Source organism: Antennarius striatus, chromosome 6 (genome assembly GCF_040054535.1).
Source record: "Antennarius striatus isolate MH-2024 chromosome 6, ASM4005453v1, whole genome shotgun sequence".
NCBI lineage: Eukaryota > Metazoa > Chordata > Actinopteri > Lophiiformes > Antennariidae > Antennarius > Antennarius striatus.
In genome coordinates, this window is record NC_090781.1 from 8,633,709 (window position 1) to 8,749,915 (window position 116,207).

The following is a 116,207-nucleotide window of genomic DNA, read 5'->3' on the forward strand; positions in this document are numbered from 1 at the left end:
TTTTATGCGTTCCAGAGTGAAACCACCGACTCAGTAGCAGCAGCAGCAGCAGCAGCATACTACTGGGAGATGCATCCACATCTGCTACAATGATTTAGGACACTATCGTTTTATTGTACGACACACTACATCATGCATTTAAGAGGTTAGGTGGAGGGAAAGTGTTTCTGATATCAGAAAGGGAAACTTCGGCAGCCATTAAAGGTCTGTGACCCTGGCAGTATAAGTGATGTCCTGGTACCTCTCCTGCTGGTATATCATTGTCATCTTGCCTTTTATTTATCCCCACTGCTGACACATCCTAATTTTGCCTCTTAGGGACTAACAGGATATTCTTCCTCATTACTTGCTCTCGTCAATCCTATTGATTTTTATGCAAATGAAGTATTACACCCCCTTGCTGATGAGTGACAGATGACATGACGCTGCATGAAATCATCTGCATTTTCAGGATGTGTTTCTTCTTTGAAATAATTTCATGATGTCGCTGGGCTGTGTACATCCATGTGTTTCATGCATACATGATATCCAACCACCAAGCCTGAAACTCTGTTATGAAACTCAAAGAATAACTTTAATATTGGTAGCTTGAGCAAAGGCTCATGGGTATGGTCAGTGTTTGCATTGTTTTCTGTGGTTAACTAAGAAAAAAATCACAATTTTTGTCAAACCTCGTTCGACCTGTTTCTAGAATCCTGGCTGTGGTTCTACCTCACTCTGCTTGGGAGCTGTTTTCTGGTTGCCTTTATCTTTATATCCTTGGTAGAGCATGTCCAGTCTTTGTTTGAAGAACTTTCTGCAATGCTAGGCATCTGTACTCCCTCCTGCTCTCCTATTGCTTATCTGGCATACATCACAGATAAACACAGAAGCGTGACCATGTGTCCGGGCGGCCCTGTCACCGGGAGTAACCCTCTATAGCTCCTCCGTATACTTCAGCATGATTTATGGAGTGATTTAAGGTGCTCCTCAGGGCTAACTGGGTCAAGGCCACTGCTGCCCAGCCTCCAACAGACTCCACACCTGACAAGATAAGCTGGTTATATCCTGTCTTGTGCTCCACAACCTTACCCTAAAAAATTCATTACCAGAACACCTGTGTGATGAGGGGGAGAAACCATGTTTTAAAGATACAGAGTAAAACCTTTACTGTAAATGTACAGCACGCAACTGGTAACAAACTCGCCTGCATAGCACTGTATTTTCATTTTTCTAAAAAATGCATCAGTCAACAAAATAAAGTACCCAATACTGACCTTTAGGGTCCAAACATTGTGAAGAATTTCACTGAAGTCTGTGCAATGGTTATTGAGAAGGAGCTGCAGACCCTTATCAAGCCTCATTACATTCAAATGAGTTGATGACAAACATAGTTCCCCCCCCACACATTTGGGATGCATAAATGTGGTGGTTCAAGTTAGTCAGCGGAGGTTCCCTTATCAATTCCTATTGAATCCGGATGTCTGAGAATGTTATTGTGCATCTGATTATTTTATAAAGGATAGATCCCATGCTATTCTTTCACCCTCTAATGTTACTTTGTTATTTACGGTAATTTAGAGTTTATGCAAGTAATGGCTTTCTCTTAAATTTCTGCAATCTCATTTTGTTTCTCCCAGACTGCAGTGCACAGTACAGATGGACATATATTCTGAGACATTTTCATTTATTTGCTGTTTCTGCTAAAATTTAGAAATTTCATTAAAAAGAAATGGAATTATTGTCTAATTGCAAAAAATGATTGACATGTTCTGGGGTACTAATCTCAGATCCACCTGGGATTCAGGCACAACAGAGAGGAAGCAGATTAAATAATTTGTAGTTAAATAAATAAAGCTTTCTGTTTTTGTCTCTTTCATGTTCTTCTATATGCAAAGTTCACACGCAGTTATTTGCATGAGCTTGGTTAAAAGTGGATCTCACAAACACATTATGGGGTTCTTCCACCTGTAAGCCGCACACAGCTGGTCCATCTGGTGGGGGGGAGACAGGAGCCCCTCAAAAAAGGCAAGACCGCAGAGGTCAAAAGACGCTGCTGAGCTGGGTTAAGCCGTGGATCGAGGGAGCAAAAACTTTCCCTTCATGTACCTTTTCCAAACTCCCTCCTCTGTGTTTCTGTGTCCATGTGATATCCAGAACCAGAAACATGTGTATGCTCTTCACGGGTGGTAGCGTGAAATGATACAGTGGTTAACTGGTTTTGGCAGTAAGGATGTGCAGTGGAGATAAGACCTTTCCCCTCTTAGTTAAATTTCACCGTCAAACTCACATCTGCTGAGGAAGCAGCTGCAAAGTCTCACATCATATTCACAAACCTGTTGAGATTTGAACTGTCTGTAGAACTGGCTTTCTTCTTTTTTCTCCTCCTCACTTATCTTGGCAATAGTTCCATTCCATGTGCTCATATGCGAGCCCCAGAAAGGGGTCAGCATACTCGAATGAAAAGAAAAATGTGACAGTTGTGCTGTTTGCTTTGTTTATTAGAGGTATATTGTCAAACATTTTACAAGCTATTGCTTAAATGTTTCCATTGAGACAGAACAATGCAACACTGAAAAACAATTATCAAGCTCAGCAAAGAACCCTTTTGAAGCCCCTGTTTGAAAGGCACTGAAGTCCCAGTTTTAATATTAGTCTTCCTTTTTTTTTTTTTTTTTTAACACATGCAGACACAGCTAGCAAAGACAACCGTTGTTACACACGTCAGTAGCTACACTATTTAGAGCTTGTTAGTTGAGCTTTACTACCTAAGTCTGCTACCATGTGTTTGACACCGACATGTGTGCAATGATAAGGTGGGAAGTTTAAGTGACACAGACTGTTATTTCGATACACTGAAGATCTGTACGGATGTAAAGCGACCATAATTTATTGCATGTGGACGGCAGGCTTTCGGTTTGCTCTTTGCTCCGCAGATATCTTAAATATTTTCAAGATTAAATATACCATGTTGCTGCTTTTTAAATACATAATGGGTCTTTTAAGTTAGAATTGGCATTCAGTGAAATTAAGTATAATCACAAGACAACCATCACTAGAATGTTCTTCACGTCTGCAAAAGGAATGCAAAATGACAGTCCTGCTTTTTTAAAAAAAAATAAAGTGATAGTACATTCAAACGATAGCATAATAGCTCCTCAGCATTACTGATGTGTTTTTAAATAGCTTGTGACGTTGGTTGGGTGCTAATGAGTGGCAGTCTGTAATCATGTTCATATTCATAAAAAGAGATTCTACCTGCCCCTTCCAATGCTGCACAAACCACGCTGTCACACAGAGTTTAGACGTCGTGCTAGCGCCTTCGTCGTATTGCTAATCATCAGCTGATCTGATCATCAGGAAGCTCTGCTCCAGAGCTTACATTGAAGTCATCGGCCACGTTAGGTTTTATCAATATTGTTGCCCTTGACAACAGTTAAACAAATGTGCCGGTCAGACATGGTGTGAGAGTGAGATGAGCGGTAAACACTGGACTACAAAATAGAACACCTTGTGATGTTAAAGCATTGGCTTCTCATGAGAACACCAGCAGCCTGTTTTTGTTTTTATTTTTGCCAAATGGGAAACAATAAAATGTCCTTCCTGGCATTTTTCCTGTGTTGCACTTCATCCTTCTCCACTTGCCTGATTGGCTAATCATTTATCATGCTATGTGGGCAGACTCCAACTTTTTCTCTCACTTGCATCTTTCCCTTTCTACGGCCGAGTTGTTATTTTTTTTGTTTTTTTTACTCCTGATAGTGATGAATTAGCTGCAATATGCATTCCTTAATCTTCTTCCGCTCCATTTATCCTCATGTCTGCAGTTTTCTGGCCTCAAAAGTCCATTCTTCCAAAAGTATGCCTTTTCCTGCTTTCTGTCCAATTCCTTCGAAGACCTTCGTCCATGTTGGCCTTTCTCTGGGAGAGTGGTCCATCTTACTACCGGCAGCCGCAGCCCTCCACCACCATATCCTGGTAATTCTTCAGCACGACTCGGTCTTGAGGGTCCAGGTAGAGCAGGGCAATGGGGCTGAGGGAGGTGGGGACGCAACAGGCCCGGGGCACTGCTCCGTTCACGGAGTTTACCAGAGTTTGCACCATGGCGTGGCTCGAGGAGTTCATGTGGTCAGCCAGAGGAAAGCGACACTCACCCAGACAGAAGAATGCATCATAGCCACTGGGTGCAATGATCCACTTGTGCCAACCAACATCATTGAAGTCTACATATAGAGGATGACGCCGGCATCTGTTACGGGAAAGGCGTTTCAGTTTCGCTGCACGTCCACCGTTCCTTTTTACCCTTCCACTTTCACTCCAACCGACTCCTTCTTTATTATGCTCCCATCCCAGCACCGTATACCCCGTTTTTCTGACCCTCCCCCAGGCTTGGTCCCTATTGCGCCCCCTGTTGCTACTCTTGACTCTCTCTTTCATTACCTTTCTCCTTCGAATTCTTTTGCCAATTCCAGGGGTCCTTCTGCCATGTTTGACTAAAGGCTCTCCACGCCCATCGTGACTGTAGGTCACCAAGAGTGGTCTTTCCTGGGCCCAGCTGTGCTCGTCCTGACCCACAGACCTGCATACCCTCACGTGTCCGTCCTTGTGTTTCTTGACCTCCTCCTCTCCCACAGCAGAGGAGAGGCCCTGGTCAGACAGCGAGGCGGTGCTGTTCTCAGGTCTGACCTCCAAGAGGAAGCTCAGGCTGCCAGTCTGGGCGAGGGCCTTACGAAGGAACTCTGTGTTCAGGCTAAAAGCCTCCCAGAAACCACTTGCTTTATGACTTTGGGGGCTATTGTTGAGTAATCTGGTTTCCAGCAGGGTGGGCTCAGGGTCCTCATGATGCTCAGAGAGGTAAATGTTTAATCTGTGTTCCCCAGGGGCGAAGGAGGCTCTGTCACTGCGGAGGAGGCGAAGCTCGGCGGAGAGCACCCTCTCATCCTCAGGGATGGAGGAAATATTGAAAGAGATATGCACCCGTTTATGATCATCTGTTATTGGAATGTCTGTAAGAGGCTCTAAGAGACAGGAAGATAGACAAATACGAACAGAGGTTCAGTGTCACATCCACCCAAAACTACCGACAGTGGCTGCATTAGTCAGTTTTCACTTTAAGTTTTCACAAAATCAATGTTAATCCCAAACTATGTACCAACATCAGTACATTACTTGCTGATGTTGGCTAAGATTGGTGTCTCCAGTCTTGGCCAATTAAACCACACACAATAAAAAACAGTTGAATGGAGCAAACGACTATGGAAGGAAGATGAGCTTACCGCTATGGTGAAAGCTTCGTACGGTGTTAGCTTCCTGGATGTGCTGGCTGGGGAAGCTAAATGAAAGATCCTCCACTAGGTGGTACTGCTGCTGGTGGAAGCGATAAAGATCTAGGAGATACCGAGGTACTGGCACTCCTGGACGAGGGTTGGGCTGCGACTGCAGGCCAAGCCGGCTCAGGAGGAGACTTTGGATGGTCTGAGCAAGACTGGGCTTCACGATGGAATTGCCTGGTGTTGGCGGCCGCAAGGAGGAAGACATGGGAGACACCCTGCCATTGTCAATCTTGCTGGTTTCTCCACCCTGGCGACCAGACGAGGCTTGAGGTAGCAGCAGGACCATGAGGAGCAGGAGGTTAGCAGGGAACATGGTGGACCTGGAGGGAGACATGATGGAAGGACAGGTGTGGTGGAGAAGGGAAGTGGTGAACAGAGGAAAAAAGACTAAGACAGGTTTCAGTGGCATTTTAAATGGACACATTCATGCATAATATATCTTTCATACAGTAGTAATGTAAATCAGAGACATAATGACACATTATAAAGTATTGGTTGAAAAATCCACCAAAGAGATGGCTCCTCTGAGATGCTGCTAGACTCTGTATATCATGCTTATGTCTTCTCCTTCCTGGACACACTAGTTTCTCGTTAGTCCACAGCCTTCATCTGGGCATATGTTCAAGAAATTTACTGTCCACGTATCCATATGAAGTCATCTGCTGCCTGTAGAAACATTGCCAATTTCTTTTTTCTCTGTTAATTTATGATGCTCTTCTTACCCCCAAGGCCCATATATCACCCACATCTAAACAGGAGTGATTAGATGGCTTCCTTTAATAATTAAATCCTACATCTGTGTGTGAAAGAGATCACAGCTCAGGGTATGAAATGCGTCTCCCGTGAATCAAACACCTTGAGCCTGACTGACATGTGACAGTGTTTTAATGGCCTGTCATGGACACAGATGACGGAATGTTTGTCTTCATTTGGTTGTTTGCATAAGTGAGTGACAAAGAGATATATTCTTATTAGATGGCAGAACTAGACAGGGCTGTACCATAAATTAAAAAAAGAAAAACAGTCATCTTGATTAAATGATGTTTACATTTACTGATGTACGCTGTCCATACATTTTGCATTAATATTATTTTGATATGACTTTGCAGCAACTATTTCCTCCTGACTTCAGACCTGTACAATTAAACATAATAATGGTGGTGCTGGTAAAGTTTGGACACAACCTCTATGGGAATGTGGACAAAACAATAAGAATTAAAAGAATAATGTAAATTGTGCACATGTGAAAAGCTGTCTGCCACATAACTGCATGCACCATAGGCCGTATGTGTGCAATATCCTTGTTTCAGAACCAGAATCTGCAGGAAAAAAATGGTGTAAGAACAAATTCAGGAGAGACAAACATTACTGAACAATTTAAAACTGATTTCAGCTACATTTGAAGTTATAACACATCCCTAAAGAAGTCTTTTCCACCCCTGAATGATCATTTTGTGTGTGTTTTTTTAGAATGAATAAGACGTCTTTATGAATATTGCCAGTGCGGGAACACAGCCACCCACTGGGGTCACACAGCTACCACCTACGACCCCAGGGCAGGTGTTGACAAATCAGCTGGTGATTAGAAACCAGGCAGTTAATGGCCCTCTTGACCTCAAAAGGTCAAGGTGGGTTGTTAAAACGGCCTGGAGCCTTACAGTCACAGACAACTAAACTAAACTATATCATAACATAGAGAAAAAGTGAATTGTGTGTCTGTGGTCTCCCTGTTTGACTGTACAAATATGAAAGCTGATTTCTGTCTGTCACGTAAAGAAGAACACCACGTTTGCAGTTATCTTTTTCCTCGTCCATACTCTTGCATATCTCTCCCTTATCTCTTTATCTCCTCTCTCTAAGGGACAAAGAATTGATTGAGCCCTCCACAGCGAGATAACAGAGGTGTTTAGGTCTCAGGGAACACATAATGACACTGTAATGACTCCTAATCTTCCCATGCCGTCAGAGAAATGTTTAAAAGGAGGTCACAGCTTTTGAGGTGTGTATATTTTTGTGAATGTGCGGTTGTGTATGTGTCAGTTGTAAATATGGTGCAGGGCTCAAAGGGCAGGCCTGGGAAAACAGGCCTCCTCCAAGCGTGGGATTGTTGCTAGCTATCCATTAAACTATCCCAGCCCCACCCAGGGTTGTTTCACCTGAGGCAAGGCAGCAGAGGACAATTACAGATTATACCCTCATGCTGGACAGCCTCTCCCATATACTGTGGAGGCTTGTAAAGCAGATTAAGGACAACAACACCACCTCTCTCCTGTACTTTCCTCATCTACCAAACCACCCAGGTGACTCTGAGGTTCAAAGGTTCAGCTGTCACACACGGTCAGTTTGCACTGTGAGGCAAATGTAGCCGGAAAGGCCAAGAAGGGAGGGGATTCGACTGGACACCAGTTTGACCTCCATCTTTTGGTACAGATAGGGCCACAGTAGTGTCTGTATTGAGTATTCTTGCAACCAATTTTTACCCAGTACAGAGGAGCTGGGCTTAATTTAGCATCTTTATGTGTCATGACTGTCAGTTTTGCATCTTTTATGATCATACCTCTTCCCACTGCTGTATATATTTCGGACTATTCCTCTCTCCTTGTACTGTTTGTATTCTTTCCCTGACATGAACACAGACTAATCAAATGCTCTCTCAGGATGAAGGAGGAGAGCTGCATGATGAATGGGTCCAGGATAAGGCGAGAAGAAGGAATGGGGCTCAGCAGGAGTCTGTGTTTGTGTTTCCCTCTCTGCATCCTTGAGGCTCAGCCTATTAGACATATTAGATGTGACCTGACTTCCTGAGCATACAGTAGCATGAGCGGCAGGCGTAGCGTGGAGCACGACAGGCGGGTGTCGTCGGCGGTCTGCCCCGTGTCTTTCTGAACTTACTGATTAAAAGTTCTGACCTTCGACGTCCGTTTCAGACTCGTGGCTTTTGTCATGTTTCTCTCTTGGCCTCTCTTTTTATCTGTTTATTTCAAACCTTGCACCCTTTCCCCTTCCTCCTTCCTCCCTGCATTCCTCAAACTTACTGCTTTGGCTTTGTCCTCTATGTGTCACAAAATATGCAACTGCTCCTCTATTTTCCTCTCTCTCCTTTCATCCTTTAGGTTTTCTCACCTTTTTCCCCACCTCTTGTTCTTTCTTGTTACAAAACATTTTTTTTTTCTGCATCACTTTCACTTCCCTCTCTCACATCTCCCTCTCTCCCATTAACGTTGCTCATTTTTCCTAGGCCTTAGAATGAATGGTGTTTTTGCGGAAGAGTGCGGCGGGCTGTTGTCGAGCCAGAGGGCTGGAGTGTCACTGCAGCCGGCTGATTTATCCACAGCCGCTGTCTTCATGTTACGCCTGGTCCCTCAACTTTCCCTTCCTGTTGTTCTTCCCGTGTTTCTTTTCCCAAATTCCTCCCGTAATTCTCCCAGATCACCCCCTTCTTTCAGCTTGCATTTTTCTATGCAGCCACCTCTTTCTTCCACAACATGATACAAGCCGCCTTCGTGCCACAGAGTTCATATTGTCGCTCTGAGCTTACTCAAATACTTGAAAATATGTCAAGCTTTTGGCCTCGTGAGACCTAATGTGATGTAAAGTGTAGACATACCCACCTCAGAACACGTCATAGGACGCTTCTGTATTCACTGCTGCTATGCACTGTGTCATATCACCTTTAGAATTAACTGTGAGGTTACGACTGCACACTTAACTAGTCATTCATGCACAACTTTGAACTGCAGACTTAAAGTAATTTGGGTGGTGGGGGGGTGGGGGGGGGGTTTGGCTTCCACTAGTAAAGTTGTGGTTCTAGTCTGAGGTTTAATGGATGAAATCATTAGAACAATATTCCAGGTAGGTTGCTGTGTGGTTTTATTGGACTCTATTAGAGCGGCGCTCTAATTTATCCCAGCTGCACCTATTACCTGACTAATGATTCAGACGTCACACACACACACACACACAGACACACACACACACACACACACACACACACACACACACACACACACACACACACACACACACACACACACACACTACTCCCTGCGTAGGATGTCCAGAGGTCTCATTGTCACAAGTGCATTGTGGTTGTGACGGGAGACCGCGCTGACAGCACTGAGCATGGATGGACAGAGTGGCACGTCTGACCCGTGACTGCTGAAAGCTCGGCGAGCGCTCCTGTCATGTGTCTGACAGCTGAACCGACGTGAAATAGGGAACAAAAACACACCTCTGCTTTTCACATTAAAGCCGCTGGGCGTTAACACTGAGGGCCAATTCATACTACGTGCCGTTTCGCTCATGGCGAGTTACGTTATGCTCTTCTAAATCATAATGGGTACATTATTCTCAGACAAGTTGCTCACCAGAAAAGATTTTGATTGAGCAACACAGTTTGCCAGTAGTGTATGCACGAGTGTTTGTGTGTGTGTGTGTGTGTGTGTGTGTGTGTTGTTCCCAAGGGTAACTAATGGTTTCAGCAGCACAGCTCCTGTGGCCCGTGGCTTGACGGACATGCAGAGGTGTCTGTGTGTGTGTGTGTGTGTGTGTGTGTGTGTGTGTGTGTGTGTGTGTGTGTGTGTGTGTGTGTGTGTGTGTGTGTGTGTGTGTGCAAGGGAGTGGGTGTGAAGGGGATGTGGTACTCACGTCCAGGTGTGGTGGGATGTATGCAGAGTCCATGGTTTATCCTTGAGCTCCAGTGTTACGATCCCTCGGCTCTCGCTCCCTCTCCTTTGGACAGAATGGACAGAGTGGACTATTTACCTCTTCCTCTCCTCCTCTCCTCTCACTCTGTCTCACCTCTCTCAAGGTAACGGGTGCCTGTCCCCTCTGTGTCTCCTAGGTAAACGGACTGTTGGTAATTCCTCTCTGTCCATGTTTGTCTCCCCTCTCTGCTGTCTTGCTCAGCTTCTCATCCTGTTGTCAGTGTCAGATAAGCAAACTGTTCAAACATCCACTGGCTTCCCCTCTCTGCCTGCCTTCCTGACCTCTGCTAGTAGGCAACTCCCTTCGTCTGGTGCCTGCACTTCCACCCCTGCTTGTCTAAAACACACTGGGTTAGCCGCTGCGCATGGAGGTTTTAGGAGGACAAAGTTGTGTCTATTTGTCTGTGTTGTATGACTGGCAACAACTCCCTGTTGCTCCTAAACCTCCTTACTATGCCCCTCTCCCTTCCTCTACACTCTGTTCCTCCCTTTTGTATCTCCTCCCCCTTTCCCTTCTCTCCCTCTGACTCGCTCTCTCTCTCCCACACACACAAACACACACACACACTTTACCTTTTTTTTTTTGTAATACTTTACTCAAGCCCAGCTGGTAAACTCGGTTTAAGTCTAATTGACTTTCCTGGCCACTAAGATCCTCCCAAACAGTAATGTCACTAAGACCGGCCCCAGAACTTTCAGTCATGTCTTCTCCCTCGCACACATACATGCACACAGAAGTGCACGACACATCCAGATACACGAAAACAAATACAAAAACTATCACCCGCTCACACACCTAATCAGACGACAATGACGGCAACACATTTCAACGAAAAAAAAATGCACATACACGCGTATGACATGCATGAAATATGTCCCAGGTAGCCTAACGGTCAGCACGCAGGAGCACACTGCATCCTGGTATTTCCCTCCTTTAACAAACTTACCTGCTGCTTTTCGTTGGCACCATTTTATGTTTCGAGCAGCGTGCTTGCAGACAATCTCTCTGTCATTATAAATACGAGGGCCCATGACACTGGAACTGAGCGACCACATTCACCTACTAGACAAAGATATGAATGGATGACTCATAACAGCTGCATGAAGTCACCCCAGTTGAGTTTTGTGATTGGATGGAAGTAAATGTTGAAGCAAAAAAAAAAAAAAAAAAAGAAAGAAAAAAAAAAAGAAAAAGCTGCACTTCTATACTACGGGTAGAAGCAAGGTGCATTCGTCCTTCCAGCACAAAGCGGGTGGCGAGGTGAATTTGTATTCATGGGGTAAGCCCATGAGAAAACGTCTCTTTAGGATGCAGCGTCTCACATATTAGATCTCATCTGGAGAATCACTTGCCCACATCCCCCCCTGCACCTCCTCTCTGTTCCCTCCACTTGCTCTTTCGTCCACTGCAAACACATACGTACACACACAAGCCTTCATCCACAGACCTCATTCATCCTGAGTAATTGTCCCGATGCACAAACACACACTCGCTGTGCTCTTCCAAAATAAAATCTGTGTGTCCTGATATACAGTTTCTCATCAATGAAATGTCTGACTGGGAGGTGAAGAGAGTATTTATCATGACCTTCAGTCGAACCTCGCGTCAAACATCCGCCATCAGTCTTCTGGTGAAGCTCTGTACTTCAGCAGCTCCAGCTAATCCTGACCTTTGACCTCTATGGGTGAAATCTTTTCTTTTTTTTTTTGTGCATCACTGCAGATTCAAATGTTATTTTTTTTCAACAATTGCCATCTCCAGTGTTGACTGGAGATTTGATTTCTTTTATATTGATTACTAAGATAATTAAGGATCTTTTTTTTTTTTTTGGTTAAATTGTGGTAGTCACAATTTTTTCCAAAGCTGTTCCTTACGTTCTTCGGCTTCCTCCCACCTCCAAAAACATGCGCTTCAGGGTAATTGACCGGTCTCAAATTGCCCGTAGGTGTGAGTGTGTGCTAGGCGGTGCACTGGCATCGCGCCCAGAGTGTACCCTGCCTCACGCCCCAAGTCCACTGGGATAGGCTGCAGCAACCCTGCGTCCCCTGACAGTGGAAGAAGCGGGTATAGAAAATGAATGAATGAATGTTTAAGATAGTGTATACTGTATATCACACCTTAAAGCCATACTCAAAGGTACAAGAAAGGACTAAAGCATGTGAAAATCAGAGATATGGGCGTTGAGATGAATGAACATATGTTCTATAAAACAGGCTCTTCATTTATTCGGAATGGAGACAGCTGAGCTACAGCACTGGCTTTACTGAGTTTCTCAAATGAGCAGTAATTCCAGCCTCCAGGTTTCCCATCCTCTGGAAAAGCCGTCGGCTGCCTGTCCCACTGACTTCCGACGGGGGTGGAGAGAAACTTATAAAGTAATACCTCACCGCCCTCTCAACAAGCCGTCCAGCAATCCTGCATCTCTTTGTTCCCACCTCCATTCCTCCACGGACACGGAGAGGGAGGCCTTGTCACGAGACGAGGAGGCGGCTGCTTGAACTGTTCAACTTTTTTTTTTTTGCCTTCTTTCCACACGTTGTCAAATATATTTACTGACTGATTGACATGATCACAAGTTACTCAGTGATAGCAGGACAGAGTACTACATTTGTAACATCAAGAAAAGCAACACACACAGGCAATTTAAGTGTGTTTATATGTGATGAAAGTACTTCTATGACGGTCATGTGGGGAAGTTTGATGCTCATAATCTTGAATACAGTATTCTGCAAGCCGCCATGCAGTGATCTGTGTGACAGATTGTTTCAGATGTACCGGTTTTTCTATGTATAGAACAGACAAAAAATAAATATACTCTATTTTCTCTGATCTTTGAAAAATCTTAAAAGGCTATCAGGTAGAAGCAGAAAGAAGGGTCAACAGGATGCGTCTGAAGGATTAGTCTAACTGAAGAAATAGTGAAAACAGTTTGAAAAGATTACACTAGAGGCTAAAGCCTGCAAATCACAATGTGGAAGTGAACCAACACCTTCAGGTAATTGAGACAAAAGTCATTTTTAGTCTGGGCCAGAATAAACTCACCTTTCTAATTCACCTTTTTAAGTGTAAAAAACAAACAAAAAAAAAACTCTGAAAAAACTGATAGTTTGCCATCTAACTGGTTGAATTACAGGTTTATTTAACATCAGACAGTTCCTGTGATACGTGCAAAAGTGAAAACACAATCCAAAGCGGTTTTGATGAGGTGTATTCTGTTTCTTTTATATTTACATAAACGTGTGTGCTGTGAGACACCACAAACTTCACATTTTTTTTCCTGTGGAATTTGCCTGATTTGGTCAGAGTGACATAGCAGCTGGTTCTGGTTAAAGAAAAATTGATTTGCTCTTTCACCAAAATGTCTCAGGAATGATTCCAGCAATGCTGTCAGAAACTAGTAGGACGTTCTGATTCTGTCAGCGGCAAAAACAAGCACAATAATTGGATGTTCCTTGACGGACAAAGTTACGTACCAGACTTACATTAGCGTCATTCCAGCTGTGTCACGCACACACACACGCACGCACACACACACACACACACACACACACACACACACACACACACACACACACACACACACACACACACACACACACACACACACACACACACACACACACACAAACATTTATATATTTAGGATGACAAAGGATTCTTATTATTACACTCATTTGGCATTCCTAAGTTATTAGATTAGTTACCCAAAATGACAAGAAAATGAAATCTTTATCGGTTTAAAATATGTAAGGTATGTTCATCCATTCATCTTCATCATTCATCATTCTTGCCACATCATCTTCTGAGCAATGAACCCAGTAATTAAGCCACTTCCTTTAACCATGTTTCCAAGTGAAAATCTCTCTACTTTGAACAGGAAGTCAGTTTAAATGAAAGGATCTGATTATTCGCTGCGCCACAGACTGCTATGAACAAGTAAAAGTTTCATTGTGTTACAGATACAGTACAATGAATGCTGTTGGTGTTGCAAAAATGGAAACAGAGTAAAAAAACATCAGGCAAAATCTTGTTTTGGAAGCCGTGGAAACAATGGAGCTTAATGTCTTGGCCATTTTGCTGTCCCTTTCCAAAATCAAATTTTCTGTAGAAGAGTATTTCAGAGAAGAGTGAGTCATGACAGAAAAGCTTCATGGGCCCCAAAATAAGCTAAGATTGATGTGCACACACTTAACGTGATCGATGGCTGTCCACAAAACACCCTGAATGATGAACACGAAGAGCATAACGACCTTACATTTACTTTCATTGTGTGCATGTAATGAAGTTATACTGTTTTGCCTTTGATGTACAATATGGAACTTTGCAGAAGTGAAAGATATAAAAAATGTTTGTCGGTGATACTGTCTCCTTCGTTCTGTTTACAGTGTCTCTGACGCTCAGAAAAACATAAAAAGACTGTGTTTACTGACTACTGACTAACATGCAACAAAGTTTTACCATTTTGGCTTAAAACTATCACAGGTTATTTCTTAAACTGTCATTCATACTAAAGGCGGCACGGTGGCGCAGTGGGTATGTCGCCGCACAGCAAGGCGGTTCCGGGTTTGGGTCCCGCTCTTTGTGGAGTTTGTACGTTCTCCCAGTGTCCACGTTGGTTCTCTCCAGGTTCTCTTGCTTCCTCCCACCCCCATAAACATGTAGCTTAGGTGAACTGATTGTTTCCAAATTGCCTGAGTGTGTGCGTGAGTGGTTGTTTGTCTTTCATGTGGCTCCGCAGTGCACTGGTGGCCATGCAGTGCATCACGCTCCGAGTGTTCACCCGTCCCTCGCCTGCAAGTCAGCTGGGATAGACTCCAGCAACCTCTGTGACCCATAATAAGCAGAACAAGTGGTTGAAAATGAAGGAATGCAAATAAATAGATAGACAGATCTGTCTGTCAGTCTTGCTAGTTATCTGGCACCTGATTTATAAATCATACAATGACTTTATCAATAGTGAATCAACTACAGCAGGTGCTGGGATGTCTTTCAACAGCTGCTCAGAAAGCTAAGAGATCACAGGGCTTAGCAGTGACGAAACACCAATCAATCAAAAGTTGTTGACTTCATTATTTCATCTGCATCGTCATTGAACATGAGAGTGTTTAGTAATGACTTGCCCACAGTGGCCAGAATATTTTAGCTAGCTGGATAGATGCCTCCAGTCAGTACTTTGACACTCTTGGCTGTTTTCAGGTACTGAATGGGACTTCAAGGGGAATGTCACTGCAAAAATGAATAAATAAATTAATTGAAAAATCCAGATGATTTGTGGATGTTGCAAGATAGGAAGGACAAATGGATGTCCGAACGAGGAGCAGAGGAAGAAGAGAGAGACAAATATGAGGTTACATTAGATGTTCACATGGAGAAGTCCACTACACACACACGCACGCACGCACGCACGCGCGCGCGCGCACACACACACACACACACACACACACACACACACACACACACACAAACAGGGTCTGACAATTTTCATTCAGTGGTGAGGATTTCCAGTGAGCAAAGATAAGATTTCATTCTTTCATCCTGAGGTCACTGTTTCCAGAAAAGAGACTCGCGAAGCGTGTGTGTGTGTGTGTGTGTGTGTGTGTGTGTGTGTGTACGTGTGTATGTGTTTCTTGCATTCACCTCATGCCCCCTCAACTGCCCACTGGTTTACTAAAACGCATTTCTCTCTCCTCCTACCATCTCAGTAGGACAGATGTCAAACTTTCCCAACTGCTGCAAGGGAAAGTTTGACATCTGTTATCCCAAAAATGTATTTGAAAATTTAAAAAAATGCTCTAAACAGAGCTGCGGAGTTCCTCTGTCAGAGTTTACATTTTTAGTCACACAGAAAACTCTCTTGATTGTGGGCTCTCTGCTCCAAACATCTGTTTATTTATTTTAAATGGCCACTCAGGCATCAACATGGTGAACCAGTTTCCTGTTATTACCCTCCACATACACTCACACACTCACACATAAGCATATACAAACCTGTAATGTATGTAATATAACTATGTGCAAACGCTAAGACACACATGTGCAGCATGGCGGATACACTTGTATACATGTACACAAGAGAAGTAAACAAACTGAGAAGCATCTGTAAACATCCGCCCCTTATGTGTTATTCTCTGTCAAAGTCACATTTTTTTTAGTTCCTCTTATTAGAAGGCTATTTGGTCTATGGATGGCAAAATTAAGGTACAAAATCAAATTACAGGCGAGTGTGACAAGTTTGATGAAGCATTTTTTTTGTCTTCTTTTGTCACTCTTATCACATTGTTTTCGTACAATTCTAGTTCGACACACCTTCTGAAGAAGAAGATGCGTCTGTTGACACTGTCACATTCATACTCAGACACGTCTGAATGATTCACTAATAACCAATCACCTTGATCTACCTCTGGTTGCAGTCTTTGTCTTTTTTAGATTTGCAGTGTTGAAGGTTTTTACCACAACTGATTTGTTGCAAATTTGACAAATCGCTCCCTCTGGATTATGGAGCTCTTTTTGATTTTCAATTGGCTTAAATCCAATATGTCACTACTGGGTTGCTGTAGGGTTTGGCTTTTTCACAAAATGACCCACGATGTTTAGGACAGAAGATGCTCATCAAATGGTCAAGCACCGCAAAAATTATTAGTTGATGGAGCTAAAGGCTAATTTTTTTTCCATACACATAGCACAATAAACCTGACCCCAGAAATGAGCACCTGTCAAAAATCAGTCCATGGAAATAATGGTGGAAAAACAATATTTTCATCCAGCTATTAAAGGACAAATTTCTAAATTCAAGCAGAAAGTCTAGTGTTGACAATTATGGAGAAAGAAAATACCCTGTTTCCCTTCACATTGTTTCTGTCATACATCATCATACACGTTGATGCGTGTCCCAAGGGTTGCCTCAGAGTCTCAGTTATCTGGCACCTGATTTTAAACCATACAATGACTTTATTAATAGTGAATCAACCGGAGCATGTGCTGGAATGTCTTTCAACAGCTGCTCAGTGTACTCAGAAAGCTAAAGGTGCTCCCCGCTCATCTGTATCCAAAAGACTGGAAAACAGATGCTAGCGAGAATGCAAGAATGAAAATGATACGTTTTCTTGAAAGTTTTTATGTATTTATTTCTGGGTTATATTTTCATTCAGACTATTTTTGTTTTTTGAAAACTTGTGTCTTTCTTTTTACCGCAAAAGGCAGAATGATCCTTCTTAAGTGAATTTTATGAATTCAAGATGCAAGTCGAAACAAAGGTTGCCTTTACTGACATTGACATTTTCATTCATTCAGAAGGTTTTGTCTCATCTCAATAACAACTCTTAAAGATGCCCCAGCTCCTGCATGGTAATGAAATGATCCAGATCAGGTTGTTCCAGCTGTGGAGTTCTCTGCAATTTTTATGACTATTTATAGCTTCATTTAACAAGGGGCTGTGCAGTTGGGGTTAGCTGGGTTACGTTATTGTGGGTATTTCTCTAAAAGAAAAGGGGGGAGGGGGTTCAGACTTCAGACAATTCAAAAAATATGCAAGCCTGACCAAATAATTACAAGTAGTTGAGAATTATCACAAATTCTGCCTTACATATAGAGTAAACGTACAACTAATCTCAAAATAAATAAGTAATGAATAAGTAGTTCATTAAGGTTTAAAGTTTTTCAAACATTTGGAAAATAAGTGGTGTGTTTTTAAATACATTGGGTCTGTTTTTGAAATTGAGAAAAATAGCTAAATTAGGCTTCTAGTTCAAAAAGCTTTGGTTTTGTTGTTTTCTGTAATTTACCAATAAATAATAATAATTACAGTACAGTTTCTTTATTATAAGGTGCACTGGACTATAAGATGCTAATTCAATGAATGACCTATTTTAAAACTGTTCATTTTTGAGATGCACGGGATTACAAGGCGTATCTGATTATAAGGTGCACCTTCAATGAATGGCCTATTTTAAAACTGTCCGATGTAAAACTTTTGCCAGATGACTGGACAACTACAGCTAATGTGATCAGGGAGACAGGTAGGAGAGTACTTGGTGTGTCATCTGGAAGGAAAGTAGATAAGGAGACTTGGTGGTGAAATGAGGAAGTACAGGAGTGTATACAGAGAAAGAGGTTAGCCAAGAGGAAGTGGGACACTGAGAGGACTGAGGAGAGTAGACAGGAGTACAGGGAGATGCAGCGTAAGGTGAAGGTAGAGGTAGCAAAGGCCAAACAAGGGGCTTATGATGACTTGTATGCTAGGTTGGACAGTAAGGAGGGAGAGACTGATCTATACCGGTTGGCAAGACAGAGAGACAGAGATGGGAAAGACGTGCAGCAGGTTAGGGTGATTAAGGATAGGGATGGAAGTCTATTGACAGGTGCCAGTAGTGTGATGGGAAGATGGAAAGAGTACTTTGAAGAGTTGATGAACGAGGAAAATGAGAGAGAACAAAGACTAGAAGAGGTGACTGTTGTGAACCAGGATGTAGCAAAGACTAGTCAGGATGAAGTGAGGAGGGCATTGAAGAGGATGAAGAAAGGAAAGGCAGTCGGTCCTGATGATATACCTGTAGAGGTTTGGAAGTGCCTAGGAGAGGTGGCGGTAGAGTTTCTGACTGGGTTGTTCAACAGGATCTTAGATAGTGAGAAGATGCCTGAGGAATGGAGAAGTGTACTGGTGCCCATTTTTAAGAACAATGGAGATGTGCAGAATTGTAGCAACTACAGAAGAATAAAGCTGATGAACCATGCAATGAAGTTATGGGCTCAGTGGTAGAGCGGGTCGTCCAATGATTCAAGATCGGCGGTTCGATTCCTGCTCCTGCCAAGTCATTTGTCGTTGTTTCCTTGGGCAAGACAGTTTACCTTCCTTCCCTCCAGTGGGGCACTCGTTGGTGTGTGAATGTGTGTGATTGTTCCGGTGCTGGTCGGAGGGGCCGTAGGCGCAGATTGACAGCCACGCCTCCGTCAGTCTGCCCCAGGGCAGCTGTGGATACATACGTAGTCTACCATCACCAAGTATGAATGAGGAGTGAATGAATAATGGATCCAATGTAAAGCGTCTTTGAGTGTCCTGAAAAGTGCTGTATAAATCTAATCCATTATAATTATTATTATTATAAGTCAGACCAAGGGCAGAAGTGAACATTTGTGTGCAGCAGAATGGTTTCATGCCAAAAAAGAGTACTACAGATACAGTATTTGCTTTGAGGATGTTGATAGAGAAGTACAGAGATGGCCAGAGAGAGCTGCCTATGCACCAAATAGCAGCTCAGAGTAATGAAGTCCTTCATGGGACCCCTGTACGGGACTCAAGCTATGGTCATGAGCGATGGGTCATGACCGAAAGAACGAGATTGAGGATACAAGCAGCCGAAATGGGTTTTCTCAGGCAGGTAGCTGGTGTCTCCCTTAGAGATAAGGTGAGAATCACTACTATTCACTAGAGGCTCAGAGTAGAGTCGCTGTTCATTCGTGTGGAAAGGAGTCAGCTGAGGTGGTTTGGGCATCTGGTATCCGGACACCTCCGGGGCGCCTCCCTAGGGAGGTGTTCCTGGCAAGTCCAGTTGGGAGGAGACCTAGGGGCAGACCCAGGACCAGGTGGAGGGATTATATCTTAACACTGGCCTGGGAACTCCTTGGGATCCCCCGGATCAGAGCTGGTTCATGTGGCCGGGGAAGGGAAGTATGGGGCTCACTGTTGAAGCTGCTGCCCCCGCGACCCGCGGAAGAAGATGGACGGATAGAATAATTAATCCTGTTTCTCTAAAAACAGGAACAACAAGGATCCACAGAGGCATCACAGTGTTATGTATGACGTGAATCTGGTTTATTTTTAATATACAACAGGATTGGGCGGCACGGTGGCGCAGTGGGTAGCGCTGTTGCCTCACAACACGGTGGGTCCTGGTTCGGGTCCCACTCTGTGCCGAGATTGCATGCTCTCCCCGTGTCTGCGTGGGTTCTCTCCAGGTTCTCCGGCTTCCTCCCACCTCCAAAAGCATGCGCTTCAGGTTGATTGGCCGGTCCCAAATTTCCTGTAGGAGTGAGTGTGTGTGTGCGTGGTTGTCCGTCTTTGTGTGGCTCCACGGCGCACTGGCGTCGTGCCCGGAGTGTCCCCCGCCTCACGCCCTATGTCAGCTGAGTAAAGCTCTAGCTCCCCGTGACCCGCTAAGGTGGATGAAGCGGTGGACAATGAATGAATGAATGAAGAACAGGATTGTCTTCTTTCAAAAGAGATGAGAGAATACCAGCTACCTCCTCTGACCCCAGAAGGTAACCGTTCTGAAGTGTGCACTGATTAAAAGAGGTTAAGTGTGTGTGTGTGTGTGTGTGTGTGTGTGTGTGTGTGTGTGTGTGTGTGTGTGTGTGTGTGTGTGTGTGTGTGTTTGTCTGCTCTCATCACTGAATTACTGAATGAATTTGTAGTAGCCTCTGGAGTGTGGAGGTGGATTCTTCAATGAAAGACGAGTCCATCCTTCTTTAAATGTCCTTGAGCAAGATAATGAATGCATACGGGCATAAAGAATGCTCTCTGTCTCTCTCTCTCTCACACACACACACACACACACACACACACACACACACACACACACACACACACACACACACACACACACACACACACACACACACACACACACACACACACTAGAGACAGAGAAGGAGGGAGAGAGACAATCCAGCTTTGCCTCTTCACCGACCTTTTGCATCTGGAAATAAATTACGAGTGAAAAGTGTGCAGTCGAAGCAAATTCAATGTTTTTCTTTCTTTTACTTTACTCCTGCTCACAAATTTCAATGTTGTCCGTGTGTGGTCTCATCATCATCATCATCATCAGGGTTTTTGATTTACTGCTTTATAATATCAATGACATCTGTGAGATAATCTGAATATAATTATTACTTTTCCTTCCATAACCTCACACGTTCTGGTCCCTCCGGCGCAGTGGCTGTAACACTTCTTGCTGAGGTTATTTTATTGTCTTTTATGAGTTCCATGAGGAAAATGGAGATTTCCCAAATGATTAATTAATTTATATCTGAATTCTTTCTTCATATGTATAAAGTTATATAGTTGCCTGGAGACAACTCAGACTTTTTTGTATGTTGGGCTGAACTGCTGTGTGCTGATTAAAAGCCTCTTGCACTAAAAATGTTCTCAAATTAATAATTTAGAAATTTTTCCCATATAGTTCTTAACATAATTTTTTCATCAATCAGCAATTATGATGCATATAATACAGTATTAGCCTGCTGTATTATATGCTGTATTGGAGTGAAACTTATATAAGGACTGATTTAGTTTCCATTTTTTTGAACATTGCAAGACTTTTCAAACCATGAAGTAGTTTGAACAATTTTATCTGAAGTATTTGCTATGAAACTGAATAGAAGAGTGAGCACTGCATCATTTAACCAAGAAGTTATTGACAAATTTATATATTGGTCAAATCAGATAAGGTATTGGTGTCGTGGATGATAACAAAGGTTTGTAAAGAATCCACTTAGTGGAATAGACGATGCTAATTTTTTTAGAACAACTGTTTTCCTCACATCATAGTTGAATCCATGTTCTAGGTATAAGTTTCCATGGTGAAATGATGTAAATACAAGTATTACATTTAACTAGAACAGTAACTGCTGGGCACTGGGACAACATGAAGGGGTAGCTCAGGATTTGCCAAGGTTTTTAGTTCCACCATGCTCTTGTTCACTTTACGTGTGCAACAACACTGATGATTTTGTATCCATAGGTTGACCCTGAAAGAAGCTTAGAGTTTTAATTTGGGAAGTTTTGCCTGGCACTTTTAGTGTGCTCTTCTGGGAGGTTAAAGCGCACCTCAAACCGCTGCTGCACCTGCTCATATTTCTCTCTGAGGCACTGTGATAAAAGACAAATCTCCTTTCATCCATAAAATAAAAACGCAGGGTCACGACTTGTGGGATGGCTCGACCAGCTGCATCTGGTCTGAATGTGTGCGTGATTTCATGATTTATCCTACAGGATAAATCATGTTTGTCTTCCTGTATGTGTGTACATTCAAGTACACATATGCACACATGCCGTATGCGTGACGCCTTAGCTTCCATCTTTGGTATAGAAGTGCATGCTGTGTTGATGATTCTCCCATGAAGAACATACTGTATGTGTGAGTGTTATTTATGCATCTCCTTGTGTTCAGTGTGTCAGCTCCAGATGTGCTGGGGTCACAGCAGTGCTGTCCAGATGTCTCTACGTTTGGCCTACATCGTCACGCGTGCATGCAGCCCACAGAGCCTGAAACAGGTTGCAGGGTCAGACGCATTTCCAGATTGTCTGAATGTATGAGAAGAACAAAATGACAGAAACTGCATGAATTTCTGGATGTCCGGTAAATAGATATGTCATGTTATTGCGCCGCTCTCTGGTAGTGTGTATGAAATGAATGAACATCAATATGTTTAATAAAACAATCTAACAAAGCATTTCTGTTACTATTTTGGCAAGATGTCGCCGGCTGTCCAGGCAGAACAGCTGTGTCCGTTGATATCTTCAACAAGGAGAACAAGGCCGTGCTTAAAGACAGAAATCTGGCAGTTTTACAACAGGAGAAGGGCAGTCGAGTCTTACATTCTCTGGCACAGAGAGACGAGAGGGAGACACAGATAATGAGGGGTCTTTTGGGTGAAAGAGATTTCAAGTAAAGAGTCTGAGGGGATGTGAAACAGGTGAAGGCGTGATGAGAGTTTGTTCTCTTTAAGTGTTGCAGAGAACAGAACAAGAGAACAGACATTCTTGTTCTCAAGAGTTTCTGTTTACTCAGATTCCGACTCACAGATAGCATCAGCAAATAAGCCGTGGCCGAGTCGACGTGCTGTTGGACTCGGCCAAAGCAGACCTTTTGTCTCTGTGAACATAACATGTACACACACCAAATCCTGCATTCTGCATACTACCCAGTTATAAACACTGACCACTGTTGGGATTGAGGAGAAACAAGAATCAACCTCTCGGTGAGTTTACTTCACCTGCAGAACATAACATTTAGATTTTGTTTGGAGAGGCCTTGCATAAAACTCCAGTTGGTTAAAAGTGTTTCCTCACCAAAATGACAAACAGAAGTAGAATCTATCATGAAGAATTACTGTAGAGTTATTTTTTTATGAGGGGGGGGGGACTCCAATATAAATAGTGTGGCCCTTGTGTGGTAGCTGAGGTTGTAGATGGTGACTTTCAAGCAGTTAAGTGAAAGTTTTTGACAGTGTCTCCCAACCTTTAAAACATATGTGTAGGCTCATGTGTGTGTGTGTGTGTGTGTGTGTGTGTGTGTGTGTGTGTGTGTGTGTGTGTGTGTGTGTGTGTGTGTGTGTGTGTGTGCATCCAGACCTGTATGTGTGTGAAGTTGTGCATGTGTGTAAAAAGCATTTCCCTGTTTGTGAATTAACAAAGTATGGTTCCTATTCTTCTTCTTCTGCACTGCCTGCGTTTAACCAGACACTTAATTTGCGTCATCTGACATTTCCCCACCAACGTGTGGACACATACAGACTCAAGTTAGTTTTTTGACACCTGATAAAATGGTAAAATGTCCATATCCACACTAGTTTTTAATTGGATGCCATGCCCCATCCTTCCACCAAGTTTCCACCAGGCTGCTCATTCATATTCCACCTCTCCCACTATTTCTTTATTCCTCTCTTTGTGCGACAGAGTGATGTGACAGTAGAGAGCAGACAATGTCGGGTTACTCTGGTAATTTGGGAAGGAGGACGGAAGTATCCCCGGCTGGCAGCGTCCCTCCTCCCGGTGCGGCGTGAGTTCCACTGATGATTCACCAGCCAGCACGATGAAGGTTGGCGACCCCAATTTGAGGAAGGCAGGAGGAGGAGCAGAAGAAGAGGGTGGATGAGGAAGGGGGATAATAGGGAGGAGGGGGTGGCAGTGCCTACGTCAGTGGCACTTGCTAATAGGCAGATGTCCTTGTCCCTGACACGAGTAAATCATGTCTCTTGGTGGAAGAATAAAAGCTCAAGAGGAGGAGAGGAAGGGAGGAAAAAAGTAAACCGGAGATTGTGATTGGTGTCTGGAGAAACAAGGCACTGGGTTGGATGTGAGTGTATCTCAAAATGAAATTAGAAGCACTTACTCCACTTTGAGTTCACTGTGGAAATGCTGTTCTTATGAAGATGGAAAACAAGAAAGAGGGAAGCCGGAGAAGGTGAAATGACTCAGTTAAAGTGTTTTAAGCTGCTGAGGGTGAGTGGGCAGAGCTGCGTTCAAAGCAGAAGGAAAGATCTCATCCGGAAAGAGAAGGAAAAGCGCTTCATGAATGGTGGAAAGACTATTCAAATTATTTAGCAATATAAATACAGAAATACCACGGTCCTAAAAATGTTCATTGCAAAGGAAAATTTAATTTCTAAAGAAAAATGTCCTTAAAGTATAAAAAAAAAACCTGTTTTATCACCAGCTGACCAACACATGAACTGTTGTAGAAATAATATATAAGTGAAGTTTACGTGTCACAAAATTGTGTTTTAAGTAAAATAAATCTATGTTACTACATTCCAGCACCAGCCTGCTTCCTCTCAGTGGGAAGCACCTACGGTTTGTAGCAGCTGCTGTGTTCCACCTACTCAGCTAATGGCGACAGGAAGATAAACTTTCCAAGTAATTGATGTTCCTCCCGATTAAATAGCTCCATGGCAGATAACGGTGCTGGGGGGCAGCTTCCCTTTTTACAAACACCATCATCCAGCCTCCTGCACAAACACTGTGAGCACATACTGTATTTTTAAAGGCAATGTAGTCGTTTAGGATCACCAAAATATTTTGTCCCACTGAAGTGGTACCACATGTTTTTCCACTTAAGGTGCTGGTAATAATAATATGATTGGATTTGAGAGTGGGCACATAGAGCAGGAGTCAGTGTTTAGGGCCTGTGCCAGTTACTGGCTCCAAAGGGAAACCTCCTCTCAAACGCCGCGTGACGACTTCCTAGTTTTGTCTTATTAAATAATTGCTGGTCTGAAATGGAAACTGCTGTGATGGCTGACTGGTGCGACTAGATTATAAATCATGTTCAGGATTTTTGCGAAAATAAAATAATCCTAGACACACAGCACTTTGATTTAAATGTTTTTTTTAAGCAATTCTCATTCTTAAATTGACAATTGCTAATATTTTTATGAAAAATGTTTACTGTCAACCATCATAGTTAGATATTTCAGGATGCAAATGTTTTGCATCCCAGACTGAAGACCAAGTGGAACTCAAGCCGCAAGAAAAACAAAGCAGTCAGAGACCGCAACATCCCGCGACACACCTGAATTCAAAATTTTACCCCGAGCCACAAATTTTTGTACCTCTGACTTCCTGAAAATGTTGCTTTTTGTTTTGTGATTGTATCTCATCAGGTTTCCGAGATGTGTAACTAAAAAAGTATAAAAGTGAAAATTTGACCTTGATGTAGTTTTTCAAGGTCAAGGTCATCTTCTCATTTTCATCCCTTTTTCTGCCCTATTAATGTGCCTTTTGTTTCATCTTTCTATCTGCAACGGTTGTGAAGATATTTGGTGGCTGGACGAACACACAAACACTGACAATTACAATACATCATGGATTCGTGGGATGTGATGATATCATTACATTCGCTGGTATTTGATTCTAAAGTACAGTATCTAGTAGTAGCATGATGATGGTGCTATAGGAAAAGTTAGTGGATCATTATTCATCCTCAATGGATCATGAATGTCTGGAACAAATCAGCACTGCAGTCCAGAAAAGCACAAACCAAACAATCCATCATCTTCATCAGAGATGGAGAGAACATCCCAGAGATGACCCACTGAGTTCTGCCCAAATGTGGTGTTAACTTTGAGGTCTGCGGAGCAACAAGTCCTGTTGGAATGAATGTACCCGTCAGAAGACCGGGTCATCAAAGCTGATGAGTGGACACAGGGTGAAACATGTAGTGCTTTGCAGCAAAGGCTGGAGAACCTGCTGGCAATCAGTCAAAGTTATGGGTTGTAAGGCTTTGCCTGCCGTTCATGTCCTATGACCCCAAGTTCACTGCTAAAGAAGTGCCGAAGCAGCATCAGGACAAGTTAGATTAAGTCATGATAAACACACTAACAGCTGGACGCTATTGTTAGGTTGACGCTGCAGGAAAAGAGTTCCAAGTCACATATCCTCAGGAGGAAACAAATCTTTCTATAAATTTCCATCAGTAACGTGAAATATTTCAGTCACATACTCAACAGCCCAACAGCTCATGTCTGGGTCTACTTGCAATTAACTATGTACTTCACGTTTTTGTTCATAAAACGCAAAACCACGAGGTTGAAAAATGTCGCAGACTCACAAATTAGTCTGCACAATTACAGCACTGCCACTTATGACTGTTAAAGATTAATGATGTCATTACTGATGTCAGTCAGCCTTCAGCATCACAGACACTAATTAGCAGCATCTTCCTGTGTTTTATCCTGTGGGAAAGGGAGGAGACCAGGATGGGGTCCACACTTAGATAAAGATGAATTAAGATAACTTTAATCTCACTCTAATGACCATTTCCCTTTCCTCCCACCTCTTCATATGTTTTCCTGTCTAGACTTGGGTTTTACATATATATCCCTTTTTTCTTAGTGAACTTGTGGCTTCATCACTGACTCAACTCTTGTGTTTCTTAAATGCCACTGTTTGATTCCTCTGTTACCTTAAATGACACAAGCACTAACCCAGGACTAAAATGTTCATTTTTATTTTTGTCTAGCTTCATCCAAATGCATCCCAGATGAAAATGCTGGTTCATTCACGATATATTCACTCTAAGCCAAATAAAATCAAATGTTTCATAACCATGGATTTCTTAATATTAGGGCCAAGGCCACTGCACAGCGGGGTCCAGCTGGCAAGCTCCCATGCTAGTCTCTTTATCTACATGGCTACTGGGGCTGGGGAAGTAAGGCTGCCACACAGAGCCTGGCCTTCACAATCACTGGAGCTCCTCCAACATTCCCCCTCCTGTGTCAACTCAGACAAACCTGGAGACTGACTGTGACTCAGCCATTCCTCGGACGTCTGTCTGTGTTCCTCAGATTTACCTCATCAACGAGAAATATGATTTTTCATTGCGATGTAACTTCTCACCTTTAACAGATACATGGAATCTTTTCGACTGACTGAATTAACCTTATCTCTACATAATGACAGTGTCGTGTCTTCCCTCCTCGAAATTATGTTCTGGTATCGATTATGAGATAAAGATTATGGTCTGCATCTAGAATCAAGTGCGGATAGAGCATAAGTCTGGGTACCTTTGTTTTCACATTGGTATGCCCAAAATTGCCATCTTCGGGATCGCTGGACATCTTCAATGTGGCGTCCACCTCTGAAGATCCTCTCTTCAGCAGTTTAAGACAAGAACGTTTAAATCTTCTCATTATAGCAGACACAGTACAAAAAGTTATTGTCTCTAAAGCAACTTGGCTAGTTTTGCTGCCACTGATTTGTGCTATTCAGGTTAAATCATCGACCAAACAGTCTGTTGTGTTTCACACATCCTTTTAGCATCTTGCTCGGCTTGCTAAGAACTGTAACAGAGCTTGCTACTAAAAAAGTAGCATCGAGAACCAGGAACAGTTTACTTAATGGGAAACCAGGAAACGCAGAAACCATCAGCTTTCATAGAGTTATTTTCAATCTGGATCAACATTTGTGATTCAGATATTTGTTTGCACTTTTATTTTGTGTTAAGCTGACAAGAGAGAAAAGAGAATTTCATTGTGTGTTTTATTTTTCTGGCTGCCTTCTTGTGCTCAGAGGGTGATGGCTCAGAGGCTTGTTGGACCACCAGGGTCACGACAGCTTTATCATACATTACATAAGTCTGACACAATAACACCTGAGTTGACACTTCTGAACAAATGAGCGTCATCATTATCTTCTCCCCTAAAAATACACGTTTTTGAGGTCATCACCCATATTTTAATCTGCTGCCAGGAGTTTTGGGCAAAAGGGTGACGAGGTGATTTTATGCTATCAGACACTTGACAGGAAGATCGAGAACGTCACAAACAGGAAGGAGAGGAATGTACTTCCTGTTGGCTGATGGTCTTATGCAGAGCAGATTCCTTGTACTGTATCATCTGAACTGACACACACACACACACACACACACACACACACACACACACACACACACACACACACACACACACACATGCATACAAGAGGTAGGAATGTTTTTGTACTGAAATCAGGGAGAAGCAGACCGTCAGGAAACAGTAAGAGCAGATAACATTGAAACAGTGTGTCCCTGTACACTACCAGCAGCATGAATCAAACACAGTTAAAAATGACTAATTCTAATGAATGGTGTCATTGTTTGTCACAATCCCAACATAACAGGCCTGATCTGGATCTGATCTTTGGTTCCTTGGTTTGAACAGAAAAAAGCTCCTTAAAAATGATCCATCCGTCAATCCATCCGTCCATCCATCCATCCATCCTCTGTAGTCAAGACGTTTGTAATCATCTCGTGTACAGCGGCTTCTTCCGTTTTGTGGGTCATGGGGGTTTCTTGAGTTTATCCCAGCTGGTTACAAGTCCGGGTACCAAGTGCATCATGAGGGTCCATGAAAGACAAACAACCACTCATGCACACACTCACACCTACAGACAATTTAGAACCAATCGATCACCTAAGCTGCATGTTTTTAGAGATGGGAGGAAGCTTAAGAACCTGGAGAGAACCCACGCAGACACGGGGAGAACATACAAACTCCAAACAGAAATGATTCAAAGCCAGAACCGTCTTGCTGTGAGACCACAGCTCTACCCACTGCAATGTACAGTATTTTAGTGCTAGTTTCTGCTGGGATCAACTGCATTATGTATTTAAAAAAAACCCCACAATACACAAAACTAATATCTGAACCAAAACAATAACACTGTAGATGAATTAAATCTATGAGCTCATTCATTCATATGTTTGTTCATTCATTCATTCATCATCTTGAAGGTGTGCCAATCATTAATTGTCTTCTCTTCAGCTGCTTATCTGAATCCGGTTCACGGGTTAGACTGGAGCCTATGACAGCTGGCATCGGGCGAGAGGTGGGGTACATCCTGGACAGGTCACCAGTTCATCGAATGGCCATGTGGAGAGACAAACACCCATTCACAAACACCCTGTTAGCTAATAACTCAGGGGGAAGCCCTCTCATATAACTTTTACTTCATCCAGTGATGCTATAAAAATATAGATCATCTTTAAAAAAGGACAAATGGGAGGAGAGGTGTTGTCTGTTTTTGGCTGATGTCATAGAAGTTTTTTCATTTTGCTTTAAATTTGAATCCTCCATCCGCGCAAATCATGTGACACTTCATATAGCCTGGAAAAAGCAACTAAATATTTCATTTTCTCAGCGACAGTTGAGAAACACACCAATAATGTAAAATAAATTTAGAGCTCAGCTTTATATTTTGTCTTTACATTTCAATTTTGAACTTGACCGTGAGATAATAATGTTTGTGGGATGGTCATGTTAGACTTTAAACCTCTGTCAGGCCACACCCCCACCTGCAGGTGGAACATTTTCATTGGTCAACACTAGTAAACCTCCTGGAACGTGTCACTACATGGAAACCATCAAAAAAACTATCAAACAAAAGCAAACCTTTGATGTGGATTCATAAAAAAGAATTTATGTTAACGATTCAGCAATTTTTTTTGGTAAACACCAAAAAAAAAAAATTCATCCATCACATAAATTATTTTAAGATGATCCAGCTGTGTAACCTCAGAGCCATTTTTTGTTGTTTACTGATTACAAACAAAAAAAGGCTAAGATTTTCATGTAAAACCATGTTCGAGGGCAAATAACTGTAATCGGTATAATTTAGTCGTATTATATTAAAAATGTTTTCCATAGTTAAACCTTAAAAATGACTGCAGAATCACCAGATGAATTTAGTGGAGTATGAAACAAGCTAGTTGCCTCGGAAATTATTTCTGTAGGGTAGTTTGGTAGGGTGTTTGCGTGCAGCTGATGCGTTATGCACTCGCCACAGAGGTGACAGAACTGAAGCAGCCGAGGGATGCTGGTCAGAGAACAGCATGCCAGCGTATGTGAAATTAACATTGGTCGTCCTTGAGGGCTTCCTGATTGAATCATGCAGGCTTGATGACGTCATGCGAGGTTTAAGTCATATTTCGGATTAGGGAGGGGAGACGGAGAGAGAGAGGGGAGGAGGATGAGTCACTGCCTCATTGATGACTGTCTCCACTGAGTGGTCAGATAATTCAGGCACAAAAAAAGACACAGGCGCAGCACGACCGCCTAATGGCACTCAAATAAAATGACTTATTGAGAACTAGCAAAACACACCTTTTAGGAAGATTAAATAGTATTGATGTCCCTCCTCTCCTTCTCCCCATGATGCTAATGCTAAACAATGATGAATCCCATTCTGCATTTCATCTACTACCAAGGGTTTCAATGATTAATCAACATGTGCTGCCTTCTGACATGTGCTCAGTATCGCTTGTTTTGGATGTTCCACTGCAAAAATGTTTCAAACCCACGTCTTTAAACAGCACATTCATTGGTGGCTTTTTGTAGTGTAGTTGTGCAGCTAAAATTGAAGTTATGGTTACATGGATAGATTGCTGAACAATCAGGATTTGACAAGCCCAAAGGGACCCAAACCTGTGCTGAAAAATGACCATAAAGACACACATAACAACTTTAAAAAGCTAAATGATCCTATAGAGAGAAGACACACAACAACAAGACAAAAAAGAAAGAAAAAGATACAAAATGGTTACAAAAATGGAGGAAAAAACCCATCAAGATGCAAACCATCATCTGAATTCAGGGTCATGAGATACAAAATAGTTTTTCAGCTGTAATTTCCAAGTCAGCCAACAACGGTAGTTAAAAAAATCTGCACAAAGTTGAATCCACCTTTATCACTGTTGGAGAAAACCTGTTAGCAACATGAAGTGGGCAAACGCAATGGCCAGAACTACACTAAAACTTTACGCTGCAGTAATTCTGTAACTCAGTATACAACAGCTCAGTTTAAAACTCTGCAGTAAAATTTTATCTGACTCTAAAACAGTTTCTGAGAACGGATTTTCATTATAATGTTGGGGGGAAAAAATTAAAGATGAACTTTTGTGCTGCATAATCTTTTCCTGACATTGTACTTGGCACAGATCAGTGCACTGATATACAGAAATATGATTATTTGCATTTGATGAATAAACAAACCACCCTGTTTCAGTGCATTGGCTGAGAATACCTGAGCTGGGCCAAGATGCTGACAGACGGTAATACGCACAGACATAGGATTTAGTCATGAGGACTGGAAGAACACAGAATTACTTAAAATATCACATCAGGGAACTTTTATTCTAGCTGCTCTCCACTTACGAGGATGTCAGAGTCAAGGTCTGACAAACCAGGAGAGAGATCTTGCTCAAAGACTCTTCAATGGGGCGACGACTTGCTGACACAGGTGCATGACCTCAGCTACCTCTGGCGAAGACAAGTTTCCACATTAGTGTAACACTCCGCCGTGGCAGCTAACACACTCCAAGTATCTGACTTAAGACTCTCCATGTAGATCATCCATGTTAGCATTGAGGACTCAGTTAAGTGCTGCTGAGCCGTTCTTGCAGCTGCGTGATGACTCATTTCATGACTGATGAATCAGATTATCTTCACATTGAATCTTAAACTTGTTTGTTCTATGGAAGAGTGAAAAATAGCGATGTCGTACACCTCAGTGTACATGTGCAGACTTCTAAGATTCATCATTGAAGCTTGAAACATTACCCTGAGCTTAAAATGAATGAAGATGAATCAGAAAATTATAGTTACTTCCAAAATGTTCCAATCTGTACTTGTTACACAAAAATGTTTTGATTGATGTTATGTTGTTCAGGTGACACACAGCACTTAAATAGCAGTCATTCTAGGACAGATATTAATATTGCAATAACTTACAAAAAAGTTTTTTATTTGTAGCCAAGTCTTCGGTTTTTGTTTTTCCCAAAAACACTATAAAAAAAAAGGGAACAAAAAACGTAAAGTGCAATGTTTACATGCTTAACTCATAGAAGTGAAGGATTCAATTCGTCAAATCCAGTGACAGAACAGAAACGACCACTTTCTGCAGCTCACAGGACGACAGTTTGTTGAGCCAAAAGGCTCATGCATCGCTCATGAACTAGTAATAGAGCCCCCCCTGGTGCTGAAAGAGGGTTTTCCTGTCAAAGCGCAAAATAGTTTTCCTAAGACAAATTAACATGGGAAACTATACAGACACAAATGAAAGATGTAGATTTTTGCCATTTACAATGTTCTGTAATTCATCTTCCAGAGTCCGAACAAAAGGAGCTCATGGGTGACACCCAATCTCTTCTATTTCAGAACTAAACAAGTGATCAATCCTTCTGCTGTTTACACATCAAACGTGAATGAAATCACATCCTGACACCTGAGCAGCGCCTCTTTTTGCACACCGATGGGAGTGTGCAAGTCCGACACCTGAAAGTTCAGCACATCAACGTCAGATGCTCCAAACGTGGCCTCCACCTTCACATTCTCATACATGTGAAACTGAACCTTCTTGTTGCTCATGGAGAGAAGACATCGGAGAAAGCTCTCCCTAAGCTTGGATCGTGCTTCCTGCTCTTTTTGCAGCTGCTCGGCGTCTGCCGCAGAAGAAGTGGGAATGGAAGTCTGACAGAGATCAATGAAGCGGGGTGAATTGGGATCAAATCCACGGCTGTTGGGTTCGGGTCCTTTTGGGAGACGGAGCACAGACACTGGTATCGCCATGTTGAATTTATCCGCCATGACCTGTTACAGAAAAGCAAATGGCATTAACTGTTGTAATCTTATTTGGTATCATAATTTTTATTTTTTTATTTGTCAATCAACAATTTCAATTATTTCTGTTAAACAATGTACATTAAAGTTTTTCTTTCTTTCTTTATCCCACTATTATTTTAAAAGCTTCTGTGTAGCAAATGTTGCATATTATTTCTAATATGGACCATTGAAAAGCACAGATATGAATCTTAGTTTGACAGCTATTGTTTTGTTTTTTTCATGTACTTATGTCAATAATCTTGAGGATTTAACGCTCCGGCTGCATTTCAGCTCTTACAAAAACTTTGGGGCTTCAATGCTTATTTAAAAAAAACCATTCATGACTTGGAACTTGTTTGATTCTCCTCATTATTATTGTATTGTATACTGTCCCTCAGGAACTGATGAAATGTTTAGTCTTAAAAAATAGTTGAGAAAGAAAACAAGTCATTGAGTGAAACGTCCTGCTAAGGCCCGCGTTTGTGATTTCATGGTTGAACTCATTTATATCCATTTATGTTTGTATTTTGATCCAAGTTTCATGTATGTTAGAACTTTAACTGAGTTTCAGGCGTCCACATGTTTCTATTTACTAGTTTGTTGAGCTGCTGCTTCTGGAGGTGGAAGCAAACAACATCTAACTTCATCAGGTTCGGACTTCTACCTTCGAGAGCCTCACTTTACCGCGTTTACAACGTTAACTTGTTAGCATTGATGCTAATGTTAATGTTGATACACGCTGAAAAACCCCCCCACAATGACTGCGAAAGACACTTTTACGCTCGATTGAAAAAGGAACACAGTAACACACTTTAAATAAAGATGTAATGATCAACCATAAACCATACATTTGCATTATAAAACTTACTGTTTGGTAAAGTTATCACTGACAGAGCAGAGCTACAGCAACGCATACCGTCATCTTGTTCTTCGCTGGATTTATTGACGGAAGTAATGAAACTTAGAAGACAACTATCGCCCCCTTTGGACCGGAGGGTGAACACATTTAATATTGACGCTAGAATTGGCCTCTGGTAGAAGGGAAGTAGCGAAGTATCCGGTAAAGCTTTGATTTTTTTTAAAAATTGTAAACGCCTTTCCCCCCCACCTAAATTCAAATAAATGAAGTAGAAAGACAAGATACTGGTAGTCCTTAACATACAAACACAATTGGTTCAGAGAGGCTGTTGGTAAGCTGAATTGTTCATAAGTAGTTATTTATTAAATTTCCATCTATAATCACCATTGCTGTAAATGTCATTACTACTCTAAATACTAAAGTAATATTCCATAACACTTGCCATAAACAATTACAGTACATAAAGGCAACGCTTAATTCAGATTATTTCAGTTTATTTATTTTTCTTTCCAGACATGATAGATAGATAGATAGATAGATAGATAGATAGATAGATAGATAGATAGATAGATAGATAGATAGATAGATAGATAGATAGATAGATAGATAGAAAAAATAAAACAAAAATATAAACTCCTAAAATATAAAACTCCAAAAATATAAAATACATCATTAACAGGACATATACTAAACAATAACAAAAATAAACTAAACAGTATGAAATTAAAATATAAACAGTATAAAATTAAATAAAATCCATTCAACCGCGTGCTGACATCGCCACCTCTCCCCCGCTCCTCCTGAGAGAGTCATTGTACCCCCTGATGGCACGGGGCATGAAGGGGGACCTCAGCCTCTCTGTGGAGGCGCAGTGTGACAGCAGTCTGCCGCTGAAGCTGGTTCTCTGCTGGGAGAAGGTGGTGTGCAGGGGGTGGCTGGTGTTGTTCATGATAGCCCTGACTTTAGACATGGTCCTGCTCTCCAGAAGCGTCTCCACGGAGTCCAGGCTCTGCCCGACCACTGAACTTGTGGTCGGGCTGAGCCTGGACTCTGTTATTACAGCAGACTTCACTTTCATTATTTTTCAAACATCAGCAACAACAAAAGAAAAGAAAAAAACACAGTAAAAGCCATTGGCTTGTAAAATTCCCGTCACCATAATCAACATCAATCAATAATCAATAATGAAATACAGTAAAATACTGTAGTACCATAAGGCAACTTTAAAATCTCTATCTGTGCTGAATGAAGTTTATCCTCAGGGGGAGTAGAGGTTAAGACAAGGTTTAATCCACTGAGGTATTCCACTGCACTAACTGGTACATAAATGACGCAGTAATGCGCTACCTGGTCATCAAAAGTCCAACTCACCACTTTGTGCTTGCTTACTCTGTTTTATTTCCATTAGGTCTTTTTGTTAACTTGACCAATAGTTAACATTAAATAGCAAAGCATTCAAAGTTCAGCATCATTGTCAGTTAATGCTTTGGGGCAGAAACCTAATTTGACCCCTCCAGGGTCAATAATTTATAGAAAAAGAAAAGAAATAACAGGCAGGTTGTGACAGAGGTTTCTTACAAAAAGCCTATAACCCACATTCCTTTTACTAACTTTCAACCTGACATGATTTGTCGGTAGTCTCGATGTTTGCGAACGTCCCCATGCACATAATTACATTGTGCGTTCATTCTCAGCTCAATTCACAGAAATTATGAATAAAAGATGACATGTTGACAGGAAAGCCACCTTAAGTCCAACATCAAAGAAAACTGTTCACTTGGTCTTATATTTGCTGAGTTATTTTGACATGACGTGTGAAATCTTAATCTATTAGAAGTTGATGTTTCACTGCTCGGTGGGGGTTGCAGCAGAAATTGGAACTACAGTAGTCGTACACAGCAGTGCATGGTTCTTCTTGTATACGGATGTTTGTAAGTTGGATATATAGCTCATTCAAGACCATGTTTGTTTTCTTTTGTTTTTGTCATTATGTCACTGATATATGGAATTATAATTAAAATGATGCCTCCCTTGCTTTGACAAAGGCCTCATGAAACACCCTCTGAGTTGCATTTTAAGGAGTGTTTTCTCATAGTTCCAATTTTCTCATATTTATAAAAGTGTTCCTTTTAAAATTAGCGAAATCTTGCCTTTTAACGTACAAAATCTTTTACTTTTTTACTTCTGAAAATGTGCTTTGTGCTGAAAATACTGACACGGCTCTTTTTTTGGGTATACAAAATTTTAAATAAGGACACATGAAAAGAAGAATGGCAAGAAAAGTGAACTTTTGATGAACTCAAATGTAAATATATTATCTTATATTCCTCAGCTGGAATAGAATCCAGCTCCTCACGACAGCGGAAAAAGCCGTAGACGATGAATGAATGAATGAATGAATGAATGAATGAATGAATGAATGAATGAATGAATGAATGTATAAAACAAGAATGAGTTTGCACAGCAATAATTGTGATGGTGGACCTGAAGTCATTGCAACCAGTATTTAAAACAAACTCTGCAGACAAACTATGTCTATGTCCTTTATGGTACTTATTGTGTTGACTCAAATAGATGAAGAGTGTGTAGCAGTATAATGTTGGTGGCTCATAAAAAAAGAGTAAAGGTGGGTTATTGATCTGGTCATAAGCAGTAACCACACAGAGATGATTAAAGCCAGACTCAAAGCACCTGCTACCCCAAAGGAAAGACTGGATGGGGATTTTATTTTTAAGGAGAACATCTTGCATTGAATTAATTAGAATCAATAACAATTACAACCAGACTGAGAGAAGAGACAACTGAAACAACACCAGCCTTTACTGTTGCACTTACTATCAAATATCATTCATCTTGCTGCTGTTGGAGAATTTACAACAGACAATGAGACAACATTGCTCCTGCTGTTTGCCATCCCTGAGCCCCAGCAGGGAAACTGCTTGTTTTTATCTGCTTTTTGTGCTCATTGCTATTTACATGCTGGTGGGTGCAGCCATATTTTCTTTCTTGGAGGGACCAGCAGAGATACAGGCTCACCAGCTCTGGGAAAGGAGGGTTAGGGACTTCAGTCACGAGCACAATCTCAGTTCTGAAGACCTGAAGTCTCTGTTGCTGCACTATGAGGAGGCTAGGACTGCAGGCATTCGGCCAGAACAAGGCAGAGCTCTGTGGGACGTCCCAGGAGCTTTTTACTTTGTGGGAACTGTAATCTCCACCATTGGTGAGTCACCAAGAACAGAATGCCAGGAATAGTGTGTAAATTTTAGCATTTGCTTGGTGATGAAAAAAACACAAGCTAATAAATGTAGACATGAAAAAGATGATGGTTGTTTTTAAAGCAGTTTTATGAGACTTGCATTCTTTTTCTAATGAGAAACAAGCAAGAAACAGCAACAATTATACTATTTAGGGATATTTCGATGTGCAGAATTTTTGAGGGTTAAGTTAATACATAAATAAGTGCCGTATTTTTCAATAAGGATGTAAGACCTATCCCTTTGCCCAGTAAAGGTTTTTATGATTGAGTCTACCTCAGAGCAAATATCATGCCAGAGGTAAACAGATAAAACAGATGCCAACTGTTATTCATGTCCAGGCCAATCAATACCGTGTTTAAATAACGCAACGCGGTAACACCCGCTCACATTCTCACTTGTTACAAGAACCCTTATGAAGCCATATTTAATGGAAGGGAGAGCTGCCTCAAACCCCACTCAATCAAAACCAGAACCTTTAGCATATAAACATGTCTACAAGATAAAAATCAATTTATAATCTTCCTAGGGTCTCCATTATCTTATGGAACATTGAGGATAAGTTACACTGTGAGCTCAGATCAATTTCCTTTTCCCAACAACTTCCGTATTTGCTGATAATCTTTTGATAAGAGAGTCTGATAATGAACGTCTTTGTTGCACAGGACCAGAGATTTGACATTTCATGTGAGACATGAGTGTTTCCACATTTGAACTTCGTCATTACCAAAACTCCTTCCTTCCTTCCTTCCTTCCTTCCTTCCTTCCTTCCTTCCTTCCTTCCTTCCTTCCTTCCTTCCTTCCTTCCTTCCTTCCTTCCTTCCTTCCTTCCTTCCTTCCTTCCTTCCTTCCTTCCTTCCTTCCCTCCCTCCCTCCCTCCTTCCTTCCTTCCTTCCTTCCTTCCTTCCTTCCTTCCCTCCCTCCCTCCCTCCCTCCCTCCCTCCCTCCCTCCCTCCCTCCCTCCCTCCCTCCCTTCCTTCCTTCCTTCCTTCCTTCCTTCCTTTCTTACATTCCCATGTGTATAACCAGGAGAAACTTGTCCATTCTGCATCACACCTTCAGTCACTTCCCCATCTCACACACTCATGTCTCCTTGGCTTCCTTTGAGCTCTCTGTAGTCCACCCACTCTGGCCGGCCTGCCCGGTTGTGACTGTTTCCCTCCCTAACAACAAATAAACATGAAATATTTTGTGTCATCTCTTCGACATGCTCCAGAGTTCATGACTGTTTCCACTTAGTCTTTACAAAATGTCAAGTCATAGTTCAAGGAAACCATGCTTCATTGTTACGGTGATTTATTATGGGTAATAAAATATAGAAATCAATTTGAAAGGAAACCATCATAGAAGCTAACTTGTCTCAGTGCCAGCAATTAAATCTTTTGTCAACTTACTGTAATTTTATGATAGTGTGTGTAATCACTGACCTTTAACATCAAGTGATTGTCACAGGGTTTGGAGTGACGGCCCCATCCACTGTCACAGGGAAGGTGTTGCTTGTTTTCTACGGGTTGCTGGGATGCTCGGCTGCCATGCTGTTCTTCAATCTCTTCCTGGAGAGAGTCCTGACATTCCTGAGCCTCCTGATATTCTGGTGTCACGGAAGGATAACAGGACACAGAGGAATGGAGGACAGAGACAGTGAGGATAGTAGAAATGAAGAATGGAAGCCGTCTGCGTATCAAGTCACACTTATGGTTTTTATGGCTGCCATGCTGGTTGCATGTGGGGCTGCCTGCCTCTACACAGCCATGGAGGGCTGGACTTACTCAGAGTCTCTCTACTTCTGCTTTGTAGCGTTCAGCACCGTGGGCTTTGGGGACTTTGTTAGTGGCCAGAGAGCTCATCACGAGGACACCTGGTTGTATCAGGTTGCAAACTGTCTCCTGATGCTCTTTGGAGTCTGCTGGACTTACTCCCTATTCAACATCATCTCAGTTATCATCAGACAGGGCCTGAACTGGATGCTGGCGGTGCTGCTTTGGTTGCATAACAGCTTCTGTCAGTATAGGCTGACACTTTTCCTCAAACTGGGTTTATGTGACTCTGAACAACCAATACGTCACAGTAAAAACATCACCCCCAGTGGTGTGGATAAAGATCCATGTGATAGAGTTCATGTGAAAACAGTCTGCAACAGAATGTCACAGAAATTTCTGCAACATGAGACAAGGAAAATCATACTTTGCTAATAGAATACAGGTTAGACCCATGCCTGCAGATAAAACCTAAATATGTTTATGCTATAACCAAAAAAGCAATTATAATCTTTGATTGTCTCTTAATATGAAATGTTGTTTATGTCATATAGCTGGGCTTCAAATTCTGATATAATTTACTTTGTGCTTTCTTCAATGGCTTATAATAAAAATGAACAGCATTTGATTTATTTCAAGAGTTTTTGAACCCAGTGGCCATTCAGCATGATTTTATCAATGAGAACCTTGACTATTATTCTGAAGATAATGTGGAATAAAAATACTGGTCCTATAAATACCTCCTAATTATTTTTCGTTGAAGTTGTTTCACCTCACACCCAAGAGGCATTTTCACTTAACAGAAGAAACCTCTTGGATGAGGTCCAGTTGACTCTCCCCCCCCCCTCTTTTGCTATTCTTGATTCCAGCTGTTTTAATTATTATTTTTGTTTTATACATGTCTCTCAACAATGACTGCCTTATTTCAGAGCCAAAAGTTAATCCACATTATTCCATATACACCACTCTAGAGATTTAATGCTTAAAATGTCATATTTACAAGGTGTGCCCACTGAATTTAGTGTGGTCTAGTGAAAATAATGTGTCTGTCACAGAATCTACGACACGAGGAACACAATTGATGAACACAATTGTCTTGTAGTGTAAAGGAAATGTTTCATCAGAAGTAAAAATCGTTTTTTACATACAGTATCTGGTATTTTAAAGGGCAGCTCTGGGTTTTGCACATCCACTACTAATTACAGTAGTGGGTATAGTTATGGGTACGTGGTTTGGGGCTGTGGTGTCGGACAGGGACCAATTTCTAGTGAGGCTATGACGTCATCGCCTGACCGCATGTTTGGAGAACGTATCCAGTCGTGTGCTGTCAAAATGAAAAATAACGGATTGTTTCTTCTCAGAAAAAAGATGTTTCTTGTAGAAATTATTTATATTAACCTTACATCATCAGGAAGATTCGTGTTTCAGTGATATTATAAAAATGACATAAAATATGAAGGAACTAGTGAGACACAAATGTCCCATCTTCCAAATGGGGAGGTGGCATGGATAAGTGAGTGTGATATCTTTGCGCGCTTCCTTTATATAGAACGACGAAATTTAACGTTTTTGTCATATATTAAATTGACATTCAGTGACGAATAGTGGACGTTTATTGCAATCGAAATGCTTCTAAGGAGATAGTATTCAGTAGTTTGCTAACAGTTTTAATGGAGTAACCAGAAGTGCACCGGCGGAGGGATACAAGTCAAGCCTTAACACTCAACGCACGCATCGCTGGATTGGAGTTTCCGGGCATCTCTGCTGCAACACCGGGATACAGTCTGCACAGATTTGACACATATTTAACAACGTTAGGCGTTATTTATTTCACCGGAGCAACAGCCTCCTGTAGATACGACATACAAAGCCTTCACCTTGTGTGGTTTGTACATCTTCACGGCGCTTGAAAAGTCTTGGGGACAATGGTGAGTACAGGCTTGCTAGCGTTCAGGAGCGCTCCTAGCTAACGCTAGCTAGCCGCCGCTAGCATCGATCGGAACGCGGGTCGCTGGACCGTTTCTTCCGCTCGGATAACGATTTTTTTACTTGCTGTAAAATTACCGACGATTTACGATGGACGCTTAAACGAGATTATCCTCAGTAATATTAAGGCCAATTTGGTGTTGCTTTGTGTTATTATATAATTACTAGGTGATGACATCCACATTTAAACAGCGAAAATGCTTTATTAATATTTGTAAACTGCGCAGTATTACGTTACAGGTTGCGGCATTGCAGGAGACAGACATTCTGCTATAATAATAATAATAATAATAATAATAATAAGAGTCCCACTAATAAGTTTGGCTTCCTGATAATACGCTATTCCATGGTTAAACCACCCTACTCAAGGTTTGCAGCGTTTTTATGTCGTTTGCTTCGAGTCCGGATTGGGCGCGGTGGTGGTGGCTGTGTGTAAAAATAGCCCATCCAGCGTAAACCTGATATTGAAGCCATCTCGTTTATTGCAAGAAAGACTTATAAAAACTATGGCCGACTGTGCTGCTAAGCTCTATTTTTGCATCCCATTTGAAAAGTTGCTGCAACAAGGGCAGCAGCTCTTGCAGGCCCGTCGCCAGGATGTTTTGAATGGAGTGTGACATGCGCAACAAGCGAATAAAAGCCTGTAATCGCCAGTGTTTGCATTACATAAGACATACATCTGATGGTTAGGGGGACGCAAACAACTTTTTTTTCAATTGCATGGAAGTGGTGATGTTTAGACGTGTCTTTATTCTTGCAAGAACATCATGACAGCATCTCCTCCTTTAAGAATTGCGCCATAACGGTGAAGCTGAATGATACCCCCCCACTCCACACCGCACCACCCGCACACCCCCCCCCCCGACGCCCCGCATTGAACCAAACTATGCTTGGTGCAGTAGGCTGTCTGCAGTGCACCCTACAAAATGGGAACTGTGTATATCAAATAAACTCTAGTGTCGCACTAGAGAGAAATAATCCCTGCCTGTCCTTTTAATCTTTTATTGTTCACTGCTGTGCTTCTCGGTAAATGAAAATAACATGGCATCGTTAAATGAAAGTTGGGTCATGCTGCAGCGTCAGCCACATTTTACCACAGAGAATGTGTGTTTTGGCCGATAATTAAGGATAAGTCACCTGCAGCCTCTGCAGGTTCTTTCCATGCATGGGAATATATATATATATATATATATATATATATTACTCTGTATATAGTTGTCATCTTTTGTAGTGAAGTATTTAAAGGCAGTAATATTTTGCTGAGTCCTTTTCACAGCAGTAAATCCTTTAACACTCAACTGTGCGGCGCTGTGATCCAGACATTGCTTGCGTCAGCAGCACTACTGAATTGGTTGGCAGTGGACAGAATGGATACTCTGCAGCCTGTCTTGCTCTGTTTTTTTTTTTTTAAATTTCCCCCACCTCCCCCAACGAACATGGTGACTCATTGAAATTGACTCAAAGAACACATGACATTACCACTGCCTCAAGCTACAGAAATGATGGCTCTAATCTTTTTCATTTTGAAACAGGCAGGGGATTGTTAAATAAATTTTTTTTTCATGCAGTCCAAAAGCAGATGGACAGAACAGAATACAAGAATTTTACTTCATGCATTACCTCTGCAGTTACCTGCATTTAATTGATTTATTTAATTTAAACTTGATTTTGTACTTGAGTGAAGCAAGTCTTTGGGTTGTATGACAATGCGTCATCATCATCATCAGCTTATCTTAATCACTTAGCTTACATCATATTATATCATTGTAATCAACATTTACAGTCTTGTAATGCCTTATCCTGTTAGTTTTCCCCAAATCATCTGAAAATCAATGTTAAGGACTACACAGGAACACAAGCAAGCAGCAAGCAACAGTTGGTGCAGAGGATAGTCTCTGGTAATGAACACATCTGTTCAGTAAAAATGATACTAGGAGGTGGTTGGTTTCGGTAATATTGAGTGTGCTACATTGGCGACCCTGTTCGTGTCTCACTAATTATAGCAGGCGTGTGTATTTCGGGTTGTGGAGTATTTATACCCATCCCTCATCACTTTCTCAGTCCAAAGTGGGCATGTGAACTGACTTAGAAAGGCCTTGTAAGACCTCATGAGGATGACAGAATGATGTTTCAGATGAAGCTGAATAAAGTCTGTATGAATTAAAATGTATTTATCTTCTGGGGACTGGTTGAAAACATCTATAACCGACAGAAATCAATGACAGTGAAATCAATGACTTACTTTTTTGCATTTTGACAGGGTCTATCATTGGGTTGTTGGTTATTTCATCAGTCAATCTGCAAATGCTGTCAGCCTACTAACCCTGCCACCATGACATGTTTTGTGATGGCTTTCTGTAGACATGGTTAACCTACAGCAGGTTTGACAAACTGTTTGGAATTGGTTTATTTAGAGAGCGTTTTGCAGCGGTTCATACCCGTGTGTGTATTTTACACAGTGGACTGGTGTAGGCATTCCTCATTAGGCCTACCCAATACTTACTTCTCTGTAATCATGATGGTGAAGGCATTTCTACCACTCAGACACATGCCATCTTTATGAAGTAGAAACTGCTGTTAACCTTAGTTAGATGACAGTTTTTTTCACGTTGAAGTGAGATTGGAACAATGAAATAATTGTTTTCACAGAAACTTGTCAAAAAGAAAAAGCTGCTGACATATTATTCATATTTTTTTCAACAAGTTTACCATTGAGGCTTCCAGCACTGGATTACAGTTGTGGCACTGGTATTATGGACTGGTAATTGTGGTCGCATTTTGAGTATTGTTAGAGATTAGCACGTAACCTGCATGTAAAGGGACCGCCCACATTCTCTGTGTCCTTAATGCAACCACAAGCTACAAACTATGGCTGACCTACTGACTTGTCTGTGTGTTGGTGGAGTTTATCCAACATTTCAATGTCAAGGTAGCAACAAAGGATCACATATGGCAGTAACAGATTCTGACACATTGGATTTTATCTTGGAATACCACTTGAGAACTTAAAGTTTTTGACATGATATCACATCCTCAGAGTAGACCTGACTACCTCACCAAAAGCTGAAACCTGTAGGCTGTAAGTTTACCCATGTACAGGCTAAATTTTCAGTGCAGTTACTGTAAAAGAGAATGTTTTGAGATAAGTAACCCATATAATCACAATAACAACAATAAATTATTATTATTAGCATTAGTCTTATTACTATTATTGCAGTCGCGAAACAGAGACAGCCAGATTAACCCTCATATTCTAATGATCGGTAAAAATGTTTGCTAAAAACTATATAATGCTCTAAATTTATGGATGAATCTGACTTGTATTGAGTTATGTTTATGTAAAGTAAATATGAATTATCCAGGGTCCAACATGAGATGTTGTTTTGTGTCAAGTTTCCTGCCGTATGAACCTTGTATGTTGCACACTATCCATCCACCTTGTAGAAAGACGATCACAATCGTTTTGTTCTCAGCTGCTTATTCGTCTTGCGGGTCCGGGGTCTGCTGGAGCCTAGCTCAGATTGCTGCAGGCGAAAGGTGTGGTACACCCAAGATAAGATGCTAGCTCATCATGGGCTTATCACACAGTATGGACAATTTTTTTTTTTAACCAATTCACCAAAGCTGCATGTTTTTGGTGGTGGGAGGAAGCCACAGAGAACCCACACAGATACAGAGAGAACGCACAAGTCTGCACAGGAATTGAACCCGGAACCTCCTTGATGTGAGGCAACAGGGCTACCCACTGAATTGCCGTGCTACCCCATCGCCAATAATTATTATGATTGCATTCAGTGATTGCGGTGCAGTATATTGCAGTGCTTTGTGGTATATTTTGTCTTGCAACATATTCTAAATTTTTTTAGAAATTACATGCATGAAACTTGAGGAAATCCACCACATAGTGACAGCCAAGTGAACAAGTCTAGTGAACAGCAGTGATATTTTTTTCATACTTTTCAGTTTGATGAAAAATAGATACCAGAAAGTATTTAATATAAAATATTGTTGTTTACAGTTTAATATCTTAAAGTAGATTGCTTCTAGACCTGTATGTTTTAAATCAGCTCTCTGCATCACTGCAGAAAGAATCAGGAAGGATGATATCCCTGTACTGTCACGCTCTCAAATCAATCTCTTTCTTAGATAACGACAAGTAAGTTGTGCTTCAACGCAACGACAGCTTTTTAACTATTACAGAAGACTATACACCTTTCCTCGAACACCACAGAATTCAGTAAAATTTCTCATTCTCTCCAGTTATGAAATGCCCTAAATGTGTGCATCTCATAATTGGTTTGTTTCACTTCTCAATTTACAACCCACACGGTATGTTTGAATACAAGCAATATTCAATTTAGTTCTCTCATTAGGCTTTAGTTTTTATTTTTACAATTCTATTTAGGTTCTTAGGAGTTCTAAATTCCAAATTTTTGAGACTTGAAATCTAACATGGCCTCATGCTTGTTGTAAGAAATACATATTCAAGGACACTAACCCTTTTCCCAAGAATGTGACTATTCCGTCAGTTTTTTTTGTCTCAGTCTCTGTGTTAGCAGCTAGCATTCAGTTGGTCATTGATGTGTCTGGTTGTTTTCATCTCAGTTACCATACAGTGTAACTCCAAACCCAAAGCATGTCTCTGCCAAACTTAATTCAACTGAAGTATTTTAGTGCACATATTTCTGCTGTAAAGCTTGTGTTCTCATATTTAAGTGCAGTTCACAGCTTAACACTTCAAGTTCCTTTGAACAGAAACTCTCAGCCCTGCTGTGTGTTCAGCTGCGCTGTAAGCTTTTAGCTTTGTTAGATGTCTTTTAGCCAAACACACAGCATGACTGCTGCTCGGTTGTGTACTGCTAACAAGTAGCTAACTCTGTTCCTGACAAATTCAATACAGATTCGCTTTGTCCCTTTGGTTGAACCACGGCAACATCATTGTGAGGTCCTGCACAAACGTCAGGATGGTCATACTAGGAACAATTAGTCTGTAAATACAATCGTTTTCCAAATATTTTCAAAAGAGATTAGGCTGCAGATTTATATTTTTTCCCTATTAGAACTGTTTTTTAATATTGTGCCACATTCTTAGCATTGGTAATTGGTTTCTTTTGGTGTAACACTCTCAAAATGAACAATGTTTTCACCTCTTCATCATGCCTCAGCATTTCTTGCTGATTTATTCTGCCTTTGGTGCACCAATAGTCTTTGTGAACTATAATGTGAATACATAACCTCTTGTAACGTGCTGAACAAAACCTAATGGTTAATACAATGTCGTCGATTAAATTCTTAATTGCAACTAAACAGCTAGAATTCAGTACCGCACAAAATGTATATTTGTTGGGGTTTTCAATTCATTTGTTTGATTTGTGATGCTGAAATATTACTTCCGATTTGTTCATGTTTTATGTTTTCTTTTTATGAACAGGCTGATCAGTTGACTGAGGAGCAGATTGCTGGTAAGTACTGACGTTAACTATCTTTGGTTCTGCAACATCTTAATTCACCATCAGAACTAAGACTAAAGGAATCAGATGTGAATGAACTTAAGAAGTGGTGCTCGAACGTCTTATTCCTGGTTGTATTGTCATCTATTAAGTGGTTATTTGGATTCAAATCGCTTCTCAAGATGCAGGTCAGGATTAGGTTGTCACAATGAAAATCAAGAATGTTTTAAGTTATGAGTCCCCTGAACTAAAATCCTCAGCATCAAATATGAATGCTTATTTTAGAAATGATGCAGCAGCTCCGAAGAACCATCAACCTGCATGTTTTGTTCCTTTGTTGCTCATACAAGGATCATTGAATTTTTCGAAATTTTTCAGTTCATCAGAAGATTATGCCTTCCAGCTAATCACTTGTTATTATTTGTCACCATGTTTTTCTGACAGTCATTCCTCTCATTCATCAGTCTCACTCATGAGGCTCTTGCTATTAGTTCTGAGGCTGCAGTCAGCTCAGCCCATGTTTAGGGATTATAAAGTAGTTGGACTGATGGTGAAACCTGTGCAAGCTCACCTCTTTCCCCTTTATCATAATCAATAAGAGAATCACATGAGACTCAGACTGATAGGCAGAATCAATACTGGCATTTCTGTTTGTAAAATCTTATGAATTCCCAACCATTGAATTATTCATGCTCTAAATGCTTGTGGAGTCTATTTAAGTGGATTCCAACAGTGTTTTTCTATAAATCCACAGAGTTCAAGGAGGCATTCTCGCTGTTTGACAAGGATGGCGATGGTACGATTACTACCAAGGAGCTCGGGACTGTGATGCGCTCTCTGGGACAGAATCCCACTGAGGCTGAACTGCAAGACATGATCAATGAGGTGGATGCTGATGGTGAGGAGAAAACACACAAATGCACTTAAAACTTTCTCAATATATTACCACGCTGTCATATATTGAGATGCCAATGTCAGTGCAGATGGTCACTAGTAGTATTTCCTTTTTGTTCTGTACCATCAAACAATCAACTCTTACATTGACATGCACAGTTTTCTCTGTGAAACCTGTTTGTATGACTTTGCAGGCAATGGTACGATCGACTTTCCTGAGTTCCTGACCATGATGGCCAGGAAAATGAAAGACACAGACAGCGAGGAGGAGATCAGAGAAGCCTTCAGAGTCTTTGACAAGGTGCGTTAGGACAGTTTATGCCTCAGATCAGTTTATGTGTCTGTTCTGTCATTGTAATGGCAGATTATCCAAAGCATTCAAACCTACTCATGAAATCCTGTTTGTTTAGATTCAAACCAATATTCAGTCTGAGCTGTGAAAAAATGTGTTTTTGAGTCCTTTGACTAACGGTATAATCTGTTCCTTCTGCTATTTGAACAACTGTCACTGTGAAGAACAGATGTATGCTCAAGCCAAGTCATTCATAGAACTGGAAGACAATAAGTTGTTCCATTGCTATATGTATATAAGAAGGTAAATAAACACGTAGTTTTTGTGTGGCTGTCTGCAGGACGGTAATGGGTACATCAGTGCAGCGGAGCTACGGCACGTGATGACCAACCTAGGAGAGAAGCTCACTGATGAAGAGGTGGATGAAATGATCCGCGAGGCTGACATTGACGGAGACGGTCAGGTCAACTATGAGGGTAAGATGTTTTCATTTGCAGCGATGCATTTCTTCTGACCCAGCAGCTGTGTTTTCACTACAAAACACTCTTTTCTGCTTTTCTTATTATCTTATTAAGAAACATGTTTATTGTCAGACTGCTCAGACCAAGTTCTGGGGAAATGTCTGTTGTATGACCTTTTATAGGCTTTCACCAAATTTCAATAGTTTCTCAGACCAACAGCCATAACAGCTATCAAATTGTGCTTAATACACTGTTTTGTGGTCTTTCAACAGAGTTTGTCCAAATGATGACTGCCAAGTGAAGAGAACAGTGAAGTTATTCAACGTTGCTTGTCCTCCTGAGATCAGTGTCTTTAAGAAACAAAAAATGGAATAACTACAAAATGCTAAACAAACTTCCCTCAAAAATGAATCGTATCATTTTTGCAATTTGCGTCAGTATATCCAACTACTTCTAAGGTATCTGTTTAGAAAAAACACCAACAGAATAATCCCTAGAGAAGTTAATGGACCAAGCTTTAAAAGGGCCGAAGCCCTGTTCTTCAGACCAAGATTCTGCTGAGTCACCCAGTTTCTGATTAATTTAGAGGAGAGAGAGCAACACTGAAAAGGCGGTGAGTTTGGAACTCATGCACACAGTTTGTAGAGAGAAGTTGGCCATTTATTTATCTCTAATATTCAAAGTAAATTGACTCCATTGCACCGGTGGTGATTCTCTAAATACTAATTGAGTACTCTTCTTGCATGCTCCCCTTCGTTGGTGGTCTCTTGTCACAACAAGGAGGCTCTGATTACGTCAGAGGTAGTGGTCAGATTGTGTACACACTGGAGGTATATACATTACTCTATAGCTATATATCTGTAAAATTTGTCACTTTTAATTATTGCAAGAGCAAATAGTTGAGATGTAGAGTGTTCATTGGTGCTCACACAGAGACGAGCATTATTAAACTGTATCTCGAAGACAAGAACAAGCCAGAAACGTGCAGATGTATTTCTCCCTTTGGGGATGTTGTATTATCTTGTTTTGAGTCAGGGCTTTCCTTTGCCCTCAGCGCTGGTTGGAGATGATGGGATGTTGTATTACTTCAGACTGGCTACTGTAAAAAACATGAGGACAGCAGTCGATACATTTGTTCTGCAATCCGATATCCTGATTATACAATATTGATGTAATGCTTTATAAATGTGTTCTCGAATAATAATGTATTGATGACAAACTTTGGTCACGAAATATATCAATAGATATTAGTGTGTCGTAAAGTTTGCATTGCCTATTGTTGTAGTAAATGACCTGTGACATGTTTTCTCTTCGGTTTTGAAATGTGCCATAATACGCCTCACCTTCTTGCAAGACTTGTAGTTCATTATAATATAATAAACCTACTTAATATAATAACATAAAAATTCATGCAGTCGATCATATTTGCACTTGGGAATAAACTATGTGCATATTTAAAAGAAGAAAAAGAAACCAACGTCACTGTTGCTGCTGCTACAAGTTGTACGTTGCACTCATTCATCATCCTTGTCGTTGTCTGATCTTCGATTTGTAGGCCGGTGATTCAAACTTCAATCTGCTTGCTGTTTTACTCAACTGAAATACATAAACTATATATTCACAAACACTACTCGTGGTGGGGATGATGTGTTTTACTTGGGCTATTTTAAAGGGGCTTTCTGATCAGGAGAAGTTGTAGCAGAGGATTCAGTTTGAGTTGTAAAGGGTGGCTTTGGTGTTGAATAGTTGGCTGAATTTGAGGAGCAGGTTAGCTGAGGTTTCTTGTCTCAATTTATAAAAACAGACATTTAAATTGGTTAGCTTGAATCCAGATGTTGGGAATCAAATGATAAATGGACTGTTAACTTCCGAAGGTGTCTGAAAAATGTAAAGATGTGATATATTTTCCATGAACCAATAAACTGACTGAGCTTTACTTCATCTGTGTTTCATTGTCATGTTTAATCAAATGCAGATCTCTGGTTTACATCTGAGAAAACAAAGCCTCCCATTCACACACTATTATCATTCTCCATATTGCTCTCTTGTCTTTCCTTTGCCAGTATTCCTGTGCCAGAAGAGAGCACTAATCCCAAGTAGTCTTGGTTGGGGTTAGGACCCACACTGAGGAGACTATTTGAGGCAAAGTCTATATTTAGTGGCTCATGAGATCGCCGGAGGAGCTTGCGGTAATCCAGGTCAGCGGGGGTTGTGACCTGTCACCCTCGCACTCTAAATGCAAACAAGCAGTACTCACCATGTTGCTGACGGGAATAACTGAACCAATGACACAATACTCTATCTGGAGCAGGTAGATGTGATTGGACTAGTCCTCTTGCTAATCGTGTGGCTAAGCAGATCTATGAATTAGGAAACAGGAGCAGACTCAGCAGGACAATGAGTTCAGCATAACAGGCACAGGGAGGTGTGATTATCCCTCTGGTAGTGTAATAGCATGCTAGAGAGACTCACTGGTGTAATTATGTAATGACAACACCAGTGATAATAATAGAAAGGTGGATAATGATTGTTCTTATGAAATCTGCCGCATTCTAATAAAAAGTGTTTACCCAAGTCATTTGTAGTGTTTTTAATTTTGTAGTACAACATAGGAGAGCTTTAAACTTACAAGTGCTAGTTATTTGCTTCTCATAGTAAGTACATAGAGGACATGTTAACATTTTAAGATGTACAGTATTAAAAAAGTACTAATAAGCAAATAAATCTGGTAAAATTAACTCCACCTCCTTTTGATTCACTATTTCAAATTTTATGCGTCAATAATGGTCCACTTATATGAACAAGAGGCTTTAATACAACTGTTTACAGTTTAGTAATCCTCCTGTTTAAGTAATTCATTCTAATAGTTTCACTGTAAATAGAAGTGGTTGATTATATTATCGTATCTTGTTATTGTTGATCCATTCATGTGTACATTAAGGTTCATTTACAGTTGTACGTGGTCAACACAGACTTTTATGTCTTGTATCAGTCGTGATCTGTGAAGTCAATGAAACCAATGATCATAACTGACTGACTAGAGGAATATCATTCTAATGAACTAAAAGTAGCAGCGAACATTAAAACATGAAACTGATCACAAATTCATGACAACCAATACATAAGTTTACAACCAAAACAGTTGCCTAGAATCAAATCCTCTGACCTTATACAGAAATCAGGAACAGTCTAAAAGCTGGGGATGTTATCGCGAGCTGAACACCGGGTGGTGCTGTATTAACACCGCTTCACTCCTCTAGTTCAGAACGGTTTGATTCTGACACAGGAAACATCTGAAAGTCATCAGATGAACACATGAGTACAATTAAAGATTAAAATGTGTCTTAAATCAATTAAAGATTAAAATATATCTTAAACAATCTACTTCTTAAAATGCAGAACTGAGGTGTGTATTTGTATTGGGGAACATGGGTGTGTATACGAATGAAGCGTGTGGTGAATTCTGTTTGCTTGTGTGCACCACACCCACTCCTCATTAACAGACTTTATGATGTGACCTATCGTTCCTTTGCATAACAATGCAGGAGTATTTCCTCTTCTGCTTCGGGCTGTAGAGTATTAAGCAAACTATGGACTGCAGTCTTTAGCACAATGTAAATATGTTAAGAACAGTATGTTTGTACAGTTTGATGCATACACACAAGCCTGCCTGTGTATGAGCTGTTTTCATCTGCTGTTTTGACATGATTCTCTGTCACATGCTTTGTTCATGTGGACAGAAAAAAAAAAGTTAGGTATTTACTTTCTCCTACACTCTTGTTTTATCCTTTCATTCTGGACATCATATCCTCTAACTGTCACTGCTTCCCATAATTGCTCTGGTTTTGCTTCTTTAGATTATGAAAGCAAGAATGGTTGTTATGTAGTCCTGGTTACTGGGACACATAAATATTTTTACCGCACATGAAGCCAACTGTTGTCATGCATTAATCACCAGGCCCAGACAAATGAAAGTCATTAGTTTTATATGTGGGTTTGCATCATTTCCACAAATACAACTATAACTGGTGGTTTATTTATTTATTTGTTTGTTTGTTTTCATCCCTTAGAAGCCTCCATATCAAATCATTTCCTATTTAGGTAACCTGTAGTGCTTTTTACAGTCATGCTTTATTATGAGTCTGAGTCCATACAAGTCAAAACATGTTGACGTGTTTCAGCCATTGAAGCTTTGATCTGTGCTGGTGCAATGCAGTCATATTAGCAGGAAATAGTCACATGTTGTGTGCAGATGATCCAAAGACACATGATGGATGACAAAGGAAATCATTAGCAACTAATAAATCAACATATAAACAACATCTCAGGATATATAACTCTTGGGAAAACAGCCATCTTTGGCCAATTTCAAGTCTATATTGATTACCCATCACATGATCAGATAAGTCCATCACTAACCCCGTTAATCCAAAGATGTTCCTGGCCATGACGGCCAGGAACATGTTGTATTTGTGAGGTTAGAAAAAACAATGATGAGAAATATGGGCTACAAATATTTATTTTCTGTCCTCAGTTTTCCCAGGACTCCGTTTTTGTGATCCCATGGGTGTGTTTAGGAACGCATAAGATAAAATTCACATAACTTTGAATACAGATGTTTCCTTACATTTAATGGATGTGTCAGAGGTGAAAATAAACAATTTTGGAAGAACATCCAGAGGTTTGACGTGCAAATAGGTTGGCTTGAATCAGAGTGAATGCTACGGTCATGAGGAATCTATCAACTGCGGTCTTTTTGTGTTTTCCAGACATTTTCCCAAGGTTTAATCCCAGATGTTTGATGAATGCATTCATCAGAATTCATCTGGATCAATTACACTCTTATTATTCATGCTTATGTTCTCTCACGGTACAATGATCTTTAACAGTCCCTTAGCAGGACCAAATCACACACCATTCAGCAGACTGACATGTTGCAGCAAGACTTCAAATAAAAACAGGGAAAGAGAACACATTCTTTTAGTTTTAGTGACCTGCCACTGGTGGCTCATTTGATTTTATTATTTACTTTTAAAGCCCTACCTGGTCGGAACACCGAATATATATTAGAACTTATTTCACCCCCACCAAGCCTGAATCTGATATCCTTTACTGGTGGGGTTCCTTACCTGTGGAACGACCCATGTGACAAACTCCCACTTGCTAAATCAGAATATTTTTTTAAACACTTTTAAGCGGTTTTTCTCAAAGGTATTTTTTCAATGTTTATCTGTGTATATCCCATCTTTTGATACTACTCTGTTCCATTTTAATCCAATTTTTTTTGTTTACATTTTATGCTTGTGTATTCATACATAGTTTTAATCATCATTTATCTTTCTTTATTATTTACGTCAGCACATTTTATTCATACATAGCCGTATATTCCATTTATGTGTTTATATTTGTTATAAAGATTGTCCTCATTTTATTTTATCCAATATGTTCTTGAAAGTCATTATAATATGAAACCAAACAGGACTGAGTAGAAAATGTCAGCCTAAGGACTAGTGAAGTCAGTGGTGGAAAAAACGACCTGATCATCTGTTGCGTGTCTCTTAAGTGTGTGATTAAGCTGGGCTACCTGACTATCTCACAGCTTTCTAAACATTTCAATGTACTGTACATGATAGGCTGAAAATATTTTTGAAACGATAAGTAGAGCCGCTCCAGGTTTTAAAATGTCATTTTGGTAGAATCTTCTCTGGATAGTTGTGAACTTCAATGAAGAAAAAGACACTTATGTGAGGATCCTCAACATAACACTGTCTGTTCACAGACTGTTACTACTCTATAAATACATCAATAATGGAGTTTTCACTGGAAAAGTCCCATCAGAACCTTTTTCTAATTACAGACCGCAACAGCTTCCTGTTTATTATTTCCTGACTGCATGAAACAATTAATTTCTTAAACAACACTGTAAAAGCTGATATTTCATATTTAGTGCAAATTCTATATTTTGTGAATATATTCACTTAAAATTTGAACATTAAGTTTGAGGATGAGATGCTCTATCTCATTTTCAGGAGGATCCCCAGGTAGAAAAAATTAATTTTATCAATCAATCAATCAATCAATCAATCAATCAATCAATCAATCAATCAATCAATCAATCAGTCAACCTTTATTTATATACAGTAGCCCTTAATCACATTTAATCACATCAGCAGAAATTTCAAAGCACTTTGACAGAGAAACCCAACAGAACCCTCCAGAGCAAGCATAAGTGTCATAGAGTAAATGTAGAGACACAGACACACACGCACACACACACACACACTCACACACACACGCACGCACGCACGCACGCACGCACGCACGCACGCACACACACACACGTAAGTTAAACAAGTATGGTACATTAAGGAAAGCAAGGAAATGACTCTAGTCTGGTCGTACTGTAAATATACAAGGGTTTATTTCCCAGTGAGTGAAACTACTTACAGGTTTAGTATTCTGAGACTGGCCTTAGAGAAACTACAACCCTGGCTCCATGCAGACGGACTTTTGCAAGCGGCTGGATGGAATAAGCCATCAGCATCAGCAAGAACATTGAGCTCCATCTGCTGATGAAGATCATGAGGTGTGGTCAGAAGTATCAGAATAAATGAGTACATTGGCCTCAAGTGGATGGTGGGGTCAACATCTGGAGCTGATATTGAAAAAAAACTTTATTTATTTAATCAGGTAGGTTAGTTGAGAACCATTTGTCATTTACAAAGCCATCCTGACATTCTAAACCACAGCTGCCCCAAAATCCGAAACAACAGATCAGAAACTAGATTTATCTGGTCAGATTTCATCTCTATCTGCACACCAGAGCTTATTTCTGCATCACAGGAGGAAACTGAGACCAGGACGTAGTTTTAAATTTCAATTCACATCTCACCACTGAGTAAACTTGCAGTCAATTGTATATAGAGTAGCGTAAGCAAACAAGTAAGCACACAAGTGAGGATACAGCCCAGGATAGGGCTACGCTAACCTCGTGAACTTCCATAAATGTCTGATTGTCACACAGAGTGAGTCAGAACAGAGAAGTGAAAGCACCTTACTTAAAAAACAACTGGAAAGAGGAATTATGGTAAATATAACTGTCTCTCTGTGTCAGAGATATAGATATATTTTATTTAGTCATAGCAGTGTTTAATCTGTCATTGTGTGACACACCGCCTTCAGGGTTCAGCTGATGGAGTTGGGATGAATTTCTTTTGAAATAGATTAACATGTTTGTAAAAGTGCTTCAAAAGAACAAATAGATGAACTTGTGTTAGAAGAAAAGTTCAAACCCCATTCTGCTTTAGTAACTCAGCCCACAACAGCTAACTGCTGCTTGAAGGACCCCGCTGGGAGAATGGGTGGTTTCAAAGTCAGGTGTCAAACTATAATATACTTTTTATGAAAATACATTTCTGAGAATACTGACTCTGGCAGGAGAGTTTTCATTCGATTTGTGGGAGGCGTAGTCTGAGACAGCACGCCTGACTGTCCAAGGCCTTTTTAAAATGAGTAAACAGCAGGTGAAGCTCTGCTAGTGGAGAAAATATTCAAATATCATTATGGTTTAAATGAATTCAAACAAGGTAAGCCAATGCAGGCCTGGGTTATTACTCCTGTATCGGAGGTTATGTCTCTGCAGGACTGGAAAATCCACTACTGTACCTGTTTTGCTAAAGGTGTTCAACACCTGATTATAATAATTTTAGGTAAACAATTGACTCTTAGTCAATGCATTCCTTTAGATAGCATTAAATAAACAAAAACGTTATATTGTCTTAATTGAAGTGAGTGAATCATTACAGTTTAGGCTGAACTAAACCAGATTTCAGGTTATAAACCTGCAGGTTTCTGCATGTGTGAGAATTATAATATGTAGAGACACGTCGACGAGACCATGTGGACAAGCATGAAGTCTTTTTATATTCTTGAAATCATGCATGCAAGAGTTCTAGAGGAACTGCGTGGTTTCTATACCTACAATGTCATGATTCAGTTTGTTCTCATGGGTTCTTTCCCAGTTTGTTTTAAGAACTCTCCTTCTTTTTGGGGTTTTACAAAAACTGTTTGACTTAAAAAAAAAAAAAAAAAAAGTATTTGAGATGTTTTAGTTTTGGTTCAGGATAGACCACAAATATTACACTCTAAAAAAGGATGAGTGATGAGATGGTTTCTGTTGACACTGAAAATCTCCCAGTTTCGATACTGCTTCTGACACAATGAATATCGGAATTTCTTGATCAGTGGGATGCCTCCTCATCTTCACTCTTTAAATGTTTTTCCTCTCACTTGCGAAATAGCAATGTTAACTGTATCTGTAGCAACTCACTGCCATCTTTCCTGAAGCCAACCTGTACCTCAGGGGTCTATCCTTGGCCCTCTCTTGTTTCTGGTTACGTGTTATTCTTAACCATGTCATTCACAAGTGCAATGTGAGCTTCCATTCTAATGTTGAGGATTCTCTGTTGTAACTCTCCTTGGATATTTTAAAACTTTCAAAACTTTTAAAAACTCACCTGGGCAAGGTATAATTTTCAAAATGTATTAGATTAAATCTGCAACGAGTAATTCTTAATCTGTCCTTTACAAAAATCTAATGTCCTTTTAATTGGTGCTTTGTCAAAAGCTGATGTACTGGAGGGCTTATATATATTTAATTTATATATTAAGACAAAGTGATTGCAAAAATTATGGGAACTTAAGCTGCTGATCTTCAGGTAAACATTTTATCTCAACTGGGATTTGACTCCAACGGTCAAATACACTCAAAGTATTTTAATTGTTGGTACTTTGTCAGTGTGTCTCATGTGTGTGTGTGGACTCAGTGTTCACATCAGCACCATCTCCATCACCAGCCCCGGATCTTTGCACACTGTGTACCTTTAAGGATTTTACAAATCTATTTTTGCGTCGGTGGTTTCCCGTATATGTAAGAGCAAATACAAAGAGGGAAGAAGTTCTGGAAGGCACAACCCTAAGACACTGGCATGTACAACTGAAAACATGTGTGTGATAATTAAATGATTTGGATTCAATCACTTCTATGACTTACAAACGTGATATTATCAATCACAGAAAACATGGAAACAATTACAGTGAGAAGAAACAGATAACCATGACCAGACTATAAAAACATAAAATCATAAAAATATGCAAAGACGTGGCACTTCTTTCTTTTGTCTTACACACACACACACACACACACACACACACACACACACACACACACACACACACACACACACACACACACACACACACACACACACACACACACACACACACACACACACACACACACACACACACACACACACACACACACAAGGACACACACACATTTCTCTTTCCTCTCGGGTGGTTAAACTCTTGGACCTGTATCTAGTAACGGTATTGACTGCGTAGGACAAATTATGATTTTAACGTGTGATATTTCATAATTAATCATAAATTAAACCTCTTTTCTGTTGTCTCTATATTCAGGTCACAATAATCAGAACCGGTCTGAAACCTATTATTATTTAATGATCATCCATCCATCCGTCCGTCTGTCCGTCCGTCCATCCATCCATCCATCCATCCATCTATTTATACATCCATCCATCCATCCATCCATCCATCCATCCATCCATCCGGTCGCCTTGTGGTTCAAGGGTCTGCTGGAGTTCAGGCCTGCTCATTACAGGCAAAAGGTGGGGTACACCCTGGATAAGACCCCAGCTTCTCATGGGGCAAAATAATGGATGGTGAAATTCAGATGAAACAGCCAAGCCCAAATTCCATGGGCTGCGTAGGTTTCATAATTGTGGTCGAAGCAGTACAATGTGGAAATACCATCGGTCTCCAAAGAGCTGCAAGTTCCCACAAAAGCTAGCTGTATCTCTTCCTGAAAATTGACTCACTAATTTTTAATTTCATACAGTCATGGTACAGACACTAAAAGGCTCTGGTTGACAAGTGATGCCCCTTTACTTCATGGCAAATGTCTTGATACTCGTTTCCATCTCAGATTCAATCACTAAGGAGGAATTGAAGTTGAAAAAAATGACGCTTTTCCATTTTAAGCACTGCAGACAAAACTAATAAAACACACACACCTAACTCTAGTGTGTCATTATTATTGCAGTGCAGTTACTGTAACTACTTCTGATAACTCCTAGTAATTGACTAGTTATCAGCAGCACAGGATTCTTTAATTTGGATTCCACAACACTGTGTGGAACGACGCGAGGTGGATCGAAGTGTTTCTGTGTTGTGTAACATGTTTTCATGTTTCTGTCTAGTGAGGGAACGCCATGTGTGAAAATGTGTGTGGTTTACTGATCGAAAACAACTGGTATTGTTTATTATGTCCTCAGCATGAACAGACAATATCCTGTTTTAATCATCATCCATCCATCCATCCGTCCATCCGTCCATCCATCCATACCATCTGACAAATATTTAAATTTTGGGCCCTGCGGTAAATCAGAGCTTCTCTAATTTATTGTAAACGACTTCTTCATCATATTAAGAGCTGATGCAATGTCACTGAGTGTTATGATCTTTTTGTCACAGTTGGTATGTATACAAACTCATCTGCTGGTTTAGAGAACATCTACAAATACGTATCCATCTGATGTGTGCTGTTTATTTAAGTGCCAGTCTGGTTTGCTTTATCGACAGTGTTACTGTTAACACCCTGCATACCGTTAAAGTTTCAGAGTGCCATAGGGTGGATAAAGTAAATTAGAACTTTGTTTGCAGGGAGGGTGTAGGGCTACGGAGACATTGTGAAACATTAAAATCAAATACCTACGTGTATTTTTGTTTAACAATACCCCTGTGATCCCAGTCAGTGAACGACCACCCACGAACCGGCTGTGCAGCTGCGTATCAATAAGAAGAAACTCTGTTACTCCACGCAGGCATCATGCTGTAATCAGTATGGTCTGTCAATCAGAGAGACAGAACCAGGAAGAAAATCCAATGGAGGCACTGACTGACATCTGAGCACTGACGCACCACGACTACGCACACGTTTGTGTTTGTGGCTCGATTCCCAGTCGTGAAAGGTTTTATTGGCACTTCTTTGAGGTAACATGAACAAAAGCCATTAAGAAGCTCTGCAGGGACTCTTCTTCTCACTCCATGCTGTGTTGGTGAAGAAGGTTCTATGTTCTAAGTGTCCATCAATCAGTGAATCATCACAGCAGTGGTCGTGCATACCGTCTACTCAAATGGTGCCGAAAAGTTTTAAGTTTAAAGTTAACACAAAGTAGGGCTTTATTCTATATTTATTTGGTGTTATATTGTTGTCAGTTTGATGTCAGTAACTTCCCCAACCTATGAACACGAATTGTGTTCGTGTTCATTTCGGAGCAGTCGGTGGAGTCGTGTCTGTCTCTGCTCATGTATTTTACCAGACTTTGCTCAAACACAATGGATCCAGAGCCAGAAAGGTGCAAACAAGCAGGGAAAGCCTCTGTCACTTCAGTTGTGTGCCAAACACATAAAATGTAAACCAGCTTAGGGTTGTTCAAAACACGTGTTCAGAACCCAAGGAAAGACACTGCCAAAGCAAATACTGGGACAAAAACTAATTAGGATGCTTTTTTTTTTCTGAGGAGAAAGAAGCCAATGCTGACCAATCTGATTCAGTCTGAAAACAATGCCTTTGTCTAAATCACTGGATAAAATAAAGTCAGTGGGTTCATAATGCAGTTTGCCTTTTACTTATTATCATCATTACTAAATAATAATACAGTGTTATTATAAAATCATATGATAAAAAGTTACTGAAATATACTTTTATGATTTAAGTATCCTGTATTAGAATGCCTATCAGTGTGATATGGTGCAGAAATTCAGTGGGTGGGACTTTGGAGAGAGAGAGAGAGAGAGAGAGAGAGAGAGAGAGAGAAAGAGAGAGAGAGAGAGAGAGAGAGAGAGAGAGAGAGAGAGAGAGAGAGAGAGAGAGAGAGAGAGAGAGAGAGAGAGAGAGAGAGAGAGAGAGAGAAAGAGAGAGAGAGAGAGAGAGAGAGAGGAGGCTCCACAGGCGCGTCTCTCCTTCAGTATCTGCCTGCGCCTGCTGTTGTGTTGCAGACGGTAAGTGAATATTGACCCACACGACGGCTCTTATTTCATAAACCAGGAGTCTGAAAACATGTAAAGAAAAAAAAAAGATCAAGACGTGGAGGGGAAACCACTAAACAGTCTCTGAAGCAGAACTCCTGAACTTCCGAACCAGGATACAGGTGAGAGCTGAACAATCAATCAATCAATCAAAGTTTGATGTCAGAGGCTGGTATTGTTAGATCTTCATTGTTTGGCTGTAGTAGCGAAGGGCGAGTCTGTTGTAAGCTCTGAATTTTGTTCTTGCATCATTGTTCCACAGGAAGGTTTCTAAACAGTGTGAGGCCAAATGAGTGAAGCTTTCACCTTATTCAGCAGTATGGACTCGAGCGCTCACCAGTTTCACTGTTGCCTCATGACGTCCAGGGGTCAGGATTCCGTTCTGTTGTCTGGAGTGTCTTCATTAGTCCCACACTGAGTCGTCTGTTCATTCCCAGCGAGGCAAACATGAACCGAAGCACGCTGTCTGGTGGGTCGTGCACCAACATCACCTGCAACGACACCCTCACCGTTAACGGACAAGGCAGGCCGGCGCCGAGCATCATCATGTTTCTGGCTGGCGTGACGGGAAACCTCCTGGCTCTGTTCATCCTTGGAGTCCACCAGAGGGGCCATCGATCCCGCTCCTCGGTCTTCTGCATCCTGGTGACCGGTTTAGCCTTGACCGACCTGTTGGGCACCTGCCTCCTCAGCCCCTCGGTGTTCATCTGCTACGCTCGCAACCTGTCCCTGATCGGACTGGGCGGCGAAAGACTGTGCAAACTGTTCGGCTTTGCCATGAGTTTCTTCGGCCTGGCACCGACACTCATCCTGTGCGCCATGGCTGTGGAGCGCTGCCTGGCCATCAGCCACCCTTACTTCTACTCAGTGCACATCCGCAGTAGTTTCGCCAAATTCACTCTATTTTTTATTTACCTGTTTTCTTTGGGTTTTTGTGTCCTGCCATACGCAGGGTACGGTAAATTCAGACAGTACTGCCCCGGGACGTGGTGCTTCATCGACATGGACGCGACAGGAGATGAGCAGGCCAACTTGGTGCTGGCGTTCTCTCTGTCCTACTCGTCCCTCATGGCCCTGCTGATCTTGGCGGTGTTTGTGTGCAACGGGTCGGTCATTGTCAGTCTGTGCCAGATGCACCGGAGCCAGTTAATGCGGCGCGGCTCGGTCGCGTCCACGGGGAGGAAGAGGAAGATGAGCCTGGCCTGGTTCACACAGGGAGAAGAGGAGATGGATCACCTGGTGCTGCTGGCGCTCATCACCGTCATCTTCGTGGTTTGCTCTCTGCCTCTCACTGTGAGTTCACCAATGAGCTTTATGATCTTCTGACAGCGGCGCTTGTGTGTGTGTTCGCACATGTGCTTCACACGCATATACACACAAGCACACACACATGTACAATCATTACACCACTAAGTTTTTTTCATCTGAAAAAGTAACGCAACTTTATCAAAAGAAATCAAAAGAAGTTTTTAAAGCAACAAGGGAACAGAGAATATTCTTAATCATTTTATTTACGAGTATTTCCTGAGTATTTTGGATGTAGCTCTGCTGACACTGACATGAGACGATAATTTCAAACATGAGTTGAGTGTTTGCTCCTTTTCTTCCGAGTTAATAGAATCAATTCATTTCTTCCATACTGGAGTCATTATGGACATAGAAATTGTTTTCGTATCTGTGATATGTGGTTGATGAACGATCTTCGACTTTCCCTATGATTGTGCTGGGCTCTGCCTGCTCCACTTGTTAAAAGGTGCTACACAAGGCATGCTGTCACCGTGTACATGTGAGCGTATGGGTTGTGTATTTGCTTGACCCGTCAATCCTGAAATATAATTGCTTGGCCCTGCCTTTGCAGTAAATGATGCAGTAAAATGTTTGATCACATTCCTGCAGGAGGACTCATTGTCTCCATCTGGACGTCTTGTACTACTAGTCTGACCAAACTGCTGCGCGTTCAGAGGTATTTTCCCAGGGTTCAGGCTGAGAGGTTGCAGGGGGAATGCACAGCAATGATGGCTTTCGTCTGTTAGCACTGTATGAGTAAGACATGAAATTGAAACCTCACCGTCTGCAGTGTGAATGACTGGTAGACTGGCTGTTTTCGAATTGAAGTAAAACAAGTGAATAACAGTAACTGTAAAAGCTGCTTTAATTATGTGGAATTTCCATTTCCTTTATCCAAAATAAATAATTTCTCAATCCGATCTGATTATATTACAACCCTAATTTTAGACTACATATTAGGTCAGCATTTCAACCAATCAATGCTGAGTTACAAGCCTCTTTACAATATTAGGTGCATCTTTATGAATAATACAAGATCCTGTTTTTAACCAATTAATGATTCATGCGTCCTCTCATCAGATGTGTTCCAGTGCTTATCTGTGCAAGCGCTTGTTTGCACGTGTGCATGTACATCCTTGAGGTTGCAACTAAAGGAAATAAGAGAGGTATGTGTGTGTGTGTGTGTGTGTGTGTGTGTGTGTGTGTGTGTGTGTGTGTGTGTGTGCGTGTGCGTGTGTGTGTGTGCACATCTTAACAGACTAATCGCGTTTCACAGAATGTGTGTCCTGTTCTTATGCCTAACAGCAGTTAGATTGAAGCCAAACAGATGTGGGCGAGAGTCTGATTCTGTTGATTACAGTGGAGACATTACAAACAGGTTCTTGGAACTGATATGCTTCAGATTTTGGAAGTTTTCTTATTAGCATATGAAAGAGTGTGTCGTTATTTTTGCTTATAAGCGATAATGTGACAACCCCAACTGTGTTTTCCCGCTCCAGTGTGTTTCCAGGAAGTCCCAATGTACTCAAAGCACTTTGATGTAACTGAATACACCTCAGAGAGAATGATGCTCTCACGCTCTGTATGGATTCCATCTGCAGTTTGCCTCATCTGGAGGGACTGAACTTGTAGGATGGAAAGAAGATCCTTAAAAATGCATGGCTGTTTCCTTTAACGAGTAAGAAGGAGGATTGTGAACTGGTTATTCACCTTAGAGACACAAGTAGTTTTGCAGACTTTGTACAGATCGAGTTGAGAAATCTTGCATTGACCTCCAAAGGAAATCAGATGATCTGTGTACATCTATGAGACGTGAAAGTTTTTTTCAACACAGCGACGTTTTCATGCTTCATAAAGCAGAAGTTCACCACAGGTTTTTTGTGGTGAAACACAGAAGTGGTAAAAGATGATCATACGAGGGAATTTCTCACAGAGGCGTGTACTTTTTTTGGAGACTACGGGGGTGTGTGGTAGGCTGACGTGACGTTTCCACAGCCCTAGCCGTGGGTGTTGTATATCACACTGATTGAACCCTGGAACACACACTGCTGCGCCTCTAGAGAACATGGCATGGAAATGAATGTGACCAATTAAAGCTGATGTCATGAAAGTTATAACTGCAGCTGGCCTATGAGAAAACGTGTGATTTGTTTGATGTGTCAAACATGAGGTCCTCCTGCTTTACGACATGTAACACCATATGGAGGGGACTGTATGGCTGCTGCATGTTAAACAAAGATACAACTCAAACAATCCACTGATTCAATGTCTCCTTTTTACAGAATGATCCAACATGACCTGAGGTTGTAGCCACCAAGTGTACAGAGGTTGACTCTAAATAACACAGCTGTGGCTGACAGGGATTGATGTTCAATAGTCGATCAAGTTCAGGAGGTTAACTGAACATTTTTGTTGGGATATGTATTTTAAACCCCTTTTCTGACATTTTTGAATAATTATACAAAAACAGCATTTTTAAGTGAGGAGTTCTGTTAGGAAGAGAAATTACTCCCTTACTTCATTTGGCCTGTCTTTGGTCCTTTTCGACCTGCTGTCCTCAGTCTATTAATGATCCGAACTGTCTTCGGTTGCAGACTGACGGCGCATTTGTAACCATCACAAATATCCTCCCGCCCTTCTGTTCTCATGGGAACCACAGAATGTGCCTGAAGACCATATGGTCCTCATCAATACCTGGATCAATAAAGTGCTGCGCTCTATTGACAGGAGACATTTAAGATTTTAGTTGCATTTAGCTCCAAATTTCACCTTCACTATATTAATCAAACAGCGAGGAAAGGGTATCATGCAAATCTCTCATCATCCATCAAGAAACTTTGGTTGTTGTTGACGGAACAATTGGAGTGGCAGGATAAGACAGATTGGAATCAGGGAGGCTGAGTCTTACTCAGCAGACTAATATTGGCTTGATGATAGGGAGAGCAACAGGGGCCCATAAATTCAATTACAGCTCAATAAGTTGTAGAGCGTATTACACGCATTAAAATAGCAGCTGTAAAACGATAATTTACACAAATGCACAGAACATGTGACATCCCCTGGTGATGAAATAGCAAAGTGATAGACTAGAGATCAGGAAGATGAAAAAAGGATTTAAAAAAAGGCCAATTTTTATCTAAGGTTTTATTTTCTGCTCAAGAATTTTTTGAAACACGCTGTATTCATAGCATTTCATAGCAGGTCACCCCAAGATCATTGTCATCACTACCATTTATTGGGCCACCATGTGCACATGTGACTGTATAGACATACAATTAAAAACTCACCCCAGTCTGCATGCCCATGTATCCTTGTGTAGGATTCTTAACCCCAACTTGCTCCCTGGATGCTATTAGGTTGCCCAGTCCTCAAATACAGAGAAGAATTTCTGCTCTGAGGGATCAATGAAGTATTTAAACAAATCATCACTCTGTTGTCCCTGGTGGTATGATAATGATTGATTTGCACTGGAAAAATATCCGCGGTGCACTGGCGTCGGGCCCGGAGTTTCCCCACCTCACGCCATAAGACAAGCTGGGGTAGGCTCCAGCTCCCTGCGAACCTGCACAAGCGGATAAAGTGGGCTGACAAAATGAATGAATGGAAAAATGTTTAAGAGGTTCACAAGAGAAAAGCAGATTGTTTGATGTGAGAAAAAGATGGATGAAAGTGTCTAAATGCTTCAGCCAACTGAGCAAACAGGGTAGACAAACAGCTCTGACACATTTATAGTCACAGGAACTTCATGTCTCCAGGAGTCACATTAGCACCTGATAAATCTGTCTGATAATACCTCATGGTGTTAAAAAATCAAAATCAAAATGTTCTTTTGTTTGTTGACGAAAAAGTAAAAATGTGTTGCTTTTCAAGATTGAGGAACCAGGTAATAGATATGTGAAGACTAGTTCCACTTGAGATTCTGCTTTAAAAACAACTTCAACATTAAAATTAGTGTGAGCTTGGCTCCCTACGGGGCTTTACCTTTGTACATACCGCATCAGAATTTTTCACAACAGCCACAAGCTTTCATGTGCCTCAACAAGCCCAGTCAAATCCCAGTCTGGATGGTGGCTTTCATTCCAATGCACTCCCAGCTGAATGTAATCGTGGAACAGTGTGAACAAAATGGGGAAGTCCCCAGGTCCAGACAAATCCTAAATGACTCAGGGCTGAGATCCCTGTAAGGCCTATCAGAAACAGGAACATGATAGACCCACACGTCTGAACGACCTGGAGGTGTCAGATGGATCCACACCGAGTGGTAGCGGTAGAATTCCACAGAAGAAATCTGTCATGTGACAGAGGCAAGACAATATAAATTGTTTTGTAGAAGGGTTTTTAAAAAACCCATCCTTCACAAAGATGTGTAGCAAATTTAAACAAAGAAGTGCTGGCTTTGTCTGCCGAGCGTTTATTGTGATTGTGACGCTTCAGGTGCTGCTGGGAGATAATGTCATTGTGAGCTCCGTCCTAGATTCTATTAGGAAAGGTGATCCGCCGCAACGAGCAGCTGGCTTTATAAAATTAAGAATGAGATTCTCTTTCTTAGCGGATTCATTCAACATAAACACACACCAAAATAAAATTAAGTAAGCGTTTGGCCCAAGGCTTTAGTCGCCGGTGAGCAGGTGTTTTTTTTTTTAATAGTTGAGGTTCAGATTGACTGAAAAAGGTCAAAGACAGATGTGAACAACAGATGGAGGACAGAAAACAAGGCAAAGGTGATTATCGTTACCTGATGGGTTTTCATTCAGTCTCACTGAAGCAGCCTCACTGCTTGGTTTTTATTTATTTTGAAGTTAAAACGAATCTCCCCCCGAGTTATTGGCACTTAAACCTGTATCACGTAAAAAGCAGACACTTGGGGGCCAGCGAAAACGAGCTCACGAGACGAACATTTGAAGATGATACCTGGTTGATTGATGATTGGTTGTTTCCATGCGATGAACGGAAGTTTCAGTTGCACTACTCTTTTTCTGTTTGCTTCTGAAGGAAAAGTCTGGACCTCCAGCAGCTGAATGTCCCACAGTGATGACCAGCTGGTCACTAAGCTGGACCTTTGGCTGTTTGGTGTTGAGCTGGTAACCCGCAGTGGGCTTTTGTGCTGAAAACTCCTAACTCCCACTGGCTTACATTACACAGTGGTGAGACTATTGAGAGTGATTTAAGAGCAGTTAAGTTGTGGTCTGTAAAACTAAATAGCTTGTATACTGAAGGGTAATTATCACTTGTTGTTTATCACGATTAGTGAAGTCCTAGGCAATGGTGACATCTTTCTATTATTATGACACAGATGTATTGTGCACCCTGCGGTGACATCATTATATGTAGATTTGAAATCACTACAATATCAAATTGTGCAACAATGAACAAATTCCTGTTTGTGTTTATGTGTCAGTTTATTCCGCACTCTGATTTTTTTGTGAATTAAATGGTTGTCATCTGCTTCCAATTTTTTCCTAACCAGACTCTCAGACTACTCTCCACATTTTCTCTCTTGCCAAACATACTGAAAACATCACTTTGGTGGTGAAAACAAAAATCAAGAGTAAATTCTTCCTCATTCTGCTGAACTCTCACTAACCCTTCGAATTGAAGGCACTTAACTGCTGCAAAAAGATTGGTTGTGATTGTGTGTCTATGAATCATGTACATTGTTGGTAGATGACGTGTGTTGTAGAATTTGTCTCACTGATAAGAAAATATAATAGTAAAGACTTACAGGGAACATTTTACACACTTAGTATTTATAAATTATTTACATGTGCTGGTAATTATTTGCCTTTATATAAAGTGAGGTTTTGTATATAACCTGGCCTGTAGTTCATTATTCTCACTGAATATAACAAGTTACGTAAGAAGATGGTCTTCTGTCAGTGAAACCATTTTATTTAATTAAAAAGGTTTTGATATAAGCACAAAATAAACTACAAAAATAAATGTTATCATCCCAAATATAGATGTACTGTTAATAGCAGAATTTTACGTTGACATTCCTTTTGCTATAAAACATTACAAATACAAATGTACAATGTCTTGCATGCAGACACATTTGTTATCTCCTCTTTCTGAACACCTTTTATTGATGTGGTAGCTGTTTATTATACCAGCCCTGCAGATCCATTTGACAGATGTTGTAGTGGACAAACACAAGCAGCACAGAGACACCGAGGTCATTATCACTGCAGGTCATCAGGTCCATCAGCACCAGGGACTCCAGTGATGAAATTCACAACCTGGTTTTTATTGATAATGTTGTAAATATTTATCAAAGATTGATGTAAACGGTGTAAATATTATAGCGTCAATATTAATGGTTAAGATAAATCGAAATGAATCAATAATATCCCAACGTCTGTATTGGTGATTCTAAATTGCCCTTAGACATAAATGTTGGTTTTTCTGCAATAAATTGAAATGCAATAAACTTCTGCTCCATATCAGCAAGAGTAGGCTTCAGCCTTAAGATATAAATTAAAAGATAAAATCTTTAAAACTACCACAATGTCAGTAGGGTTTGAGTCACCCTTAAAATGTGCCTGAAATTGAAAGCTTTAGCTGTAGAGTTCAGTCATACACAGACAGCCAAGCTCCGGTACGAGACTAGCGAGATAGTAACATTCACTAGCATCGTTCACGTAATGCAATAATATAATCCAACATTTTTTTAAAGTGACTTTGAAGACCAGTAACAGTTCAACCTTTAAATATTCTTGAGTTCTTATATTTTTAAAGTACTCAGCTGGAATGTTTAATCCATTGCTGCACTCAGTCTCCTGTTTTCTGGGGGGAAATGTAAATGTCAGTGGTGTAAATGGTTTGTAATGAATCACTGGAAGTGAAGAATCTGCTTGATGAAGCCTTCTTGATGCCGATGTTTGCATCTTCAGGAGATGAGGAGCCGCCAGCCATGAATAAATCTTCAACAACAGCCCCAAACTCACTGGAATAGGCTCGAACTAAATGATGGGATTCCTATTGGCAGCTGTTGTTTTAGAGTAAATTAAGGACCATGGTTTTTTTTGCTGTGGATTCGTTTTTACTACACCATAAGCAGAAGAAAGGCCAATCTGGTTTCTCTAAGAAGTATGGTGCGTTCCATTTTTATTAGACATGCGTAAAAAGTGTGAAATGCTTATCTTCTGCACAAAGTCACAACAAACACACTTAAATACTGAGGATCTCAGTCTCACATTAAAAAGGAAACCAAGGGGAGAGATTCCCTCCCTTTTTCTTTAGTTGGACTGTCAAATATCAGGTCTTAAAGTTTGGTCCATAGTTTTGTAACTTAGACCGTGTCCTCTTGTTATTCGTTGTTGTGGATTCAGCTCAAATATTATAAAGCAATACGATGGCAGAGAAATAATGTTTGCATGAATTATGGCCTTTGATTGGTCAGTGAAGTTTGCTTTTGGTGTATACTGTTGTTTCCACAAAAACTATAATGCACGCATTGTGTGACAGGGAAAACTACCGACTGTTTTCTTTTTTGGGCTTCTGGATATTCCTCACATCCCCACTAGTAAAAACTGAGCAAGACCTTTGTGTTAGAATTGTGTTTTTCCTCTGGGCTGTATTAATAAACATGCAACAGAAGCTTCAGGTTACGTTTTGGAAGCCAGTGATTGCTAAACATTTCTGTCAGCGTTGGTTATTGTGCAAAAGAAGGTCAGTCTCCCTGTTGAGGCTCTGTTGTGCAAAATCCTGTGTTGGTTTTGGTTTTTGCATGTGAATTAGAACTTATCAGACGAGGCTGTTTGAATATATTGTTGCCAAAACACACAGAAAATATCAGCATATCTTTCTCACGATGCCATTTACCTGCACTTTATTTAATGCTCTCCCTGTTTGTCTTTGCGGTTATTTGTCCATCCATCTGTATTTCCATTGTTCACTCAGCCTCGCGTGAAATGTTCTCCACACCCAAGTGTAGAGTTTCTCAGTTTTAGGGGTGGGACTCTTCATGTGTTACACCTGATATGCAGATGCTGTTGTAGTGATATTTGTTATTTGTCACCAGTATTTTACTCATGGTACCAGCAGACAAATAACTGAGTCTTTATCTCTATCAGTTAAGTAATGTTTTTCAAAAACTGTGCAGCAAAATAGAAATCAGTTTAAGAGCTATATTTCAGACGGGTTAAGCAAGACTGTATCTGTATTTGCATTTCAACAAGCAGACATGTGTTGAAATGATATTTCTTCTACCTGTGTTTCCTTTACTCTTGAGTGAGCAATGATGAATATAAGTCCAGATATTTTCCTCAAATAGTGCTGATATCTATGCCCTTCCCTGTTGTAAACTTTATCAGTTAATCTTTCAGTAAATGTATGTGCATAGAGAACTCGTCACCTTTCCATAATTCACAGGAGATTTATGACCTAATAAAACTTATCTGAGACACAGCTGTGAAACGCAATACCCCCACATCAAACAAACCAACGTGATCATCCGTTACTGTGAGGGATGTGTGACACAGGAAATCGGCTGACAGTCCAGCACGTGATAAACCCGCGAAATGATGGTAGATGAATGTGTTTCATCTGAAATGAAAAAAAAAAAAAAATCATGATAAAATAATCACAGTAAAATAAGGAGTTTTTGCAGAACATGAAATCTTGAAAGCACAGTTGTGGAGAAGAGATGGACAAATACATGTGCATGTTTCACTAATACACCCATGCTTGTTAGTAATACCTACTCATTGGTAAATATGTATGCATGAATAAATCACATGTGCTTATTAGTAAACAAAAAATGTACAATATGTCAGTGCTGCTGATCCTGGTTAACCTGAAAAGTGTTTCACCTTCCTCTAACCCTAAACTGTATAAATAATCTACAAGGGCTTGTCACCTTAAATGGAACCATCTTAATATATCCTTCAATATGTTGTTCTTTTCTTACATATAATGTGAGATACTCTTGTACACATGACATTTCCGAGGTGAAGTTAGAGATATTCTAATAATTATAAGGATATATGCTCTTAGAGCATCTTTGTATTTTGGGAGAGCTCGCCAGGTAGTCCAAACTAAGTGAGACAGTATAATGCTGATTCTCCTAAATTAAGCATAGGTGGAAGATGCTTCTCCTGCCATGGAATGTGAGCATTTGAAGTTGGTTAAAATGACACACTAAAGTCAGGTGGCGACTCTGTTGAGGATGACTAACATGCAGATGAGCTTCCCTGAGATGGTTTCTCACAGTTTGCTCAGAAATTCTTTGGTTTAGAAACCGAATGTTGCAGCAGCTGTCTATTAGCTGGTCTCATGTGATCTTAGAGATAGACACGCCGGGTGTGGAGGTCCTGGGCTGGTGTGTTTTCACATGTTGTGAGGCATCTTTGGAGACAGCTTATGGTAGAGAAATTAACATTTCAGGGCCTTTTATTGTGGCCAGTCTAAGGCACAATATTAATGGTGTTCAATCATCATGATCTGCCACGTCTTTGAGGTGGGATGGGATGTCTAAAAGATTTAGACAGATTTGTGAACGATACTTCAGAGAAATGATCTTCTTTGTCCATAGAATTTTTTTTAGATCTTTAGCCCATAAAAAGGAGAGCAAAAAAGCCAAATCGGCACACATAGATTGGTGAATGTTACATCCGTCAACCTCTTGTCCATATCACGCCAGAGGACATGGACAAGTGGACGGTTCTCTGAGAGGTGTCTGATTTGGTGAAATAAGGTTTGTATGTCTGCGCTGATAGACACCACATGCTGTCTGAACCTGAGCAGAAGTCTAGGGACCAAGGGACAAAGAAAGAGCCTTGACAGCAGGTCATCTCTCATGGTTGTCTTCTAGTAGTGGAAGGAGGTATTAAATACCTCTCTTACCTTTCTATTGTGAAGTACTACGTGATGATTGGTATATCAGGATTTGGCAGAACTGCTATCTAGCTATTTCTTGTATTTCCTGATGGGAAATCTATCTTGGGATGCCTTCCACTCATGGCTGCTCTTCACCTTCAGCATGGTGAGAACTGGATGATGTTGCTTCCTCACCTACTTTTTGTTTCTATAGGGCAAAATGCCATTCTGCTACAGTCGTTTAACATCCTGGTGTAAGTAGAAACATGACAATTGAAGGTACTGTAGGAGCTCTCACCAGGTGGACGCTGGAGTTCAGTTGCATTGAAGGCTTGGCTGATGGGGCAGTAGGTACGTAGCAGCGGTCAGCTGACACCTCACGCTGTTAGTAAGACCTTGCTCAAAACAAATGAGAACCTCATCAGCCTCAGCTGAAACTTTAACACTCTGGGGTGAGCTCCGCTACTGATTTCTTATTTTGAAGCGTAAGCAGAGGCTTGTGGTTCAACCACTGGTGACTATCTTTGATAGCATCTGTCCACATTTGCCTCGTAATAATAACATCCTGTTGTCGCTGCTGTAGATGCTGGTGATGTTTCCTGACATGTCGCTTGATGTCATCCATGTGGAGCAGGTTTCTGATTTTTGCCACATTTCAGAAATGGTCTCCATAGCCAGTCTCAGGCCCAATACCAGTGGCTCCCCTTTGCTGTACTCCATTTTACGTGACTGATGAGAAAAAAGTGAGATGGCTATGAATATTGTATACATTAAAGGTGACTTGTTAAAAACGGATAGATTGACAATGTTGCTTTATAGTCCTTTTTTTGCATGCACAACATCAATTAAAGGTCTAATGGCTGCTGGAAACGCACTGTTGTGTGAGACATTTTTTTTCTGTCCTGAAAAATCAATTAGCCGGAGGAGGAAATATCATAATTAGCAAATTGATTACATGCACCAAATTCATTCCAACCACTCTTGCCAGAAAGCACCCACTCAGTTTTCATCTCTGTGTTTTGTTTTTCTGAATCTCAGATTACACAATCCCTGCCCGCTATCTTTCTGCACGGCATGAAACAGTAAAATTCATGTACATTCCAGCATGTAAAAATCTTCTGTACTTTACACTAATATTTGTTCCGTGGAGCAGCATAATCAGATATTTCTGAGACTAAATCAGGGGCAGAGATCAGTATCAGCAGAGAGCCAAGAGACAAACATGAACATTTGATTCTCCCTAATTTGGCATCTCATGCTGCTCTGGTTAAAGGAGTTTAGGGGAGAAAAGGGTTGAGACACAAATCTAATTTTGAGTACTGTGGTTTTTTTGTTGAGGAATAAGTGGAAATCTATTCATTGAAAGTGTGTGTTCAGGTTTGTTTAAATTACAATAAATGAGGGAAAGACACTGTGATTTTAACAGCCTGGGCAGAGATTAATTCTTTGTAGAGATTTTATAGCATGCTATAAGAAATGAGGAGGAATAGAATGACAAACTCTGAACCATTAGTTAGCTATCCCAAGTTATAGTTATATACCTTTATTATACTTTATATTTATTATACTTTAAACTTTATTATACTAATAATACCAAGTTATTAGTTATATACCTTTTTCCCCAACAAGAAGAAGAAAACGTTGAAATGTTGACAACCAATTTGACAATTAGATTCCAAAGTCTTCAGTAGAATTGTAAAGAACCAAGACCAAATTACTACCACACACTAGGTCCTCTTACTCTTTAGTTTATTGATTTAGTTTCGAGAGCTAAATTTCCAAACTTGTTACTACATTAGCCTTTAAAAAGCAGTGGTCGATCTTTAAAAAGCCTGGTGAAAGGCCCATAACCTCTGCAATCACCCCTCATCCATGTACAATGATCCTACAGTGGAAATGGATCAGGAAGAAGCAGACGGAAGGAGTCCTCCAGGACAGACAGATGGAAATGAATGGGTTGTAGAGCGAGCATCCCTTATGTGGGCTGTTTCCTGAAAGTCAACAGTCATCAGACCCAAATAGCATCTGATGTATCCCTGCCAGGATGCTCCCATTTACACCGACTGGAATGAGCTACACGAAAAAACAATTTGTGCTTTCAGATGTTAAGATATCGTGAAAATCTAATTACAATATTTTTGACCTCACATATTAAGATGATTATTTGATTTGTCGTTAAGAGAAAACTAGTGTCCAATGTTTTCAATATTGTCTTCTCAGTTGTGAGGATTTGCTGATTTATTTCTATAGCGATAGCAAACTGAATATCTTATAGCAATTGTCACAGTATTTCTCAATATTTTGTGTTTTATACATAAAAAATAACAAATTGGCTTCACATGTATAATAAAGGTGCAGCTCAAGTAGAATAGGAAATTATTCTTAGTTATAGATCTAAAAAAATACTTTAAGATCTTTACTGTAGAACTAAATTGAATATAAAATAGCATTTTGTAATTTTGTACACTGCTTAAAAAAAGGGAAAAATTCATCTTCCCAGTATAACACAGAGGTGGGAAAACTTTGACTGATGGGGCATTGGAGGAACAGATGGATGGAGTGATTATTTGTACTAATGGAAATGACATGTAAAAACCATCATATTAAAGGTTATAGCCCTTACAGTCAGTAAAGCATCCATATGCAAGGATTGTTGTAAAAATTATTTCGCAACTGCATTTATTTCATAACAGTAGATTTGCTGTACAATTTCAGTGAGAACAATGCTGCTGGTCTTCCATTTTTGCCAGTTCATCAAAGTCAAACAAGTTTGGCGGGACGGATCACATAGCCTAATGGGCGGTACGTAGTTTGGGCCATAGTTTGCCCATGCCGGATTTAACATCAAGTCACTTTAAAATCAGGTATATCAATCATTCTATCTAGGAAACTTGGAAGGCTGTCAATCCATGTCACCTCCTTTAGTGCAAATCAAAGTGACAGCAGGTGTAATGGAGAGTCAAAAGCAAGTGATTCCGCAAAAAGAGAATGGTTTTGCCTCTGGTGGCCACAGACAGTTGCTCTGTTCTCCAATGAAAACAGGCATTGGCAGGTTTATCATTGGTTTTTCTTTCTCTTCATGTGACTGTAGTGAGAGAGTCTGCAGATGTCATGGTGAATGTTATCCTGCCAGTAACATTTCCGTGCATGGCCAGTTTGGCGGTGGGTCAGCGATGCTCTCAGACACATCCTTTGAGTGTCACACAGACCTCCATCTCACAGCCAGCAGTCGCCTGACTGCTGTTAGACAACTGATGCCGTGGCCTCTGAGTTCCTCCTGCTGCAGGACAATTCCCAGCTTTAAATGGTTTGACCATGTATAGGCACTTCCTGGATGATGAAGGCCCTTGTCTTCCCTTGACCTATATCCAGCTGAGCACCTATGGGATGTAATGCATCATTGAATTGAATTTAATGCTGCCAAGTACCACTGCATACTGTCCACATAGTGTCAATCTAGCCCTTCTTGGGCTGTTGAAGTTGGTTTCCACTGATGAATGTAGTGATCAGTGTTGTTTTCATCCAATTATTCAACATACATCATTAAACATTTTCAACTTGAAGGATTCATACATAAAGGTCCTAAATGGGATTTCAGTTTTCTGTCAAATAACTTTGAGCAGTGTACATGAATATAATTGTAGTTTGCAGAACAGAGGATGTGATAATAACATGTAGGGTTAGAGAATCTGCTGCATGAATTGATTTGTTTTTGTTGGATTCATGCCTAAATGTTTATAAATTAAGGATTAGCGAGTACACCACTATCTGTGTGTGTGTGTGTGTGTGTGTGTGTGTGTGTGTGTGTGTGTGTGTGTGTGTGTGCGTGTGTGTGCGCGCACTATGTAACAGCATACAAATCACTAATTTTAAATGAAGTGAGAAAGTGTCAAACTAAGAACAAGCAGGTAAAAAAACCCCAAACCATTGAGGTGGAGGCGGTGACCGATGCGACACGAGCAGTTTTCAGCTCTGTCTGGTCAAATGCACCGCGTACGTGTAACAAAACCAAACCAGAAACTAGTTCACCGTGTAACCTTAAATTGACCGAAATAGGGGCAAGCTGAAGAAAACCTGGGAGAGCAATACAAGCTACAGTGAAGCCACGCAGAGAGAAATCAGTCAATGTCTGTGTGTGTGCAAGGGTGGTGCAGTGTAGTGTCTCTGTAGGGAAGGGCGGGCCCTGTGTGTGGCTGGCCAATCACAGAGCATAAAGACAGAGGATTTTCCCTCAGTTATGCCAGCTGGGATAGGCTCCAGCTCACCGTGACCCGCGCAAGCGTTCAGGAAAATGAATGAAGGAGCACGAGTATTGGCGAGTTTTTTTACTTGTATCATTCTCGTACTTGTCAAAAATTATCCGTATCGAATACTTCTCTGAAACGAGTACACACCCTACTACAAATTGCATGTTTTTGAAAAGCTTTCTGCATTGGCGTGACTTTCTATTTCCCTAATTAATTACTCTGATCCTCGCTTCCTGTATAAGGTTTCTGGGCTGCTCTTCACCCAAAGACTGATGCATTAATATGCTCTTGTTTAAGTAGCCTGGTTTCCCATCAGTTTTTGGTTCCAGAGGCTGTAGTGTTTGGAGAAGACAGCCAGTGATTAGTGTCCCTCTGAGCTGGGCTTGTGGTTTGCTCAGAGGACCATAAGAGGCAGGGTGGCATGGAAGAGCTGAAGTGCCATTGAGGGTAGTAATGTGCAGCAAGACAGCAAGGGCAATGATGATTATGACAGCGCATATGAGGGTGCATGTCTGTTTGAAATGTTTCTGGCAACATTACATGATGAATAAGGTGTACAATAACTGTGTACTGACTGCCAGAGGTATTTATCATTATGTCTGCTAGTGTTTCATACCAGTGTGCCAAGGTATCTTTTTTTTGCTTTAAATATTAATTAATAATACAAACTGTTGTCGGCATAAAGCCTGTTCTTATGTCATAACTCAACTCTGTTGTGATTCTTGTCATGAAAGCCCTTAAGGTCACTAAAGGACACTTCTCATGTACTTCACGTAACCAATCACCTGCCTCTTATGTTGTTTTCTGTCCTACATGTCCAGAGCCAGGTGGACGTCAAACATCTTAACTATTCCATGTACAGCGCCAGATCATAACTAATAGTCATCTCAAGGCACTTTCCAGGTAGAACAGGGACAGACCTGCTCTCATAGAACTCAACTTGTTCCATATGAGCAAGTACTATGGAGAAGGATGCAGGAAAAAAACCAGAACCGTTCTTTTTACAGGCAGAAACCTTGAGCAGAATAAATAAATAAATACACTGATGTCCGTTGACATCAGTGTATTTCAACCGTTGACTGCCATTGATTTGATGGTCTGGCAATACCATATCATACTTCTACACTAGAAGTGAACTGATCCCCTGTAGCTGGCAGCAGTGCTGCTTTTTAGAAGAGAGATCAGCACATATGAGAAGAAGACAGGAGGAGAGGGGAGAGACAACGGTGAAACCATGAGGGTTGTAGAAATTCAGGCAGCTTCACTTGTAAAGTGTATGTGGTGCAATAGTTTGGGGAAAAAGAGTGTTGTCATCTTCAGAAAAGATGAGAAAATGAATGGATGGAGGTTTGAGTCACATCCCCTTCACGGGAACCCACGACCCCAGAGAGCTGCTGCGGAGCACATAACATTCACTTTTGCGGCTGCCCAAAAAAAAAAAAAAAGAGAAGATAATTATTAGTTTCATAATGGGTCAGCACTGACAGTGTGGACCAGTAATTAATTGGGTAAAACTGAACTAACATTGGGTCACAGTGCGTGTGTGTGTGTGTGTGTGTGTGTGTGTGAGAGTGATGTATCCATGGTAAATCGGTGTGATTTCAGCTGTAATTGTGACATCAGTTGTGCAATTTAAGAAATTTCACATCACCTTGAATGAACTTCCTGAAAAGTAAAGGGCATGTGATTGTTGTTTGTTTCCCATTGGGCTGTGACTTTGGATGGGCCATTGTCGGCTCTACACTCGGTCCCTATGGTATTTTTAGTTGGACAGGTTCTAAACTTTTCCCCTTTAATCTTCTCACTCTGTCTCAAGCTTGGTTTTTAATCCAGGCTTTAGCAACAGGGAAACATTTACAGCAGTCCACAAAAAGCATTCAATCAGTGCAAGCCGTGAATTATCTGTTGTTTGATGGGTAATTCATGGAGGAAATGGAGAATCGTTGATAGACATAAAGAGTGAGGTGACAAAAAACCTTCCAGGGCTCTGCTCTCTACAGGATGAAAAAGCAGCCAGCTGCAGCTTTGTGGGCTTCCTGTCTTCCACCTATTACACCAAAGGTCAACGCACTTGTGGCTTTTTTATGAAGCATTGTCTATGTCTGCATTCAGGCAGTTCTCACACTACTTGCAGTATGTTATCTGTACAAAGAGACGGATGTTGATATTTGTTAAGGCCTATTATCACAAGATGAACCACAGTTTCTCTTGACACTGATACTAAACACACAGTTGCGTGTTCTCATCTGGTTTAAACACCAAAGTGTCGTCAACTCCATCATGGGCCGCTGTTGGACGGACTTGAATTAGGTTCCATTTGGCTCTAGTAGACAACATTAATCATGTCGGATTATTTTGAATATTTGAAACTACAACATTGAGTTGAGTGTTAGTTTGTTCATGAAATGTCTATGAAATGTCAAAAATAATGTCTCACTATTTACCAGATTCCAATGCAGTGTATCCACTTTGAGTAATTAATAATAGTTCCAGAAGGCTTCTTTTGGCAGAGGCTCCACTTGGATCCGTCCAACAGAATTTTTTATCGTGTCAGGTGAAGTGTAACCAAAGCTCTGTCGAATGAACAATTTGCCTTTAAAGACTTTTAATTCACATGTAGTAGCTGATCATTGTGGCCTGAAGATGACAAACACTGTGACAAATGTCCAATATCTGATCTGCTAGGTTTGTCTAATCAATAATTCTAAAAGTTCCTCTTTGACATCAGTTGACTAATGGACGAAAACTATTAGTGACTTGGCAAGTCTGCCACATTCATCAGAAACAAAAGTTTCACAGCATCAACATATAATACTAATCTCTTCAGGTTTCTAACATTCCAATACCATCATATTGACTACACATGGCAAGTTTCCTGAGATAACCTTAGTAGAGGGAAGTCCTTATTCACACAGAATACTCTAGACACACCAACTACATCTGACTTGAGGGAAAAGATGTAAATGGAAAACCTTTTAAGAGGGCAAGAAGAGCACAAGGTAAAGACAATGCTAAACACACGTTTGCAGCAAACACTGCACTGAGAGTCGCTCTCAAGAGTGTGAAGACTCAGAAATCATTTTGGTACCAAACCAGCTCTAAATGAGTAAAGACTTATATCTCATCGGTGTGGCCGCACCTCTGGTTTGAATTTGTAACCTAGTTGTATAAAACAAAGACTATACCTAACCTCAACCCTCTCTTTCTTTTTGCAGATTGCAGGTTTTATCAACGCCATTCGTCCATTTTGTGGGGACAGAGAGAACCTGACTGCTTTTCGTTTCTACGCCGTCAACCCTATTGTGGATCCTTGGGTTTTTATCATTTGCCGCAAGTCTGTATTTCACCACCTTTGCTCTCTGTTGAGCTGCCACTTCAGCAAAGGAGCTGTGAAGACGACGGCACATTGTGCTTTGTCCATGCCCCTTGACAATCACATACAGCACAACCCTCCAAACATAGCGCTTCAACAGACCAACATGTACTCCAATTTACCTCTGTGACCCAAAAGAAGTCCTCCTCTGTGGAAGGTCACTGGAGACTGGGAGACTTTCAAGTCCAATTGTACAAGGAGTACAAATGGGTTGCAAAACTTGAACATTTACATCTAATGATCCTCAGTTCACCATTTCAAAGCACAAATCCTTTGACCAAAGAGTAGCTTACCCCTTTGGAAATCACCTGTAAAAAACATGCGCTTAAGTTTAGTTAATGGGTTCTAAATTGCCCACAGATGTGGGAGTGTGTGTGTGTGTGCATGGTTGTTTGTATTTCATGTGGCTCTGCGGTGCATCAGCGACACGTATGGGGTGTACCCCAACTTTCGTCCGTAGCCAGCTGGGATCTGCTCCACCACATCTCTGACCCCCAAAGTGGGAGAAGTAACTGTGGACGAGACGTTCAGGGTCGTCTCTTCCACAAGAAAATGGATGGTTTACTCTCAACCTCTTATTGTCTGTGTGAGAAAATAAGCAGTTCTGTAGATGCGCACTAAGGAATGCATCAGCCTATATGCTGCCAGTAAATATTTAAATATTTGTAGTATGAAATAAACAGTAAACGACATGCATGCAGACCATAATCTATTCAAGCCTTTCCTTTCAGCAAATTATAAAGCATATAAAATCTAAATACATTAAAATTAACCTCATGATGCTACTCTCAGCCCCCTAACAAAAAGACAATAGTTACATTACAATTATTTAAAGTCTGTCTCTTGACACAATAGAATTTAGGGTTCCCCCACCTGCTAAGCCCCAAAATTGGGGTTTTCTAAAACCCAGCTGTGTAGTTTTTAAATGGTACCAGTGGAAAATAGTCTGGAACTGAAAAGTAGTGGGCAGTGTGGGAGGCTGTTTGCCCACCGCAGGAAAGTTCTGGTTTTAAGTCCACCTGAAGACCCGGAACTTTTCTGTATTGTGTTTGTTCTCCTCTCAGTGGAGACTACACAGGATTAGCAACTACAGGAAATGAATGATACATGAAAAGTAGTTGCTGCTCTATCGATGTTTGGTCTTTGTCAAAGGTGTGTTCCTTGACAGACAACACTGTTTCACTATTAAACATGAATAAGAGCATGCAATTTGTGCAGTTTGGTTAAGAAAGGATTAATGTGTTGTAACAATTACTTAACGCATTTTGAAAATAAAAATAGCAGGTTAGTAGTTTCCCAATATAGTCAAGTGGTAATGTCTACTTAGTATAAAGTAGTCGTACTTCCTATTGCTGTCGTGTTAGTAATCTCATTGCATGTGTGTACATTTTATTGCCATATCCACAGCGAGCAAAATCCAGCTGCTGCAAAATTCACTGTGAGAATTTGTGTTCTGTTGTTGTTTAAAGGTGTGTCTGCGTTTAAATATGGCACATCAATACCTTATGAACCACATTCTAGTTGTACGTATCCACATTGTCGTGTTAGTTCGCTTTACGCACAGCGTGCAGACATAAAGGGATAACTGTGAGTGATTTGAGTTTGGTGTTTTGGTGATCGGTGGATTATCTTGTTTAATGGTTATGAAATGCTCAGACATGCATGACTGAAAGTAAGTCACATTACCACCCACACATTTGGTCATTGAGAGTGTTTGAGTTGTGCATCTTAAAAAATGAATGAAATACGTTTTTTTGGAAAAAGAAAGAGAAAAAAAGAGCATTCATTATGTGGTACACATTTTGTTCTTGTGGAATAAAGTATTAATAAAAGAAACATCACGTCTGTCTGGTGTGCTCTCATAGAGGATATTATTTTATTCTAGAAAGTCATCTATATTGTGCTAACTACAACCAAATGCTCTCTATTCCAGCTCATATACACTTCCTGACTATTGAGAGACTGAACACATTTGCTGTGTTTACAGTATTTGTAGTAGAAGCAGTGACTAGATAAACAGCAGATGATTGTATTTACGTTTAAATAATCTTTTGTTTTTGTCTTGTTATACAACCGTTAGCATCAACCTTGACAACAGGAGCACATTCTAATCACTGCAGCGCGCCGAGTTTTAGCCACTGTTTGTTTGACTCTGAGCAGGATTTTGTGAAAACTACTGATGCTCATGCAACTTTTTGATTTATTTTTTACCACGACACCTCAAAGTAAACCATGAAACTGGGTACAAGAGTGGAACCTGTACCATGGAAAAAACAATCACATTTTACTGTGAAACCAAAGTAAGCAGTGGATCCATGAGTTTCAGATCATTTTGGGGCACCTGATAAAGGAGGACCAGTTGGATTTGAAGTACAAAACACAAAACCAGTGAAGTTGGCACGTTTTGTGAATCATAAAAACAGAATACAATGATTTGCAAATCCCTTTCAACCTATATTCAATTGAATGCACAGCAAAGGCACAATATTTAATATTCAAACTGTTAAACTTTGTTACTTTTTGCAACTATTAGCTCACTTGTAATTTAAAGACTGAGAAAGCTGAGGAATGCTCATCAAACACTTGTTTGGAACATCTCACAGGTGAACAGGCTACTTGGGAACAGTTGGGTGCCATGATTGGGTATAAAAGCAGCTTCCCTCAACAATCAGTCATTCACAAACAAGGATGGGGCGAGGGTCACCACTTTGTGAACAAATGCACAAGCAAATTGTCAAACAGTTTAAGAACAACATTTCTCAACAAGCTGCTGCAAGGAATTTAGGCATTTCATCATCTATGTTCCACAGTATCATCAAAAGGTTTAGCGAATCCGAAGAAATTACACTTAAAACTCAGCAATGCAAAGCGAAAGCCATTTATCAACAACACCCAGAAACACTGCTTTGCTGGGCCCAAGCTCATCTAAGATGGACTGATGCAGAGTGGAAAAGTGTTCTGTGGTCTGACGAGTCCACATTTGAAATTGTTCTTTGGAAAATGTGGTCGTTGTTTTCCTCCAAAGAGGAAAAGAACCATCCGGACTGTTATAGGTGCAAAGTTCAAAAGCGAGCATCTGTGATGGGGGTGCATTAGTGACCAAGGCCTGGGAAACTTGTACATCTGTGAAGGCACCATTAGTGCTCAAAGGTACATACAGGCTTTGGAGAAACATATGTTGCCATCCAAGCAGCATCTTTTTCATGGACGTCCCGGTTTATTTCAGCACGACAAGGCTGAGCCACATTCTGCATCTTTTACGTCGAAGCGTGACTTCGAAGTAAAACAGTGAATGTACTAGACTGGTCTGCCTGTAGTCCAGACCTTTCCCCCATTGAAAATATGTGGCACATTATGACATGTAAAATACAACAATTGAGATCCTGGACTGCTGAACAACTTAAGCTGTACATCAAGCAAGAATGGGAAAGAATTCCACCCTAAAAGCATCAGAAATTGTTCTCCTTAGTACCCAAACGTTTTGAAAGGCCATGCAACACAGTGGCATAAATGCCCCTGTGCCAAGTTTTTTTGCTGCCATTCCATTCTAAATTGATTATTTGCAAAAGAAAATAGAAGTTTTTCAACTCGAACATCAAATATCTTGTCTGCTGTGTATTCAATTGAATACAAGTTGAAAAGGATTTGCAAATATTGTATTCTGTATTTACAAATGTACACAATGTGTCAACTTCACTGGTTTGGGGTTTTGTAGATCAGAGGTGGATCAATTTTCCCTCACCCACTTTAAATTTGTTACGATAAAATTATTTGGATGTCGTGCATGCAAGGTTGGACTTGAAATCAGGGTTTTATTTAATTAAATGTACAGTGTGATCTTACGCATGAATATTTTTGAAGAACCCAAAAGGAAAACATTTACAACGAAGAAATGATATGCTTTTCAGTTCGTTTGGATGAATTCAAAGAGTGACAGATGTTGAATTCTGACTGATGGATAACTAAATACTGAAACCTCACAAACACGACTCCATGTCATGTAAAAAAAAAATCTACTTGTCGTGGCGATTGATGGCATCCATTCATTTTGGTTTCTCATCTTTAGAAGCACTTGGAGTTGCCTGACAGCACAGACTGAGCTGCAGCACCACTGTGTGGCTGAACAGCAAGCACCACTTCTCTCCTCAGGCAAATGAATTAAAGCCATCGTTAGAATCATGCAGACGACCACACATCACAAAAGAATCCTCATTTTATTTTCTTTGACTTCTGAAGCTACCAGAATTTTCTAAAAAAGACCAACTTGTGTCAGATATCTAGTGGGAGGAAACCTTAAAATCTCAATCTCCGCACAACTTTTACGCGTAGCTTCTCGCGTCAAACAATTTGATGACGACGGCTTCATGGGGTCGCAGTTCCAACGAGTGCAGGGTCGTCGACCCCAAACGATCCATTTCTGTGCTGATCACAAAAACACCGGTTTCGGGTAGGCTCGCGGCCCACGTGGGATCCAGAGCATGACGCTCAGACCCAGTATTCAGGAGGATGAGGAAGTGAACACAACCCCAGGAGCGTAAGAAGGCCAGGATGGGGGGAGATGAAAGCGATGCAAGGGTGGAGTTGGAGGAGGATTGGATGGAAGAATTGACAGGAAGAAAAGTGAAGCTGCCGTACTGAAGAGCTTCTTCTCTGGCTCTGGAGTGACTGAGGGAGTTAAAGAGAGCTACAGCGGAACTCCTCGTCTTCCTGACCTGATGGAGAGACAAGTTCAGACTGTTAAACACACCCTGCGCCCTGTTTCTGAAAACGTAGCTTCATGGGGACAACTGTTCTTTACTCACAGCGACTGTTCCATTGGTCTGTCCGTGTGCGTCGCTGTCCTTCAGAGGCATGTTCTGTTCAGGTGAAAGAATTTATTTGACCAACTTTTAAAACGAAGCATCAGTGGACTCAAGGCCTTCAACAGGAACTCACCTGCGTTTGCTCGATTTCTTCTACAGTCTGGAAGGCGGGTGATCCCGGCACAGTCATCAACAACACCACGAGTAATTTCTTTAAGTCGGGCGATGCTTTACCTCCAACCTGCAGAGCCAGAGTTTAGTTGATTTAAAGTCCTTTACAAAAAAATTACTGATTATTTCAGTCACTTTTTGATTTTTTAATTGACTTTCAGTTAAATCACTCCAGTTAAATCATTAGAAGCTGATCAAACTGTAACCTGGTAGTCGTTCCAGTCAAAATGAATATCCTCAGTTAAACGTACAGTTTTCACCATTTCTCTCATGCGTGACACAAAATAAGTGACGTTTAAATTAAAGTAGACTTTTCTGATTTATTGCTTGACATCCAGTATATTGATCCCATGTCAGCTCAATATGGCAAAAATCTGGTCAGGAAAACTCACCGACCATTAATGGATGTAAAATCATAAAATCCAAACGCAACTGAATGCTTCATTTCCAACCAACAAGTTTTTCCCTGATCATTATAAAATCCTGTTTAGACTGATCTTTCCAGAATATACGAAAGCCTTGAACTTTGTGGCACACTGAATAATTGCTCCCTTCTTTGCCGTTTGCACACAGCTTACCGTCCAGCTGGGCCACACGTCTAGGTTCACTTGCATGTTCGTCTCTATAGCATTCACAACTTCATTGGCAGACAGCAGATGAGAGGATGAAGGCAGAATTGTTCTCATGACCATATCCACCAATGAGATGTTGACAGGAGACAGAACATCTTGCATCTGTTTCACCACAATAATCCTGAGAGAAACACACTTTAACCGACCTGACGCTGAATTTTTAACGATTACAAAAACACGTATCCATGTCTGCTGCACGTGTGTCAGTACTTTTCCTCCGGACTGCTGAATTCCTCAAAGATGCCTCTCCACTCCAGCAAAGTCTGAAACATAAACTTGATTGTTAACCACACTTGTGAAAACGTAATAAACATGATTGATCATTTTACCTCTTCTGAAAACGCTGCATCTGTGTCACAGATGGCAAAGCCTGCGACACCCTTCTCTAACCAAAACCTGAGTGAAACCTGCAGAAGAAATATTGTCGTGTTTTAATAAATCCAGCATCCAGGAGTACTTGACATACTTAAGGAGAAACAGAAACAGAACGGAGGCCTTTACGTGTTCTGTGGCGGAGAGGTTTGATGACTCATTTGCATTTTCTGCCACATTTGCTTGACAGAGGTCCAAAACCACTTTCAGACCTGCAGGACCAACAAAAAGCCCGATCATCACATCATGCAGGAGTGTTCGTTTGCGCATTTAACCATTTACTCACCCACTTTGTTGCTCTCTGAGAGAAAATGCTGCATCTGAGCCGAACTCCTCGATCCTACATCAGGATCGGTGAGGTTTAAAGAGGGAGATCTATCATACAGACCCCCCAGGATTACTGCCCCTATACCCAGGTGGCTGAGGTAAGGAAGCTGCTCACACAGCGCTTTAAAAAAACAACAACGACATTTAGAACGAGTCAATAACACAATATAATTTTCACTTGATCATATTTTGGATACAGTTTGTAGTTTTCATTTATGATTAGTGTACACTCCATGCTCCATGTTGTTTGAATCTTTATGTTTAAAGATAATTAATCAACGTTCTTGTTCCTCGTCTGCTGTTGGTTCTTGACTTAACCATTTCTAATGCACCGGAAAGCAAATCTAATCTACCTTCATTAATAATCAAATCAGACAAAAGTAGTCCTCATTCTAGAGTGTCCACCAGCTGTAAGACTTTAATACTACAGACAATCTCTGCAGAGATTTAAAAGGAGGTAGTTGCAGTGGGTAAATCCGGAACCATAACAGACCTTTGTCCATTTGGAAAAGCAAAGATTTATCAGGAATATTTCCAGAAGCCAGAGTTTAGTTTGTCAGGGATAAAAGCTCGACAAAGAGATATTTGTAATAAAAGGCTTCATCATTTACATACTGCAGTTGTCAGAATAGCAAAAAATAGCATTTTGATTTATATTTAGGGAAAAACATTTGCAATATCTGTTGCAACGAACTGTTAAAACTGCGATTTCATTGTTGGAAACAGCTGACAAGTGTATATATACTGCCAATAAACAAAGGGAAATGAGTAATAATGCTTCCAAATGTAAATCCTAGACTAACATAAACCACATGGTTCTCATAGATCTCAAAACAGTGAGCGCTGCTCAGCAAAGCTGCATAAAGAGTCCAACAGGACTCTAATACCCCCCCCCCCCACATCAAGACAGGACCACTGAATCAATAATATCTGCAAATCTTCATTGTTCAGTTTTATACTGCATTTTTGAACATCCTTGAAATAAATTAAATTGTTACACAACCAATCTTGTTCTAGTTGGTATAAAAACAAAAATGAAGGACATCAGTGTGGAGACATCCTTTAGACGGCAGTGGGGGGCTCCGTGACCACAAATTACGCACACATGGACAAGAGCGACAGCGGTGCGCGCATTTTCTCTTTTTTAAATTAAAACAAATAGTGAATCTTTTTTTTTGGGGGGGGGGGGGGATCCCTTCACTCACCACTGCTGTCCCCTGACCCGTTGCTGCTCTGCTCCGTCAACACGTCCTGCTTCAGCTGGAGGAACACCGACTTTTGGAACCAGCTGAGCGGCGTGACCACCGGCCGCGGGCTCAGCAATATGATGGCGATGGCGACGGCCAGCATGGCCAGCCAGGACACCCAGAAGAGCAGCAGGAGGTAAAAGCGCACCCTCCTCCATCCGGGCCCCCCAGCGACGACCGCCAGCTCCTCTTTAGACAGAGGCTGCCACCGCTTCCACTCCGGGACGAGCATCGGAGCGGACTCCGAGTGTCCCAGGCTGGCCGCCAGCCCTGCGCCCTGCGCGCCGCCGTACCCGGGCTCTCCTGTGTTCAGGGGCATCCTGAGCGGCTGCAAGCAGACGACCCCCCCCAGTTACAAAAAAAAAAAAACCCACACAGGCGCATCAGGTTCAGGCAGACTTCAAGGTGCTGTTGTTGAAGTTCTGACTTTTTTTCTCCATACCTTGTTGGGTGTCTTTTCTGGCGTTCCACTGTCAGAAACACACTCCACTAAACTAGTCTTAACACCCAGGAGTGACCCACAACTCACCTGGTACACAGGTGTGTCAATGAGCCAATTACCAGGCCACGCCCCCAACCTGGACACCTTTATAACAGATTTTTTTCCCCTCAGATCAGATTTACTTATCATAAATTACCTCCTATGTGAACACATCTGTTCTTTAAACAAGATACGTGTCACGTGTCTGGATGGAGGTGAACCATCTCATCTGAGCAATTTGGAATGAAACAGCAAGACAAAATGTCAAACATCTTAGGTTGCCTTCAGACTGGTCGCCAAAATCGGATTTTTTTAGCCCATCTAGATTGATATCGGATGTCTCTTTTGTAGTCTGAACAGTCATGAAATCCGATTTCTGAGGGACGGATTGAAACCACATTTGAGAGGTAGTTTCATATCCCGTTTGGATATAAAACACACCGATCGGTTTTGACCGTCCGTGACGTCGCTCTACGTGCCGCAAGATCGAACAGAGCAAGATCGCATTCGGACACTTGCTAAAAATAGTGTGGACGGTCAGCCCTAAAAATCAGATATGGAAGAAAATCTGATTGGAATCTGATTTACATGCAGTCTGAACGCAGCCTTACATGTGGTTCTGGATTAGAAATGAATGACATTATTTTGGGGTGTGAAGCAAATGAGAACGTTAGCTCTTTTAGCACAAGTTCATGTTCAGATGCGTCACCATCAGTCAGAAACTAGACTTTTCCTTAATGTGAACACAACCTGATTTTCACACTAGATTTTGCGTCAAGCATGCAAAGAATATTCTTTGAAGATACAGTGCGCCCTCGTGCATGCGCGCATCATCGCTCGCGACTTCACCTTATTGTGGATTGTTGGTAGACAGTCACATGATACCGTACGCGGATTCTATTGGCTGACGGCATCCGGAAGTGCACTCAGTTCTGTGAGTCTTGGACTTACGTGAGACACAAAAGTGATTTAAACAGTCGATAAGAGTGTGGGAAAAGATAATATCATATCAGTATGGGGAGGGTCATAAATGATTAACTTACTGTAAATAATAAGATAAATACTTTGTTGCTCGATCGTGGAATTCGTTAATCGCGTGTGGTTCCTGGAACGCATTAACCGCAAAGAACAAGGGTGCGCTGTACTTATTGATATTCTCAAACTGTAACGCGCTTCAGCTAAACCTTAAAATTGAATACGTTTCAGATCACAGTATTCCAAGAATCATCACATGAATTATTTTACACCAAATCAGGTAAACACACAAATAAATCTAGTAAGCATCACTCTTATCAGCCTGTACAAACACATCACAGGACTAACTTTACCTCGATACATGAATTTATGCTTTTATATTATATTTAATTGTTCATGAATAATTGGGTTTAATGAATAAATATATGTTTCTTGATCTGCAGTAGATGTTATTATACCAGCTTGTGTTAAATTCTGAGTTACGTAGTTCAGCATTAAAGTTGGGATTAGAAACATTTAAAATCCACAAGGCTCCTGCAGCCTCTTCCAGAAATACTGCCCTCACTGTAAATATATATAAAAGTGGAAAATTTCTCTAGTCAACCTTTCCCTGACAGCAGCCATTACTGTTTGTTGCAGCGATTTAGGAGACTTCTGGTGGAATCTTGGGTGCAAACAGCCGTCTTGTTCACCAGCATGACTTTGGATGCCAGGAAGACCCTCAGGTCAGGTTCAAATCAGGACATAACCACTGTGTTCCAATGAGGCTTATTCAAATACAACCCAAACAGTCATTACTCACGTCTTCTCCCTGAGGTGTCTAGTCTAGCCTTCTCCTAGTCTTCTTTTCCTTGTCTTGTCTTTGTCCACAAGCGTGTCCAGCTGGGTGCAGACCTGAGTTGAATATATTTATGTTGGAATTCATGAGGCGTGAGGAGGTGAGAAGAAGGCTGCCCAATGGAAGCTGAGCTCCGTCCATTAATACAGAGGTGCTGAGCCTCGCCACACCCTCACAACACATTCTGCAGAGCCCATGACAGACCCTGTTGTGGTAACCTTGACTTTGTCTGTCCTGCTTTTATTTCTCCTGTTGTGAAAGAATTGTAAATCAATTGAGAATTTAATCAGTTTCTTGATGAAGAACTGTGGGTCTATAGGAAAACACCAAATAAACAAAATGCTTCTACAGTCACAGTCTCTCTCTCTGATGTATGCACTAATTTTTAAATTGTATTTCCCTTTGTTTATTGGTGTTTAGTGTTTTCTTATTTGTTTACATGTCTGTCACACTTGAAATGAAATGAACTTTAGTTAAATGTTTCAGATCATCAAGAAAATGTAATTATTATTGATATTAAATATTAGTCGAAGATAACACAATTGAACCCAAAATGTCCTTTTTCAATGAAAGTTTTTATTATTAAGGGAGAGAAAATCCAAGTTTATGTGTCCCCGTGTGAGAAAGTGATCGTCCCTTAAACCTAACAACTGGTCCTTAGCAGCAACACTTGAATCAAGCGTTGGCTTTAACTTGCATTGAGTCTCTTTCAGTGCTGTGGAGGAACTTTGCAATCAGTACAATCATTACAGAAATGTTGTAATTAATCACTATGGAAGGTTTTTTTTTCAGCAGAAACAACCATTTCTAAGGTCATTCCAAAGCATGACGTACAAGCCCTGGATGTACAAGCCTTTTTCCTGCATGTAAACAACTTTACCCTGAGTCAACACAACACATCCACTCTAAAGGGCCACGGAGCCCCATGTTTAATGAGGTATGTGAGTTATGCGTGCTAATTCCAAGGAAGTTCTCATCCTGTATACCTCACCCCACCCTCTTTCCCATTTGAGCACTTCTCACGTATGACAGTTACATATTGTTGTTATAACAGGTCATTGCTATCCATGTCACCTTTGCTATCTGGCAGCATTGTGCAAATTCATTATTTACTGGGAGATGCTTCATTTTCTCATGTCTCTCTGATGTGCATGAGGTCCAGGTAATGTCTACACATATTCTGTCTGAGTTGTTTAGAGTCTGATGACATTTTATATGATTTCTTTCTAAAGTAAATGGAGTCACATCAGTTCTTTTCACAAGTGTAGTTTATAGTTGAAGCCAACCAGCAATGAAAACGCACTGGATTTATTCTGAAGTCTTTAGCATGTGCAGATGAATGGACACCAGAACAACACATGTTCAAGAGAATGTATTACACCAACAATAAATTTCAGTACTCATGTAAAATGTGACGTTTGTCATTCAAGCTGGTTTAATGCAGATGCTGAAGGTAGTGATGATCCCATCTCCATGGTTTCAGTTTGAGTCCTCTTCAGAGCCTTCGATGTCCTGAAAGGCCACAAGACAATCAGGTTGTTTGAATTCATTTTAAGTTATACTGTATATCTATTACATTACTGTGTATTTATCTTTATATTTTATTCCTCAAAAGTTGAAATTTGTGGAGCTTATGGAACAGAAAATGTTTTTCAGGTAAAAATATGACATCTGTGATCTTTAAGTCTTCACTATTTTCAGTTGATGGAGTAAGAAAACATTTACTTTCATTATTTTCCTGAAACCACAGCAGATGGTTTTTCATTATTGATCATTTCGTCAGTCATTTAGTTGATTAGAAAAAATTAAACAGTCTTAACAGAAAACATTCAGTGACATTTTAGCCTCGATTTGATGTCATGACATTTGTGTCTATCGTGGGTCACATGTCCTACCATTGGCTCATGGGATCTGAGGTTCGCCGTGTGTTTCTGATATGCTGAGATGACGCAGTCTCGTCTGCAAAGACAGAAAGGCTTTGAAAAATACTTTTGTTGCAATTTCAAAGAAATACTATTAAATAGTATTACTATTAAATACTATGGAATAATATTATTGCTTCGACTCACTTGCTGGTAATGCCCCCACCGGGTGGAAGCCCTGCCAATTCCTCTGCAGCCAGGAATTTGATAACATACAAAAGGTCTGGGTCTTCATCTCTGGACTTCATCATCTGGATGATTTCTGTGAGGGGACAGTCACATAAAATCGTTATTTGAAGTGTTTGTGTTGCGGGGGCTCAATCCCTCAACAGCCAACCACCTTCTACTTTCACGTCAATCTGTTGCTCCAGCTCTGCTTCCTTCTGCAGGGCTTCTGGTGAAACCTGGGGAGCTCCTGGAAAGCAGATGATGATGATGCTGATGTTATCCAAGCTGCCCTGCAGAGGGAGACAACTCCATTTTATCATCCATGATAAAAGGATTATAAAAGTGCAGATTATAAAAGTTTATAAAATATACTTTTTTAAAAAGGTTTTTAAAAAAAGTAAAGGCAAAAAAAAGTAAAAGTTTAAAAAAACTTTATTATTTATTTATTAATTTATTATTAATTATTATTTATTTTTACTTTAAAAACGTTTTTGTTAAACTTTTTTATATACTTTTTACCACTTTTATGAAATTTAACATCAATAATTTCTAGCAGTGATTCTGAAGATTAAAATTGTAAAACTAACTATAATGAACATGTGGACAGTAAATGACAGATTATGCCTTATATACATAATTCTCCTGATCAATAATTCTTTTCCAAAAACACAGTATCGATAAAAGACATTCATCACAGATCATTCTGCCAACACAATGACTGCTTTTATTTTTGTCACTTTATAACAAATAAATTCTCTTGTAACACTCCTGAAAAGCTTTCAATGTAGTACTTGTGTTTTTACATGTACTATAGTCATATAGTCAAATAAAAGGAGCTTCATACACCAACCTCTGAAAATCTCTTGAAGTTGAAGGCTCTGTATGAAGGTAAAATAGACCTGTTAGTGGGAGGCAGCAGTGGACTGGATTTGGTACCAGGTTGGATTGAGAAATATTTTGGTGTTCTATGACATCACAGATTAATACTCACTGGGGATGACGGTATTCCTATTTTGCAGCTACCTATCTTTAGTCTGTGGTAATCCACACTTGGTGGATGGATAAATCTGTTGGGCCAGTACAGAAGTCAAAGTTGCTTTGTTTCATAAGGATATCAGTACGGAAATGCCAACAAACTCACTATCATCCTGTTGGTGATGACGTCAAAGATACCAAGAAGGAGGCTGAGTATGTCTTGGAACATATGATCTAATGCTAGAAAAGTACACTAAGCTGTTCTAGGTGAATAAATAGCGTCCCACCCAGGCCAGAGTATGAACAGTAACACTGTGCTCCTGTCAGCTAACTCACATTCTGTGTTAATCCAAGACATGTGTAGCATTTCTGCCCTCATATCCCATGTCCCTAGGATGCCTTAATGCAGCTATTAATAGGGCGGCCAAAGGGCTCGTCCGTGTTCAGACGGTCAGTTACTAACCAGCACTAAGACCTGCAGGAGAAATCTCCTTACGTAACAGTGTAAGTCCACCTGCTCACTACTTTAACATCTTCCTTTCCCATTCATAAATCCATCTGCTGTGTGTCGTAGAAAAAACAGCTCACAGTGAGATTTAAGTAAATGATTTAACGTTTTGAGATTGTGCTTCATAAAGGAGGACAGATGTCCATTAATCGGGAGTGCTTGTTCCAACAACAAACATTTACCCCGTTGGCCATCCAGGATAACTGAGTATCATGGTTACAGCTGGGTGATGTAATTCTGACCAACATGTGTCACTGTGTGTAAATAAAAACTGCATAGATTAGATATTTGGTGTGGTGGGGTTATATTGCTCGGCCACTTAAAAGACAAAATAAATATTCACATTCTCATTCCTGGAGTTAGTACAGGGTCACCAATTCACCTATATTGTGTGTTTTTGGTGGTGGGGAAGTTGGAGAACCTAGTTGGGACGTTGGAAACGATAGTTCCCAAAACAATCTCACTACACGGTCCATTTCCTAGCTCCGTCTAGCGCTTTTTATTGCTTGTGGTTTAAACTTTTTTTTCCAATATCAAAACCTCCTGAATTGAACTCTGGTTGATATTGACAAGTATAATTGTTTTTATGTTGAAGCATCATCTTCATTTATCTGCTCTATGTAAGCAGCAGTATTTGAGTGCAAAAAAACCTGAATCCAACAAAATGGATAAAATGATTGTACTGTAGTGGTTTATCATTATGGTCTCACCTTGTAAAGACAGAGGTCAATGACTTGGGTGCAAATATCTCTCAGGTCGTTGCAGATCTGCAGACGGCTGCGGACGAACGCATACAGCTCCTCGTTACCGATGGCGTCCCAAACACCATCGCAAGCCAGGATGAGGAACTCGTCTTCGGGCGTCCTCTCCATCTCATACACCTCTGGCTCCGGTGATACCAGCTGCTCCGTCTGCGGCCTCCAGTCCACCTCCTTGAAGTCAAAGTCCCCCAGCGCTCTGGAGACGGCCAGAGATCCGTTGACTCTCTGCAGGGTCACAGAGCCTCCGGCATTTTGTATGCGCTCCTTCTCTCTGGGGTTGAAGGGCTTGTGGTCCTCCGTGTAGAAGACGACCTGGTTGTTACGACCGAGCAGAGTGCGGGAGTCTCCACAATTGATGAAGTAAATGTATCGTGGTGACATCAAGACAGCTGCTGCAGTGGAACCACTGCGGTCCCAGTTGTCTTGGCGAGCTAGTTTGTGCATGTGTCGATCAATATCCAGGAAGCCTTGACGGATCCCTTCCTTCACCTGATCGGGGTCTTCGTTTGCTTTGACTCCTCCTGTGGGAAATGAGCCAGAAATATTCGGTTCAGTCAGCTAACTCACATAATAAAACATTTATAACTACTTTTTAGTAATTAGGTTTACTTGGACGGCTGTAACAAATAGCTGAATAATCAAATGGACTGAAACAAGATGATTATACCAACTATTATAATGATTGATTAACTGTTTAAACCATTTGAGTATTGAGTACATGTGAGTATTATAACGTAATATGTGAGTTTTGTTTGTGAGTTATGACAGGAAATGAAGACGCTTTGGGTTTTGAACTAGTTGAACACAAGAAAACCATAAATCAGTTCATCAGGAAAAGCACTGGCAGATGAGTCAATAATTTGGAGTTATCACCTTAAATTTAATGTCATTTCTGGAAATGTTGTTTGTCCAGAAGCCATCATGTATGCACCCAGCTGCTGTACTATCCTGGTTCTGATTTGTGAAATGTGTCTCAAACCTTTAATGTCCATTGACACATTGACAATCTCACAATGTGTTCACAGCTACAGTGCATATTTTCAGCATCCAGAGTAATTAGATGAATGTTATTGGTCATATTACTCTTTACCTGTTGCCAGGATGTGATCCAGCAGGTTCCTGGAGCAGTACTGAGCCACTGTGGTTCCTGCATGTCCATCAAACACAGCAAAGTATTCCCAGTCTGACAGCTCTCCCCTCAGCTGGGGCATGCAGGTGTGAGCGTCCTCCATCTGAGCCCTCCACCCCTGCATGTTTGCCACTGCGTAGTTTATTCCTGCCTGAGAGCCCCCCTCGGAAACATGCTTCTCCAAGATGGGGCGCTCCAGGTAAGGGCTTGGAATGCAGTCCTCCTCATCTGAATTGTCCTCCTCCTCTGGCCCTGATTCCCTGGTCCCCCCCTTGAAGAAGAAGGTGACCATCTTCTCGGTCTCTTTCACCAACTGGCGGAGGAAGGAGGGCACCTCCACATTGCTGGCCCGTCTGGCCGTCCTCATCGCCCGACGGAGTCGGCGCTCAAACCTCCTGCTCGACCTGCTGGCGGCCTTCCTGCCCCTGGTGCCCCTCCTCTTACGGCGATGAGTTTTCCTCAACAGGTCCAGTGCAGCAGTTCACTTGTGGTCCCAAGCAGGTTAAGAAAAAGTGACCTTACCTTTTTTTTGGGGCAGTTTAGCTTAGAGGTTGAAAATCCTTCTTCTGTTCTTAACAGCAAGACCACAAGGTTTGTTTGTGTCCTGCTCATGTTTACCTGTCCTGTATCAGCCCTGTGTGCCTATTGGTTAGTCTATTTCTGCTGCTTTATCCCTCTGCTCCACCCACTGCTGGATAATCACCTGGCCTGTGTCTGCACAAATGCCTGAATTAAAAACGAGACATTTTGACCAACACAAAATGGTTTGTCTCACCTGAAGAGCAATCAAACTAAAGATTATTATTGCATGCATGTTTGCACTCAGACACGGGACATTTTTGACATTTTGAGTAAAATACGCTGCCAACCCATTTAAGAATTGATGATTCATTATTGTTCAAACAGAAATATTAAACATTTACTGGACCAGCCTCTATAATGTCTGGATTGTTATTTTGTCTTTCATGATTGAAAATGAAGATTTTAGATTTTGGGAACCTGGTTGAACAAAAGAAGCAGTTTGAAGAAGTAACCCTTTTAACCTTTTGACATTTTACAGACCAAATGGTTAGTGGATTATTTGTGTGATCTGCAACCACAAATGAAAATCATGCATCCCTTTAACTGTTAGGGGACTTTGCGGGGATATTATTGTATTAAAGTCTCTTTGGGACTGTGACTTTAAGTTAATCTTTAAGGCAGCAGTTAACCAAACACTTGGCAAGCAAAAGGAGTTTAACTCTTAAACCCAGTTAAACCCAGTTTAAGTCGTACTGTATTCCTAAGCGCTAGAATAAACTTTGAAACGCAGCACCTAAGACAGCATGGACAATCAAACCAAACCAGAGGAACCAGTCACTCAAGCAAACTTCATGTATACAGCACCATTCAAACAACTTACATGCAATTAAGTGTCTTACAAGAAAACGATGTAGCCAAAGAAGTCAAAAGGGACAAACAGCAAGAACTTCATTATAAGTGTTTCGTCATGCCTGTAAATTAAGTATTTTCTTGATTAGAAATCACAAAAACGTCACTTTTCAAAAATAAGGAACATGTTGAAAAGTCCAAACATATTTTAAAAAGTTTTATAATAATTCTTACTTCTTTTAATAATCTGACATTAATTGTGTTATTCCTGTTGTTTGGTGTCTAATTTAAATATCGTAGAATTGACTTTACTGAACTTCATTTTTTTTACTACTTAATTGTCCAGATATAATATAAAATCCAGAGTTTAACCAGACTACGTTCGGTTTGATCCACTGATGGAAAGCGGTGATTAAAAAACAGTTCTTAAAGATCTTGTGCTACAATCGTTTTTATTGTTGTAGTCAACCCCATCCAGCTGTCTCTAGTGACAATATCACTTTACCTGATTTGAGATATACAGTCATTGATTCTTTTCACTATTTCTCAGTTAAGAAACAGAAGGAAATATTCAATAATTATAAAATACAACAAAATAAGAGGGAGGTGAAAAACAAAGTTTTCTAAAGTTGCGTTATGTTGATCCTCTGACAAATGAAGTTGTGATATAGGTTGACTCGTACTCGTGTGTGACGTACTGATCCCACTTTGTCACTCTGTGTGTCCTAATCTCATTAACTGTTGTGTATTTGGAGCACCTGACCTGATTTACAAATGTTTCATTAAGGTCAGGAACTATGTGTGATTATCCAGCCATTAGCAGGGGACTAACCCTTCCATCAGCTGACGTCAATTCAGGTGACATGTTTTTTTTTTGTAAATTAATCTCTCATTTGTTTTTCCAGTTCATCTGCAAATAGCTAAGTCATGCAAATTAGTATGCAAATTAGTGTTCTAAGTGTATTTATCTAGTCATATTATATCAATATACTTACTGTCTGAGTAAATGTTTTTATGGCTTGTAATTAACTAATGGAACCTTAGAATTTTTTTAAATTCTAAGGTTCCATTTTCCTCCTTTAAAATCTTTTGCAGTATTTGTTATTAATGTGTTTAAGGAGTTATTTAGAATGAAATATGATACACAAATTCGATTTGCAGCAGCATCAGTTACAGTTACATGATCCATAATGCTTCCTGTCCACCGCTGAAGAGCTTCAGCTCCGCTCCGAGCCGGAGAGCGAAGCTTCAAGCTCTTCATTGTGAATCTGAAAATCTTCACTGATGCCTAAATTGTCTTGTGTGGGGTTAACAAACACATTTTAGTAATCAGTTTGTCAGTATTAACTTAACATCATAACTTGTTTTCACATTTTAAATTCTCTTCTTTGAGACCAACGTCCCTGATCAAATAAAGTCAGTAAAACCATTGAAAACTGCATCACTCTGCGCATAAGTAGAAACTGTAGTTGATAGGGTTTTTAAAAAAAATAAAAAATTGTTATGATTATCTTCTGTAGGTTGTTTGTGCAGCAGTTTTTAAAGAAGTATTATATTTCTTAAATTTAGCTGGATGTGACTGGACCTTCAGGGAGTCTTGACCATCTTCTAATGCGTCCTTCTGTGTGTGTATGCTTTGTGTCGTGTTCTACGTTATTAATAACTCATCAGTCCTCTGACAGAGATTACATTACATGGCACGTGGACACAGTCACGCCCCCCCCCCCCACTTCACTGTGGTGTGCGTTACTATGACGCCGTTATAACGAAAGCAAGAAGGAGAGAGGAAGAGGAAGGATGCTGGAGTGAGGCTGGCAGGGTGGGGCTGAACTGGAGGCAGAGAACAAGGAAGCTGCTCATCAGGAAACAGAGGGGGTGGGGTTGGTGATGGTGGTGGGGGGGGGGTAGGGAGTGCATCCAAAGGACATGAGAGCCGGGAGGGAGGGAGGGAGGGAGGGAGGGAAGGGGCTTACAGTCTGGACGGACCCAGCGATGCCTTGATGGAGTATGGGCCAGGTTTTAGGATTCTCCCACTGCCGTGAGTATGCTTTTGTTCTGCCTCCATCTGTGTGTGTGTGTGTGTGTGGGTGGGAGGTCTGCATCTGCTCCTCTGCCTCCAGCACCATCATACAAATGTTCATTCCAGCTCAGCATCTTGTTTGGCTAACTGCTGTCAGCATCATACGTATTAGCTCAGCAACTCTGTGTTTCCTGTCTCCTGCCCCCACCTTTAACGAACACATGGCTGAGAAGAACGGATCCACGGCTGTTTTGTCATCTCACCCCAGTGATTTGTAGACGCTTTGTAGCTCCGAAAGCTTTGCAGGAATGTTTGGCAGCAATGCAAGTTTATTGGATCTTAGATGCTTCTGTTGTGTTTTATTTCACCCAATTGTCACAACATTTGACATTACCCATCACACATTTCATCTCCTGGGTATTTTTCACGTGTTTTTATGTTAGAGAATCTGCTGTTTTCCTTGCTGAGCCTGGGGTTCGGTTCATTAGCTATTTGGTTCATTCTGGCTGTCTAAAGTAATGAAGGCCTTTATGTTGCCGGGTTAGCTCTGGAAAGAAAATAGTGTGTATTGAGTGACCGACTGAGCTTAAACTGATACTCACATAGTTCAATGTTTAGAGGCAAGTGATGCTTTTTTTGTACACAGGCAGATGTTTGTCGATTAGCTTAACCAGCAGTATTTCCATTTAAAATAAAATTGAGGAATATGCTGTTTGAAACAGGCTCATAAGAAGGCTAGTACATCCATGTGGAGAAAAGACATTCATATGTCTGATAATCTGCATGTTTACTCATTGATTTACGTAAATTATTGACTGTTTTCTTTCAGAGGAATTTGGCTCTGTGGTGTCCACTCCAGACTCAACACCTCCCTGCACTGATGGTAACGGAGCAGACACTCGATCCATCCACTCAGGAAACATTCTGTCACACAGTACTATGAAAATCAGAGAGTGTTCCCTCCTGAAAAGTCTTTCTTTAGAACTCCCCGTTAGAAGAAGATTTCCTCTGATCTGTGGGGAAATACAGACATTTATCAGCAGATGACACAGCACTGCTTTCATCTGACATATCTATTTTTTGAAAGCAAAATCCTCTCTTTAGATTTTAAACACATGTTGTGGGTTGAGTTGTACTTTGGGGTGTCCACATTATTTTGTTTTTGTCACCATTCAGGTGGAAATGAAGAGTCTGAGTTATGTGACCTACAGACAGCCAGGGAATGGTCTGACGAAGAGGAAGGTGGGGATCCAGATGATTATGACGAGGGACTGGCTTCATCCCCGTCCATCTGGGGCACACCGCGTCAGCATTCCTTCGAGTTGACGTTCTCTTACATCGCCATCGCCGAGGCCGAAGCGGTGGGAGCCACCCGTCACCTCCGTGACCGACGCAGGGGCGGCTCTCGGGGAAGTCGAATCCCGTTGATCCATACCGACACCCTAGACACTCTACTGGACTCCCCCGATGTAGACTGGGACCCTCAGGATTTCCTCAGTCGAGATGGAGAGGAGGAAATATCAGAGGCCGCATGGGAGGAGAGGGGTGTGGTGGAGATGGCGGGCGCAGCAGTGAGCATGGAGCAGCACAGACAATTGGAGACCATTACAATCCAACCCTCCACCCAGAATGTGGACCCAGAAGGTCAGGAGAGTGACGCAGGAATCCAAAGAGAGGAAACTCCAAGCAGTCAAAGTGTCCAGCCTCACTGTCTGTCCCCATCTTCCCATCGTCAGAGCCCCTCACAAGTACTTCAGGGTGAGACCCAACAGGAATGGAAAAAGAGGCTGTTCTATGGAGGAGGTTCATGATGACCCAACACAACTAGTTAATTCATCTTGGGTCAAAAAAAAAAAGCCTTTTGGTCAAATATAATCCCAAGTAGGCTGTGAAGGCCAGGTGATGCAGCCCTGTCTTTAGGAAAGCCATCTAGTAACCCTTGTGTTTAATTAAGAGAAAAATGATAGATGTTCAGTCATCACAGTAATAGTGAGTATTCATCATTTACACACAATAGCTCACCTATTTTGCTTGAATTACCAATTAGATCTTATCTGTTTTATTCATATTCATTAATTTAAACATCCATTACATGATAAGTAACCAATACAAGGAGCTGCAGTTTGAATCGAAGCTGTCAGAATCAAAATCAGAATTTATCTGGAATTATTTGATTCTAATATCATTAATCAGGTCTCAGTTGCATTTTCAACATTTAAATTGCAGTTCTACACATTCGGAAGAGCCAAGGCTCCATATAAAGTAACAATAATAAGAAAGAAAAGAAGACAAGATAAACAGACTACATTCATTTTCTATGTCTAAATGAGTATTACAATTACCCACAATAATTTTCTTAACTGTCTGAAGGACTAAATTGGAAAGGAAATTAACAAATGCAATAGAAACAATACAATTTTATTGTTTTTGAGGTTGGGTGCTTAATAGGATTTGACAGAAGCACCCGGAGTAAATCCTCATGGATGTGTGGAAGTTACTGAACTTTTTTCCCCCATCCTTTGACCTTTTCATTTCTGTTACCATTTGTAGTTACACCACTTTTGATCATGATTATTCTTGTCATCCGTTGAAATGAAGGTTTCTTCTAGGCTTGATGTAGCTGGTTGTCCGTATTTAACACCATCATATTTGCCAGGTAGTTTTTTTTCTCAGCACTAATGGCTTCCTTTGAACCATCTGTGGCGTTTGGTCCTTGGTTAACAGAGTTGCAGAAAAGTTTCTGTAGTTGTGTCAACTTTCCCAACAATCCCTGTAGCTGTGGGCTCATTTAATCCATCCATGGTAATAGGGTTGAGTCCGACATATGTTTGCTATAGCTGACTTTCTACCATCCTTGTCTTTGTCGTGTGTGAGTGAGATTTCATCAAGATTATCGTCATAAAAAAGATTCTCATTTTGTCAGACCACATGTAGACTGTTAGATTCATTTCTTTCTTTTTTGTAAAACCGTCATGGACAAAGAGTTGAGTCTTGGTCTTTGGTGAAATAGTTCCTGGCATGAAGTCTACAGTTGAGCATGTCATCATCAGGCTGACTCAGCAACTTAGTAATGACTCAAATGACTCTTAACTCCTCTTTACTGGAAACAGGTCACTGCCAGTGAATAAGGTATAAGAAAGGCAGAAAACAACTAAGAGCCCACATATCAATGTTGTTACCCAGCAGGATACCTAAAGTGATTTCTGGCCCTGACAGCTATAGGTTCAAACATCTGTCCATGTTTAATGTGGACATTCATTCGGCCCATATCAAAGTCAGTCAGCTTCACTATGAAGGGCTAATACTTGTGATCAACCAGGATAAACAGGATACTTTCTCACTTGATTTCTGCATGTATAACTTCAGTCCACTTGAGGGCTTTCAAAAGCAATAAGTATATTTTGTGAAATTACCCCAATCCCCGACAAAGTCAGTGGAGTGAAAGCCCTCAGCGTAATTAGATCAAAAAACATTATTTTAAACTTCAAACAAAGAAGTTCCTTTGTGTCATTTCTGTCGATTTTTTTCAGTTCATGAAGGAAGAGTACTTATGCTGCTATGTTTTCTTTGCCAGCTACTCATCCTTCATCATCAGTGTAATAAAGTTGATAACATTACATCAGACTAAATTCCACACACCCTTGCTGCAGCCACCTATGGTTGCCATAGTCCTCCTCTTACGTTGCTCCCCACCAGACTTCTCCTTTTGGCTTCTCCCTTCAGGGGTCGCCACGGCGAATCAGTTGCCTCCATCTAACCCTGTCTTCTGCATCCTCTTCTCTCACACCAACTACCTTCACGTCCTCTTTTGCTCCTCACCAGACTGTTTGTTCCAGTTCATGTATGACTTTTCAGCGTCTTGTGTGTGCCTCTCAATATTGACCTTTCTTGTCTCAGAGTCCCTGTTCTGTCCCTGTCCTGGATTTTGCTTCAACTTTCTGTGTCTGACCGTGACCTTCTGTTTCCCTACTTGGACTACGTCTACCCATTCTGTGTTCTGTTCTTTGCTGGAGACTACTACTTTTGGGTCCAAAAGACGTCCCATCACAAAAAGAGAATAAAAGTCTCAGTTAGATCAAATCAAAACAAAAAAAAAAACAGTGACTGGTTTACTAAATTAATCAAATCTCGTGCAGAAATATGATCAGAAAATAAGCAAACAAGAATATTCATGATCATCATGTGTTTAAGCTCCAACTCTAGAATCACAAATTCTTATGCATGCACATTGACAGGATCTTCTGTTTCCCAGCAGCACCAGTCTCAGTGACCTCTGAGCCAGAGTGTCCCTCCACCAGGGAAACCATTTCAGTCAAGCTGCTGACGGCTGTGCGACCCAGAGGCCTGACGTCCTCGTCGGCAGCTGCTATTGGTCTGTACTCTCAGGAAGAACTGGTCAGCGATCACTGGTTCTCAGCGCTTAACCTATCAGAGGAGACGGCGGTGTGCACCCACATAGCAGGTACAGGATGTACATCTGCATCTTGAATGTTTGCATTCTGTTTAACATCATTCCCCTCCCCCTGTGTTTGGCTTGTTGCTTGTTGCAAGTTAATAGTTTGATGAAGAAAATATCAGATGTCGTCTTCAGCGTGGACACCAGAGAGGAAGACAAACATGGACTATAAAAGTTAAAATATGAAGCAAGGTCCAAACGATGGTAAAGAGAGTTTGCTATGCAACCCGAGGGAATTTTTATTTCGAGATACACCAGTCTTTCACATTACAAACAGTCTCTCACTGTACTCTGTTGGACTAATCCAGCCTGTAACTGAACAACCCACACTTGTATCCTCCTGATGATGTGTTCACATCAGGATAGCAATCATCTGAATATTCTCCAAATATGGACGTGTTTCCCACGTAGCAAACATGATTTTCCCAAACTGACTCTGATTGTATTTCTAGGGCTTCTTGGTCTTGTCTTATTCTCTGTGACATTTTCCCTCGCTTTCCAGAGTCCCGTGCTATTGAGGCATCTTGGTAATCGAAGCCACTTTCTCACCTGTGCACGTACCAGTGTTTTCATCCTTTTTGTCTGAGACATATTCACCTTATACATCAGTCAAAGCAGCAAGTTGATTTGGAACAACCAGAGCTCCAGCTTTCCAGGGAGCGTTGTGCTGTCAATCACCTTGAAGATATTGATTTATTTCTGCCTGAGCTGCTTTAATTGCTGGATGTTGTTTAAGCTCTGCATTCTACTACCTTCCAAGTCCTTTGATGGGCATCTCCAGCATAGTTGGTCAAGGCTTACCATTGATGTTGAATTTTTCGACAGAGCCAACCTTTCACAGTGGTGATGCTGTGGGACTCTGGGTTTGATCTCAATTCTAGCCTATGGGATTAATCAAAAATGTTAAAATCAATACACAGGACTTTAAGAAAGTTTCTTGAAGACATTTCACCCATCTTCCCAAAGGTTTCGTCAAGTAAACATCTTCAAGACGCTCGATTTAGTGGATTGATTTAAACAAGTTTGGATAACCATGACCTGGATCAGACATGAATGTACAACTAACACAAAGATGTCAGAGGATGAAGACGGGATGAAGCAGATAATACCTGGATTGTAGATGAGCTGCAGATGTAGTGGACAGAAGCAGAGAGGGAGGAAGAGGGAAGAGGAACAGAGGATCAACCTCTGGACTGTAGCTCACCATTAAATTAGTATGCTTACAACATCCCAGCAAATATGTTGGTGTAGAACATTACATATAAAATAATGATGCCGCTGTCCAGCTGCAACTAAAATAATCTTGAAAATTAGCGAACAGGCATAACTGAAATTACCAGGATCATTAAATGATGGTTTAATGGTTCTGAAATTATCTAATTTAATTATTTAATTTCCATCCTTCCCTCCATCTGTCTCTCTTATTAATATTACAGTTGTGCTTGAATCCCTAATTTCTTCTAATATATGCAATGAAACATGTAAAACATATCAAACGATATTCAATGCACATTTATTATATTTCTTGACTTTTTTTTGTCTATCTTTAGAAAAATGTTTGAGTTTGTCATCCCTTTTGGGCTGATTGAGGTTGAAAGAGGAAGAGAAAGTCAGAGACAACAGACTGTCTTCCACCTCGATGGCATTTTAAGTGGACTCTGAGTTAAAGCAGAGCTCAGTCTTATTTTAGCGGATGGGGGCTGATGAAACCCTCAGACTGATGATAAATTGGCGGTCGGGTTGATGACAGAGTTTAGGGTGTCCTGAATAAATAGCACAAGGATATCTATTGGAGCATCATATTTCTTCTGGTCTTTTAGAGATCACATTGCAATTTTTTAAAATACAAATTATACATGTTTTAAGTGCATAAAAAAACTCAAATGACGAATTTCTTAATCCTAATTCTTTAATCAGTGATCATTAAAACAGTAAATGTTTTCTTTTTCAATTAAATTCAGTAGCTCCAGTTGTTGCATATCTGATTATCTTTAATTTTGCAAAACAATTAGTTTAAATGATATTGATCTAAAGTCATTCTAATGCAAATATACACAAACATTCTTCCGTGGTCTCTGAATGACTACTGGGATCTAAGGGACAATTTTTGATGCACTTCATCTATTAGCAGAAATTTATGAGTAAGTAATTTTCAGCAAACTGATATTCACATTTATTATCAATAGTGATTGCACACGAAGGAGGGACTTCAGTTTTTTGTTCTTGAAGATCTTGGAGAGAAAAGCAATGGGCGGGGTTGCAAACAAGATTATTTTGGGCTGTTAGGCCTTTAGACTGCTGAGCGAGCAGGGGGTGGCCATAAACGGCCCAGAGTGGCAAGGGGGAGCGCAGCGGGACTGAGAGGGGCACCGGGCGTGAGTGGGAACACAGGAGCAGGAACCAAAATGGCCAGTAAAGGTGAAACTTTAGGCTTAAAAACAAAAGAGTAACTTGTCGTTGATGTTCAGGTGTTTGCTTACGATCATGAGCTGACTGGAAAGAAATGTGTTTGATTCGATGGAGAAGAGAGAAGGCAGAAGGAAGCTGAGAATGAAGGTGTGGAGGCTGCTCATAGTTTTCAGTAGTGGGATGAAAGCTGTACCATCAGGGGATACGAGGGAATTAGGCGGCGTTCTCACTTCTATCAGGTATTTTTGAGATTTAGGTGATGAAGCAGATACGGATCTGTATCAGTGGGCTCCTTCTGAATGAGTAGGGGCCTTGGGGGTTGCATATGAGGCTAGTTTGTTCTGCTGGTGTTCTTTTTGCAGATAATGTGTCACAAAGGATTCTGATTCTGATATCTTTATCAGCTATGTTGACTTTGATCACAATCACATGTGAGACTGTAAGACTCGATGTTCACAAGACCTGGCTCAGATATATAAGGTTAATTTTTAGTTTAGAATGATGTCCGGCTGTGTTGACATAAAGTATAATTTGATATTTTTGTTCTGTGGTTAGTTGATGGATTAATACCTTGATTGGATTGTTGATTCTAACTTAATACCAAAGACAGCTGTTCAGATGAATGAGTTAAAGTCAGCTGGGGTGGAATATCTCGCTCTGGCACAGATATAGTTTGCTCCTATTTTATTAACACAGTTGTGGAGCAGTGAATTGTGGGTAAACCTGTGAGTCATGTTTTGTTAGACCAGGCGGTCGTCTCAGCTACACTCCAGGCATCAGTCTGAGCACCTGGGAAAGAAGGACTTAGCTGTTAGAACCGAATGGAGGTCAGCAGTTAATCACTGCACACTAACAACTGAGTCAGCGAGATGAGAGCAGCTGACGGAAAGGAGAGACTCCTGAACCTCAAAGCGGGAGGAAGATCTGTAAACTACCTCCATGGCCTCTGTAGGAAAGACTCTTTACCCAGGACTGGACTAAACCGCTACTCCACTAAATAAGTGGCTAGAAAAGGATGTCGCAATGCTGCTCAGCCATCCTCTGAGATGGATGGATGTAAAACAATCATTTATAAGGGAATATATTGTCAAATATACTATTTTTTATTTTAATCTGTAAAAAAATCAGCATGAAGATGAGAAAAATGACAGACATGCAGATGAGACTCCATCCTGTCCTCAAATACAGTTGCCATGTTTTGAGGTATGATAGAAACTGACATAAATGTTGTCCGTAGATGGAACATTTACTTACACATCCTGCCCAGAACAAACCTGTTGGACAGGCATGTTCCACTGCATCGTGGGTTTTAATTATGTGCTTATAAATAACCGCCCTGTTGTCAGTGGCTTCCCCTTTATTCTGAGGATGAGGATTAACATTTCTGGATGATGAGCACAAGAGCTGTGTCTGTCCGTTGGTGTGCATAAAACAACATGCGAACTGTGATGCAGTGTTGAGTTTTTTTGGTTCTTTAATGCAGCTTAAATATCTTTTATTGTCACGTACGGAGACAGAAATGGTGTCAAGGATCACGTGACTCTGGACGCCTCGGTCGCCACAGCAGCTGTTGCTGGGTGACATAGAAAGACACCAACAGTGTATGGAAAAGGGACGGCTGACAGCCTGATGTCTATCAGCAGGTGCTGTGAAACACTGCATTTAAATTCTGCTCCACTGCTTCCCTCCCTCTTTCATCTGTGGGATAAATTTAGCCTGAGCCATAGCCTGACTTGTCCTCGATGCTGCTGCTGTGTTCTTTTATTCTGGGGATGAAAATCCCTCTCGGCCCCATGTCTCCTCCTTCCACGTCTCTGTATCTGCTGTGTCTTCCTGCAGTTTTGCCACTATGTTGTTTCACCAACTAGAAAAAAGGTTTTGAGTGCTGTTGTTGCAGCTGCTGAGCCCAAACCAGGGGATATTGATCAAGCCCTAACAGTGTGTAAATAATTCGCCAGACTGTTCAAACAGTTGAATTTCTGCATTTTTCAGACATTCAAATCCTAATGTCTGGTTCTGGCGTACATGTTTTTCTACTTCTGTATTCATTCATACTCTCCCTGTTATATTTTCACCGTCCACTGTCCCTGTGTTCTAGTGATGGACCTGATCTACTGGAAGGACACGGAGCGAACGGGCATGGTGCTAACAGGGTTGGTGGTGGGCCTGCTGTCCCTGTTCCAGCTGAGCATCATCACCGTGGTCTCCACAGTCTCCCTGGCTGTCATGTGCTTCATCATCTCAGTACGCATCTACTACCAAGTCCTCTACATTCTCAGCTGGGGCGATGGAGAACACCCCTTCAAGTAAGGCAGACAGTTTTTTTTTTTAAACTATTTACAAAATCTTTCTCAATTCTAATTCTTAAATTTAACTAAGCATCCTTGCTACATTTAAAGTTTATTGTTTGCTTACGTTGTTGGTGTCCAATACTAAAATATTTGGTTGTCTCCAATTATCGTAGTTGTTTTATCTGTTAGTAGGAAGTTAGATTCATGTCACTTTAAAGTGTTTTTTTTTATTATTTTATATTAAAACTGTCACCAAAATATAGTGTTTATGTAAAGGTTGACTTTATATTACCTTAGTTTTTTTATTTATTGATAAAGTGAATTATATGACACCACATCAGAGACTCATTGTTAAACTGATGGTTAAACGCCAACCTTGAGCCGATGCCTCCTTCACTGAGCCGCAGTTTCTTGCCATGCTTGTTGCTGCAGTGCATCACAATATTAATTTATAAAATTTAAAATATGGAAAACTCCTCATCCTTTGTATGAAAGGACTCAGACTATGAACAAATAAACTCATAGGCAGCGCTAAGAGACATCTGCGCTTTGGTACAGACAGGAAATATAATCTATATTATGGCCAGAAATTTTACATCCAGATAACCTGAAGCACCTTAACCTGGTGATGTTAAAAATCAGTCTTTATCAGGACAAACACTGACAGAAAAAACTAAAACTTTATGCTCACGCTCTCTGTCTGATTTCCCATCAGGTCATATTTGGACATGGACATCACTTTCAGTGGGGATGACGCCGATCACTTCATGCAGAAAGCAATCGTCATGACTCTGTCTGCTGTGGACACTCTGAAGAACCTCTTTTTTGTTAGAAACCTCTTTGAGTCTCTTAAGGTGAGCTACACTAACAAACTAATGTCTACCTGTTTAATTGTGTGTTCTGTCCACTCTCCTCCACTCCCCTCCTCTCCATTCTCAACGATCTGCTTCATCTTTGCTTAAACTTTGCTTAAACTTTGCTTGCTGGCAGAGTCACGACAGATAATTTACATCAAATCCCAACAAGCAGCCACAGCACATAGGATGTGCTTTGTATGCGATTTCAGCAATTAGTGCTTAAATTACCAAAGTTAAAAGTTATTTTTCTGGAGACTATTTTATTATGCAGAGTACCTGTGAGTTTAATAAGGACATAGTAGATGACTTGACTATATGCTAATGGCGGAGTGCAGACCTCCTCCAAGGCCCTAAAATCCCCTTTAACCCCAAACTAATAGAAAATAGGACAAATAATCAAAAGGTTTCTGAAATAAAAGAACATTAATTTGACATTTTTTACTTTTGAAGAAATATGAAGTGATTTGAACTCATTGCCTTCACTGGTTCTCTTTGAATCGTGACATGTACGACTAATGACGCATTTACTGCATGTTGGTAATGACGATCACTTTCACTATAAAATAAGACAACTCTGGTGTTCCATTACTTATAACCTTATCAAATATCAGCACATTATTACTAATACGGACCAAAAATTCTGTCTGTTGATCCCTAATGAAATGATATATATGTGAATAATAAACAGCAGCAGTTTGTGACCAGACCTCAGTGAGTCAGCGTGAGCTGAGCAAGCCTTATACCCCCACAGTGTGAACCCTGACCTCCCCGGTATGTGACACACAGGAGGAGGTACACGGTGACGCCAGGATACCCATCTGAGACAGGGGTGTCCCATATCAGGGCAGCACCGTATCCTCTGTACGGTCCTGTGACACTGAGATAAAAGGGGAAACACTGAGGGCCATACTGGGACTCATGCGCTGAGACCCCTGTCTATATTGGGATTAAATTATGGCAAAATAATCTCACTGATTGAATGTAATAGGGCTTCTGAGCACCTGTATGCGTCGTTGTTGAGCAGTGACTGCATCCATGCCTCCGTTTTCCCTCTCAGCTCCTCGCTCTGCTCTACCTGGTGACATACCTGGGAGATCTGTGTAACGGTCTAACTCTGCTCATCATCGGTAAGAAGCAGCCGTCGCCTGCTGGAGACGTGGAATCTACTAACATGCTGTGTGGTCTTCATCCATTTCTCCTCATTCCCTTCTCCTTTCCTTCCAGGTATAATCGCTCTCTTCTCTCTGCCACTTTTCTACAGACAACGCCAGGTAACATTTCTTCATCAAGTCTTTATATTAATACTCATGCATACGTATGAAAATATGTGTTTTGTTTAATGTGTTTCTCAGGAACAGGTGGACAGCTTTATTGCAAAAATGCAAGCCCACGTTGACAACATCAAGGACTTGTGAGTATGGCGCCACCTTCTGGTACAAATTGCTAGCAGTACGGTGGCCTGTGAGTTTATTAATTAATTCATTCATTCATTCATTCATCAGCTCCTGTGAGTTCAATGCAGCTTTGACTGCAAAAAGAGACAAAACACAAACAACTCAAAGAAAATCTTCCATTTGACAAGGCATCTCTTATAAAGAATTTTAACACAGTGAAATTATAAAATCTTGAAATCCTGGAAAAAGCTCAGAGAACACAAAATCTCGGAGAGATTGCAAACAATGCCCTGGTCATGTTCGTCACTTTTTTTTGTATTCTGAAATGTTTTTGTGGGTTAGTTGAAGCATATTTTTGTATTTTGTGGTTTATTGCAGCTTCCTTATATGATTTAGTCAGAATGTTTTCTGCCCTTTGTGTTTTTATCCTGTTAAATGCTTTGCCTGAGCTCACTGGTACATGATGGATTCATGAGAACATTCTGTGACACACTTAAAAACAATATAACTAACATATTTAAAATTTGATTTGTTCTGTATTTATGGAACTCACAGGCCACTGCACTTCCTAAAAAGCCCTGTATGGATGACTTTTTGCCACTACAGTTCAGAAAGTGAAATAATGCTGAACTACATTTAAAATAAGATGAAAAAATACATGAGGATTCTTCCTGTTTTGTCACGTTATTAGCAAAGTGGATAACAGAACAAATTTTAGAACAAATTTCATTTCTTTATATTATCTGTGAGACAAAACCTGCCTTACACTTCAACAAACTTGTCTTTATTGATCATTATTGATCATAAACAGCCCAAGGACTCATTATTATCACGTCCAGGACTTAGAGGATACTCTTGGGCTTCCTGTGAAGAACATACTCCGGCATATCTCGCATTGAGGACACATATCCCTTATCTGCTCAATCTTCAGTATTGAATAAGCATTGAGTACGCTATTTCTCCTTCACAGCTTCCACAGATTGGCCCAAGGCGGTGGCCCTCCTGTGGACCCAACTCCTGGTGGTGCCAAACCAAAAATCCAGTAAACACTGATGGACAAGGACTTAAAGCAAAGCTCCCAGTTACAGGCTGTTACTCAGATGTCTTACCCAGCAGTCTGTGCTTCCAGAGAAACGGAGCTCCAGAGACTGAGGATGGGGAAGGGAGGCTACTTAAATGGACAGTGATGAGGGTCATGCATGGTACTGTATACTCTAACTGTATCTGAATTACAGGATTGTAGATTGGGCTTTGGTTTGCAATGTAATCGTGGTGTATGACTCCTGACTGATGAGGCTGAAAACACAGCTTGTTGTATGAAACCACCATTGGAAATATTCAGTGTTTTAATACATGAAAATGAGTCTAGAATTGTCTTTAATAGTTGAGAGCTGCAATCCAAATGAGGCACATAGACCAGGTATGAGAAGTTCTGTTATGTCAAGGTGAGGTTAGTGAAACGTAGACAGGGGTCATTATTCATTATTCATGGCAGCATAAAATATAGCAATTAAAGATGTGTGTGTGTGTGTGTGTGTGTGTGTGTGTGTGTGTGAGCGCGCTTGTGTGTGTATGTCATTCCTGATATACAGCTTGTTGAGATGAAACCCAAAAGCGATTAAAGTCATTTCTTTCTTTTCCGTTATGTTCTGTTTCTTCAGATCCATGGTCTCACTTTCATTCAGACAAATCATTTAGGTGTTTTTCAAATTTCCTAATTCATGTTCTAATTCGTATACTGTATTCTAATTTCCCTTCATGGGAGACCCTTTTGATTGGAAATGAGTGATTCTAAAGGTTCTGGGATGAATTGATGCTGCAGGAAGTGCTCTCAGATGTGTGGGAATGACAAACAGCAGGTGCCTTTCTAAATGCAGGTTACAGAATCACACAGCAACCTCTTACTAAAAAAACACTTCTTATTACCTGATCTTTGCCTTCCGTAGATTGGTATTTAGTAAATGAATACTTGTGTAATAGTACATATGCACCATAACTGGGTAAACAGAACTGTAAGTAGATAATATCTATGAATAATAAGAACATTCAGGATTCTTTGCAACTCCACACCCCCTTTAGTGTTTGCTTTAAAAGCTGTCACCAATATGTGTTTGTTCCTCTGCCTTATTATTGCATAATCCTCACAGTTTAATGCAATGGATGCATTAAGTCCTGATATGAAGGATCAGTCTTTACTCGTAATTACATATTATTTCATCTACGATCACCACAAACTAATATTTTTTGTATTTGACTGTTGAATGACAATTTTTCGTATTTACTGATATGAAACTGACATTCTGCCATGTTACATTACCTTGATTCTAAAGTCACTCAAACTGGAAAAACCAAACATTGCTTGTTTTTGATTCTACTGCAAGGTTTCTTGTCTTGATTTCCTTCCATGAGGAATTTTACCAAAGGAAGATGAGAGTGAAACTAGACATTCATTTCCTTATATTTATCATCCCAGCGTGGCTTATGCACAGTGGATAATTCACTGAGAAATATCTTTTTTAACTGTTTTTAATCTACCTGAATTAATAATTTCCAAAGAGCTGTCATGTTTTATTTCCTGTATGAACGAGACTAATTCAAGGCTGAAAAGTAACGTCTGATCAAAGGTGCTGTGCATGACGACAACGACAATAATAACAAAAAAATTCCAGCTAATTATAGTCAGTTTAAATATACATGAGAAGTTAAATTAAAACAAGGAGTTTTGATGAATGCTGATTGGCCGGTCAAGGATTAATGCTGGTTTGTGATTGCAAATGTCCTCGAAGCCTACAGACCAGTTTGAGTTGAAACAGACTGAAAACTTAAAGGGACACCAAGAGGATCTTGTTTTTGACAGCCAAATGTCGATCTTGCTCTTAATGGCACAATGCTCTGTATGTAACCATTGTTACCAGTTAAATAACAGTATTTCACAACAGCTAGAGCAACACAAATATGTGCTGTTAAAAAATAGAAATTTTCTTTTATATACCCAAAATATTGAAACATGACAGTGGACGGAGCAGCATTTTACCCCATAAACATTTTAATTTGAGGTTTCTTCTCTCGGTGTTTGGATTACCCTGTGAGCATCTTCCATTGAAATATAACCTACTGCATGGACACATGGACTACACCAGCAAGTCTTCCTTTTCATCCACAATCATAGTTATAGTTGTGGTCGTCTCTATAATGATTTATTTCAATGGTTAAAAGCCTTAATGAGGTATGAAGTATTGATCCTAGCATTATTTATCCATATTCCAGGTAAAATAAAAAAAACACGAACATGGTAAGATATCTACTTTTTCTCCAGATGTCCACTCTTCAACAGCTCTTCCTGTGACCCACATAACCGAAGAAGCAGCTGTAGAGGAGACAAGTACTCTTACTATTAATAGTTGTGATTAAAACCATGGTAATAGTAGTGAAATGAGTTGTGGTTCTTTTCTTTTTTAATGAACTCAAAGGCAACTCACAAATACATTTCAAATCTGTACAAGTGTGACCATGCATCGACATATACAGATCAGTGTAACACTGTACCTACCCAATAAATAAATCAGCTATTTATACCTTGATGATTAGTGTTAGGGGAGGACTGATCTAAAAGCCTTTACAATTAAACACTTTCTAAGTCAGTGTTCTCAAACTATTCATTCATTCATAACAAACCAAATTTATTTTCGAAGAAGCAATACATACATTGAGTTTTTAGTGTTTTTGTACATAAAATTGTATTTTAGTGTTAGACCAACATTCACATTGTATTTGTACCAAAACAAACTTATTTGAATTGGATTAAAACCTCAGCCAGTATTGGACTGTAGTTTATTATGGCAGGTGACTGTTGTCTCATCCCTGTTAGAATCTGCTGCAGCCACGATCAAAGTAAATACATACGTGCTTTTAAAAAATGCTATTTGTGTTAGCATTGCTAGTTTTCAACACTAAGACAACCCTGAAAAAAGACACGGCTGCTCTGACAATCCAGCTGCAGACCCATAGGAACAACTGCAACATCCTGCGACACCCCTGAATTCAAAATTTTACCATGACTTACTTTCATAGGTCAGGGTCATGTAATAAAAAACCTATTATCCAACATGTAACTGGTGCATTTGTCATTAGGTTTCAGACATGTGTACCTAAAATGGTATAAAAGTTCAAATGACTTTGACCTAGTTTTGTAAGGTCAAGTTTGTGATCTACTCTTCATCCCTTTGCCTCCCTGATTATAATCACTCTTGTTTGGTCTTTCTGTCATATTTGGTTCCTGAAATATGTGCAAAAATATCTCAGGATAGACTAGGCAGTCAGAGGCAACATCCAATGACACCATAGATCAAATCTAGTGCATTCATCTATGTCAGGGGTATTCAATTGCAAGTCATGGAGGTCCTGTTATAAAAATTTCCTCTTCGCAAAAGGTCCGAACCCAAGTCGAGTTTGTGTCTTATAGCTGGTCCCTATGTCCACATTATCATTTATTATAAATTTTCAATGCAGGTTATGTTTAAATTTGTGCACAGCTAGCTCTTTGACCTCACCATAAATAAAAGTAAACCCAGGTAATTAAATTTCAAACCTTTATGTTAGGTTGAAGAACACACAAACCTCAGAATTAAAAATAAAGTGTAAAAAGCTGAATAATACTTTTTCTTGTAAATTAAATACATCCCAGCCTAAAGAACTGAGGCCTAAACTTCAAGTAAAAAAATATTTACATGTTCAGAAAGCATAAATAAAAACTGGCTCTTTCAGGGGGAAAATGCAAACAGAACTTTCTTTGTGAGAGAAAGGGGCATGTGGCCTGCCAGTAATTTACTTGTGCACAAGGTTACTTGTGCAAAAGGTGTGCACAGAGCGCACCTTGACTCTTTTGGAAAGCTCCCACTGTTTGGCACAGCCCCCCTCTTTTTTTCCCCCACCATGACAAGGTGGTGGAAAAAGAGAGGGTGGTGGTGTCTGTGGCGATAGAGACCACCCGCTTCAGTTCTATGTCCCCCTTTGTCAGCATCTTATTGCTGCATACATGTCCCCTCCTCTTGTGTGTGTTAGTGGTGTTACACCCAGCAAAGAGGTCCTTGTCTTTGTGAAGGAACCTGACACACACAAAAGCTGGACATTACCAGTAACATCTGTAGACTCCTCAGTGTCCACAGATGTGCATGGTGCTCTCTGAATAGCTGCATCAAGATGTTAACATTTCTGATTTTCTGTTTGCTGTTGAAGCTGACATTGGGAGTTTTTCCACACATCTCATCTTTCTGTTTTCCCCTCAAACAATGTGTCAACAACAGCGTTTAAGCACTTATTCACAACTGTCCCATCACTAAAAGATGTTTTATGTTGATCTGATTGGCTGAACTGAGTGGCGCTACTACCGTATTAACTGGAGGAGCAGCGCCCGCCGTCTGTCGCCGTGACCGTAAGTAAAAATGCGCAAAGAAAATCTACTCTCGTGAATTTATCATGAAGTGGTCACAGATCCGGAACCTTGGTCCGACATTTGGTGACCCCTGATCTATCGTCTTACTCACACTGGCCTTCGCCCTCGTCTTTCTATCGTATGCAGTTCCTGAGTGTACAAAAGTTGAAATATGACCTTGACCTACCTGCCCGACTAACTTGTTTTTTGTTTCATCTTTTTTATCTACAATATCTGTGAAGATATTTGGTTGACGAACGGACGTACATACGAACACACGAACACTGACAATGACATCACCAGTTCCATCCATCCATCCATTCTCTTCCGCTTATCCGGGGTCGGGTCGCGGGGGCAGCAGCTTAAGCAGGGAAGCCCAGACTTCCCTCTCCCTAGCCACTTCATCCAGCTCCTCCGGGAGAATCCCAAGGCGTTCCCAGGCCAGCCGGGAGACATAGTCTCTCCAGCGTGTCCTGGGTCGTCCCCGGGGCCTCCTCCCGGTAGGACGTGCCCGGAACACCTCACCAGGGAGGCGTCCAGGAGGCATCCTAACCAGATGCCCGAGCCACCTCATCTGGCTCCTCTCGATGCGGAGGAGCAGCGGCTCGACTCTGAGTCCCTCCCGGATGGCCGAACTCCTCACCCTATCTCTAAGGGAGAGTCCGGACACCCTACGGAGGAAACTCATTTCGGCCGCTTGTATCCGGGATCTCGTTCTTTCGGTCACGACCCATAGCTCGTGACCATAGGTGAGGGTAGGAACGTAGATCGACCGGTAAATCGAGAGCTTTGCCTTTCGGCTCAGCTCCTTCTTCACCACGACAGACCGATACAGAGTCCGCATCACTGCAGACGCTGCACCGATCCGCCTGTCGATCTCCCGTTCCATTGTACCCTCACTCGTGAACGAGACCCCAAGATACTTGAACTCCTCCACTTGGGGCAGGATCTCATCCCCAACCTGGAGAGGGCACTCCACCCTTTTCCGACTGAGGACCATGGTCTCAGATTTGGAGGTGCTGATTCTCATCCCAACCGCTTCACACTCGGCTGCGAACCGTTCCAGTGAGAGTTGGAGATCACGGCTTGATGAAGCCAACAGCACCACGTCGTCTGCAAAAAGCAGAGACGCGATACTGAGGCCACCAAACCGAACACCCTCAACGCCTTGGCTGCGCCTAGAAATTCTGTCCATAAAAGTTATGAACAGAATCGGTGACAAAGGGCAGCCTTGGCGGAGTCCAACCCTCACTGGAAACGAATCCGACTTACTGCCGGCAACGCGGACCAAACTCTGACATTGGTCGTACAGGGACCGAACAGCCCTTATCAAGGGGTCCGGTACCCCATACTCCCGAAGCACCCCCCACAGAACCCCCCGAGGAACACGGTCGAACGCCTTCTCCAAGTCCACAAAACACATGTAGACTGGTTGGGCGAACTCCCATGCCCCCTCAAGGACCCTGCGGAGGGTGTAGAGCTGGTCCACTGTTCCACGGCCAGGACGAAAACCACACTGCTCCTCCTGAATCCGAGATTCGACTTCCCGACGGACCCTCCTCTCCAGAACCCCTGAATAGACCTTACCAGGGAGGCTGAGGAGTGTGATGCCCCTGTAGTTGGAGCACACCCTCCTGTCCCCCTTCTTAAAAAGGGGGACCACCACCCCAGTCTGCCAATCCAGAGGCACTGTCCCCGAAGTCCACGCGATGTTGCAGAGGCGTGTCAACCAGGACAGCCCCACAACATCCAGAGCCTTTAGGAACTCCGGGCGGATCTCATCCACCCCCGGGGCCCTGCCGCCGAGGAGCTTTTTAACTACCTCGGTGACCTCAACCCCAGAGATAGGAGAGCCCGCCTCAGAGAACCCAGACTCTGCTTCCTCATGGGAAGGCGTGTCTGCGGGATTGAGGAGGTCTTCGAAGTATTCTCCCCACCGAGTCACAACGTCCCGAGTTGAGGTCAGCAGCTCCCCATCCCCACTATATACAGTGTGGATGCTGCACTGCT

General features: G+C 41.0%; 8 protein-coding genes across 12 annotated transcripts; 4 read left to right on the top strand and 4 right to left on the bottom strand.

The window, feature by feature from the left end:
- Positions 1 to 2,459: 2,459 nt before the first annotated feature.
- bmp16 (bone morphogenetic protein 16) lies at positions 2,460 to 10,489 on the bottom strand. The gene is made up of 3 exons (XM_068318194.1): positions 9,960 to 10,489; positions 5,256 to 5,632; positions 2,460 to 4,997 (listed from the first exon to the last, which is right to left on the bottom strand). Exons 2-3 carry the CDS (start codon positions 5,623 to 5,625, stop codon positions 3,922 to 3,924), a joined length of 1,446 nt encoding a protein of 481 aa, XP_068174295.1. The 5' UTR covers positions 5,626 to 5,632; positions 9,960 to 10,489; the 3' UTR covers positions 2,460 to 3,921.
- Positions 10,490 to 30,871: 20,382 nt separating this feature from the next.
- gemin7 (gem (nuclear organelle) associated protein 7) lies at positions 30,872 to 33,831 on the bottom strand. Its single transcript, XM_068317903.1, has 2 exons — positions 33,739 to 33,831; positions 30,872 to 32,858 (listed from the first exon to the last, which is right to left on the bottom strand). Exon 2 carries the CDS (start codon positions 32,853 to 32,855, stop codon positions 32,457 to 32,459), a length of 399 nt encoding a protein of 132 aa, XP_068174004.1. The 5' UTR covers positions 32,856 to 32,858; positions 33,739 to 33,831; the 3' UTR covers positions 30,872 to 32,456.
- A 2,781-nt stretch (positions 33,832 to 36,612) lies between these two features.
- On the top strand, positions 36,613 to 39,175 carry si:ch211-261a10.5 (potassium channel subfamily K member 13). The gene is made up of 2 exons (XM_068317518.1): positions 36,613 to 36,949; positions 38,436 to 39,175. The coding sequence occupies exons 1-2, from the start codon at positions 36,613 to 36,615 to the stop codon at positions 39,173 to 39,175; spliced, it is 1,077 nt and encodes a 358-aa protein (XP_068173619.1).
- Positions 39,176 to 40,458: 1,283 nt separating this feature from the next.
- On the top strand, positions 40,459 to 49,759 carry calm3a (calmodulin 3a (phosphorylase kinase, delta)). Of its 2 annotated transcripts, XM_068317517.1 has the most exons (6): positions 40,459 to 40,668; positions 46,158 to 46,188; positions 46,931 to 47,074; positions 47,265 to 47,371; positions 47,703 to 47,838; positions 48,096 to 49,759. In XM_068317517.1, exons 1-6 carry the CDS (start codon positions 40,666 to 40,668, stop codon positions 48,122 to 48,124), a joined length of 450 nt encoding a protein of 149 aa, XP_068173618.1. In that variant the 5' UTR covers positions 40,459 to 40,665; the 3' UTR covers positions 48,125 to 49,759. The 2 variants fall into 2 exon arrangements, with proteins under 2 accessions (XP_068173618.1, XP_068173617.1); XM_068317516.1 differs by lacking the exon at positions 40,459 to 40,668 and having other exon boundaries at positions 46,137 to 46,188.
- Positions 49,760 to 59,864: 10,105 nt separating this feature from the next.
- On the top strand, positions 59,865 to 80,496 carry ptgir (prostaglandin I2 receptor). Its single transcript, XM_068318298.1, has 3 exons — positions 59,865 to 60,059; positions 60,200 to 61,230; positions 78,503 to 80,496. The coding sequence occupies exons 2-3, from the start codon at positions 60,385 to 60,387 to the stop codon at positions 78,788 to 78,790; spliced, it is 1,134 nt and encodes a 377-aa protein (XP_068174399.1). The 5' UTR covers positions 59,865 to 60,059; positions 60,200 to 60,384; the 3' UTR covers positions 78,791 to 80,496.
- Positions 80,497 to 82,787: 2,291 nt separating this feature from the next.
- Positions 82,788 to 86,554, bottom strand: si:dkey-202g17.3 (amino acid transporter heavy chain SLC3A2). Its single transcript, XM_068318113.1, has 9 exons — positions 86,170 to 86,554; positions 84,924 to 85,085; positions 84,767 to 84,849; positions 84,595 to 84,672; positions 84,489 to 84,528; positions 84,212 to 84,417; positions 83,596 to 83,703; positions 83,463 to 83,516; positions 82,788 to 83,372 (listed from the first exon to the last, which is right to left on the bottom strand). The coding sequence occupies exons 1-9, from the start codon at positions 86,528 to 86,530 to the stop codon at positions 82,980 to 82,982; spliced, it is 1,485 nt and encodes a 494-aa protein (XP_068174214.1). The 5' UTR covers positions 86,531 to 86,554; the 3' UTR covers positions 82,788 to 82,979.
- Positions 86,555 to 89,077: 2,523 nt separating this feature from the next.
- ppm1na (protein phosphatase, Mg2+/Mn2+ dependent, 1Na (putative)) lies at positions 89,078 to 94,613 on the bottom strand. Its single transcript, XM_068317483.1, has 6 exons — positions 93,930 to 94,613; positions 92,789 to 93,360; positions 90,768 to 90,885; positions 90,575 to 90,689; positions 90,401 to 90,464; positions 89,078 to 90,017 (listed from the first exon to the last, which is right to left on the bottom strand). Exons 1-6 carry the CDS (start codon positions 94,333 to 94,335, stop codon positions 89,985 to 89,987), a joined length of 1,308 nt encoding a protein of 435 aa, XP_068173584.1. The 5' UTR covers positions 94,336 to 94,613; the 3' UTR covers positions 89,078 to 89,984.
- Positions 94,614 to 97,318: 2,705 nt separating this feature from the next.
- Positions 97,319 to 110,406, top strand: rtn2a (reticulon 2a). 4 transcript variants are annotated; one of them, XM_068317470.1, is made up of 10 exons: positions 97,319 to 97,377; positions 98,189 to 98,242; positions 98,536 to 99,117; positions 101,612 to 101,821; positions 106,323 to 106,530; positions 107,231 to 107,369; positions 108,430 to 108,499; positions 108,597 to 108,643; positions 108,725 to 108,783; positions 109,737 to 110,406. In XM_068317470.1, the coding sequence occupies exons 1-10, from the start codon at positions 97,347 to 97,349 to the stop codon at positions 109,810 to 109,812; spliced, it is 1,476 nt and encodes a 491-aa protein (XP_068173571.1). In that variant the 5' UTR covers positions 97,319 to 97,346; the 3' UTR covers positions 109,813 to 110,406. The 4 variants fall into 4 exon arrangements, with proteins under 4 accessions (XP_068173571.1, XP_068173572.1, XP_068173573.1 ...); XM_068317471.1 differs by having other exon boundaries at positions 101,615 to 101,821; XM_068317472.1 differs by lacking the exons at positions 97,319 to 97,377; positions 98,189 to 98,242; positions 98,536 to 99,117; positions 101,612 to 101,821 and adding an exon at positions 104,132 to 104,233.
- The last annotated feature ends 5,801 nt before the right edge of the window (positions 110,407 to 116,207 follow it).

Bases quoted from the DNA above. Each gene is read 5' to 3' on its own strand.
- bmp16 (XM_068318194.1), bottom strand. From the start codon at position 5,625: ATGTTCCCTGCTAACCTCCTGCTCCTCATGGTCCTGCTGCTACCTCAA. The intron at 4,998-5,255 runs GTAAGCTCATCT...CCTGTCTCTTAG, and splicing joins ACGAAGCTTTCACCATAGCG to AGCCTCTTACAGACATTCCA.
- gemin7 (XM_068317903.1), bottom strand. From the start codon at position 32,855: ATGGCGGATAAATTCAACATGGCGATACCAGTGTCTGTGCTCCGTCTC.
- si:ch211-261a10.5 (XM_068317518.1), top strand. From the start codon at position 36,613: ATGAGACAACATTGCTCCTGCTGTTTGCCATCCCTGAGCCCCAGCAGG. The intron at 36,950-38,435 runs GTGAGTCACCAA...TGATTGTCACAG, and splicing joins AACTGTAATCTCCACCATTG to GGTTTGGAGTGACGGCCCCA.
- calm3a (XM_068317516.1), top strand. From the start codon at position 46,137: ATGTTTTCTTTTTATGAACAGGCTGATCAGTTGACTGAGGAGCAGATT. The intron at 47,075-47,264 runs GTGAGGAGAAAA...ATGACTTTGCAG, and splicing joins CAATGAGGTGGATGCTGATG to GCAATGGTACGATCGACTTT. The intron at 47,372-47,702 runs GTGCGTTAGGAC...GGCTGTCTGCAG, and splicing joins CCTTCAGAGTCTTTGACAAG to GACGGTAATGGGTACATCAG.
- ptgir (XM_068318298.1), top strand. From the start codon at position 60,385: ATGAACCGAAGCACGCTGTCTGGTGGGTCGTGCACCAACATCACCTGC. The intron at 61,231-78,502 runs GTGAGTTCACCA...TTCTTTTTGCAG, and splicing joins TTTGCTCTCTGCCTCTCACT to ATTGCAGGTTTTATCAACGC.
- si:dkey-202g17.3 (XM_068318113.1), bottom strand. From the start codon at position 86,530: ATGCCCCTGAACACAGGAGAGCCCGGGTACGGCGGCGCGCAGGGCGCA. The intron at 84,673-84,766 runs GTAAAGGCCTCC...TTTCTTCTGCAG, and splicing joins ACCTCTCCGCCACAGAACAC to GTTTCACTCAGGTTTTGGTT. The intron at 84,418-84,488 runs GTCCGGAGGAAA...TTAAAAATTCAG, and splicing joins CATCTTTGAGGAATTCAGCA to CGTCAGGTCGGTTAAAGTGT.
- ppm1na (XM_068317483.1), bottom strand. From the start codon at position 94,335: ATGAGGACGGCCAGACGGGCCAGCAATGTGGAGGTGCCCTCCTTCCTC. The intron at 93,361-93,929 runs GTAAAGAGTAAT...CATTTCCCACAG, and splicing joins GGATCACATCCTGGCAACAG to GAGGAGTCAAAGCAAACGAA. The intron at 90,018-90,400 runs GTAGGACATGTG...GTGGCCTTTCAG, and splicing joins TCAGATCCCATGAGCCAATG to GACATCGAAGGCTCTGAAGA.
- rtn2a (XM_068317470.1), top strand. From the start codon at position 97,347: ATGGGCCAGGTTTTAGGATTCTCCCACTGCC. The intron at 97,378-98,188 runs GTGAGTATGCTT...GTTTTCTTTCAG, and splicing joins TTTAGGATTCTCCCACTGCC to AGGAATTTGGCTCTGTGGTG. The intron at 106,531-107,230 runs GTAAGGCAGACA...ATTTCCCATCAG, and splicing joins GATGGAGAACACCCCTTCAA to GTCATATTTGGACATGGACA.